Raw genomic sequence first — 136,396 nt, 5'->3', positions numbered from 1 at the left:
GGCTGGTGGCATGAGGGTTTGAAGAAGAATTGGGTGACCGGGATATAAGAGTAGATTCACTTACGGCAGGGAAAGTTATGCTGAAGATCTTTTTGGGTCTATTGGCTACAAGTGCTTGGGAATGCAAGTCCATTGATATTAAAGCTGCCTTTTTGCAGGGATGTCAACTTCAAATGGAAGTTTTTCTCCGTCTACCAGAAGAGGTGCCAAACGCAGAAGGGACTCTCTGGAAGCTAAATAAATGCATATACGGTTTAAATGATACCTCCAGAGTTTGGTATTTCTCAATGAGTTCATTTTTGTTAAAGTTGGGATGTCTTCAGTTTGAAGCAGATCTGGCAATGTTTTATTAACACCATGGAGGGAAACTTGCAGGCATCTTTATGATGCATGTAGATGATTTTTTGTGGGGTGGTAGTACCGAATTTGAAACAGTTGTCATTAATGTACTCAGAACGGAGATTAAAATTGGAAGTCAGACTTCTGGTGAGTTTAAATACATTGGATTGGAAATTAGGCAGAGTGGATCACACGTCCTTTTACATCAGCAATCCTACTTAGAGAACGTCAATCCCATTGCAATTAGTTGTGGTAGGGCCTCCCAGGAAGATATAGCGGCTTCTGAAATGGAAAAAGAGGAACTCAGAAGTCTAATTGGGCAACTCAATTGGCTAGGCAAACAATCAAGGCTGTATGTCAGTTTTGACGTTTTTGGAATTGAGCACTAAAATGAACGATCCCAAGGTTGAAGAAATCATTCCGGCAAACAAAACATTGACAAAATTAAAAATGGAGCAGTGTGTTTTGAAATTCCTATCTTTGGGTGATCTTAGAAAAATGAAACTGATTGTGTTCAGTGATGCATCTTGTGCAAATCTGTGTGGTGGATTTTGAGTGCAGGAGGATTTATAATTCTCATGGGGGAAAAATGCATATGCTACCCTTTGGCTTGGGAATATAAAAAAATACAAAGAGCTGTAAAAAGTAGGTTGGCAGTGAAGACTCTTGTCCTTGTTGAGGCAGTAGATATGGTATTCTTTATAGAATCATAGAATCAGAGAATGTTTATGGCACAGAAAGAGGCCACTTGGCCCATCGTGTCTGCGCCAGCCAAAAAACGTGATGCCCAACCTAATCCCACTTTCCAGCATTTGGTCCATGACCCTGCAGGTTACGGCACTTGAGGTGCATATCCAGACGCCTTTTAAATGAGTTGAGGGTTTCTGCCTCTACCACCCCTTCAGGCAGTGAGTTCCAGACTCCCACAACCCTCTGGATGAAAAAGAATTTCCTCATCTCCCCTCTAATCTTTCTACCAATCACTTTAAATCTATGTCCCCTAGTCACTGACCTCTCTGCTAAAGTATTTATATCAAAGATACTGGCAGGAATTTTAAATGGAAAAGGGTATTCAGGAACAGTACCTACCGAATGTCTTATAGATAATAAATCACTTTGGGAAAATGTTCACTCTACGAAGCGCGTTAACGAGAAGAGATTGCAAATTGACATTGCAAACTTAGAACAGATGCTCGAGAATAAGGAGATTGCCAAGATCAAATGGATTGATAGCAGCTACCAATTATCTAACTACTTCACCAAAAGAGGAGTGAGCTGCAAAAGTTATTAGAGATCCTCAAAGAGGGATGGCTTTTTGTTTTTTGAAAAAAAACTCCTTTTGTGTGGACATATCTATATATGTGTTTTTTTTAAAGGGGAATAAGGTGAATTTATTGAATGAAAAAAAAAATTGATGTTTGGTATGGCTATATAAACTTAAAGATTACTTTCTTTTTTAAGAGGGGAATCTGTTGGGGAAGGAAACAGTAAAAGGAGTTCAATTGTTAATTATTAGTTAACAACCTAAGTACCCTTTGGTTGTATAAAAGGGATAACTTGTCCCTCGTTTTCTTTAGGTTAGTTTAATTGGTTGCTCAAAAGAGTAAAAGGGATAACAGGTGAGACTAGTGCTGTCTGTGGACAGTTTTATGAACAGCAATAAAACTCTGTCTGAAGGAGTCTGTCTTGTCTTCGGTCTTCATTTCCAAAAAACTATTAGTGCTTAACACCCAGATCCTTCTGCACCTCAGAACTCTGCAATCTCTCACCATTTAGATGATATGCTTCACTTTTATTCTCCCTGCCAAAATGGACAATTTCACATTTTTCCACATTATACTCCATTTGCCAGATCTTTACCCACTCACTTAACCTATCTATATCTTTTAGTAGCCTCCTTCTGTCCTCTTCACAACTTACTTTCCTACCTATCTTTGCGTCATCAGCAAATTTGGCAACCATCCCATCCATTCCTTCATCCAAGTCGTTTATATAAATTATAAACAATTGAGGTGCCAACACTGGCACCTGAGGTGGCACACCACTCGTTACATCTTGCCAACATGAAAAAGACCCTTTTATGCCTACTCTCTGCTTCCTGTTAGCCAGCCAATCTTCTATCCATGCCAACATGTTACCTCTATTACCATAAGCTTTTATTTTCCGCAATGACCTTTGATGTGACACTTTATCAAATGCCTTCTGGATATCTAAGTACAGTACATCCACCAGTTCCCCTTTATCTACAGCACAATTGACTCCTTCAAAGAACTCCAATAAGGTGGTTAAACACGATTTCCCTTTCACAAAACCATGTTGACTCTGCTTGATGACCTTGAGCTTATCCAAGTGCCCTGCTATAACTTTTTAAATAATAGCTTCTAACATTTTCTCTACGACAGATGTTAAGCTAACTGGCCTATAGGTTCCTGCTTTCTGTTTCCCTCCCCTTTTGAATAATGGAGTTACATTTGCTTTCTTCCCCGACTCTAGGGAGTTTTGGAAAATTAAAACCAATGCAGCAGGTATCTCACTAGATACTTCTTCTAAGACCCTAGGATGAAATCCATCAGGACCCAGGCTCTAGTCAGCCTGCAGCTCCAACAATTTACTCAGTACCACTTTGCTGTTGATTGTAATTTTCCTGAGTTCCTCCCTCCCTTCCATGTCCTGGTTTATAGCTGTTTCTGGGATATTACTTGTATCCTCTATAATGAAAACTGATGAAAAAACCTGTTCAATTTATCTGCCATCTCCTCATTTTCCATTATCAGTTCTCCAGACTGACTTTCTATAGGACTAACACTCACTTTGTTAACTTTCTTTTTAAAATATTCATAAAAATTCTTACTATCTGTTTTTATGTTTCTGACTGGTTTTCTCTCATACTTTATTTCTTCCCTCCTTATTAGTCTTTTAGCTATTCTTTGTTATTCCTTATATTCTGTCCAATCTTCTGACCTGCCACCTGCCTTTGCACAATCATATGCTTTTTGTTTAAGTTTGATACTGTCTTTAACCTTTCTAGTATGTAGATAGCCCAGTTAGGGAAGGGGCAATACTGGACCCGGTATTAGGGAATGAACCCGGCCAGGTGGTCGAAGTTTCAGTAGGGGAGCATTTCGGGAAAAGTGACCATAATTCAGTAAGTTTCAAGGTACTGGTGGATAAGGATAACAGGAGTCCTTGGGTTAAGGTGCTTAATTGGGGGAAGGCTAATTATAACAATATTAGGCAGGAACTGAGGAATCTAGACTGGAGGCCAATGTTTGAGGGCAAATTAATAACTGACGTGGGGGGCTTTCAAACGTCAGTTGATAAGAATTCAGGACCGGCATGTTCCTGCTAGGATGAAGGATAAGTATGGCAAGTTTCAGGAACCTTGGATAACGAAGGATATTGTGAGATTAGTCAAAAAGAAAAGGGAAGCATTCGTAAGGACTAGAAGGCTGGGAACAGATGAAGCCCGTGGAGAATATAAAGAAAGTAGGAAGAAACTTAAGCAAGGAGTCAGGAGGGCTAAAAGGGGACATGAAAAGTCATTGGCAACCAGGATTAAGGAAAATCCCAAGGCCTTTTATACATATGTAAAAAGCAAGAGGTTAGCCAGGGAAAGGGTAGGCCCACTCAGGGACAGAGGTGCGAATCTTGTGTGCGGAGCCAGAAGAAATGGGAGAGATACTAAATGAATACTCCTCATCAGTATTCACCAAAGAGAAGGACTTAGCGGTCAATTTGTCTAGGGAAGAGTGTGTAGATAGTCTGGATCATGTTGAGATCAAAAAAGAGGAGGTATTAGGCGTCTTGAAGAATATTAAGGTGGATAAGTCCCCAGGGCCAGATGGGATCTACCCCAGAGTACTGAGGGAGGCGGGAGGAAATTGCTGGGGCCTTGACAGAAATCTTTGTATCCTCACTGGCTGCGGGTGAGGTCCCAGAGGACTGGAGAATGGTCAATGTTGTTCCATTGTTTAAGAAGGGTAGCAGGGATAATCCAGGAAATTACAGGCCAGTGAGCCTTACCTCAGTGGTAGGGAAATTATTGGAGAAGATTCTTCGTGACAGGATTTACTACCATTTGGAAGCAAATGGGCATATTAGTGAGAGACAGCATGGTTTTGTAAAGGGGAGGTTGTGTCTCACTAACTTGATTGAGTTTTTCGAGGAAGTGACAAAGATGATCGACGATGGAAGGGCAGTTGATGTTATCTACATGGATTTCAGTAAGGCCTTTGACAAGGTCCCTCATGGCAGACTGGTACAGGAGGTAAAGTTGCATGGGATCAGAAGTGAGCTGGCAGGATGGATACAGAGTTGCCTTGATCATAGAAGACAGAGGGTAGCAGTGGAAGGGTGCTTTTTTGAATGGAGACCTGTGACTAGTGGTGTTCCACAGGGATCAGTGCTGGGACCTTTGCTGTTTGTGGTATACTTAAATGATTTGGAGGAAAATGTAACTGGGCTAATTAGTAAGTTTGCAGACGACACTAAGGTTGGAGGAGTTGCAGATAGTGAAGAGGATTGTCAAAGGATACAACAGGATATAGATTGGTTGGCGACTTGGGCGAAGAAATGGCAGATGGAGTTTAATTCAGACAAATGCGAGGTAATGCATTTTGGAAGGTCTAATACAGGCAGGAATTAAACAGTAAATGGCAGAACCCTTAAGTGCATCGACGGGCAGAGGGATCTGGGTGTACAGGTCCACAGCTCACTGAAAGTGGCAACACAAGTGGATAAGGTAGTCAGGAAGACATATGGCATGCTTATCTTCATCGGCAGGGGTATTGAGTATAAAAGGTGGGAAGTCATGCTGCAGCTGTATAGAACCTTGGTTAGGCCACACTTGGAATATTGCGTGCAATTCTGGTTGCCACATTACCAGAAGGATATGGAGGCATTGGAGAGGGTGCAGAGGAGGTTTACCAGGATGCTGCCTGGTCTGGAGGTTATTAGCTATGAGGAGAGGTTGGAGAAACTCGGATTGTTCTCACTAGAGCGACGGAGATTGAGGGCGACTTGATAGAAGTTTACAAAATTATGAGTGGCATGGACAGAGTAGACAGTCAGAAGCTTTTTCCCAGAGTGGAAGATTCAATTACTAGGGGACATAGATTTAAGGTGAGAGGAGAAAACTTTAGAGGAGATGTGCGAGGCAAGTTTTTTATGCAGAGGGTAGTGAGTGTCTGGAATTTGCTGCCAGAGGAGGTGGTGGAAGCAGGTATGATAGTGGTGTTTAAGAGACAGCTTGACAAATACATGAATAGGATGGGAATAGTGCGATACGAACCCTGGAAGTGCAAAATGTTTTATTTTGACAGGCAGTATGATCGGCGCAGGCTTAGAGGGCCGAAGGGCCTGTTCCTGTGCTGTACTTTTCTTTGTTCTTTGTTCTAGTTAACCACAGATGGTGTGACTGTCCCTTGGACTTTTTCTTACTTCTTGGAATGTATCTATTCTGCGCATTCTGAAATATCCCCTTAGATATTAGCCACTGCATCTCTATTGACTTATTCCTTAACCTAATTTGCCAATTCACTTTAGCCAGCTCAACTTCCATGCCCTCATAATTGTCCTTATTTAAGTTTAAAAACTTAGTCTCAGACCCACTCCTCTCTCCCTCAAACTGAAATGTGGTTGCTGCTACCTAGGGGTGCCTTCGCCAGGAGATCAATAATTAATCCTATCTTGTTGCACAATACCAGGTCTAGTATAGCCTGCTCTCTGATTGGCTCTAGAACATGCTGTTCTAAGACATTATCCTGAAAACATTCAATGTGCTCCTCATCTAGGCTATCTTTGCTCATCTGACTTTTCCAGTCTATATGTAAATTAAAATCTCCCATGATTATCGCTGTGCCTTTCTGACAAACTCCAATTATTTCTTCCTTTATGCTCAACCCTACCTTGTGGTTACTATTAGGGAGCCTATACAGAACTCCCGCAAGTGACTTCTTACTTTTACCATTTCTCATTTCTACCCAAACCATTTCACACCCTGGTTTCCTGAACTTGGGTCATCCCTCTCGTTTGCACTAATACCACCCCTCCACCTTTTCTTCGCTTCCTGTGCTTCCTAACTATCCTGTACCCTTCAATATTCAGGTCCTAATCCATGTCCTCCTGCAGCCATGTCCCCGTAATGGCTATCAAATCATAATTATTTTTTCCTATTTGCGCCCTCAATTCATCTGTTTTGTTTTGAATGCTACGTGCATTCAGATACAGAGCTTTCAGTCTTATCCTTATACTCTTCTTATAACCTCTAGTTTCATCTCTTGATTTACTGTTAGATTTGTACACTCTATCCCATCCTGTTATGGTCTGTTTTTCATTTCCCGGAATAATATATTTTTCTTTTGTCTTGTCTCTGCTCTTTGATTTACCACATCTTCCCAAATTTGATCCCTTGCCCCCACTATTTAGTTTAAAGCCCTCTCTACTTCCCTAGTTATGCAGCTCGCAAGGACACCGGTCCCAGCGCAGTTCAGGTGTAGACTGTCCCAACGGTACAGATCCACTTTCCCCAGTACTGGTGCCAGTGTCCTATGAACTGGATCCCACTTCTGCCACACCACCCTTTGAGCCACACATTCATCTCCCTAATCTGATTTGTTCTATGGCAATTTACACATGGCTCAGGTAATAATCTAGAGATTATAACCTTTGATGTTCTGCTTCTTAATTTGGTGCCTATGTCCTCATACTGATTATGCAGAGCCTCCTTTTTTGTCCTGTCTATGTCGTTAGTACCTACATGGACCACGATGACTGGGTCCTCCTCCTCTCACTGCAAGTTCCTCTCCAGCCCCGAGAAGATACCCCAAACCGTGCCACTGGGAAGGCAACATTGCACCTGGCCTCATGCTCTTTGCTGCACAGAACTGTGTCAATCCCTCTGACTATACTATCCCCTACTATCAATACATTCATTTTTGCTCCCACCACTTGAATGGCTTTGTGTACCTCAGTGCCATGGCCAGTTAGCTCATCCACCCTGCAGTCCTCATTCTTATCCAAACAAGCTGAAAAAACCTCCAACCTGTTGGACAATTGCAAGGGACGAGGCTCCTGCACTCCTGCCCTCTGAGTCCCTGTACCTGCCTCACTCACAGTCACACTCTCCTGTCCCTGACCATTGACCAAATTAATGACTGCCTCCTGGTACAATGGATCCTGGTAACTTTCCCCATCCCTGAAGTGTCGCAGTGCCAGTAGTTCAGCCTCCAGCTCATAACCCCTGAGCTGAAGCTGCTCAAACTTCAAACACTTACTGCAGACATGTTTGCCCTGCATCAAACTGGCATTCAGGAGCTCCCACATGCTGCAGCTGTGACACATCACTTGTCCTGACATCCTTAATGTGTTCTAATTAACTATTTAATTATTTTATTCAATTATATATTTTACTTTTGTTTTTATATATGTTATTATATAACTGGCTTCCTGCTCCAGTTATATATGTTATTAACCTCACCACCAGTTGCTAGACTATTTTGAACCTTAGGAATAGAATAAACCTTGGTCACTTGCCAGACCTTCACCAAATAACTAGCTGCTTCTTCTGTCGCATGGTAGGACCACTTGCTGAAGGCTGAGAAAGTTAGAAAGCAAAAGAGCATCTCTTTCCCTTCCTTCCTAACTCTCTTAATTACCCAACTCCCAGCACTCTATTCTAAGTCACGCTTCCTGCAGTAAACCTTACCTAAAGCTCCTCTTTCCCCCATGCACCAAATTCCTACTTTGGACCAAATTCCCAAATATACACTTATGAATACTTCACTAATATCAGCTTTGAAGAAGAGTCAACCTGCTCGAAATGTCAACTCTCTTTCTCTCTCCACAGATGCTGTCAGACCTGCTGAGATTTTCCAGCATTTTCTGTTTGTGTTCCAATTATACTCGCTTGGTCTCTGTCTCACTCAGATAGCAAAGTCTCCCCTCACTGATCATGCACCTCTTACTGAGAGTGCATTAAAAAGTCCCTTTCTTATAAGATCTGTGACGAGTCGCTCTCTAGTCTAGCTTCCTGCTACAGTTATCAACATCTAATTTAGGGCCTATTCAGGCAAAGGTCTTCAGGTGATAGACAGTTAACTGCCACTAGGACAGTAGCCAATTTAACTAGGCTACTTAACTAAAAGGCTGTTAATTCTGGGTTGTTAATTCTAGGTCAGAATCTGACTCTTACTCCAAAACTGAACTTGAAAAAGATTTACCAGTTAAATTCCTGCTTTGAATCAAATTCCCAAATATACTCACTCGGTCTCTGTCTCGCTCAGGCTGAAATCTTCCCTCGATGATCGTGTGCCTCTTACTGCAAAATTTCTTCACTCAGGTGAACCTATGGAATTCTCAACTACAGAAAGTTGTGGAGGCCAAGTCACTGAATATACTTAAGGAGGAAGTAGATAGATTTCTGGACTCTAAAGGTATCATGGGATATGGGGAGAGAGCACGGGAGTACGGCGTTGAGATAGAGGATCAGCCATGATCATATTGAATGGCGAAATAGAATCGAAGGGCTGAATGACCCACTCCTGCTCCTGGTTTCATTGTTTTTAAGGCTTGGTGCATATATTTGTATGTATGGTGGAACTGTTATTTGAATACTTAACTAATATCTTATAAAGATATGATAACATCATAGGACAGAATCGAAATCCTAACTCATGGTGCTGACTAGAATTTTACAGCACAGAAACAAGCCATTCAGCCCAACTGGTACATGCAATGTTTATGCTCCGCACAAATCTCCTCCCATCCTTACTCTATAAATACATCCTTCTATTCTTTCTGCCCCATGTACTTCTTCGATAATTCACTTGTAGGCGGACAATCTTTGAACTATAAGTTGCCCACACAATAAAAACAATCTCCATAAAAACAATTTCCTCATGAGTTCTTCTTTCACCTGCTGTAACTCTGGCAGAAACCTCACCTGTGAAGAAAGCGTGTGGTGCGGTGTAAATTTAGTTCATGCAGTGCAAGATCCCATAAACAGAAGAGGTGAATGACTAATTAAACTGATCTTGATATTGGCGGTTGAGGGAGGAATGCTGACCAGGACACCATGGCTGGTTATCTTTAACATCCACCAAACCAAGCAGATAGTTTAATGTCAATTTTAATTTTAATTAATGTAATTTGTTTTAACACTGAATAGCACTTCCAATAATGCACCAATAATGCTTTAAATTCCACTTTTTTCTGATAAGGAGCTTAATCCAATAGTTTTCTGACCAGAGACAAGAGTGGTATTTTTTAAAATTCACTCATTCACAGATGTGGGCATTGTTAGCAAGGCCAGTATTTGCTGTCCATCTCTAATTATCCTTACATATTAACTGAGCCAAGCTGACACACAACTATTTGTAAAGAATTAAAAAGAATATATTTGCAAAAGTGCATACTGTTAAACTCATAATGTAGCTCTCACGGCTCCCTCCTGTTTTACCTGTGTGATTTACACAGGTCATTTTCTTAAGAGATTTACTTCGCATAATCAGCCACATTCCCTTTCACATCCTGCATGTTGTCCTGGATTAGTTCCACACACGTACAGGCTAACCAATCACATGGATCTCCAGACACATCTGCAGGGTCTTTCCTGAGTCCTGTTCCTGTTCAACTTATTTCATGGATGAAGTCATTGGTAAAAGTCAGTAACAAGCACACAACCTCCCCGGTACAAAAGAACAATGAGGTCAGAGGAAAGATATTACAAAAGCATGACCTACATATTTTCAAGAAATCTGTACTGTGTATAAAGATATCATTTTCAGAGATTCATTGCAGATAACAGGTGGAATCTATCAGATAGAATAATTAAATCTCAGGGCTCAGATATCATCAAACAGAACAAGAGCAAAGTTTGAGAAGGTTTTAAGTTGAAAGATCCATATTCAATTACCCGATTCCTTTGGTTATTTTTATATTCTTTAGAATTGTGACGAAAGGCATTTGAATTTCTTATTAAAGTTAATTTTTTTGGGGATAATTTATGGTACCTACTTAGGTTGAGGGTTAAATGCAGCTGGAGATGATTCAAGCAATCACACGGAACATGATGGCTCTCAAGTTCTTGTCATATCAAAGTGAGCTGACTGGATACGCATGCGTATGTGAGGTCAGGTGGGTATTCTCGAGCCCTGCATGATTTGGATTTGAGCTGGGGAATAGAAAAAACTTTGCATCGACGTTGGCAAGAACAGGAATATCTTGGTTGTAGTTCCTTTCCCAGTCAACATGCTGTCCAAGGTCACACATTTAGCCCATTGTGCCTGTAGCAGCAATCTGCCTAATCCACATGGTGCCAATCCACTGCCCTTTCTCCATAAAGAACGTCCAGTTGCATAGCAACTTTCACATCCTCGGTACATTTTTAATTGCTTCGCAACAAACGAACTACTTTTGAGGTGTAGTCACTGATGTAATGTAAGCAAAGGTGATTTATGCATAGGACGATCCCACCAACAGCAATGAGGAAAATGATCTGTTGTTGCTGGTATTGGTTGAGGGGGTAGGTAGTGTCCTGAACACCAGGGAATTAAATTTCCTGCCCTTCTTCGGATAATATGATGCGATCTTTCAAGTTCGATTGATAAGGTCATGGTTTAATGTTGCACCTGAAAGATGGCATCCCGGACTGTGCAGCTATCCCTCAGATTTCAAGATGCAAGAGCTAGACCCTTTCACCCCATTTTTTGTTATATATTTATCCCAAGTTTCTTTTCGAATCTGACATGGATTCTGCTTCTAACATTGTTTCTAGTTGGGAATCTTAGGCCCTTTTGTTAAAAAAATCCTATTGTCTCTCATTTTTTGGCAAAGGTCTTGAATTTATTCCCTCAGGTTACTGACCAGTGGAAATAATTTTGCCTGTTTCCTTTATCTTATAAAGATCCTTCATCAATTTGAACACCTTACCAATCCACTACTGTCACAGCAAATCCTTATGGGGTCCCTCCTTCCCAAGCCAATTGGAAAGTGAAAGACCCTTCACTATCCTCTGCCTTATCCTTCCTGAAGTTCTACCTAGTCAGCTATACCTGAGCCCTGTTGGAACCAAGGTGAGGGCAGTTCTGTTAAATGGTTGGGTGCCACACAAGATGGATTTCTCAAGAGGGTGGCCCTCCAGCCCACAGATGGACCTTCCTCACCAGCACCTGCGGGCTCTCTCTGTGTAAAGGGAGTGTTCCCTCCAAAGCTGGATAGATATTTCATAATTATAGACCTAGTACGTCCAAGCTTATGAAAGCAAAGGCTCGGTACGATGCTGAACTCTTCTTCCGCTGCCTTCGTCTCCGTGCTCACTTCTTTGGGCAGGAGTCCTCTCCCCGTTCAACAGATCCTTTTACCCGCCTCCAATATTCTCCCTCCACCTGGACCCCTCCCTCTGGATTTCTACCTGTTCCTGATCATTTCATTGAGAACTGTCGGCGTGACATCAGTCGTCTCAATTTCTCTGCTCCTCTCACCCATTCTAATCTGTCTCTCTCTGAACTCACTGCACTCCGTTCTCTCAGGTCCAACCCTGACTTTGTCATCAAACCCGCTGACAAGGGTGGTGCTGTTGTTGTCTGGTGCACTGACCTCTACCTCACGGAGGCTGAGCGTCAACTCGCAGACACTTCCTCCTACCTCCCCCTGGACCATGACCCAACCACTGAACATCAAGCTATTGTTTCCAGGACTGTCACTGACCTCATCTCCTCTGGAGATCTTCCTTCCACAGCTTCCAACCTCATAGTCTCCCAGCCTTGGACGGCCCGCTTCTACCTCCTACCCAAAATCCACAAACAGGACTATCCTGGCAGACCGGTCGTGTCAGCCTGTTCCTGCCCCACGGAACTCATTTCTCGTTATCTTGACTCTGTTCTCTCTCCCCTTGTCCAGTCTCTCCCCAACTACATCCGCGATTCCTCTCACGCCCTTCATCATATCAACAAATTTCCAGTTCCCTGGCCCCAACCGCCTCCTCTTCACCATGGACGCCCAATCCCTCTAAACCTCCATCCCCCACCGGGATGGTCTGATGGCTCTCCGCTTCTTCCTCGAACAGAGGCCCGAACAATCCCCATCCACCACTACTCTCCTCCGTCTGGCTGAACTTGTTCTCACACTGAACAATTTCTCCTTAAACTCGTCTCACTTCATCCAAATAAAAGGTGTGGCTATGGGTACCCGCATGGGTCCCAGTTATGCCTGTCTCTTTATGGGGTATGTGGAACATTCCTTGTTCCAGTCCTACTCAGGCTCCCTCCCACAACTCTTTCTCTGGTACATCGATGACTGCTTCGGTGCTGCTTCATGCTCTTGTTTGGATCTGGAAAAATTTATTAACTTTACTTCCAATTTCCACCCCTCCATCATTTTCACATGGTCCATCTCTGACACTTCCCTTCCCTTCCTTGACCTCTCAGTCTCAATTTCTAGTGATAGACTGTCCACCAATATCCATTACAAGCTTACCGACTCCCACAGCTACCTTGACTACAGCTCCTCACACCCTGCTTCCTGTAAGGACTCCATCCCATTCTCTCAGTTCCTTCGCCTCCGTCGCATCTGTTCTGATGATGCCACTTTCAAAAACAGTTCCTCTGACATGTCTTCCTTCTTCCTTAACCAAGGTTTTCCACCCACGGTGGTTGACAGGGCCCTCAACCATGTCCGGCCCATCTCCCGCTCATCTGCCCTCACATCATCCTCTCCCTCTCAGAACCATGATAGGGTCCCCCTTGTCCTCACTTATCACCCCACCAGCCTCCGCATTCAAAGGATCATCCTCCGCCATTTCCGCCAACTCCAGCATGATGCCACCACCAAACACATCTTCCCTTTACCCACCCCCCCCGGCGGCATTCCGCAGGGATTATTCCCTCCGGGACACCCTGGTCCACTCCTCCATCACCCCCTACACCTCAACCCCCTCCCATGGCACCTTCCCATGCAACCGCAGAAGATGCAACACCTGCCCCTTTACTTCCCCTCTCCTCACCGTCCAAGGGCCCAAACAATCCTTTCAAGTGAAGCAGCACTTCACTTGCACTTCCCTCAATTTAGTCTACTGCATTTGTTGCTCCCAATGCGGTTTCCTCTACATTGGAGAGACCAAATGCAGACTGGGTGACCGCTTTGCGGAACACCTTTGGTCTGTCTGCAAGCATTATCCAGACCTCCCTGTCGCTTGCCATTTCAAGACTCCACCCTGCTCTCATGCCCACATGTCCGTCCTTGGCTTGCTGCATTGTTCCAGTGAAGCTCAACGCAAACTGGAGGAACAGCACCTCATCTTCCGACTAGGCACTTTACACCTTCCGGACTGAATATTGAGTTCAACAACTTTAGATCACGAACTCTCTCCTCCATCCTCACCCCTTTTTCCAATAATTTATATATATTTTCCTTTTCCCACCTATTTCTATTATTATTTTAAAATTTATTTCTATCCATTGTTTTATCCCCATCTTTTAGCCTATTTCGATCCCCCCCAGCCCACCCCCACTAGGGCTTTCTGTCCCTTGCTCATCCTGCTTTCTACCCTTAATGTCCCCATTAGCACATTTCTTAGCTAATATCGCCACCGTCAACACCTCTTTGTCCTTTTGTCTATGACATCTTTTGGCAATCTCCACCTATCACTGGCCCTCTATCCAGCTCTACCTGTCCCACCGTTCCCCTCCCCCCCCCTCAAACCAGCTCATATATCACCTCTTTTGTATTTTTCCTTAGTTCTGATGAAGAGTCATTTGGACTCGAAACGTTAACTGTGTTCCTCTCTGCAGATGCTGCCAGACCTGCTGAGTTTTTCCAGGTATTTTTGTTTTTGTTCCCAGTTTATGTTCCCTGAGAGCAACATTTTGCATCTAATCAACCCCTAGATCTTCAATTGTTAATGGCTGATGTGGTTAATGGACAGAAGTGAGGGACAGGTCACATTTATCCTTTACTGTCTCTGACCAAGGGATCCAACCCCGCAGCTTCTGGTCTAATCACCTGTTTCCATAAGGATCCAGTATTGAGAGGTGATCTTATTGAAACATAAGATCCTGAGGAGACTTGACAGGCTGGACAGCCCATTGTTGATGCTGTCAGCTATCAAAGAGAGGGCAGCATGAAAGTGAAGTTATACAGGTAACTCCAGAGTCAGCTTACCATTTATCTAGGGAACGTAACAGGTAAGAGAACAAGCTCTCGGGCTGTGAGTGATTCCTGCCCTTGGGAAATTGCTCCATGTAACAGTATCTTGTTATGTGAACGGGTGAATTGACGAGTGTTGCAAAATAAGTTGGGGACTTCCTTGTGCATTTGATACTGTTTATTGACTGACATTTATGATACTGGTTATATGCCAAGTGTTTATGTAACATAGGGATGAGAAGTTTAACTCCTGTTTCCCTGCATTTTTTGCTTTAATAAATCAATGTATTACCAAGTTGTAGTTTCTTTGCTGATCTTCCTTCAGCTCACTAATCTTTTTACTACTTTTATAAATAACCCAATCATGTAATGAACCTTTCTTCACCTGTTCATGATAGATTTCAGCAGTTGTGGGGATGAAGTGGGGCAGTGTTGTGTGACATTGCAGAGGTAGAAGTCAGCGGCTAGTGAGAATTTGCCTCGGGATTGAACAGGCCAGAAGGTTGGGCATTGCCTGAATGTGCAGCTGCGAAAGAAATGGAATCAGGGCAAAGATTTCAGTGGAAGTCACGAAAGCTGGTTTTGGTCTTTATAGTGCTCTGTTGGAGGAAAGCTTTAATTTTTGGTGCTAAATGACCATAAAACAGCCAGGGCTAGATATTTTACACAGAAAGGGGCCGATTCTCAGCAGACATTAATGACAATGCGTCCAGCATTCCAGAATTAACGGGAAGCCTGTGAATGCCCACAAAGTGCTAGAGCAACATGTCTAAGGAGGGAATAAGTGCCACATCCCTGGAGGGCAAATTCCTGCAAATTGGTGAGCGTGCAGATTCTGGTTCAGCCCTGAATTGTATCCCTTTCCCACCAGAACTAGTGGAAGTTAACATTCTTTGGATTCACGCAACTTCTGGGCTCCTGTGTTGAGGCTACGTCAAAACAGTGATCTCACCCTAGTTAGAAGATAACTGCAACCCAAGCAAAACTAGATCCTCCACAACCCTGCCCGCACCACCCACTCCCAGAACTTCACACTGTCCCATTCACACCTGGTTCAGTGAAGGTTAACTGCTGATCAGCTGATGGTGAGACGAGCTCAGTGCCTGGGTGCTGCTTCCCCTGGTCAAGATGCAAGAGGGCGGAGGAGGGATTGAGCTAATAGTTTAATTTGAACTTGTTGGTTTCTTGTTACTCTAAAGGTTTATTGGGGCCAGACTGCCACTCGTAGTATAAAGAGCCCTAAATCACTGCTTACTTAACACTGACAAACAATCCTCTTGAATTAAAGACACTTTGCATCCAGCCTGATGACTCCTGAACTTAATCTGTCACAAGCAGCTGAACCACAGAAGGAGTATTTGACCTAGTACAGTATTTATTGTTTCTATTTCTGGCGCTCACTCACAAAAGCACACTTCACGTAACATGATTGAACTGTTTAAATTCATTAGAATCTGGGTTTAAGCAATATTTTTACATCTTGAAACCACAATTCTATTATCCAGATTGTTCACCTCAAGGCATGTCTAAACAAAATAATAACGTTATGTCCCAAAAGGCAAGCATTAGCTAACAGCAGACCTTTGACCTGTGGTCTTCAGGAGAAAAGCCTTGGAAGCCATCGACATGGACCAGGCATCACTACCAGCCACTCAAGATCATTGGCACATTCTTTAGCCAACTTATAACCATGCCATGGGGCAGAGAGAGTTGGTTATTGTGTAACCCAATGGCCCAAATATTTGTTGCCTGCAAGCTACAAGTACACATACACTATGGGAAACAAAATGTGCTTCCTTTTTATGGGGAACTGCCAAAATCATTCCTGCTCCTTTGCTCTGCACAGACATTGCACCAGCTCCTTATGCTGATTGGTTCTTTTGCTGTCAAACAAAGCAGCATGGAGGGTTAAATTAACACTTGATGAAAGGCTTGGGTCTCCCCCTGGTACGGAAGGCTAATTATTTCATTTACTGGGAACAGCTTGGGTGTCGCGAAAATGTAATAATTTTCATAATGTTGTGATTTATTGTAAACGCGGATGAATAGTGGGATTTGGATTAGTTTCTCTGTGTTTGGGATTTAATTGAATTGGACACAGCTAGTCTGGAGGCTTTTGAGTCAGAAAACAAGCAGCTGGGTTTGAAATGCTAAATATGTAAACCTGGCTGAAGTTTTAGAATGTGAGGTGTGAGGAAAGTTTGCATTTATAGATAAATTATGTTGGTCTGAATTTCAAAAGAGATGGCAAGATGTTACCTAGTTAAAAGAAGCCAAGCTAAATGGTGTTTATTTTTCCCCAAAGGTTACTGGTAAAATTAGTACCATGAAAGATTTATATTATGGGAAAAGTAAAGTTGCAAAAACCATATGGGAACAATGGAATTTGCATTAGAAGGGAGAAACATGTATAAAAGGGGGTGAGGTTACGTGTAAGGAGAAGGCATTCTAAGCTCTAACAAGTGTGAAAAGCCGCCCGCCTCTGTGCGTCCAGTTGCTGTCTATGGGAACAGAAGCTGAGAAACTCACTTTGAATTCTTCTATCCAGGGTATTGTGTTGCTTTGCCTGGGTCCGTTTAAATCGATTTGTTTTTACTGTTGCCTTAACGGAGGCGTAACTGGGAGCCAGATTAATTAGGGGTTTTAGGAGCTATTATAGTAGTAATTTGTAGACCTATGTATGTGCTTAAAATCTTTTCTATTAATAAATGTTTAATTTAGTTTTGTAAAAAATCTCCAAGTCTGGGTGGACTGATTACTACTGAATTCAGGGCACGCATCTCAAAATAAATACTAATTGCAAAACTGTTGTGATCACATGGTCAAGTTTCCCGCGTGGATTTGATCCGTCTGGCACACATTATCTGCCGCATCAAAACATCGGGTAAATGGAAGAATTAGTCCAAAGCCACATCCCTGGAATTTTGTAGGGTCTCGGGGACAAGCAGTAAAGCATCAAACATCCCCTCTCAAATAGACAGCCTCAGCGAAAACTCAAAAGGGAGACATTATAAACCTCCATCATCCCAATTCAGCCAGAAGCTACAAGAGAACCATTACGATATTCAATTCCCCTGGTTTTGTAGATGAGCTTAAGGAGAGTTTCAAGGCCATGGAACACCCAACAGGAGGCAATGCAAGCAGAATCCATTAATAGATTTATAGAAGTAAATTATTTTTTTCAAATATTTAAATTGATATGGGGAACAGGCAGGGCAATGAGACTATGTCAATAGCTCTTTCATAGACCTGGTATAGCACAGTGGGCTGAATGGTCTCTTCACTGCAAAATTCTTTGATGCCAAGAATAATTAAATCTATTTCATAAAGAACCTTTACAGCTAAAGGGTGGGGGGGAGGGGAAGAGGGGCTTTCCTGACATCAGCCTAGGCTGGATTCTTAGTCTTACAGAATTAAAAGGATATGTTCAAACCACCGATTTCTAGTCTGAGTTAGCTGTCCTATCGAAGGTTATGCAAGCCAACAAAGGCCAAACTGAACCAGAAACACTCTGTATGGTTCCCCTAATACTTACTTTAACCAGCTGGGCCATCAGCGGAGATACAGTGCAAATTACTGAGAGTATATAGTCTATGTACAGACTCAAATTTCTTGTTTACTTTCCCATCAGGAAGACTTGCTGTGTTTTCTATGGTCAATAAGCTGCAACTGAGCACAACTCCAGAACTCTTAGGCCTCTGAAAAAATTCTCCCAGTTCAAGCTTCCAGTTCACTTGTGACTCATATGAGAAGAGAAAACAGGCTGTTTTATTCTTACACCTGGCTCCTATAAAATAAAGTAAGCTTATTGAACTACAGAAGCATGGAAGTTAAACTGGTGAGATTTCAGGTGAGTTGTGGGATGCCATTTGCTCAGTTCCTTTCCCCAGGCAGTAAGTAACTTATTTCATAAAATAAACAATATCACATTGGAACAATTTGTTAGCTGGGTCTATTCATTTCTTTCACACACAAAATGTCCCTTTTTCTTCCATTAATTTTCATCTCTCTCCTCAAAAACATGGGGAAGAGGCAGGAAATTGGGACCAGGTTATTCAATGTACTGAATTCAAATTTTTTTGTCTTCAATTACAAATCTTTTCCAGCCTCATCCTACCTGACTCTATCTAGACTTCAAACTCTGGCCCCCTGTTCACTACACTCTCAGCCACCACACCCCCGCCCCCAAACTTCATAGTCACTGCTAGGGGCAACCTGTCTCAGACCTACTCTCGCAAAATCCTCCTCTAGCCTTGCTACCTCTCCCCCCATCTTCAACCGCCTCCTCAAAACCTTCCTCTTTGGTCAACGTCTGTCCTTCAACTGCTCTGAAAATCTGTTAATTTCCTGGGAAACATCTTGGGACATTCATTGCATTAGGGTCACTTTATTAGTGCAAGCCGGGTTGCCCGAGTCTCCAGGAATTTATCCACTGGACTTTGCTGGAGGAAACTTAGGAGGGAAAAAAAAACACGGAGACATTAAAAAGGGATTTTTTCAGCTTATTTGAACATTTTCATTTACTTGTTATCTAAATCTTGGAGATGGAAAAAAGCTGTTACTTTTATTGGATGGGGCAGTTGAAAGTTGGAGGTCATGTGTTGAAACCTCTGAAGTATGTCCAGAGTTGGTAAACATCATCTGTGACTGGTGGACATTGGGAACAACGTGAAATCACTGGAGTGAACAAAATATAAACCATCAGGAGCCTTAATATATAAAATGCAGGTTAATTTATTTAGCAAAAGATTTGAAAAATAGTGTCTTACATATAACAACTTTACTAATGTTCAACAAATATCAAGTTTTATAAACAGAAAACATTATGATCCCAGTTACAATTCAGAAACCACTCACTCAATTTGCTGGTAATTCACAGTTCAGTGTCTGAACCTTTTCAATACAGCTCTACAACTCTCAGTTTAAAAAAAAACATCCAAAAATAGAGTAAAAACACAGAAAGGAAACTTCAGAAACACTGGGATTTTTCAAACTGGTTTTCAAAAAGAACTAAGTCGCTATAAATAGGTTACAATTCGCAAAACTCAATCAAATGAAACGAAGTCCAAGAACAATTGAAGATTAAAAGACAATTTAAATTAGTCAGCAAAAAAAATCAATGAGATATTTACATTTAAGTAGAAATTCTGATGTCATAAAATTGCACAATTAATGATATATTTACAAGAGGCAGTTGGTTTTACTGTGTAGTTGTTACACAAATTTGAACACATTTCCAAGTCGGCAAGGACTCCTTGTTAAATATTCTGATGTTACTGCGTGAAGTTTATACTCAGCTTACAATTATGAGGGAACAGTCCACTGCATTTCACACTTGCGTAAAGAAAATAAGTGGCACTGGTTAAGAATTTCATAAAATGTCGTGTAGATTTAAGTGAATTTGGAAAAATGGTCAACAGCGAGTAATAAAAACATGCTCATCCTTTATAAAAATGATAATTTACTTGGAGCTTGAATTCAGTTTTACTGTTTAGTTCAACAACCGAGAAAGAAAATTAATCCACAAGAGGAAACACTTGTCTTCACAGTTCACCATGAAATATTACAAGTTCAGAGGTTCAAGTGGATAACATTATCAGCATTCCACCCAAGGCAGCTAAGAAGTTTGATTAATAACATATAGACCTTCTCAATAAATTATTACTCAACAGTAAATGATCAAAGAAGATTCAACCAGCAAACCTTTGGAAGTTAAGAAAATCTTTTGAGTCGAGACACACTGAAGGTAGCGTTCTAATATAGCCTCACAAGGAAACCACAAAAGTGCAAGAGTGAAGATACATTGCAGCCTTGTCAAGACTGGATGGGTTAATAACACGCGCACAAATACATACACCAGTTTTCATGGCTTGAGATAGGAGGAAAGTGCATACAGCATTGTAGGAATGAGACATTCTAGTTTTTGGATTGGGAGGATTCAACATTCAGATGAGGCTGGTGCACAAACAGAGAAACTGGTTTAACCCATATTGGCAAGCACCTAATGCAAGCCTACCCACAGGACAGATTCAGGACTAAACACATACCATTCCATGACCCCTTCCTACACTACACCATGCAGGGGTTAAATTCGTTCACTCCACTGCCCCAAATTATGGTAGGAATCCGACATTTTCTGAAAATAAATCACTGCAACCCACAACAAATCAGTGGTGAAAAGACAAAACAAGATCTACATTAAAATAATTGCATTTATCTTTGCTGTGATCACTACTTTCAAGACACCATGATGGGAAACTTTAATTGCAACAATAAAACAGTGTATAACCAGGGATGTCCCTCTGCAAGCCTATGTCTGAGCCATTTTAAATAATGCCTGTCCAACGTCAAACTGATCTTCGAATAAGCCTCAATTTGTGGTTAGCACTCACTTCTACCGAATACTTTTCACAAAGTTCATTTCACATAAATATGCTACAAGACGAGTAATTGAATTAGTTACATTGACAACTCTTTGAAACTATGCAGTTCTGGTGCTACACCCTCAGTACAGTACAGGAAGTGGGTACCCACTGAAAGCAAAAACAGTCATCATTGGGTCATAAATGGAGATTCCAAGTCACCGTTCATTAATGGTGGAAGGAAAAAAAAAAGTGTGAATTGTGGAAATCTGAAAAGCATAACTGCTGGTTGGTGAACATCTGAAAGAGAAATAAAGTCCAATGACATGGATATGATCCTTCATCAGAACTTGGAGTTTTACATTTTTTAATTCTTTCACGGGATGTGGGCGTCGCTGGCAAGGTCAGCATTTGATGCGCATCTCTAACTGCCCTTGAACTGAGTGCATTTAATTGCCATTGCAGAAGGCATTTAAGGGTCAACCACATTGTTGTGGGCCTGGCAAGATAAGGACCCAGACCAGGTAAGGGCGACAGATTTCCTTCCCTAAAGGGCATTAGTGAGCCTGATGGGTTTTTACAACAATTGATGATGAGTAGGAGCTTTATATTCCAGGTTTTTTATTCATTGTGTTTAAATTCCACCAGCTGCCATGGTGAGATTTGAACCCGTGTTCCCAGAGCATTAGCCTGGGCCTCTGGATCACTAGCCCAGCGACATTATCACTACGCCACCATCTCCCCTGAACAGTGGCAAATAAACGATTAACCAATCTTTCTCTTTTGAAGGCTACTCAACAAAGTTGTGCATTTCCAGTTTTCTCTGTTTTTATTGGTCAGTGATAGAGATTAGAATCCCAATGTTGTTAACAATGATGAGAATCTCAAGTGTGTCTGGGAGTTGTGCAAAATAAAAATAAGCTTCTTCAAAATTGGAATATATATTGTCAGGTATTTTACTGAAGTGCATTTGGTTTATACCAGCAATAAATATCCAGACTATTGAAATTGGGGAACTGTAAAAAAGGCAGAGATATGAAATATTCCTCTACAATAGCTGGCTTCAGTCTGCATTTAAGAAAAATCATTCATGCAAAATGAGCCCCAGGCCTGCTGCATGGCTCAGCATAAGGTTTTCATGTGTTGCAGATACTCTCCCCATGCAAACCAAGAGGCTGTCAGCCTCAACTCCACACTAATCTCAGTGAATTGATCTCACCCAGTGCAACTACAATAGGGTCCAAAGATTTTCCCAGTGCCTGTGAGCTACAAAACGAAAGATAGTATAACAACCAAAACTCCTGTTTCCAATAGTTATCCAGTGAACTGCATTGGAAAGTGCACATATATGGAAATTGGGGAAGGAAAGAACCAGGCTGGAATGCCTCTCTATCCCCATACGTCTGAGAGATGATTCTCACCATCTACTCACATATAATGTATTTCTACATCACAACAGTGACTCCAAAAGTACTTCACTGGGTGTGAAGCACTTTGGAATGTCCAGAGATCATGAAAAGTGCTGTATAAATGCAAGTCTTTCTGTTACATGTTGGCACTTCAGTGACTGTACTCTATGGATTTTCAAGATTGGAGTGGGACCCACTCCAAGGTAAAGCCTGATATGTCAGTAAGGTATATTTACCTGCCCACTTAAAACTTGCCTTCTTTGGGACATTTTCTACTCTATTTAAAATAAAATAATTTGAACTTTCCTACATTAGTAACATAAACTAAAATGTATTTATAGAAGGGTAAAGAATACAAAATGCATTAGATTTAGCTTTCTCAAAGTGTTATTTCAATGCAGGCCACCATCCTGCACTGTTAGGGGCCTGAGTGTGTAATAGAATGTAAACTCAATTTGGAACTTCTGCACCAGCTAAACTGTCCCACTGTGAGTTAATGATTCTGGTTATACAATAAACCTGCTCCCTGTGTATAAATGAACAACACCTGCGGTGTTAATTAAACTGCCTGAACAAACAGGGCTTCCAATGAGTCTTCCAGAACACAACAACGTGACAATTAATTATTGCAAGTATTACAGCCTTCACACAACATTGTCTGGGATTTGCTGAAAACCAAAAGATGAACCAGTTTAATTCAGAATTAAAATCTTTAATTACTCCAAATTGAAGTTATTGCCGTGAACACAGACAGCAACCGAGAATTAAAGCAGCACCCCATCCTCACCCCATTATATACACACCTACCGCCAGGCAATGGTCGAAAAGATGTGCATTTACTAAGACCTGCGCTGTAAAATTCCATGATTTTATGATCTGAGCACATTAAGGCTGGTTTCAGAACTTATAGCGCTGTATCACCTTCTAAAAACAGTAGTCTGTTAATATCCAAAATTATTGCAGATTCCCATTTATCATCTAATTCTATTAGATTTTGTAACACTTGGAAGTTGATTGGAAGAAGAATCCTTAATGGTGGAACAAGAGCATTCGCACCTCACAGAGGTCAGACTGAATTCAACCACAATCAGCATTACTAATAATTACCAGAGGAACCATTGAAATGTAAGATTCAGCTTTATTTTTTAGCAAATATTTGAGGTGTGGGCTTGAGTAGTTAGCAGCGAGGTCAACCTCGACTGCAAGACCCAGTGCACTAGTCTTTACTTTCAGGCAAATATCTGGGACAGACCATCCTTGGTATGTAACTCACACTTCGATACAATCAATGGCGTCAGCCGGTCATGTAACTTATCCACCAGTGTGAAGACCACACTAAATGTTACAGTAAAGCAGCGAGATGCATCGATGGCCCAGCCTTTCCTTCCCTTTAACTTCCACTTCTTTCTTAAAGAGCTGGAAATGCTGGCTCACTGTGTGTGCATTTTCTTCTTTAAGTAATGCATGAGGGATCTATACCATGGAGAACATACCACTTAATATATAGCAGTATTTTAAAATCGAGTTCCTCTAGGCCTAGAGAGATTTGACAGATCAAATGTTCCTGACTCAGGCTCCTGGGAAGCCCACAATCAGCAACTCTAAATCGACACATGACCAACTTACAACACATTCAGATCTCAATAACATGGGGCAAGCAGCCAGACTGCCTTCCAAGCAGCAATTTAAGAGCCTTTCATCAATAAATACTAAAAGCAGCAGAAGCAAATGGAGGAAACAAATTATCCTTTACCCCTTACATAACTGATGTTCCTTTTGTTTGTTCTATTTTCTCAAAACTTTACAAGATTTTTTTTTGATCCAACAAATATTCACATTTATACTCTTCAATTCTCAAAGAATATATTATGCATTTCTTCACTTCTGACATTCAAGAGACTTGTTTAGGTGATAATGAACAGGCTGTGCTCAAGTCAGAGTTTTACAAAGTCAAAAATCATTTCAACTCCGAGGTAAAACTGACCACAAAACGTGCGCTGTCTCAGCAAATCCCCCTGACACAGGCACACCTTGGAGGGTCAACATTGCTGTCAGATCACAGGTTCATCATTCTTGTTTTATAAAAACATCACTTTAAATTGTTAAAAAAAAAACCACATGTAGAAAAAGAAAAGAGAAGACAGGGTAAGCAGGAGGAGAGAAAGAGAGTTTGTATAGGACATCCGACTAGACTCTCCCCAGGATCAGCTTGTTTGGGAAAGGCAGAGGGACATGTCGCCAAGTGCTGCTACCTCAGCTCCGATTGAAAACTGTTTCAGGAACAAATCCATATTTTAGTGCATTTCTTATAGCACAGAATTACTTGGAACGACTAAAAAAAACAGCAGGCAACTTACTTGCGTCCTTCCTAGATATTTCTTTCAAGCCTTTCGATATGAAACATACGCTTGATAAATAAACGAATTGTAATCATAAGGTATTAGAGCACCAAACACCTGCAACATTATCGATATGCTCCCTCCTGAGCTATTGTGTCTGTATTTGGTACTTTCAAACATTTGACTCATGTCGTCTTTAGCAAATCTGCACCGGTTGTCAGAACCTCAACATTCAACAAATGGCTGGGGAAAAGGAGAAGCTTCTGTTTGACTGTTCAACAGACAGGGGCAAAACAGGTCCTTGTGATGTGCAGGAATGCTCTTTGCAATGTTGCAGGTTTAAAGAAACACCATTAAAGATGGATTTTGCAGGCAGAATGCTGAGCCTGAAGATGCCATTCCATGCTCAGTAGTCCTCCACATCTGTGAGGTGACTTTGCTTCTTTCTCACGTTCCAGTGCAAGCACTCGGCCAGGCTATCGAACCAATCATTCACCGGGTCCCTGAAGCAGATCGATGGGACTGGGTAGCAGGAGGTAGTAATGGTAATACTGTTTCAAAGAAAAAAAGAAAGTACATTAATATGAACAAGTGCAAACCTTTCTCATGCCCTCCCACAGTGGCTTACATTATTCTACATAGCCACTCCTCTCTGCAATACCCTCCTCCATTCCAACATTCTGGTTTGGCTCCTGTCAGCATGAGCTATACTATCTGAGCTGTCAATATGCTGCTTCAATAATGCATAGTGTGTGCAACTGATAACAGTTCCAGCTGATGCCAGATCTGACCAATGTGCAAATGTAGGAGGATCAGCAGCTTTAAAACTACAACAAATGTCTGTGGAGGAGGCTGGGGAAAAAAGAGAGGAGATTTTATTTATTTAAAATGGGCAAATTTGGAGAAGACTATAAGACCCAATGGAACCAAATGTCTTAATAAAAATAAAAGCAGTGGATGCTGGAAATCCAAAACAAAAACAGAAACAGAAATACCTGGAAAAACTTAGCAGGTCTGGCAGCATCGGCTGCCAGGCCTGCTGAGTTTTTCCAGGTATTTCTGTTTCTGACTTAATAAAAACGTCTGCTAAACGTTTCACAAAGTACAAAACTGGAACAATGTCACTTAGGAGTTTCGCAGCTTCCTTCACTCACAGAACGAATATTACTTCAATTCAGATTTACATGCTCCATCAGTAGGCTAGCTAACTCGCGATGTGGGCTGTTAAAAAGTACCCTTTTATCCCATCTGGGCAAAGTAAGGATGATTCGCCTTCAGAGCGACTGTCACCAGGTGTACCTGGCAACTCCTGTTCCTGATTACCTGTCGCCATGGCAGATCTCTTGTCGCTTTCGTCCATCGAATGAAACCCATGCTGTATTCCTGGCATCAGGTGACAGCATAATCTGAAAATAAAGCCCAGGGTTTAGAACAAAGTTGTGCCTGAGTTACATCCATGAAACCACCATGGGTCAAATCTGCCATTTTCGTATTAGGTGAAAATGGGTACCCACTGGTGCTCTGCCCCAACAGACCACAGAAAATGTTCACGACTGTGTAAAAATATGTTCCGAATGAGGTAAGGATACATCACAACTGGCCTAGTGCCCCATCTGAATTTAATGTTTACACTGAATGCAGGAACAACATATTGGACCCATTGTGGCAACAGTTCTGCTTAACCCATGTACATTTTGAGCAAATATGCATGCAACATAATTAAGTTTAAGATGTTTAATTCCTTGCTAAGCAAGTCCGAAAAGTCACATCAATGGACCCAGACTCCTGGCTGGTGGTTCCCAAACATTCTCAACTTGGGCAAAGGGAGGGAGGAACTTACTAAAACAATTACAATCACCAGGGAAAGGGTACTGCAAAAATTATTCATACTAAAAGCTATGAAGTTCCCATATCCTGATGGACTTCACCCTAGGGTCTTAAAAGAAGTAGCTGCTGAGATAATTGATGCACACTTATTTCTGGGATGTTATTCACATCTACTACAGTAAAGACAGATACAAAATATCTGTTTAATTCATCCGCCATCTTCTTATTTTCCATTATTAATTCCCCAGGCTCTCTCTGTAGAGGACCAACATTCACTTTATTTGCTCTTTTTAGTTTTAAATACCTGTAGAAACTCTTACTATCCGTTTTAGTCATGGATAGTATGCCCTTCCCCTAGCGTCTTTCTTTCTCACTGGAATGTATCTTTGCTGGAGCATCACGAAATATCTCCTTAAATCTCTTCCACTGCATCCCTACTGCCTACTCTCTTAACCTAATTTCCCAGTTAACTTCAGCCAGCTCTGTCTTCATGCCCTTGCAACTGCCCTTATTTAAGTTCAAAACACTAGTCTTTGACTTGCTCTTCCCTCCTTCGAATTCAATCATGCTATGGTCACTGCTACATAGGGACACCTTTACTGTGAGGTCATTAATTCATCCTGTCCTGTTGCACATTACTAGATCTAGTATAGTTTGGTTGGCAGGTGCTGTTCTAAGAAACGGTCCCAAAAACACTCAGAACTAATCTTCCAGGCTACCTTTGCCAGTTAGATTCATCCAATCTATATGTAGATTAAAAATCACCTATGGTTATTGCCATATCTTTATCACAAGCCTCCATTATTTCTTCAGGTATACTCAGTCCTACAGTATGGTTACTGTTAAGGGCCGATAAACCACTCTCACAAGTGACTCCTTACCTTTACCATTTCTTATCTTTACCCAAACTGATTCTACATCTTGAAATCCAGAATTAAGGTCATCTCTCTCTATTGTACTAATGTCATCTTTAGTTAACAGAGCTACCCCTCCACCTTTTCCTAGCTTCCTGTCCTACCAAAATGCCACGTACCCATTGAATATTCAGGTCCCAGTGTTTGTTATCCTGCAACCATGTCTCTGGAAAGGCTATCAGGTCATACATATTTCTTTCGATTTGAGCTGTCAATTCATCCATTTTGTTATGAATGCTACGTGCATTCAGATACAGAGCCTTCAATTCTGTCTTCTTACCAATTTTGCTAACTCTGGCCTTATCTGCTGTTGCACTCGTAAGTTCGTAAGCTCTGATTATCACTTTGCTTATTCCTACCTTGCTCTCTTGCCTTGTCTTCTCTTTTTAATTCATCAACTTGATCCCTTGCCCGCATTATTTAGTTTGAAACCCTCCCTACCGCCTGAGTTATAAGCTTTGCCAGGACACTGGTGCCAGCACAGTTCAGGTGAAAACCATCCCAATGGTACAGCCCCCACTTTCCCCAGTACTGGTGCCAGTACCCCACGAACCAAAACCAATTTCTCACACACCGATCTTTGACATTTACCATGGGTAAAAAAACCTATGGATGCTGAACAGATCTGAGTTGTGTTGAGGTGGGACAACATGGGGAAGTTGTATAATTTCCAAACACTGAAAGGAGACTCCTGACCCCGTGGTCCTTGACACCAGCCTTAGGCCCATTCTCTCAGGGTCAAGCCAAGCAGGATAGTCATCGTCATGACAACAAATTGCAAACATGATATAGTGGGGATGTGTCCAGACTGAAGTCCTGCGCCTAGAGTTCACTTTATTGAATATTTTTATTTAAGCAATGATTGCTAAAGATGGGTTTGCATAAGTCCCTGAGCTCAGCTAACATGACCAACATTACAGACACTGGTAAGTCACAGAAGATTAAGTCACCTGGAGGTCCACTCCTGCTGGTACAACTATCGGTCTGAAGGATAAGGAATGTGGACAGATGGGTGTTATCATTATAGCAGGAACGTTGGGATGAATCATGGAAGCTCCTGCCGCTGCAGCGTAAGCCGTGCTCCCTGTCGGCGTGGAAACAATCACTCCTGAAACAGTAAAGTCCAACTGCATTAGGTAACACTCACCAAGGTTCCTTTGACAGCACCTTCCAAAACTGCAACCTCCTAGAAGGACAAGGGCAGCAGATGGATGGGAACACCTCCTACCTGCAAGTTCTCCTCTAAGCCACATAGAACTATATCACCGTTCCTTCACTGTCGCTGGGTCAAAATCCTGGAATTCCCTCCCTAACTCCTGTGGATGTACCTGCACAGGGTGCTTTGTGGCAGTTCAAGATGGCGGCTCACCACCACCTTCTCACATGGGCAATAAATTCTGACCTTGCCAGCGATGCTCAGATCCCATGAATGAATAAAAAAAAAGGTGCCAACACAGATGAGGCATCTCTGCCCCTGCATCAGCTCATCGGCTGTTGAAACCCTCATCCACGCCTTTATTTTAACCTCTAGACCTAACTATGCCAACACTTCCCTAGCCAGCTTCACTATTCACCTATCACCAAGTTGAGGTCATCCAAAACTGCTGTCTGGATCCTAACTTGCACGTAGGCATGTTCACCCATGACCCCTGTGCTCATTGACCTACATTGGCTCCCAGTCTGGCAACTGCTCGATTTGAAAATTCTCATCCTAGTTTTAAAATTCCTCCATGGCCTTACCCCTCCCCATCTCTGTCATCTCCTTCAGCCCTATAACCCTCCAAAATCTCTGCGCTCCTTCAGTTCCGGCCTTTTGATCATCCCCAATTTCCATTGTTAGCCGTGCCTTCAGCTGCCCGACCCCAAGTTCTGGGATTTCCTCCCTAAACCTCTGCTTTAAGACGCTTCTTAAAACCTACCCCCTGTCACCTCACTTAATCTCCTTATGTGGCTGGGTGATTTTTTTTTTAATATCGCTCCTGTAAGGTGCCTCTGGACATAACTGTATTAAAAGGTGCCATATAAACGCAAGCTGTTGCTGTTTGGTCAATCCTGTTACAGTGCGATTGATCTGCATTTAAATTCAACAATTGAGAGGAAAGTCTATTATCTCAATTGGTTGTAAGGTTCAAGTGAAGGGGAAACCAGTCTCAGGCATTTCACTTCAATCTTCGTAACACTTAGAGGTTACCCATCATTTTACCACAAGCAAAGATCAGGGGCCTTAGGAAAAGGCAGATATGAAAAACAAATAATTCCACACTGCTTAGAGTCAAGTTGCATTATATAAGCTTCAATCTGGATCAAGTCCATGTTATAATTGTCCTTGGAAGTACTCAATATTGATATTTTGCATCAAAGTTATAGAGTCGTGATGGCACAGGAGACCATTCAGCCCATCAAGTGCATGCCAGCTCTGTAGAGCAATCCAATCAGTCCCATTCCCCTGCTCTATTCCCGTAGCCCTGTAAGTTCATTTCCCTCATGTGCCCATCCAATTTCCTTCTGGAATCATTGCTCACTGCCACTTCCATCACCTTCGTAGGCAGCAAGTTCCAGCTCATTACCTCTTGCTGCATAAAAAAAGTTCTTCCTCACATCCCATCTGCATCTCTTGCCCAAGACCCTAACTCTGTGCCCCCTTGTTCCTGTATCATCAGCTAATGGGAACAGCTTTTCTTTGTCTACCTTACCTTAACCGGTCAAAATCTTGTAATCTCTATCAAATCTCCCCCTAAATCTCCTTTGCCCCAAGGAGAATAACCCCAGGATCTCCAACCTAACCTTGTCAGTAAAATCCCTCATCCCTGGAACCATTCTGGTAAATCTCCTTGGCTCCCTCTCAAAGGGCCCTTAGGAGTGCTCATCAGGTTCATATTCACACAGAAATTGAAAATCTCATGGAATAATAATCTCAATACCAACTATGTACTACTATAAGTAGTTGACTGAATAACTTATCTAACAGCAATTTTATCACATTATTAGTGGGGAATATTTCTCAATTTCTTTTCTGGATGGTAACTCAAAATTGATAGGAATCCACTGTATTTAGTGTATGTTAGCAACTCTGGGATATACTAAGATGTTTAAGAACATAAATAGGGGTAAGGCTATTCGGCCCCTTTGAACCTGCTCTGTCATTCAGTAAGATCATGGCTGATCTTCCATCTCGACTCCGCTTTCCTGCCCTATCCCATATCCCTCGATCCCCTTTGTGCCTAAAAATCTATTGATCTCAGTCTTAAATATAGTCAACAACTGAATATTCACGGCCCTCTGGGGTAGAGAATTCCAAAAGGTTCACAATCCTCTGAGCAGAGAAATTTCTTCTCATCTCAGCACTAAATTCTGACCCCTTATTTGCTACATATCAAAGATCTTTAAACAGTTGGTCTTATTTCCGATTATAAAATGTCAAAAAATAAAAAACAAATTCTGTTTACCCTGAAGTGACAGAACCTCCCAATCAATCTGCCACCTTGCGTTTGGGAAGTAAAAAATGAGTTGTCGATCACTGGGCGATTTTTCAAACAAATTCTCGAAAATAAGGCCATTTGTAGAATGTTATTTTGGAGCCTGCGTTAAGGTCAGAACTTACCATCTCCTTGAACGGTTGTTATAAGCCGTCCATTCAGGAACAAATCTACATTAGAGAGATATGAAGAAGGGCCTCTGTCAACCACTACCTCGTTCAGGACCTAAGCAATTGGAGAAAAGAAGAAGGAGTTTGTTATCCATTTTTCAGAAGTTAGATGCTGCAATGATTTCAATGACCTTCGGACTTCTGTTCACAATTTTGCTCAGACTAGGGAGTTGATTCAAGTTGCGCTGAGTTGGGAACAGCTTATACCCCAGGAGCAGGATTTGGCCGGGGGGGGGCGAGTTGGCGGGTGGAGGGGGAAGAGGGGGCGGTGGAGGGGTGTTCTGAACAGGAGAAAGGAAGAGAGCAAAGGAAAACCCAGTTATCAAAAACTAAAATCCTACATAGAACTCAGCAAAGTTTTATATATTTCTGACGGTTAGTAAAATGAACGTGTAAACATTTTCATGTAGGGGTTCTACAGGACAGTGCAGCAAAGACATACAAGAAATAAACATGTTGCACAGGAGAAAAATAAAACTGCCTAAAAACATGCATCTTTGAATCACTTTTAGAATCTCACAGCATTGTAAATGTGGCAGCAGACCATTCAGCCACCATATTGGACAGTCAACTCTGAAACGTACCAAAGGTGTCCTTACAGAACTCGGACAGACAACGGCATCAAAGAATGGAGATGACACAACAGCAAAACACCTGGCGAAACAATGTCCAGGTGACGCCAGAAACGGCTGAGGGAGGAACTTGAAGGAACTCCAGCCCAAAACACTGCCTCATTCCTCCCCCCCCACCCCATCTGCTGGGTAGCTTTTATTTAATTGAATTCTATCTGCGATTATACACGGTCACAATTTTATATCCTGGGCGATACAAAATTGCACTTTAATCTCAGGGCTGCCTGCGCGGACAAGTTACAGGCTGAATTTTACCTTTTGTCTTGATAATCCTATGGGAACTGTGTTTCATAGGGATCTGATAGAGCCTGAGAGTCACTCATCCTCTTCCTCTGACCCCACCCCTGATTTTTGTACCCGAAACAAGTGAGAATGGGTTGCTGCCAAGCCTTCAGTGAGAGTGAAGTGAGTGGCTCTGGATAACGTTCCTTTGATTCTCAGTGTGATGCAGCCAAATGCAGTAACTTAGTTTTTAAAAAAAGCAAATTCGTACCCACAACTCCAGCAGCTCTGCCTGTGGCTGCTCAAGTCCTGCTTCATTGCTAAACAAGACACCTGCCCTCCAATCCAGCCAAGATCAATCTCACCTGGTACTGCATTGCTCGCTTCCCCAAATCATTCTCTCCGAGCTTGGCCACAATCAGTCCGTTCTCCTCCACAACGTGCTCCTGACCAATCTTCTTTTCCCGGTTTTCTTTAATCACTTTGACCTTGAGACGGCTTCGCAGGATAATGGCTACATTCCCTGAAAAACAGTTAACGCATTGAGAAATTGTTTACATTATCCCATCTACCAAAGGGCACAAAGTCTACTGAGCAATTTAATCAGTTAATAAAAAAAGTCTGATCCAATTTGACTACAAGACATAGATAAGCAATAGATTGCAGAAATGTGTTTAATAAAGCACATTTCAGTACATATCCACGGTGAGATAATTATGAATCATTCAATTTCAACTATAGCAAGAAAATATTAATTAACAGCAGAGCCACTGCTGTTTTTCTTCCTCAATTTCGTGTTCATTAATTTTCAATTACATCTTGCTGCCTCTATCATGTTCAGTAGATTCACAATGTTTTGAAAACAAATTTCAGAGTTGGACAAAAATATAATTATACCAAATATGGGTGAGTTTATTTAAGACGCCAGTTTAGTCTTGGCACTCTGCTGATAGTGACTGCTTGAGGACAATTTTCATGGTTTGCTCATTTACAAAAACCAGTTGGTTAAATTGCTGCTTTGGAACACTGTGCTAAAATGCCTATTAATTTACATTTCTTTCACGAACAGGATTACAATAAGCTCAAGAGTTGGGTGTTGGGTCATTGCTCTCAAATAAAGGAGAGAAAGAAACAAGCCTCGGCCCTGATTGTTTATTCCGGGAATGAGTGAGCAGGGTCAATATAGGAGAGGTTCACAATCACCAAAAGAATTTAACTGGCTGCTGTTTGCCGATGACTTACAAAACTTTAAAAGCACCACATCCTACCTATTTGCAGTCACCTGCCCTAATATCACCTGATGTGGCTTGGTGTCAATTTTTGCTTTATAACCCCGTGAAGCACCTCGGAATGTTTTATTTCATTAAAGGCGCTATGAAAATGCAAGTTGTTGTTGTTGGATATGTACAGGGTGAATTCAATCCTACACTCTCAGCAAGAAGCTACATTCAAAGCGACGTGCGGGTCAAAGAGAGAACTGCAACAGGAGAGAGATCTTTCAGGGTTAGTCACATTGAACACAGCTCACTGCTGTATCCATTAGTGTTTCAACCTGATGAAATTTGGCAAATTAAAATAATAGGCTTTAATTCTTTGGCTAGCTTCATTTACACTATAGACAAGTTCTGAATTTAGATCACGATGGAGGTATGCAGTGTTTTCATGATTATTTGGATTAATTCATTTAGATTCAAGCTTCATTTCTGAAGATGTAGTTTCAATTTGCATTGCCCCATTTACAAAATTCAATTCCTTGTATTACAACGAAATGAGAAAATACCTTCAATTACTTGTGTGACTTGTGACTGATAGGTGTCAAAGTTAAATGGTGTTAGGAAGCCCAGCGATCCAAGATGAAATGCCATCACTGGTGGTACACTACCCTGTTTAAAGAAAACAGAACTTAAACCCTCTTGCTCACAACAAACAGCACCTCCCTTCAGAATAATGGCATTTTTAATGAAAATATTGTAAACTGTGTTTACTATTGCACACTCGTTTAATCTGTCACTATAGCGACAGAGGTCAGGAATCGTGTGTGCTACATATTTACTCAGTTTATCAGATCCTTCATATGCAGTAAATCAGGGAGGGAATACATTTCACAAATGTGGTAGATTATAGAAAACAAGAGGGCTGTGCTTCTGGGAAAAAAAAACAGAGTATCTCCAAAAAGCAAACTGTTTCAGGGCACTGACTGTCCAGTTCATCTGCCCACCCCTCCTTCCTAATGCTATACAGTGCAAAGCTAATGACCTGAACTTTGCAGTGATAATGACAATGAAACTGTCAGGGTTTGCCATCATAACTCCTCTGAAACTGAAAAATCTGGAATTCAAGCATGTGAAGGCAACCATGAAATCTACAAGTTGGTGACAGTAAATTGTGTTTCTCTACAAGTTCGCTAAACTCCAATCACTTTAGAAATCACCGAACTGACAAGAACTTGCCCTTTTATGCTTAGTCTCGCTGTAAAGGCCCATTAAAAAATTACACCTTGTTGAATGGGATGTAACTGGGCTTTTAAAGGCATGCCAACTCTGATTATTAATGAACAACTTCTCTGGCCCTGAAAAAAATTTGTGGAATGTCAAATTTCTCCATCATGATAAAAATTCCAAATCTTTAAAAAATATATACTTTTTACAAATATATTTTATTTTTACAAAATGTTTATTATATTTCATCTTCCCCCTTAATCCCATGCGTATGTGGTCCAATATTTCATTGCGTTCTTCGTAAAATGATTTGGAAGTGAAAAATTCAGTGCACTTTACTTCCTGGTTTGCTGTCTATGAGAATACTTCAGTGTGATTGACTGCTTTCTCTGCTTGATGGCATCAATGTTGTTGGATGCCTGGAAATCCTGGCATTGGCATCGTATTCAAATTAACTTTGGGAAGTGGGACCCACTTCACAGAGATCGCTAGATTCTTTTGGACAGCTTTTTGTGTTAAAGTGGCAAATTCTATCACTGACCGCAAAATCCAAGTGAATGAATCTCCTTCTAGAGATAAAACTGGACTTACCTGGAATAATGACGATGCATAAAGCAAGGTGCCATCTCCTCCAAGGCAGATGATAAAGTCTATCCGATCAGATAAATCATCGTAGCCTATAAAGACATTTAAAGCGTTTCATTATGTACCACCTTGTTAATACGGAAGGTCGCAGATGACCAAGTAAACATAACTTGCAGCAAAGATTTCCACTTGACTGGTGAACACAATAAGGGTCGAATCATGGAGTGACACAAGCTGTGTCCATTGCCCGCACAGGTATAATAAATGCACGGAAGTGTTTGGCCAAAGTGAACATTTCCGCTAATCATTAAAACTGAGTCTGCATCTAAAGTATCTGGTAGGAGGAGGTAGACCAGGTTATGGGGATTTACACAATTGGAAATGCTGAGAACTAGTATATCAACCTTTGAAAACAGCTTGGCTGCAAAAACCTATTTTCTGCTTGTTTATGTGGGGACCACCTGTCCCACTGCAGGTCATGTACGCTCTGGCACCCACACAAAGGAACATTGGTATTATTTTACATCAGGTGTTATCACATTGGAACATCAGAAAAACAGTACGCATAAAGAGTTAGGTTTTGATGTGTAGCGACGGCTACAAGCAGTCTGCACCAGCAACATTCCACAGACAGGTGAATAATGACTCTGTTCTTTCAGTAACATTGGTGGAAGGAGGTATGTTGATCTGGTCATTGGGACAGATCTATACTCATCTTTGATGAATGTTCACCCAACCCACCGGAAGGGGCAGATGAAATCTTGGACAAACACCTCACCCAAAGGATCAACACAGCGCTTCCTCTGTACCATACAGGAATTTCACTCTAGTTTATGACCTGAAGTCCTGTGTAATTAGTGTATTTAGTGCAACTATGGTCAAGTTAATTTTTTTACTTTGCATGTTTTGGGGGGGAAAAAAAAGGTTCAGTATACCCTTTCTCATAAGGACATAAGAAATAGGAGCAGGAGTAGGCCATTCGGCCCCTCGAGACTGCCCTGCCATTCAATAAGATTATGGCTGATCTGTCCCAGGCCTTAACTCCTCTTTTGTGCCAGTTCCTCATAGCCCTCAACTCCCTGATATTTTAAAAATCTATTTACCTCCTATTTAAATACTTTCAGTGATCCAGCCTCCATAACTCTGAGGTAGAGAATTGCAGACATCACTACCCTCAGAGAAAAAATTCCTTCGCATCTCAGAAGTTGTTCATGGAAAACATTAACCATGATTACATATTGCAAACTTTCTAGTCACCCTTTGGCATAGTGTCAACTGTGGCTCAGTGGGTAGCACACTCTCAGGAGTTGAGGACAATAATCCAGGCTGACACTCCTAGTGCAGTACTGAGGGAGTGCTGCACTGTTGGATGTGCCATCTTTTGGATGAGACGTTAAACTGAAGTACTGGCTGCCATCTCAGGTGGATGTAAAAGATTTTATGGCACTATTGCGAAGGAGAACAGGGAAGTTATCCCCAGTATCCTGGCAATCATTATTTATCCCTCAATCAACATCATCAAAACAGATTATCTGGTTATCATCACATTGCTGTTTGTGGGAGCTTGCTGTGTGCAAATTGGCTGCCATGTTTCCTGCTTTTCTCCTAAGACTTGATTCCTCTAACTCTAGGTGAAGCTGTTACAGGATATACAAGGAGATATGTAATAAAACACATTGCTAGTATAACTGAATTCCCAAGATGTTTGATGTTAGGGTCTGGAATTTATTATTTTCCCATATATCCCTTTGTGTTTTCTTTTTCATTCAACTTGAAACTCTGGCTACTTTGGAGTATCACTACAATCTATCTTTGCCAAGTTTAATAGCACTGTTGTTCAGATGTGTTGGGACATTGGTAACGTTACACTCAGTGGCATAAGGAGGACGGTGCTAATATTACACAATGGAAGCTAACAGGTGCTATAGGCCCCATGCAGAAATACAAAATGTACAAATTCAGCTGCTCAGAGTGAAAAGTTTCATGACAAAAAAAATTGTTTTGTGAGCGTTTCTTAAACTTCCTTCTGCCTGGTCAGTCAGTGCTTTTAGCCCACACATAACTCATGGGCAGAAGCTACAAAGGGCTTGTCCTCTCTAAAAGCAAACTAGTCACAATAACCTTACAAGATCATAAAATAATTACTGAAGAGTAAAGTCATCAATCTATTCATGCAGAGAGATTCTAACAGCTCCACATTGCAGTGTCCAGTTGTTTCCCAAAAAATTCCAGTGTTTCTACCTCCACCACTCTATCTGCAAGTTTATTTTACACATTGGTCACTCTGTATTTGAAGGAACATTTTATGATAATCCATCACTGATTTGAGCTGGTATTCTCTAGCTCTCCTCCTGCAGTTAGGCAAAAAATTTGGCTTAACTCCTTCTGTATCTTTATCAATCTTGAACACCTCTGAGATCAGCTTTCAGACATTTCCATTCAAAGCTGAACAGCAGAAATCTACCCTTCCATCGTCACTCAGGTCATTACCATTGTAGATCACCCTTCTGGCTCACTGTCGAACTACCTGCAGCATGTGAACGTTCACAGTTTCTTGGCAACCGGAACTGGACGCAGTACTTGAAGCGCAGTCTCACTTAGAAAAATGGTCAATTTAAATTGTTAATGCCGCTGGGCTTCTGATGCAACCCTTACAGGACAGGAAACAAGAGGCTAATGAGAGCAAGTTGAAGGGGATGAAATGTAAAGTTAAAGCAGCGCAGTTCAATGGCAGTTTACAGCTCAAAATAGGAAAAGTCCCCAGTAAGAATCTAGAGTGGAACAAGGCAGTTGCTTAGCAGGCGTGGCTAAAACATCTGGCAAAATCTGGCGTCTTTGGGCAGTAAAGGGAATAAAAATTTCTCTGCAACTCAGCAGCTGAACCAGGAGAGTAGAGGTTATTAACTAGGCACCATTACGAGTTGGAATAGATTGCAAAATAACACTTCATAAAATAAACTTTATTCCAAATGAGTGAAGTTGTCAAATTATGCTTTGAAGATAGCAATGCTTTTACCTTCCCTAAAAGTGCATAATTTCTTTAGTGGTCCAAAACTCTCATCGTTGGCTATGGTGGGGTCTTCAAGAACTTTTTTCTCTACGTAAACGATCATATCTTTCTCCTAAGCATGAATAAAACAGAAATGGAGCATTTAGGATCAGATTTCTCTTTTGAGGCAATACAAAAGATGAGATGGCTTTGAGCAACGTTTCTATATCAGCTGCTGAGTCCATTATATCACTGATCCCAATCCAGCATCTTTTACGGTGCTGACTGGCTACCAGACTGAACTCGGATTTATTCCGGAATCTTCCTGCAGTATTGCAGTTCAAACAGAGTGAATGCTGCATGTCCCAGGCATACGTTACCTCCATGAGGAAGATGCAAAGATCCTTAAATGGTTGAAGCAGACGATCATCTTGAATCTTTTTAATAACTAGAATACTCTTTGGAGGCTTACTCCACGTTAGCCGTTGACTAGCTGGATCTTGAATGTGCCTGGAATGAAAGAGTAAAATTTTTGGTTAACTGTATTTAATGGATGCAATCATCAGTTAAGGGGCTGGGGTGGAGGAGGCTGTGAGTTCCCATCGTTCTGTAAAGAGAAGATAAGCAGCTGTGATAAACCAGATACGAAATTTGCTGCATTAGTTACTCCAAAAGTAATCCAGAACTTTGAAGCAACTTTGTTTAGAGTATAAAGCAGCTTTTAATTTGTACAGTGCTCTCAGTATGGAACATTACTACAGTGTATTCACAAATCGGACCTTTTTATACATAATGCTGTTTGTTCCCTGCTCTAAACTTGAATCTCCTATCCCTCACTGCTCCTCGTGCTGACTGTGTACCAGAGGATAGCCGTTTCATTCCTTATGCAAATCAATGATATAAGCACTGTGCTACAATTCAATACAAGTTCCTATATCAGTGTACATTTAATCCTAATTACATACAGACTATGCAATGCTGAACTTGCATTAAATGAAAAATTTGTACTGAAGTAGTGATGTCAATTCAGGTCAATGCTCAAACCAACAGCAGAAATGACCTCTTGGTTATATATTCTACTGAACAGCTTGTCAGCAATCTCACAAAAAGCAATGGAATACAACTTGGCACAATGCCATGTACCTTCAGATCCCACATGATTTTGAGTTCACTCATACTGCACTGTCTTTAATGTGTTATTTAGTATATATTGAATCCCCCAAAAGCATCTGGCTACAAATTTAAGGATGGGCTGAATTTTGGGCCTGCTGAAACCTTAATCTAACCATCTGGAATGTTTAATGGAATTAATGGAAGTATTGTAATAAATAGCGAGGTATCAATCACCTCACCAACAGTATATGTATATATCTTCTATAGGAGCTGATCGCCTGTAAGGCTAGTCACAGTAAGTCACTTGACATGATGTTTTATGAGGACATTGCTGTTATACAATGCAATGGAGAATACACTAGTCTGCTGTTAAGGCATTAAGTCTTCACTACTAAAGTTGCAGTAGCTCAGGTCAGAGTCTAATTGGTTTCCCATCAGTGAATTTGGCAAATTAGAAGGCATTGCCTCGGCGCATTCAGATGCGAGCTCTGAAGAGTCATATAGACTCGAAACGTTAATTCTGTTCCTCTCTCCGCAGATGTTGCCAGACCTGCTGGGTTTTTCCAGCATTTTTTATTTTTATACCTGCAAATTGGTAGGTGCTTGGCACCCTTGAGCTTCAGCTGAGAACCTGACCACAATTTTAAAGGTTGTTTTTGCCGCAATAGCAACAGAAGGTATGGTTTCCAGTGTGATGTTCAAATTCACTGATGTACTGCTCTAATATATAATGGAGACAAGGGAGCAAAGTCCAAAGACATCTTTGAGCTAAGTATTTTCTTTTCATCAATAGATAACAGAGTCAAAACTTGGTGTGACCTTATTAAACAATTATATTCAACCTGGGCGAGCTATAGCTAGAAGCCATCATAAACCAGTCACATACAAACATACAAATTCGGAGCAGGAGTAGGTCACTCTGCCCTCAAGCCTGCTCCACCATTCAATAAGATCATGGCTGATCTTCTCATCCTCTCCACATCCACCCTGTCAAGACCCCTCAGGATCTTAAAGGTTTCAATCAAGTTCCCTCTTACCCTTCTAAACGCCAGTGGATACAAGCCTAGCCTGTCCAATCTCTCCTCATAAGACAATCCATCCATTCCAAGTACATACGAACATAGGAGTTACAAGGAGTAGGCCACTCGGTCCTTTGAACCTGTTCCACCATTCAATAAGATTATGACTGATCTGACCGCAATCTCCCGCCTTCCCCCAATAACCTTTCATCCCCTTGTTTATCAAGAATCTATCTAGCTCTGCCTGGAAAATATTCAAAGACTCTGCTCCCACTGTCTTTTGAGGAAGAGAGTTCCAAAGACTCACAACCCTCAGAAAAACAAATTTCTTCTCATCTCTGTTTCAACTGAATGACACCTTATTTTTAAACAGTGACCCCTAGTTCTAGAGTCTCCCACAAGAGGAAACATCCTCTCCACATCCACCCTGTCAAGACCCCTCAGGATCTTATATGTTTCAATCAAGTTGTCTCTTACTCTTCTAAACTCCAGTGGATACAAGCCTAACCTGTCCAGCCTTTCCTCATAAGGCAACACACCCATTCCTGGTATTGGTTTAGTAAACATTCTCTGAACTGCTTCTAATGCATTTACATCCTTCTTTAAGTAAGGAGACTAATACTGTATACAGCACTCCAGATGCAGTCTCACCAGTGTCCTGTACAACTGAAGCATAACCTCCCTACTTTTATATAACCAGCAGGAGGTTTCCTCACCCATGTTTGACCTGATGCCATAAGACTTCATGGGGCCCAGAGTCAATATTAAGAACTCCTAAGGCAACTCCCTCCTGATTGTATACCACGCTGGGTCTGTCCTGTCAGTGTGACAGGACATATCCAGGGATAAAGTTGGTACTGTCTAGGATACTGTCTGTAAAATATGATTCCATGAGAATGACAACATCAAGCTTTTGCTTGACTGATCTGTGGGATCGCTCTCCAACTTTGGCACAAGCTTCCTGATGTTAGTAAAGAGGACGTTGCAGGGTCTACAGGGTTGGGTTTGCCATTGTCATTTCTGGTGCCTAAATCAATGCCAGGTGGTCCGTCTGGTTAATTCCATTTTTTAAGGCTGCGTAACAGTTTGATACAACTGAGTAGCTTGCTAGGCCATTTCAGAGGGCATTTAAGAATCAACCACATTGCTGTGGGTCTGGAGTCAGACAGACCAGCAGATTTCCTTCCCTAAAGGGCATTAGTGAACCAGATCAGCTTTTATGACAACCGACAATGGTTTCATGGTCACTATAACTGAAACTAGCTTTTAATTCCAGATTTATTAATTGAACTTAAATTCCACCAGCTGCCATGGTGGGATTTAACCCTGTGTCCCCACGGCACTAGCCTGGGCTTCTGGATTACTATTCCAGTGACATTATCACCAGGCCACTGCCTCCCCCCCACAACTGGTCTCAATGCCCCAGGACTATTGATAAAGTCAGGCAAAGTCTCTGTGCTGCTGGTAGTTCCCCATGTGCCAACACATATAAAATCACAGACAAATTGGCCTGCGATGTTCTGATACATCTGACCTCTTGCAGCCAGAATGTAATTGCATTAAAGGTTGAAAAGCAACAAGTTTTAACAGGAACACTGAGAAACGCACTGTTGGAGACCCTGATCTACAACAAATGCAGCCAAACAAACTATTTCTGAAAACATACTCAAAATATTTGGGTAAAAAGTGCTGCGGAATATTTTTATGTCCACCCAAGAGGCAGAAGATGGGATCTCAGTTTAAAATTTCATCCCAAAGACAGAACCTCTGACAGAGCAGCACTCCCTCAGTACTGCACTGGAGTGCCAGCCTAGATTTTTGTGCTCAATTCTCTCAAGTGGGACTTGAACCCACAACCTCAGACTCACAGGCAAGAGTGTAACCCACTGAGCCATGACTAACACCAGTAAGCATGGAATTGAAATGTCCCTGGTTAATATCTACAATTTAAAAGATCTGCAGACGTCATGGTCAAATTAATGCATGAGCTTGTAGCTTTGGAATTTTTAACCGTGAATCAAACTGAAGATAAACAAATAATGATATTGATTTATGGGTTTTGACAAGTTAATTGTAATGTAACTGAACTTTCTGCAACCTTCTTGAAAAACAATGTGTTATGCAAGTTGAGCTCTGACTAATGCAATGGACAGCCCGAGCTTATCAAATACCTAAAAGACCTAAATAAACTTTATATAACAGCAGGAAATTAGCTTTTCTTGAGAACCTTGCTTGTGTTCTGCTGAAATAGTTTGCTTTTTTAAAAAAAAACTTACATAATTCAACTCCTAGTATATGTACAGCCCAAATTACTTTGTATTGACTTTTAAAACAATAGTCATCGTTTCTTTACAAGTAAGTTTGCAGCTCTTTCCAAAGACAAAGCAAGAGCTACATTCTACTGGGTCGAGACCAACTGGTTAACTGAAATGCCCAACCCTTCCTAAATGTAACCTCTCCAGCCCCGTTACCACAATGCCAGTTGCAACACCAATACACGTTATTAGGGTCAGAAATATCTCCCTCTATATTTTTCCCCCATTTTACTCTCACTGTTCTGCTTGAAGCAAAACGAAGCAATTCTCGATTACTTGTGTGGCGGTGCAGATAACTCAGGGAGGCTGAGTTGCTGTGGCAACTCTCCTCCTCCCGCTGCATCGACCTTGTGTCGCTCTTGGTGCCCCTTATGAAACTCAAGCCGGTTAGTTCCATGACGTTGTCACTCCATCTAGCCATCTGCCTACTCACATGACGTGTTCTCTCTACCATTCCTTCCAGCATCATCTTTTCTATCCCATTGCTTCATGCCACATGGCCAAAGTATTTCAACTTTTGTCCATCCGCCACCAATAACAACTTGTCTGTCTTTTCTTGATTGTTCATCTGGCTGAAGATAAGTCATGGAGGAGAAATGAAATAAGATAAATTGGTAACAACCAGGAAAGGTACATTCTGAGGTTAATGTAAGTATGGTTTGGTTGGGGGAGGAGGAAAAAGTGCAACAACTAGGATTAAAAACTATTTATTTTAAAACTCGTACAACTGAAATAGATTTCCAAAGCTAGTGACAGTGGAGGAAAACCAGATAAACAAAATCAAAACTGCAGCAAACTAGGTCAAGTCTGGTGTTATTCACTCGAGTACAATGATTTGCATATAACCCCTCCCCTCATAAAACATAACATCACATCACACCAAGATAAAAGCAAGATAATGCGGATACTGGAAGCCTAAAACAAAAACAGAAAATGCTGGAAAAACTCAGCAGGTCTAATGGCAATCGTGGAAAGAAAAGCAGAGTTAACGTTTCGAGTCCGTATGAAGAAGTCATATACAATCGAAATGTTAACTCTGTTTTCCTCTCTACAGATGCCATTAGACTTGCTGAGCTTTTCCAGCATTTTCTGTTTTTATATCACACCACACCCATTTTTCTCAGTTTATACTCTGCAGGTAAAATCCACACAAACAAACAAGGAAACAACATACCAAGACGGAAAATCCTAAAGGAACATACAACAAAAACAGGAGTGGAGGATGAGGAGATTTCTTTTTAAATGCAGCAAATTGTTATGATTTGAAATGTACCATCTTGAAAGGGCAGTGGCAACAGATTTAATTGTAACTTTCAAAAGGGAATTTGATATGCTTAAAATGGAAAATTTGCAGGGTTATGGGGTCATGCCTAACTTATTGGGTAGCTTTGAGAGCTAGCATAGGCACGATGGGCTGAATGGCTGTGCTATATCATTCTTTGATAGAGATGCTTTCAGCAATTACTGATGAGGGTCAAAGTGAAGGAGCTTCTCTTTATCAATAACATAATATAAAAGCAAAATACTGCGGATGCTGGAAATCTGAAACAAAAACAAAAATAGCTGGAAAAACTCAGCAGGTCTGACAGCATCTGCGGAGAGGAACACAGTCAACGTTTTGAGTCCGTATGACTCTTCAACAGAACTGAGGAAAAGTAGAAATGAGGTGAAATATAAGCTGGTTGAGGGGGGTGGGACAGGTAGAGCTGGATAGAGAGCCAGCGATAGGTGGAGGCAAAGAAGAGATTGCCAAAGATGTCATAGACAAAAGGACAAAGAGGTGGTGACGGTGATGATATTAGCTAAAGGATGTGCTAATGGTGACATTAAGGGTAGAAAGCAGGACGAGCAAGGTACAGATAGCCCTAGTGGGGGTGGGGTGGGGGGGAAGGGATCGAAATAGGCTAAAAGGTGGAGATAAAACAATGAATGGAAATACATTTAAAAATAATAGAAATAGGTGGGAAAAGAAAAATATATACCAAAAAAAATATATATATTTAAAAAATAAATTATTGGAAAAGGGGGGATCGGAAAGGGGGTGGGGATGGAGGAGAGAGTTTGTGATCTGAAGCTGTTGAACTCAACGTTAAGTCAGGAAGGCTGTAAAGTGCCTAGTCGGAAGATGAGGTGCTGTTCCTCCAGTTTGCGTTGGGCTTCACTGGAACAATGCAGCAAGCCAAGGACGGACATGTGGGCATGAGAAAAGGATGGTGTGTTGAAATGGCAAGTGACAGGAAGGTCCAGTTCATGCTTGCGGACAGACCAAAGGTGTTCTTTATCTCTTTATCACTGCCTAACTGCAATTGGCATGGGGAAACCCTGCTTACTGGATACATCATCCGGTTCAGGTGTATCGAAGAGTTTCTCCTAGTCAAATCTTTCTAAACATTAACCAATCGCTCACCCACTTGTTTTACAGTGGCCTCCTTCACCCATTGTCTGTGCTGAATGTTTGAAGGGCTTTGAATATTGAAATCTCCTGCAGCTTCCTGACTAACCTTTGTTTAGCTGCGAGCTATAATTCAGCTTACGCCTAGTCCAGCGGCAAGTGTGCCCTGGAGTTAAATTTTTCAACAAGCTGTGGGGCACCTTATTTTTATAACTCGTTCCTCCAGAACAGAATGTAAAACCTAATAAAGAAAACCAAAGTTATGATGGGAAACAGAAACAGCTGGTCTGAAAACAATACAGCAGCAGAAAGTGACTATGTTCTGAGGGGCTCCTCCAACTGCTATAAATCCATTCAGACAGGGTATACTTCTGCTCTTGGCCTTTTAAACATGATCCAATATTTCTCAAATTAAGCTACATGGGTATAAAAACAAAAAAACTGTGGATGCTGGAAATCCAAAACAAAAACAGAAACAGAAATACCTGGAAAAACTCAGCAGGTCTGGCAGCATCGGCGGAGAAGAGCACAGTTGCCGTTTCGAGTCCTCATGACCCTTCAACAGAACTAAGTAAAAATAGGAAAGGGGTGAAATATAAGCTGGTTTGGGGTGGGGGGGGGGGTGGAGAGTGTTGTTGGGACAAGCAGCCAGTGATAGGAGGAGATAACCAAAAGATGTCACAGACAAAAGAACAAAGAGGTATTGAAGGTGGTGATTGAAAGCGGGTTTTAGTAAACACCTTGTCAAACACCAGGAGAGAAATGGAAAGCAATGAAGGTGAACGAGGCAGAAGAGAGATTCGAAAATCCTGATGGAGAGTAGAACAAAAGTTCTTCAAGGTAAGCATTTCTTGAAGAGAAGTGGCAGTCAATTAAACACAGAGATAAAAACAAAAATCCCTTTGACAAGGGTTCACCAAGAGCTACCAAAACTCTTTCACTATTTATGCTCAATATCTTTCAAAATTAGATCACCCTTTAATTTTCCTATTCTGATGAAAAGCTTCAATTATTTAGTCTTTTGTTGGAAGTACAACTGCCCATTGCTGATACTGTTTGAGTGAACTGGCAACAGACTCGCACCTTTCCTGTGGTTCCATCATCGTTCCTGGAACGAGCTGCCCAGAACTGTACGAGCGCCCAATGGCAGCCTAACCAACGTACATACCGAATATCAGTCCTTTCCCGGATCTATTCAATACCCCTCATTGAAAAGCCCAGAATCCCTTCTGTCTTTTTAGGGCCCTTTCTATCAGCGCTGCCAACATTAAACAGCTCATTATGTGCACTCTTACATCTCTTTGCTTCTCTCTGTCAAGTGTATAGAATTGAGAGATGTTTATAGTACGCAAATGGTTATTTGGCCCAACTGGTCTATGCGAGTATTTGTATTCCGCTTACACCTGCTTCCATTCTAATTACCTCTTCCCATCCTGCCCATATCCTCGTACCTATTTCTTTCTCAAGTACATACCAAGCCTCATAAATCTATCAATGCTTCTGATCACCCACTCCACCTGGCAGTGACTTCCACATTCTCACCACTTTCTGTAAATAAATGACTCCTAAATTCATTATTTATCTGTTAATGATTATTTCAGATTTACACCCCTTTGTTCAGAACACACCCAAAGTGGAAACAGTTTCTCCACATTCACCTTTTACTGAACCCAATTCATAACTTTAAAGGCTTCTACTGAGTTTTTAAACATTTGTTCATGGTATTGAGCATCGCTGGCAAGGCCAGCACTTGTTGCAAATCCCTAATTGCCCTTGAGAAGGTGGTGGTGAGCCACCCTCTTGAACAGTCCATGTGATGTAGGTACACCCCCAGTGCTGTTAGGGGGTTCCATCATTTTGATCCAGCGACAGTGAAGGAACAGCGAGATATCAGGTCTTCTCTTTTCTAGGGAACAGTGCCCAGCCTCAAACATTCCTGATTGTTGCATCGTCTCAATCTTGAGAATCTGTTATGCACTTTCACCAAAGCTTCAATATCCTTTTTGTCATATGGAGAACAGAACAGCATGCAGTGCTCCAAGTGTGGTCTAACTAACATTCTATGTAAATTTAACATCTCCTCTGTGCTTTTCCATTTTATTCTTCTAATAACGAGCTCCCATAACTTTGCCTGCACTCTATCTGGCCTTATCAACTTGTGTTGATATGTATCCATATTTCCATATCCCTCTGCTCTTGCATCCCATTTAGTTTCATATCTTCCAAAGAATATGTGACCTCTTATTATTATAATTGATATCTGTCCATCTAAGGAGATGATGGATTGTGCCAGGGTATATGTCACTTCTGGATTGAACAGCTTCTGTTGTGGCTGTAGAGGCCGACTCATGAATGGCAGTGGAGGGAACACCAGGCAAATAAACACCAGAACTTCAGCAAACTCAACCTAGTATTCTTCACTCTTAAGAGCTGGCACCGATGAATAGGATTGGCCCGAGGCTGACTGATGTTTTTTCCTTCCACCATCTGGTCCTTTCTTTTGTCCTGTTTTTTTCCACAACCTTCCTGTTTGTTTTCAGGCACTCCAATCAGCAGCGAAGACTCCGGTCCCAGTCTTGTTTGCTGACATTCCGGTATTGCAGGCATGGGTGACCTGTTGGTCTCGTGCCAACTGCAAACTTGCCATAGAGCACGTCTTTGTGGATATGGCTGCCATCCATTCATAACCCAGCCAATGGAGTTGCTGCTGACTCAAGAGGGCAGACATGCTGCCTATCCAAATGAACAACCTCATATCTCACTGTACTGAATTTGCCATTTGTCTGCCCACTCTGCATGTCTGCCTGCACTTTGGTATAGCCCTCCACATTATTAGCTACACTGTCCAAGCCCTCACTGCCCCCAAATTTGACATCATTGGCAAATTTGGCAATTTACCTGCAATTCTAAATCCAAATTATTTATGTATGTATCTACATATGTATGTGTGTAGTGAACAACACTGATTGTAGCACAGATCTTTGTGGTACACCACTTCCCATTTTCTGACAATGAAGAGCTTTTCTTCAACTCTGACCCTCCATTTCCCATTTTGCCAGCATCTCTCAAACCATCTGCTATGTAGCCCCGCAGTCCGCAAGCTCTGACCTTTATCACAAGTGTCTTATGTGGCACCTATATTGATGGCCTTCCTGGAGAACATGTATATCAGATGTGTTGCATTAACCTTAACTCTGTTCCTTCTTCATAGAATTCTAGAAGTTTGATTGAATATGACCTTCATATACATGTTGACTATTTTTTTTGTTATACCCTCTGTTTCTGGATGTTTAATTGATTTTTAAGGAAAGATTTGAATGTCAATGACAGGGAAGATATTACGATCCCTGGATTAGCCCCAGCTCCCTTTGTTACACTTCCTGTTCAGTCCTCCAGCGCTATTCCTTTTTCTGTTGAATTTTTATGTATGGGTATTAGTGACTCAGCAATTTCCTACCCAGTTTCTTTGAGCATCTGTAGGTGCAATCCATCCATCCAGACCCCGGCTTTGTCCTCAAGTTTGCTTAGTTTCTCCTTCCTTTCCATTTTAACCGTTGTACTTTTCCTCTTGGTTTTTCTCCTGCTGCCATTTCCTCTCTGGTAGCCTCTTCAATGAAAATTAGGCAAAGTAACTATCCATTATCCCTGTCGCTTTAGAAATCCTTCCTTCCATTGCTTTTTTCCCCCTAAATTCCACATGGAATTTTACTGGTCCAACACTGAAGAATCCAATCTCACAGGATATGACTTTTGTCATAATTCTGTCTCTAGGCGGGTGAGAAAATAAAGTGAGAGATAATTGTTATTCAGCAAAACAAAAAGTGAAACTTCAGCAGTTAAAATCAATGTCACCATAAAATATCTGCAAATCACAACAGCAGCAATTCGGAGCAGAGTATGTGACATCTCTCGGATTCTACATTGATTTAATGCTGGCACAAAACCCAAAATAAACTGGTCTGATTTGCCAAAGCTGATGCAGGAACAACTTTTTTAAAAAACTTGGTTATCCAGATGTTTTTTTAAAAAATTCATTCATGGGATGTGGGTGTCGCTGGCTGGGCCCAGCATTTATTGCCCATCCCTAATTGCCCTTGAGAAGGTGGTGGTGAGCTGCCTTCTTGAGCCGCTGCAGTCCATGTGGTGTAGGTACACCCACAGTGCTGTTAGAGAGCGAGTCCCAGGATTTTGACCCAGCGACAGTGAAGGAACGGCGATATATTTCCAAGTCAGGATGGTGAGTGGCTTGGAGGAGAACTTCCAGGTGGTGATGTTCCCATGCGTCTGCTGCCCTTGTCCTTCTAGATGGTAGCAGTCGGGGGTTTGGAAGGGGCTGTCTAAGGAGGCTTGGCGATTTCCTGAAGTGCATCTTGTAGATGGTACACACTGCTGCTACTGTGTGTCAGTGGTGGAGGGAGTGAATGTTTGTGGATGTGGTGCCAATCAAGCGGGCTGCTTTGTCCTGGACAGTATTAAGCCTCTTGTGTTGTTGGAGCTGCACTCATCCAGACACTCCTGGTGTCTCCACTCATGGTGGATAGGCTTTGGGGAAGTCAGGTGAGGAGTTACTCCAGCCGAGTATCCAATGATAGGGAACCAACGTGGTTCCTTAGTGTTTCATCGCAATGCACAGACACTCATCTCTCAACATTTCAGACATCATAATGCCTTCTTACTCGTGACACAATCCCAGGGTGTCCAGGGCTGAGCTGCAGGCATTTAGGTGGGGAATGGAAACATTACGTGTGATTAGCTGTCGGCTGTGGTTTCTGTGGCTAGCATTCTTGTCTCTGAATCAGAAGGTCTGGGTTCAAATTCCACTCCAGAGACCAGAGTGCAAAAAGTCAAGGTTGATCCTCCAGTGCATTACTGAGGAAGTGCCGCTTTATTGGAGGGGCCCAGTTTTGGTTGACAGCTTAAACTGAGGCTCCATCCACCCTCTCAGGCGCGTGTGAAAGATCCTATGACACTATTTCAGACAAGAGCAAGGAAGTTCTCCTCTGTGCCCTGGTCAAGATTTATCCCCCAGTCAACATCACAAAAACAGATGATCTGGTCATTATCACATTGCAGTTTGTGGGAGCTTACTGTGTGCAAATTGGTTGCATCTCCCATGTGGCAACACGATACACTTCAAAAGTACTTCATTGGCTGTGAGGCGCTATATAAGTGTCCTACGATTATGAAAAGCGCTTTTTTTATTCTTTGGATCTCAGTGCCATTGGCTTAACTGACCCCGTGACTGAATCCTCCCTGCTACTGAGTGCTGCAAAGGATTTCCCCTTGCTGCAGGTGCAGGAAATGCAACGTTGCAAATGTGCCTGCAGCGGGTTCAATCCTTCCTCAGGGATCAGCACTGATAATGATGGATTAGTCCATTAATTCCTTTTGCAGATATCGCTGCAAGGCTTCAGCACTTTGGGGCCAGGACTAGTAAAGGCTATTCTTGATTGTCATAAATCCACCAATCAGACCTCCAGATCTGGAATTCAAAAGAAAAGCAAAAACAAAAACCTGCATTTATATAGCATCTTTTCATCCTAAGGACATTTGACTGCATTTCACAGCAAATCTATTATTTTGATTTGCAGCTACTGTTATAACTTATGGGAATATGCTGGTAATTCACACACAGCAATGCTCCTGCACCAGCAATGAGGTAAAATGACTGGATCACCAGCTTTTAATGAAAAACAGCTCCTCCGACAGCACGGCATTTCCTCAGTACTGCCCTGAAGTGTTGTCTGACATTACATGTTCAAGTCTCTGAAGTGGTGTCAGAGGTGAAAAGGCTAATGAGGCTGAAATTATTTTTTTCCCCAAAAACATGTTTTATTCTCAGAATTTTTAAAGGTACATTACATAACAGTTCAAATTTAACATTGCATAAAGTGCAAGACAAGTCAGTTTCTTTTAATACAATATATGGCTCTCTGAGATGCCTCAACAAATACAACTTATATTTACAATGTTCATACAACTCGAGGGGTCTATACCTTTCCCAGCCCCTCGGTGCACTGTGGCAGAAAGGTCTTAGACAGCGACCTTTCCCCATTGGGCCGTTGCGGCAGCTGCCCCAAGCTTTAGTGCGTCCCTCAGCACGTAGTCCTGGACCTTGGAATGCGCCAGTCTGCAACACTGTCAGTTATCGACAACTCTTTGCACTGGAAGGCCAGTGAGTTTCGGGCAGACCAGTAGCCTCGCAGCCACCGCGACTCAGGAGGGAATCGAGGAGAAGGACTCTTGCATGCAACAGGAGGAAGGGCATCCAACAGAGGGCGCTGGTGAGAAGTGACTGAAGCATTCTGGGAAAGTCATCGCAGCCACCGCAACTCAGGAGGGAATTGAGGAGGACCTACTGTCAAAGAATGGAATAGCCCCAAACATTGCATTGCTGTAGTGTTTCCATCCCTCCCTCCTCCTCAAACCTAAAAAAAAAGAGAGAGGAAGAGGCAGTGCCTTCAGGAGTGCACCATACCTGCCTTCTGAAAGTGGATTCTAAAGAAAAAGCAGCTGATTGGTGAGTAAATCCTGGGAGCAGACTCGGAGGGAGGAGCACCGGAGCGGTGAGTATAAATCTAACTTACCTTGGGGATTCGCGGCCTTGTCTCCAGGGAGCAGACTCGGAGGGAGGAGAACCGGAGCGGTGACCTCGGGGCACAGAGTAACTGTAGCCAAAACTGAAAAAGTGACGTCACAGGAAAGCTGTGACCTGATTGGTTGGTAGGAAATCTGCACCAAATTTGAAAAAAAAACACTGCAAAGCTAATTAATTAATTATCTAAGTAAAGATGGCTGGGCAGGTGATGTGCTGCAGCTATATGATGTGGGTGCTGGCAGATCCCATTGCGAGCCACAGTGACCACATCTGCAGCAAGTGTTGGTTGCTGGAGGAACTCCGGCTCAGAATTGATGAGCTGGAGTCTGAGCTCCGGACGCTGCGGCACATCTGGGAGGGGGAGAGTTACCTGGACGCTTTGTATCAGGAGGTAGATTAAGTACCTCAAATTCGTTCAGTGGTCAGGGTCAGCAGGGTGTGACTGCAAGTGAGGCAGGTAGAGGGATCCTGAGTTCAGGAACAGAGGAGCCTCAGCTCTTGACCTTGTCCAACAGGTACGAGGTACTTGCTCCCTGTGTGGATGAGGAACAGGGCTGTAGGGAGGATGAGCCAGCTGACCACGGCACCGTGGCACAGGAGGCCATTCAAGAGGGGGGAGCAAAAAGACAAGTGGTAGTTGTAGGGGATTCTATAATTAGGGGAATCGATAGCTTCCTTTGTAAGCAGGATCGAGAGTCCCGCATGGTATGTTGCCTGCCCAGTGCCAGGGTGAGGGACATCTCTGACCGGCTTGAAAGGAGATTGGAGAGGGAGGGGGAGGATCCAGTTGTTGTGGTCCACGTCAGGACAAATAACATAGGTAAAACTAGGAAAGAGGACCTGTTTGGGGATTATCAGGAATTAGGAACTAAATTAAAGAACAGGTCCTCAAGGGTTATAATCTCCGGATTACTACCCGAGCCACGTGCAAATTGGCATAGGGACGCGAGAATAAGGGAAGTAAACATGTGGCTAAAGGAGTGGTGCGGGAAAGAGGGGTTCCATTTTGTGGGGCACTGGCATCAGTATTGGAACAGGAGTGAGCTGTACCGTTGGGACGGTCTCCACCTGAACCGATCTGGGACCAATGTTCTAGCGAAAAGGGTAAATAGGGTGGTCAACAGGACTTTAAACTAGAAAGTGGGGGGGGGGGGGGTGTGGTAAAACTCCAAGAAGTATGACTAATGGGAAACAAAGCAGCAGGTTAGCGTGTAGGGGGGGTGGATTCAACTTCATGGAAAATTATGAAAAAACTGAAAAGAAAGAAGAGCCCAGGAGAGGCTATTAAAGTCCCCAGAACACAAAATAGGACAGAGTGTTTGGAAAGGGCTAGGAATCTAACTCCAAGCACATCAGATAAAGGGATGACAACGACAATGAGAAAGGGGACGGGAAATACAGGACTGAAGGTGTTGTATCTGAATGCACACAGTATACGAAGTATAAGTAAGTGAGCTTGTGGCGCAGATTGAAATTGGCAGGTATGATGTGGTGGGCATTACGGAGACATGGCTGCAAGGGGATCAGGACTGGGAGCTAAATATCCAAGGATATACATCCTATCGAAAAGATAGGCAGGTTGGCAGAGGGGGTGGGGTTGCTTTGTTAGTAAGAAATGAAATTAAATCGATAGCAAGAAATGATGTAGGGTCAGATGATGTAGAATCTGTGTGGGTAGAGTTGAGGAACCGCAAAGGTAAAAAAACTATAATGGGAGTTATGTACAGGCCTCCGAACAGTAGTCAGGATGTGGGGCACAAGATACACCAGGAGATGGAAAAGGCGTGTAAGAAAGGCAAGGTTACAGTGATCATGGGGGATTTCAATATGCAGGTAGACTGGGACAATCAGATTGGTAGTGGATCCCAAGAAAAGGAATTTGTGGAATGTCTACGAGATGGCTTTTTGGAGCAGCTTGTGGTGGAGCCCACTAGGGAACAGGCAATTCTAGATTTAGCGATGTGTAATGAGGCAAATTTGATAAGGGAGCTTAAGGTGAAGGAACCCTTAGGAGGAAGTGACCATAATATGATAGAATTTACTCTGCAATTTGAGGGGAAAAAGCTGGAATCAGATGTAACGCTATTACAGTTGAATAAAGGCAACTACAGAGGCACGAGGGAGGAGCTGGCCAGAATTGACTGGGAGATGAGCCTAGCAGGAAAGACAGTGGAACAGCAATGGCAGGAGTTTCTGGGAGACACAGCAAAAATTCATCGCTAGGAAGAAGAAGCATACTAAAGGGAGGACGAGGCAACCATGGCTGACAAGGGAAGTCAGGGACAGCATAAAAGCTAAAGAGAAAGCATACAATGCGGCAAAGAGCAATGGGAAACCAGGGGATTGGGAAGCCTACAAAGACCAACAAAGGACAACTAAAAAAGAAATAAGGAAGGAGAAGATTAAATATGAGGGTAAACTAGCCAGTAATATAAAAGAAGATTCCAAGAGTTTTTTTTTTAGATATATAAAGGGTAAGAGAGAGGCAAAAGTGGACATTGGGCCATTGGAAAATGATGCCGGAGAAGTAGTAGTGGGGAACAAAGAAATGGCGGAGGAACTGAATAGGTACTTTGCGTCAGTCTTCACAGTGGAAGACACGAGTAACATCCCCAAAGTTCAAGAGAGTTGGGGGGCAGAGGTGAGTATGGTGGCCATTACCAAGGAGAAGGTGCTAGGAAAACTAAAAGGTCTGAAGGTGGATATATCACCTGGACTAGATGGATTACACCCCAGAGTTCTGATGGAGATAGCTGAAGAGATAGTGGAGGCGTTAGTGGTGATCTTTCAGGAATCACTGGAGTCAGGGAGGGTCCCAGAGGACTGGAAAATCGCAAATGTAACCCCCCTGTTTAAGAAAGGGGTGAGGCAAAAGACGGGAAATTACAGGCCGATTAGCCTGACCTCGGTCGTTGGTAAGATTTTAGAGTCCATTATTAAGGATGAGATTTCAGAATACTTGGAAGTGCATGGTAAAATCGGGCAAAGTCAGCATGGTTTCATCAAGAGGAGGTCATGCCTGACAAATCTGTTAGAATTCTTTGAGGAGGTAACGAGTAGGTTAGACAAAGGAGAGCCAATGGATGTTATCTACTTGGACTTCCAGAAGGCCTTTGACAAGGTGCCGCACAGGAGGCTGCTCAGTAAGATAAGAGCCCATGGTGTTAGAGGCAAGGTACTAGCATGGATAGAAGATTGGCTGTCTGGCAGGAGGCAGAGAGTGGGGATAAGGGGGTCCTTCTCAGGATGGCTGGTGACTAGTGGAGTTCCGCAGGGGTCAGTGTTGGGACCACAACTTTTCACTTTATACATTAATGATCTAGATGAAGGAACTGAGGGCATCCTGGCTAAGTTTGCAGATGATACAAAGATAGGTGGAGGGACAGGTAGTATTGAGGAGGCGGGGAGGCTGCAGAAGGATTTGGACAGGTTAGGAGAATGGGCAAAGAAGTGGCAGATGGAATACAACATGGGGAAGTATGAGGTCATGCACTTTGGTAGGAAGAATAGAGGCATAGACTATTTTCTAAATGGGGAGAGAATTCAGAAATCTGGAGTGCAAAGGGACTTGGGAGTCCTAGTCCAGGATTCTCTTAAGGTTAACTTGCAGGTTGAGTCGGTAGTTAGGAAGGCAAATGCAATGTTGGCATTTATTTCGAGAGGACTAGAATATAAAAGCAGGGATGTGCTGCTGAGGCTTTATAAGGCTCTGGTCAGACCATATTTAGAATATTGTGAGCAATTTTGGGCCCCGTATCTCAGGAAGGATGTGCTGGCCCTGGAGAGGGTTCAGAGGAGGTTCACGAGAATGATCCCAGGAATAAAAGGCTTAACATATGAGGAACGTTTGGGGACTCTGGGTCTATACTTGATGGCGTTTAGAAGGCTGAGGGGGGGTTCTGATTGAAACTTACAGAATACTGAAAGGCCTGGATAGAGTGGACGTGGGGAAGATGTTTCCATTAGTAGGAGAGACTAGGACCCGAGGGCACAGCCTCAGAGTAAAGGGAAGACCTTTTAGAACAGAGATGAGGAGAAACTTCTTTAGCCAGAGAGTGGTGAATCTATGGAATTCATTACCACAGAAGGCTGTGGAGCTCAGGTCATTGAGTGTATTTAAGACCGAGATAGATAGGTTCTTGATTGGTAAGGGGATCAAAGGTTACGGGGAGAAGGCGGGAGAATGGGGTTGAGAAACTTATCAGCCATGATTGAATGGTGGAGCAGACTCGATGGGCCGAATGGCCTAATTTCTGCTCCTATGTCTTATGGTCTTATGGAGTACTTTCACCGAGCTGATGATCCTTCAGTCGCAGTTGATCTTTACCTCGGTGTCCCCCCCTGGGAACAACCTGTAGAGCACAGAGTCCTGTGTCACGGAGCTGCTTGGGATGAACCTCAACAGAAGCCATTGCATCTCTTTCGTGAGGGCAGTGTGAAGAGGGAATGAGACTCTGGGCATACAGGGAGGATTTGATGGGGAGGGCCCCTTATCACCACCAGCCAAGCTACAACTTGGTGCTTGCTTGAAAGTTCTGATGATGAGGCATTCTGCCCAGGGAACCATTCAACAAGATTCACCATCTCCTTTTCCCTCAGGGCCTCTAAGACGTTATGTGCCGACCACTGCCTGATGGACTTGTGGTCAAAGGTGTTTCTCTGCATAAATTTTTCCACGAGGGACAGGTGGTACGGCACGGTCCAACTACTTGGAGCGTTCTGCAGCAGCGTGGCCAGACCCATCCTTCACAACACCGGGGACAGGTAGAACCTCAGCACGTAGTGACACTCGGTGTTTGTGTACCGAGGGTCTACGCACAGCTTGTTGCAGCCACACACAAAGGAGCCATCAGGGTGAGGGTACGTTTCCTCCTCTTTATCTGGAGGTTTGTGCATCGTTTCCCTGTGAAAACGTTCCATTTTTAATTTGCAGATCAAGTCGAAGATTGCTCAGGTCACAGACAGACACGCACACAGACATAAACAGACATAAACAGACATAAACAGACACACACAGACACACACAGACACACACAGACACACACAGACACACACAGACACACACAGACACACACAGACACACAGACAGACACACAGACAGACACACAGACAGACACACAGACAGACACACAGACACAGAGACAGACACACAGACACACAGACACAGAGTTTTGCAACATCCAGGCTTCTTCAGCTGATCCCTGTGTAGTGCCCAATGTAGGTTTGTGCAAAAACAAGACAAAACTGTGCAGGTGTATAAATTTGCCATTGGAAACAGGGGTAGATGGCAAGGCGTTGGGCATGATGTGTATCTACTGCAATGGGAAACGCCAGGCGGCTGCCTTTCCAATGGTGTAAATCAGTTCCCTCTCAGGGGAAGCTTTGGCTGCTTTACAATTATCCACATTTACACCACAAGAACGTACTCTCATACTGTCAGTGGACAGAAATCTTGGACTGCCACTTGAGCGAGACAGGGATAAGGGCGATGGAGTGGGTGAGCTGTGGGAGGCAGCGCTGTTTCTTTAAACAGGTAAACTCCTGCTGCACTGTCAAACAGGAGAGATCCAGGTCACCGATCTGAAACGTTAACTGTTTCTCTCCACACACTCTGACTGGGCTGTTGAGCTTTTCCAGTACTTTCTGCTTATGGTACAATGGATTTAACCAGGAGGTATGAGGTTAAACCCCAGTACTGAACACACAAACTCCAGGTGGGAAAGCATGTATGACTGCTGAGAAATTCTCAGCACTAAGAGTCATCAAGACATAAAGGAGGCCATTTGGTCCATTGAGTCCATGCCAGCTCTCTGTAGAGCAATCCAGTCAGTCCCATTCCTCAGCTGTGCCCCCGTAGTCCTGCAAGTTTATTTCCCTCAACTGCCCATCCAATTTCCTTTTGAAATTATTGACCATCTCAGCTTCCAACACCCACATCAGCAGCGAGCTCCAGAACGTTACCACTTGCTGTGTAAAAGAGGTGGTCCTTCATATCCATATAGACAATGACCACTTCATCAAAAAAACTCAATTGGATTAGGCAAGTATGGTCTGCCTTTTACAAATGCATGCTGGCTCTCTTTAATTAACTCAAACCTCTCCAAGTGCCTGTTACATTTTCCCCTGATTATTATTTCTAAAACCTCACCCACCAGTGAGGTTAAACTGATTGGTCTGTAGTTACTGGGACTATCCTTACATCCTTTCTTGAACAAGGCCGTCAAATTTGCCACTCTACAATTCTCTACCTCCTCTGTATGTAAGGAAATTGGAAACTTATGGCATGGCATAACGCCCATTTGCATTAGCGACCTGGGGCGCAAGCCATCCGGACAAGGCAACTGATCAACTCTAAGCATAGCCAGCCTTTCTGCTACATCTTGCCCATCAATTTTCACCACATCCATTAACTCTACCATCTCCACTTCTACCAATACTTCAGATTCCTCCTCCACAGTGAAAGCCAATGCAAAATGTTCATCATTCTAGCCTTGCTCCATACCTCCAAGCCCCTATCACCTTTGTCCCCAACAGGCCCCACTCAGCATCTCACTACCCAATTACTATTTGTCAGATTATTTTTGGGCTGCCATTAACTTAAATGCCATTTGACTGTATTCTCATTACCCAGCCAGTCTTATTTTGCTCTTCTCTTCCCCTCTCAAGTCGTTTGGCTTCATTCTCACATGAAGAATTCACCTGACATGCATCACTCCCCCCTCCTTTTTTTTTGATTCACCAGATTCTCTACCTCCCTTGTCATCTAAGCCCTGGCCTAGTTCCCCTGCCTTTCTCTCTCTTGCTGGAATGTACTTCCTTATTAATCACCCACTGTTTTATTATGTTTCCTCTTGTCAAACCTTATTTCCATTTTACCCTGGCTTGATCCCCTCTCATCTCACTGAAGTTTGCCCTCTTCCAATTAAGAAGCTCTACTTTTGATTGGAACCAGTGCTGTCAGTTTACAATAATACTCTTCTGCTCTAGCGCAGGTTTTGCTTCTCCAATCAATTCCTGAACACAGTCTCGGGCAGCAATCTCACACACACACCTGAATTTCAGGAAGTCATCAGTAAAACAAATAACCCCCTTAAAATCACACTAATTTAAACCACAGCAAGGTGATTCATAGTACAAAAACTAACATCTAATAGCTGACACTTACCATTTCCAGGAATTGCCATTTCTTGTTGGACTGTTGATATTCCCTATACAGTGTATGATTCTCATGGTCGGTCTCATCTGCCTCCTTCAATATTAGGTGATATTGTAATCTCCAATACGAACTACTGCATGTCCGGAGCCTAAAGCAACATCCTTTCATATACCTGGTTTGGCAATAAACAGTCTCCACGACAGCCAAACAGCTCCTGTTATGCAGCAGGCATGTCTACAGATTATGAGGATCAGAAATTACGTTAAGAATTAAACCACTCAGCTGAAGAGGTGGAGTTAGTTCCTGAAGTCAGGTGGTACCACAGTGTGATTACAGCACGATAGCCTCAACTGTCAGAGGCAGTGATTGCACAAGTAACAAAGGAAGCAGGAAATATTGCAGCCAAACCCTTACAGTATAACAGCAGCAGAATGGTCTATGAAAGCAAGCACTGTATCAAAGAAAACCTACATGGAATCTGCTCTAGATTAAAGCAGCATTTTGCCAGTAAATTGCCAAATGTTTAACTATGTGAGGGCTGTCACAGCATTCTGTAAAAACTAAACCAACAAATTGAGAATTAATGGCTCAGGTATTAGGATAAGATGATAAGAATACAGTGCCACACAACAGACTTGAGCGCTCATGGAGTAAAAGGGACAGTAGCAACGTGGATACAAAATTGGCTGAGAAATAGGAAACAATGAGTAATGGTTAATGGATATTTTTCAGGCTGGGGAATAGGTTTATAGTGGAGTTCCCCCAGGGTCACTATTGTGATAAAAGCAAAGAACTGTGGATGCTGGAAATCCAAAACAAAAACAAAAACAGAAATACCTGGAAAAACTCAGCAGGTCTGGCAGCATCGGTGGAGAAGAGCACAACTGACGTTTCGAGTCCTCATGACCCTTCAACAGAACTAAGTAAAAAATGTTTACTTAGTTCTGTTAAAGGGTCATGAGGACTCAAAATGTCAACTGTGCTCTTCTCCACCGATGCTGCCAGACCTGCTGAGTTTTTCCAGGTATTTCTGTTTTTGTCTCTATTGTGACCTTTGCTTTTCCTGGTATACGTTAATGCTATAGATCTTGGTGTGCAGGGGACAATTTCAAAGTTTGCAGATGATACAAAATTTGGAAGCATTGTAAACTGTGAGGAGGACAGTATAGAACTTCAAAAGGACATAAACAGGTTTGTGGAGTGGGAAGATAGGTGGCAGATGAAGTTCAATGTGGAGAAGTGTGAGGTGATGCACTTTGGAAGGAAGAACATGGACAGATAATATAAAATAAGGGGGACAACTCTAAAGGATGTTCAGGAGCAGAGAGACCTGGGTGTATGTGTATAAGTCATTAAAGGTGGAGAGAGCAGTTAATAAAGCACACAGTATCCTAGGTTTTATTAATAGTGGCATAGAGTACAAGAGCAAGGAGATTATACTAAATTTATATAGGATACTAGTTAGACCTCAGCTGGAGTACTGCATACAGTTCTGGGCACCACACTTTAGGAAGGATGTGAACACATTGGAGAGAGTGCAGAAGAGGTTTACAAGAATGGTTCCAGAGATGAGAAACTTCAGCTATGAAGATAGATTGGAGAAGTTGGGATTGTTCTCCTTAGAGAGGAGAGGGCTAAGAGGAGATTTGATAGAGGTGTTCAAAATCATGAGGGGGCTGGACCAAGTAGAAAGAAAGAAAGAAACTGTTCCCACTTGTGAAAGGATCGAGAACGAGAGGACACAGATTTAGTGATTTGCAAATGAAGCAAACACGATGCGGGAAAAACCTTTTTCCACACGGCGGGTAGTTAGAGTCTGGAATGCACTGCCTGGAAGTGTGGTGGAGGCAGGTTCAATCGAGGCATTCGAGAGGGCATTAGGTGATTATTTGAATAGAAACAATGGGCAGGGCCACAGGGAAAAGGCAGGAGAATGACACAGTTATAAATGCTCATTCAGAAAGCCGGGGCAGACACGATGGGCCAAATGGCCTCCTCCTGCATCCTAACAAGTTTGTGATTCCCAGAAAGTACATGGGTTTCAGCATTAGCCCACTGAGTGTCTCAATTAACCTCCAGGGGAAAATAAACATTCCCCAAATGGTTGTGAAAGTGCCAAGAAATACAGACATATCACTCCCTCCCTTGATGGTGTGCTCGAGATAGTCAGAGTGACAATTCCTCCTTCAGTGGTCTTGTTCAGTTTCCAGATAATTGTTGAAAGTAACTTAAAATTCTGTACCAGATCAGTGCTGTACTTTATAATGAAAGAATGCAATATTGTTAGAACTTGGTATCTGTGTAAGTCATAATCCTTGGTATTTTTATTGGTCTAGCCACAGTTAAGACTTTTGTTGGGTAATGATTTTAAAGAATATGGAACTAAGGATAAATGAAGTTAAGATACAAATCAACCATGATCTACCTGAATGCCGGAAGGGGCTTGAAGGGCTGAATAGCCTCCTCTTATTCCTATTTCCAAAGGGCACAGCAGGACACTAACTGCTTTCTTCCTCTTTATCCAGGGGTCATAATTATGGGAGAAGTGGTACCTCAGATGCTCAATTGTGGTGAATGGGAAAGAAGCAAACTTAAAGTTGTGCTCATTAATTGCTGAAATATCAAAGATTGACTTGTCCATAGATGCAACTCTGCCAGTCTTTACACTGAATTCCTGACAGGCTTGTAAAGCTTCCTTTTGACAGCAGTTTGTTTTTTGAAAAATGCTTTTTTAAAAAAAAAATCTACTTCTACTCCCAAAATGGAGAGACGCCAGGAAAAAAAGAACAAGCAAAATCTAGGTTAAAAATTGTAAAAATTCAAGTTGAAAGACAAAAACAGGGAAGAGGCAGGGGAAAAATGAGAGAGAGAGAGAGAGAGAGAGAGAGGAGGTGGAAAGGGTAAAATCTTCTAACTCTGCATTCCTAGAGAAAAGCTGTACCAGCTGGGAGTGCACATCGGGAATTCTGTAACACAATACAAACGGCTTCCCAACTATTAAGTGAATTGTCCGAAGATTGTGCGTGTTTGCTAGGCCTGATTTCCTCAGTGGGATGCAGGAGGTGCTCTTGCACAGGCAAGGGTCTTGCCAAGGGTGCAAAGTTGGAGAATTACCCCTGAAACGTTTTTACACCTTTTTGCTTATACAAAATTGTGCTTTTTGTATTCTAGTTCTTTAGGCCTATTTTGTAATAAAATAACCCTGGTGTCCCAGGAGCTGTAACACACAGTCAGACAGGCACACACACAGACAGACAGTCAGACAGGCACACAGACAGACAGTCAGACAGGCACACACACAGACAGTCAGACAGGCACACACACAGACAGTCAGGCAGACGCACACACAGACAGTCAGACAGACGCACACACAGACAGTCAGACAGACGCACACACAGACAGTCAGACAGACACACACACAGACAGTCAGCTTCAGCATGTGAGCTGAGAACCTACAGAACCTGAGGCAGATGGAGAAGTTCCCTCGACCCAATGGCAGTTTACAAAGTGCACAGCTCAAAAATATATTTCAATTAAATTTGGAGGCTGGTGAGGGGACAAATAGAAATAGTTTGGCTAATCTAGACAAACAGATAAGTAATGCTAAGCAAGAGGCAGCTGGAAACAATGTACAGGGGTAGGGCAGCATGAGAAATGCAAACATAACAAGAGGTTCAGACAGGAATAAGAACAGTTTAAGCGCTTTTGTAGAAAAGGGCAGACTTTTGGCGCAATGGTTTAAGCAGCTTAGACAAACACAGCCATTGACACAGAAACATGCCTAACTGGAGCTAGAATGGTTTAGTGTGCATTTCAAAGGCCTCAAAAGGGAGACAGAAATTAGTAGCGAAAGGAAATAGAAAGAGACAGAGAATTCAGAGAAAGTAGCTGATACTTGCCACCTGACTCAGTTAAAATTAAGTCAGCAAATATCTGATTAAACAGATATAGAACCTTACAACACAGGAGACGACCATTTGGCCCATCTTGAAAGAGCTACCCAATTAATCTCACGTACTCACTCTTTCCCCACAGTCTTGCAAGTTTCCCCATTGTAAGTAGTCATCCATTTCCCTTTTGAAAGTTGCTAATGGACTCAGCTGCCGCCGCCCTTTCAGGCAGCACATTCTAGATCATAACTGATTGCGTAAAAAATAAAACATCACCAATTATAACTCCTGTGTTTGCCAATCCTACTGCCAATTCCTCCATACTTATTCCATCAAAATTCCTCAAGCCTGATGAAATCTATAGCATCCAACTTAATACTGTGTCATCAAAATATGTTCTGTGAAATGCAACCAGTCAGGATTAAGATGAGACTGTAAATGACTTTAGATTGATAATGCTAATGAGATGGTCAGCTTTGGATATTTGTATCGTTACAAAAAGAGGATAGAGTTCAGAGTGGAAGTGCCTGAACAGTGTCTAGAAAGAAAGCAGGTTCAGTAGGGTGAATGCCTTTGCATTCCAGGTTATGCTCTCGTGTTAAGGATTCCAGCACACTGCTCTCCCGATAACCGATCTAAATAGAAAAAGAAGCAAGCTGCAGCACACGTCCTGTGGGCCAAGTGGCCTCCTCCTGGCATTGTAAGATTCCATATCTATTCAATCAGATATCCCTTCACTTCACTCTTTTCATTATGAAATGCAGCTTTCGTGGATAGCTGGAAGCTTTCAAAGTTGAAATGTTACCCTTTGCAGAATCAGCCTGCGTTAGGGTTTGAACATTGTGTAAACATGAAGGACATTTATTTTCTGATTCCGGTCAGGAAGGCAGTTTGCCCTCTGGTCCAGGTTACTACAGCATCCGCAGTAGTTTTTTGTTTTTATTACTATAGCTTTTACTTTTTAACCATTTGTTTATTGGGCTCATGGCTCAAGCTTATAGAATGAGGATGAGACTGGTGACTTGCTGTGTTGGGAATTACCAGTTCAACCTTGCCGAACTCTACAGTGCAGAACACAGTAATCTTATTGATGTATAATATTTACTGACTTTTGTTTCCTGGTATTTAATTAGACATAATAAATGTGCACTAAGCACATAAGTAAATGCAGAGTACTTGGTTTGTGTTTCCTCATCGTGTCTGCTGTGAGCAAAGGAAGCTGCCACCACCATGGGCAGTGTACTCCCCACCATCCTATAAAAACAATGGATAGCAGAGTGCATTCAAAGCAATAGCCTGATTTTGGGAAAATATGACTGTTAAACTATTTGAACTTTGTTTTCACAGATTAAACCATCTCTTGAAACCTCCAATTAAATCACTGCCCTACAAGCATTGGTTTTCAAACAGGGTAAAGCACTATGGTTTCAACATGCTGCACTGTAGAGGTCGGGAAGGTTGAACCGGTAATTCCCAACACAGCAAGTCACTAGTCTCAAATGGTGCTGAGGCACAGGCCAGTTACCAAACTTTTCCCACAACAGAGAGAAGCCCAGAGGGACGGACACCTCCAGCCAGTCATCTCAGCCTTGGAGACAAGTAGAGATCCCAGGGGGCCAAAACAAAGCGATCATTTAATAATCAGAGCTCAAATACCGGCAAGACCTTGATCCAACAAACTCCCAATTAGATTACAACTATTCTCTCTCTCATCCTTTTAAATACTCCATAATTTCATGGTTTAGGAAAAGTGTCAGGAGTGAGATTCCGTTAATAACCAGGGAGATTACGGAAGGTACAAGGTGCAAAGAGAGGTTACAAGAGAAGAATATCAGACAATGTTAAAGTGAAACATAAAACATTTTATAAACACAGTGTAAGTGGTTAGCTGGGAAAAAGGTTGGGCCCTGTTAAGGACGCAAAAGGAAGTCTTAAGGGCCCAAAGACACAGCTAAAGTATTTTGCACCTGTTTTCACAAAAAGTGGATGATGCAAGGGCTACATTACACACAAGCTAGGAAAGAGAAGGGATGGGCACACTAATAATAGAGAAGAGATACTGTATTAAAGGTTTAGCATCACTGAAAGTGGACAAGTCATCTGGTCTGGATGGAATGTATCCTAAGTTATGAGAATAGGTTGGAGAGGATGGGACTGTTCTCCTTGGAGAGAAGGTGGCTGAGAGGAGATTTGATAGAGATGTTCAAAATCAGGAGGGGGCTGGACAGAGTAGATAGGGAGAAGCTGCTCACACTTGTAAAAGGATCAAGAATGAGAGGGCACAGATTTAAAGTGATTTGCAAAAGAAGCAAGTATGATGTGAGAAAAAACTTTTTCACACAGCGGGTGGTTTGGGTCTGGAATGCACTGCCTGGAAGTGTGGTGGAGGCAGGTTCAATCAAGGCATTCAAGAGGATATTAGATGATTATTTTGAATAGAAGCAATGTGCAAGGGTACAAGGAAAAGGCAGGGGAATGGCACTCGGTCATAACGCTCATTTGGAGAGCTGGTGCAGACATAATTGGTCTAATGGCCTCCTTCTGTGCCATTAAGATTCTGTGATTCTGTGAAGTTGCTGAAAGGAGCAATAGTAGAAATAGAAGGGGCATTGATTACAAACCTTCAATCCTCATTGGATACAGGGCTAGTAGAGAGTTGCTATTGTTATGACCGAGCAGTTGGTAAAGCAGAGTTATTTTTAAAAAATCCCAGAGGGGAAACTTTAAACAACTGTCATAACCTATAATTTTAAGTGTTATGTTTGAAATGCAACTCTAAATTGAGGAATCATACCACCAGTTCGCGAGAGGTTTTACATTAAGCTAAATGAAACATTTTATTAATTTACACAAAAGTTAATTATATATACACATGGCTACAAATTACTACGATCATAACTTTTAAGAAATTCCCAAACTAATCTCCATTAAGGCAACAGCAACCCATAGACTTAACCAGACACCAGGCAAAGCATTTTCACCGTACGAATTCAAAATGAGGTTCTTTCCACTTTGGTTCCTGTAGAGATAGTTGGAGGCTTACAGCTGCTTTTGATCTCACATTGCCTCTGCTCTACACACACAAAACTGCTGAAGTTATACCCGGCACAGCTCATTAAATGTAAATTCTCATTGAATCACCAGCTTCTTTGAACAATAAAACCCCTCTCATAGTACCAATTTTATTAGCAATATAAACATATTGCTTGGTCTCTGCTTGCTAGGTACCAGAATTCGCCCTTTTTGAATGCTTTATTCAAAAAAATGCAAATGCACTCTCTCTCTCTCACATATCAAAACTAGTGCACAAAGTACCCAGGCTAGCTGGCTTTAATCAAATTAAGACACACCCACAGACTAAACCTCTATTTTAAAAGAAAAATATTTTCTATTATATATATTAATAGCTTCATGACACAATTCAAGAGAGGGAAGAGGGATAAGCCAGGAAACCAGAGACCAGTCAGCATAACATTGAGTAGGTGGTTAGGGCTATTGGAAACTATCAGGAATAAAATACGCTTTAATTTGGAAAGGCATGGGTAAATCAAGGAGCTTTGTTAAAAACAAAGAGTGTTTGAACTAATTTAATGGAATTATTTGATGTTACAACAGAGAAGGCTGATCAAGGTATTATTTAAGAGTCCAGGCCTCTGAATTACTAGTCTAGTAACATAATCACTATGCTACCATACATGTTTTGTATTTAAATATACAGAGTGAATGAATCTTTTCGGATTCCAAACATACTGTCAAATTTGAGAGGATTTACTTGCAATTTCAGGCTATTAAAAAGAGCGATTTCATAACTTATACATTTTTGGGGAGGGAGGGAGTAATGATAGTCACTGGTGCAAGACCCATCCACAAATGGAACCTTCCTGAACTAATGATATTTCATATGACAAAAGGGGGTGATGGTGGTGTAGTGGTAATGTCACTGGGCGAGTAATCCAGAGGCCCAGGCTCTGGGGACATGGGTTCAAATCCCATCCTGGCAGCTGGAATTTAAATTCAATTATTAATATGGGAATTGAAAAGCTAGTCTTGGTAATGGTGACCATGAAACAATTGTCTATTGTTGTAAAAACCCATCTGGTTCACTAATATCGTTTAACGAAGGAAATCAGAGAAGAGAGAAGAGAATCCTTACCTGGTCTGGCCTACACGCGACTCAATTGCCCTCTGAAACAGCCTAGCAAGCCACTGGTTCAAGGGCAATTAGGGATGGGCAACAAATGCTGGTGTTGCCAGTGACACCCACATCCCATGAAAGAATAAGACGAAAAAGAGAAAAGACAGATTGATTTTTGGTCTTGGTCTTTGAACAGATTGATTTTTGGTTCCATCTTTCTAACCTTGAACTTTATTCTGAATGTCATTGGTGTCAATTCAGCACCAGGACCATGAATGCTACCATCTGCTTCAGTTTTGTCCCCAGTTTGGCCATTTTAAAAAGACTATTTACTGTGCCAAAGAGTCAGGTACAGAAATTGGGGTTGTACCAAGTTAACGTTAGGTGTAATCCAAAACTACTCATCTGTTATTTTTAACTCCATTAAAGCCGAGAGTTCATAAGTAACAGGTTAAACCACTCAGCTGAGCCAAGTAGACCAGTTTGTTTTAATGGCTGGTTTGATTTCTGAAGAACATGGACACAGATTGTAGTCAGGCAGGTAGGCAGCAAGGTTCCATTAAATCCAGTCGTTTTTTTTCCTACAACACATGAAGAAGGTCACAGCAGACATTTAACTATCAAGTTCTACTTCATGAGACGATATCTACTGCTTTTATATATTGGTCCACTAGCCGACAACGAATTGGAATGCTGCAGTACTCAGGTTTCTGTTCAACAAGTGCAGAGGGCACACGATTGCTGGATGGAGAGCACGTGATTGTCGGATGAATAGATAGAGAAAATGAATGTATGCATTGTGGGCTAAGCATTTATTCAGAGTATTGCAATATTATTTCTACGTTTTGGTATCTATCTGTCCAGCTGTGTAAGTGAGCAGGAAGCGTCATACCTGGGATGAGGGGATTGACCATTTGAGGAGAGATTGAGTAGAATAGGCCAATACTCTCTGAAGTTTAGAAGAATGAGAGGAGGAGATCTCATGAAAGATAGAAAGTAGGCGGCTTCACAGGGTGGATGCTGAGAGGATGCTGAGAGGCTGAAGAATCCAGGACACAGGCAGCAGTTTCAGGATAAGGGGTTGGCTATTTGGGACTAAGATTAGGAGACATTTCTTCACTCAGAGGTTGTGAATCTTTGGAATTCTCTAACCCAGAGAGCTGTGGAGGCTCAGCCATCGAGTGTATTCAAGACTGAGATCAATAGATTTTGGATACCAAGGAAACTAGGGGATTCTGGATTGACCAGGAAAGTGGAGTTGATGCAGAAGTTCAGTTTTTTAAAAATCCAGGCATTTGTGTATTGATCTCCTAGTTACAGCGAATCCCAGTTTCTTGTGCTGTCCACAATTCAACTAAAATTCAAGTTCTACTTCCCTAGCTTACCTCCGTTCTCATGGAAGATTGGTTCTGGCCAGAGCTGGCAAATACACAATTTTTCTCTTTCTGCTATGTCTCAGATGTCCCGAGAGACCAGCAAGTATAGACCTCTTCAGGACTCCAGCGCAAATCATCACTTCCTTAATGATGAAGTCGCTTCCTCAAAGAAATGCAAGATCCTTCACAACCTGATGCACCTTGCCACCTTTTCGACTTCCTCACAGGTACAGGGAATGAATTCCAGGGAGATCAGAAGTCCCAACACGGAACAGCAATGAGCGGAGCAAGACAGGATCTCAGAGGGGGGTTTGAAATGACCTGGACAAAGGAAAGTCAATGAGCTGTGCGGAGGAACATCTGTTGTGTTAAAAGTTATATCTACTTAGCTGTGTATTGGATTACCAACAGATGTTTATTTAGAGTGTGGTAGCAAGTCATATCAAATGTTGCCCTCCTTCAGAATTCTTTACCTCAGCTATGAGACACAAAGAGAGACACACACACACACACACACACACACACACACACACACACACACACACACACACACACACACACACACACACACACACACACACACACACGAAGACAAAGAAATAAAATGAAGACAGACCAGCAGACAGTAATTTAGGCAGACAGACATCCTTATGTTATTGTCTCGCATTTGTTGGGGTAAAACGTATATTGCTACAGTAGGTCACCTGCTTCCTCGACTAGTCCAAATGTGTGCCCAGGAGAGAAAGCTTCATCTCCTCAAAGCACACATCTCAACACTGCTGTATTGTATGAAGGACAGTCTGTTCACAACCACAAACTCCACAATATTCTATTAAGTATTGATTGAAAAGAAAAGCTCGGAAACAATGGGGTATTTGTCTTCTGCAAAATGCATCCACTGAATCCGTCAGCATTGGGAAAAACAAGGCAGCAAATCTGAAAGTTTGCTTACAGACGTGATGCTGTGTCCCCAGCTGCAAATTTAAATAAAAGCTCAAGAGAGATGGTTCGATCGAGAACAAAAACCAAGGAAAGAGAACCAAAATTGTGCATGTTATTTACATTTTGTTTTTGCAAAAAAATGAAGATACAAAGGAAATCAAAACTTTTTTTTTTAAAAAATAAAAAGAATACAAATTAAAAATATCAGGGAAGAAATGAGATCGGACACAATGATCTCCCCCCACCCCGTCCCCCAACCAAACCCATGCAAAATCCACCTGTTAAAAATGACTAGGAATTCCTTTGTTGGAATATTTTATATGGTATGCTGGAAATCTGAGTCCAAGTGTTTCACTGTTGTTATCCAGTAGCTTTTGAAAAGCTGCTGATTCTGTCCCTCAGCAGAGAATCGCTGCCAACCGATGTCTCACCATTCACAGAGAATAAAGAGAACCCATTGGCACTCTGTAAAACGTACTGAGCAAGTTAACTGCCTTCAGGTACTGGCATAAGAGCAGGGTCCACATGCAAAACTATACAGCATTGTGAATCAGAAAACGTTCAGTGAATTAAGTGATGGAACTGAAAAATAAGAAAGTGGCAGTATTGAAAAGTTAGTGGGAAGGGGCAGGATGCTCCAAATGGTTCCAGTGCTTCTAACAGGAGGAAATTATATACCTGCAGTAAGGCAGGCGAGTACAGCAATGAATTCACTGCAAATCGGGATGAATTTACTGTAAATTAAATCCCAAAACGTTGGAAATACTTATAGTTCAGCTGGCATTTGTGAACATAAAAGGCAGGTTATGACATTTTTGGTGTGTTCCTGCGGTATTACCATCAATCTTTACAGGCTGATGCACTGTACTCCTACATTTCCTTATCATTTAATGAATTGACTGCTCTTTGCTTTAGTAATTTTCTTTGGCAAATAAATATGATCGATTGCAAATATTTTTTAAAAAGGCCGAATGTTGCAGAATTTATTAAGTTAAATAAATGACTCTTTGTTTACATCCTAATCCAGGTTGCATAAAACAACACAATTTAACCCCACAGGCAATAAACTGAGTTGGTAATGTTCATTACAAAATCGTCCAGATTTCGGTTGCCATGGTTTGATCATTTCTCATGCTGGTACAATTTGCATTCGTGAACTAACCACAGAAGAATCCGTTGAGTTGACAACTTAGCTAGGTGTTCCCCAAGTCTTTATGTAACAAGACAGTAATCTGACCAGAATCTTACTTCAAGCGCGTTGAACACTGTCAACTAGGATCCTTCATCGGCTTTTCCCATTCCAAACCAGAATCACAGGGTGATATAATGATACAACACAGCAGCCCATCGTACCTGTACTGGCTAGTTGGGAAAGCCATCCAATTAGACCCACTCCCCTGCTCTTGTACATTTTTCACCCACATTTACCCAATTCCTTTTTGACAGTTCCTATTTAATCCACTTCCTCCACCCCATCAAGCAGCTAATTCCAGATCACAACAGCTTAGCGTGTTAAGAAATGTTCCATGATGTCATCTCTGGTTCTTTTGTCAATCACCATAAACCTGAGTTCTCTGGTTATCATCCACCCTCCTCCTAGAAACAGTTTCTCCTTATCTACTCCATCAAATCTCCTCCAAACCTTCTTTACTCTAAAGGATTTTTACCTGATTTAAAGAGCACCAACGTAGAGGGGAGTTCAGGTGCTTCCAACTCCTCTGGCAGCTGGGCCTGACAGGCACAACGTGTACAAGGAGGGTCTCGAAACCCCCTCGCCTGTAACGCCCAACCTCGAGTTCCACTTCAGCAACATCTCCAATATTCAGACAAAAGCCACGGGGAGGAAGAATACGCCGATGAGGTGGAGCAGGATTACCAGTTAGCAGCATGATCTGATCTGCTGTACAGCCTCTTCCATCTGGGTCCTGACCAGTGTCTGGGGCATTTATGCATTCGTTATTTCCTCAGTTCTGAAGAGCTGAAGCCTGAAGCACAGACTGTCCGCCCCTCTCCACGGAAGCTCTCTGACCTGACAGAGCTTCCAGAACCTTCCATTCTTCTTTCTTTTCAACGTCATTGCTGCTTCAATGAAGTGGCAAAGTCTCAGAAACCCCCACCCGCTCCCCCCCACAAAAAACACTGGCATCAAGGCTGCCATCAGTCAGGGTATAAGTACAACTGAGGCACATCCCCAGTGTTTTCACCTTGTTCTTACAGCCCCTGCTCCACTCGGACCCAAATCTATGGGATGTGGGCTGTAGCAGGTCACCTGGGCTCGGGGGTTGCCAACCTTCCAGGGTTGCCCTGGAGTTTCCAGGGCTTGAAGGTTAATCCCTGGGACACTTCAACAGGTGATCCATGAGAAAATTCAACAGGACATTTTGCAAGTGTTATTTCTTTAAACATTTTCCTTTATTAGTTATTAAAAGTGTTAGAGATGGGATGAAAGGCTGTTTGACCAAGAGTCATGATCAATCCAATTGGTTAACAAAGGGTCAGCTCACTTTCCAAGGGAAGGCAGTAAGCCAAGAGGAGGGACCAATGGCAGAAGAGTTTGGAAGGGACAGTTGGTGATGGGAGATCATGTGATGAAACTTCTAGTAACACATCTGGCCACAGATGGCCATCCAGCTGTGGCACACCACAAGACAAACAATCCTCCCTTTCACTGGGAATTTGGAAGAACGTTTCTGGTCATCCAGTAGCAAATCAGAAATATTGTTCCCACTCCTTATCCAGTGATTCTGTCCCCCTGCCTGACAAGTGTCTGAAGGTGCACCGGACCATTCACAACCCGGTTGTACTTAGCCTCAAGATGAGCTTCCAGCTACACATGTATGTTATCACACAGGCTGCCTATTTCACCTCTGTTACGTCGCTCGACTCTGCCCCGCTTCAGCTCTTCTGCTGCTGAAACCTTTGTTACCAGACTTGGCTATTCTTGGCTATTCCTGGCCAGCTTCCCATCCCCACATTCCATAAACTTGAGCTCATCCAGAACTCTGCTGTCCGTGTCCTAACTTTCAGCAGGCTCTGTTCACCTATCCGCCCTGTGCTCACTTATAGCACAGCGAGCTAACAGTGTGGCTCCCAGGTCAAGGAACACCTCAATTTTAAAATCCCCATCCTTGTTTTCAAATCCCTCCCAGGACCTCACCCCTCCCTCCCTCCCTCTGCAACCTCCTCCAGCCCCCCGGCCAGCTGAGACGTCTGCACTCCTCCAACTCTGCCCTCACACACTCACACAGCCTTGATTTTAATCACTCCACCATTGTAGGAGGCCATGTCTTCTGCTGCCTCAGCCTGAAGCTCTGCAATTCCCTCCCTGAACCCCTCTTCTTGTTTAAGACGCTGCTTAAAACCTACCTCTTTGACCAAAAGTTTGGTCATTTGCAAACATGCATCATGTTTGGTAACTTCCTATGATATCCTGGGGATGTTTACTTTGCTAATGGCACCATTTATGAAAATGGTTAATATACACCAGATCCCATGACCTCTTGTGTCACTTCCAAAGACAGATAAATGTCAGATAACATATGTTTTTTCCCAAATAGGTTTTATCGTGAACAGAATTATCTGCAGCACAGGTGAGAGACTGAGCAACTCAAGGCAGTGCTAGAAGTTGGTAAAGGTTTCACCAGGATTGTGAATCAAACAAATGAGAGTAGTTTAACTATCATGGAGGCCTTTTGGAGTTAGAGATGATGCTATTAGTTACTGTGATGGGAGGTGCAAAGTCTACAGGTAGGTTGAATGCTCTCCCTTGGCTGTACTTGTCCTTTTCAACTCCTGTGACCCAACAGACAAGTTCCTTTGGATTGTTCATCTTGGAGCACGAGAGGAAGTGCTCACCAGGTGAAAATAAACAAGCCTTTGGATGAATTATAAACAAGTGCACTCAGCAAAACAAACTGAGTCACATTTGGCAGTTGCGTAACATTTAAATCGGGCATATTGATTAAAAGCAATTTTCCTCTAGGTAATTAGTCAGCAGGGAGAATACGCCACTTACAAACAATTCAATGTGGTAATGAGGTACAGCCCAGCAAATTCAATCGCTGAAATGGCCAGCAGGAAGTGACCTTGTTGGACAACTTCTCTCAATAACTTTGCAATTAAAACATCTGAATGTTAAAATGTTTCAAAGCAGCAATATTATAAAGTCACATCTCGAAACAATCATACTGATATTCTGAAAAAAGTGTTAAAACTGCTAGTTAAAATAAAATAAGAAAAAACATCAGAAATGTCACAAACTTGGTCTCCCATTAGAAAAAGGAGAAAAACTGGGGCCAGTCTTCACCAGCATTTCAAGTAAAGGGTCTCTGTGCTCTGAAGTTCAAACTTTGAACAAATTACGGATGAAAACATGCTTAAAATGTTATTGCAAGATTAAAATATTTTGGCTGAAGAGCCAGGATAACAAATATTCTGATGGAATGTGCTTCATTCTTTTAAATCGATCAGACAAAATAAAGCTGCTAATAGTGTGGGGAAAGGCTACACAAATTAAAATGTTTGTGTTTACATTTTCAGACAAATTACCCAAATAATTCAATTCTATTTGGGATATTAGAAGTTTTTCTCCTGCCATGGGGAGAACATTAACTTACTCAAAGTCAAAACTAAAAGTAAGTGTTTTATTTTTTTTAATTTGTTTTGCTCCATTTTAGACCCCTCTTTCTTCTAAGGTTGTCCAGTGACAAACAATTCTCCAGGAAAGTTGAAAGAAAAGGTTCCCTCCTTCAAGGGTTCCGTTATTGCCAATTGGTAGTCTTGGGAATACATGTCCCCGATCCAGCGCTTGCCTTATTTACTGGTCAGAGTCAGAAATTCATCAAATGGGGAATGCAAGAAATCAAGATCCAAGGACAGGGCTATTTGACCCATCAAGCTCATTCATCCCATAAGACCATAAGACATAGGAGCAGAAATTTGGCCATTCGGCCCATCGAGTCTGCTCCGCCATTCAATCATGGTTGATAAGTTTCTCAACCCCATTCTCCCCCCTTCTCCCCGTAACCTTTGATCCCCTTACCAATCAAGAACCTACCTATCTCGGTCTTAAATACACTCAATGACCTGGCCTCCACGGCCTTCTGTGGCAATGAATTCCATAGATTCACCACTCCCTGGCTAAAGAAGTTTCTCCTCATCTCTGTTCTAAAAGGTCTTCCTTTTACTCTGAGGCTGTGCCCTCGGGTCCTAGTCTCTCCTACTAATGGAAACATCTTCCCCACGTCCACTCTATCCAGGCCTTTCAGTATTCTGTAAGTTTCAATCAGATCCCCCCTCATCCTTCTAAACTCCATCAAGTATAGACCCAGAGAACTCAAACGTTCCTCATACGTTAAGCCTTTCATCCCAAAGATTACGTTTGAATCTGTCCCATCACGGCTCTCAATTATTTAATCTCTTTGTCAATTTATAGTTCAAGACTTTACATTTCCAACAGAATGCCCACTTTGTATGCATTTACTTATTTGCATGTTACTGGGCAGGGTGAAGGGATGTGGTATGGGCAGCAGGAGGTGGTTGAATTGGTTTTACCATAGCTTGTGTGCCCATTGACTTGGTCAAATTCATGACACAATCCTTTAAATTCTCACAATTTAAAAAAAATTCATTAGCTGGTGTCAGGAAGATATAATAATTTTCATAATGTTATTGGAATTTATTGTAAAGTAATAGTGGGGTCTGTGCCTATGGGTCTATGTGCTTGTGTGCACACCTGCGCGTTTGTGACTTCCTTGAATTAAAGGCAGCTGGTCTGAAGGCTTTGATGTAATAGACGATAAGCTAGGTTTGAAATGTTAAATAGGTAAACATAGGTGTAGAGGGAACATTTGCATTTTTAAATAGACCAGACTAGACTGGTTTCAAAGGAGGGGTGAAATGTTTCACCTAGTCAGGAGAAGTTAACAAACAGTGTGTTTATTTTTCCCAAAGGTTACTGGTAAAATTAGTACTATGAGAGGTTTTTATTAATAGAGAGGTAAAGTCCATAGACATAGTGAAGCAATGGGAATTTGCATTCAAAGGGGAAAATACGTATAAAGAAGAGAAGGCTGTGTAAGGGCAGGCATGCTAAGATCTAAAACAAGTGTGAAAAAGCCTCCAGCATCTATGCCTCAAGCTGCTGTCTACAAAGAACTGAAGTTAGGAAAACTCACTTTGTATTGGATTGCTCAGGGCATCGTGTTTCTTTGCCTGGGTCTTTTAAAATCTATGCGTCTTAATGTTGCCTTAAGGGTTGGGAGTTAGATTAGCTAGGGGATTTAGAAGTCATCATAGTAGTAATTTGTAGATGTGTATGTGTACTTAAAATCATTTCTTCTATTGATAAAGATTTAATTTAGTTTTGTAAGAAACCTATAAGACTCAGTGGTCTTATTACTACTGAATTCAAGGCACGCATCTTTAAATTTATACAAATTGCAAAACAATTGTGGCAGTTGTTTCAAGTTTCCCTTTGGGATTTGAGCAGCTCAGCATTTACCATCGGCTGTGCCATAACGCTGAGCACTGAAAAAGGAACATATTTCAATTTCACGTACGCTGTGAATTCAGAATGCAGCAAGCATAGGAATATAGAAAGTGAGTTACTCAACAGGTAAGTGGATCTAAAGGATGTTCCATTAGGGTCACAAGCAGCTTAAGCATGTTTTTTTTTTAAACTTCCAAAAGATCTCAAGTTAAAATTTTTTAAAATGAGAATAATTAAGGAGAAAAGTGTTTGAATAATTATAAAGCAAGAGAAAATTGAGCAGAGAATGTGAGAAATGAGAGAGAAGGCAACAAATTAGATGTTTAAATATTTTAATATAAAAACATGTTTTAGATGTTTAATTTACAGCCGACATTACTGTAATAAACCTGTCCCTGATGATTGAGCGCATGAACCATGTTTTGCAGAACTGGCCAGCAAAGTATCCAATAAAATCAGTCTGTCCAGCAAGATACAACCACATCATCAAACAGTTCCTGTATTATTCAAACATCACAACTCCATGACAGAGAGTTCAGACACAGACTGATGAAAATATTTAAACTCTCCTTACACAATGCAAATACGAAAAGCCTATTAGTGCAAGGTCTCGATTAAATGGGAAGATGTGATATATGGTAAATATGTGACTCAGTTCATGTTAACCCACAACCGTTATGAAACCCGACGCTCAATCTATTTTCAAATAACGTTAAATTTAATATTGAAAAGAAAGGCTGCATGAAATACATAACAGGCCAGTCAACAGCAATATTTTGGTAAACTATCTAGAAGATGCACTGCAGCGACTCAGGAATCCTTTGACAGCACCTTCCAAGCCCGTAACCTCTACCACGTAGAAGGTCAAGGACAGCAGGTACATGGGAACACCGCCATTTGCAAGTTGCCCTCTAAGCCACACACTATCCTGACTTGGAAATATATCGCCGTTCCTTCAATGCTGCTAGGTGAAAATCCTGGAACTCCCTCCCTAACAGCACTGTCGGTGTATCTACACTACATGGACTGCAAAGGTTCAAGAAGGCTATCTTCTCAAGGGCAATTAGGGACAGACAATAAATGCTGGACTTGCCAGCGATGCCACATCCCATGAATGAATTAAAAAAACACCTTTTGTCCCAGTATAATGAATGCTCGGTTCTGATAAAGGTCTCCTATCCAAAATGTTAACCTGTCTTTTCTCTTTTCAAGAAACTATCATATTTTTCCTAATAATATTGTGGGATATTTTAAAGGGGTGTATGTACGTGTGTGCTTCTGCGTGTGGCTAATTTAATTAAACTAGAGACAGTTAGACTGCAAGGTTTAAGTTATCAAGGAAGTGAGGTGTAAAACAGGCATTTGAAATGGAGATGAATAAAGCTAGGGTGAGGTTAGCAGATATGGTGTGAATTAAATTTGCATTTTTAGATAAGTGGGAAGCGTGTTTGATTTCCAAAGGGACATAAGATTTTTGCCTTATTTATCTTGCCAATTGTGAAGTTATGTTGATTTTTCCCAAAAGTGCTGACCATAATGATAACATGAAAGATTTTTATATTCTTGGAAAAGTAAGTTATAAAGACAAGTGGAAACAATGGGATTTACAAATCAAAAGGGATATTTAAAGGAGGATGGAAGGCTGCGTGAGGTGTGGCCATATGAGATCTTGACAGGTGGCTGTGTGAAACACAGCCTTGGGGGAAAAAGCCTCGAGCCAGAAGTTTGCTGTTCCAGTAACCAAAGTTATGTTAAAAGCCTTTGGAAGTCCATTGTGCAGTGGATGCTTGCGGTAAACTTGCTGGATGACTTTATAAATTTGGAATTTATTTGGCCTGTTGCCTTAAAGAGGGTTATAGTTGGGAGTTTGGTTAAGCAGAAATTTTGGGAACTGTTATAACTGTGTAGCTGTAATCCTGTGTATTTAAGTTTGTTCTTCTTTTGTTAATAAATGTTTTAATTTAAATCTTTAAAATCTCTGGTGATAGTGGACTAATGACTTCTGACTTCAGTGCACAAGCCTTCTTGTCATAAATATAAATTGCAAAATCGTTGTGATAGCCTGGCCACGTTTCCCTTGTGGATTTGGTCAGCCTGGCAAATACCAGCTGCCGTATTATAGTTCTAAGGAGCTGCTAGTTAAATCCAATTATTTTTTGCTTTAGAGTCACATTTCTGGAACTTACAATGTTCCTATCTATAAAATTTACAAAAAACTTTTGAAATCACTGGAGAAAAAAAAATGTTGCTACACCATAGCAAAAATCAGTACATCACTTTGCACAAACTCACCTATCATGTACAGCAGTACTATTCTCTACAGTGGACCCTATGGTGCCAACAGCCTTCCACTCCCCTCTGGTTTATCACAGTGTTGAGTTTCTGCTGCAACTTTCAATCCAATAAACAGAATTTTTTCTCAAAATACTTTCCTTACTTTGCTCTGCTAATACAAAAAGGGTGGTACTGGATGAGCATTCATAAACAAAGAATGCAAAATTATACATAATAATAATAGAGAAGGGCTCCAAAATGTCTCGCTGCTGTATTGAAAAGTGATTTTCAGTGTAGGTAGTAAGCAGTGCATTTGTTAAGGAGAGAGAATCTTTTCCACATCTCGCCCATTACATCTATATATGGTTTGATTACAGTAGTTCCTACATAGTTGGTATTATTATCTGAAGGTCACATAGCTGCCTGTTTTCAATGTTATACACTGCACTGAGGATTAATGAGGCAAAAGGTGACAATAAGTTGGAGTTCTTGTCACTCGATATTGTGGAGCAAGGCAACTATTCTCTCCCTCTCTCTAAAATAATCTAACCACAAGAATTGAATATAAACTGGTTTCGCTACTGTTTTTGAACACCCTCAAAAGCTATAAAAATTGCAGCTGCATTTCTTTCTCGGGAGTGTCTGATTGGGGATGTGTGAATGGAAGGTAAACACAACTCCCATCAGTTCAGTCATAGGCAGGTCTAGCAACACTGGTAGACCCAAGAGTTACTGAACTGGTTCAATCCCTTGGGATTGATTCAACCCCAACTATATACGATTAACTCTTCTTAGGCAGTCCCTCGGGATCGAGGGTGACTCACTTCTACTCCAGTTCGTTGGGTTCTGAGATGGCTGAAAGGCCAATACACGATCTGCAGACTCTGTCATATGTGGGGCAGGTGCTGCTTGAAGGGTTGGGTAGATGGGCTGTTTGGAGGTTTGTGCGCTCCCTCTGATGCCTCAGCTTCACCTCTGCACACTCCCAACAAAGCCTCTCGATGTGTTTGGTGTCTTTTCAGATGAGGCTTTTCTATTTTTGTTGGTCACAAGGCAGGGATTTCCACAAGTCAGCGGGCATATGACTGTTTGAGAGATGCTTAACTAGGGATAAATTATAAGGGTTCTGCACCATGACATCACTAATATTTCATAGTGTCCGGGTATGCGCTTTGCTCTAATCATCTAAACCCAGCAGGAGATGCCTCATTTGTAAACTATTCTGTAAATTAATTAGTCATTGGCAGCTGATATTCCCTTTGCAACTTCTGAAAGGGTATAGCCTGCTTTTGCTCAATTACTTGCTGGATTTCCTGTTCCAATGTCTCACCAATCTTAAAATCTGTTTCCTGGTCACTTACAAAAGGGCACCTTTTGAATAGAAAGGCCCTGATGACTAGAACCAGATGGTGTCCATTCAAGAACAAACAGAAGTTGCATTTGGAGGGAATGAACAAAAGAGAATAAATTAATTTGTAATTCAATGATTGTTACCAAGAGTGACATGGTACTCCCAGCTCCTGATTTGGTGTAGGGTTTGGTGATACTGTTCAGAGATAGTTGGAAATAGATTGTTGATTGAGGTGGCAGAGAACACTTGGCAGGGCTTTGTAGTTGATCTGCTGTCCACATTCTGGGAACACAGCTCAACGTTCAAATATAAATGAAGAGGCCATCAAGCAAACAGAAATAAATAACATTACAGTGCTGTCCATTTACAAGTGTCACACCATATTTATAGTTTGCAATTTTCTATAAAAATACTTAAGAGGTAATTTTGCAAGGCTGTGTTTGACTAATGTTAACGTTAGGTCAGAAAATCTCGCTCAGAATACATACCAGGACCACAGCCATGTACCACTCTCAATATATTTTGCCACAGTATATAATAGGAGTTTTAAAAGTCATTGGTGTCAGCCTTAGTTCAGAGATGGCACCTCTGGGGTAGGAAGTCATGAGCACAAGGCATTAAACAGAGACTCTATCTGCCCTCTCAGGTAGACATAAAAGATTCATATCGCAACTTGGAGTAGTGCAGGGAAGCTTTCCTGTTGCCCTGTTCACGATTTACCTCAACTGATATCACTAAAACAAATTATCCAGTTATCTATTTTATTGTTGCTTGTGGAACTGTGACTGCTGTCCTTCCCCACAACCTTCAGCATTACCTCAGATTCTGACCAGCTCCACACCTGACACTTCATCACTTGAGCAATGAGAGTGTAAATGGCAACTTGTGATACAGCAGTAAATTAAAATATAAGGTGAATTATAGATCTTCAACAGACAGTGCTTTGGAAACTTTGTATTGAAACTGAATATTTATGGTAATTTTAAGCTATGATTAGATCAAAATTAATATTGCATTGAAGTTATACATGAGTAATATTGGCTGTCAGCTGAATCTCAGTTTAATAATTCAGTATTAACTTCATGTCTGCTCCAGATTAACCTGAAACTAGGAAGCTTTGGAACTTTCCAGAAGCTAGCACTGGTACTCAAAAGCTATGGGAGTGATCTTGACCTTCAGTATCAAAACTAATCACTTCAATTGAGAAAGTCAGATAGAGACACAGAGAGAGAGAGAGAGAGAGAGAGACACACACACAGAGAGAGAGAGAGAGAGAGAGAGACACACACACAGAGAGAGAGAGAGAGAGAGAGACACACAGAGAGAGAGAGAGAGAGAGAGAGAGACAGAGAGACACACACAGAGAGAGAGAGACAGAGAGACACACACAGAGAGAGAGAGACAGAGAGAGACACAGAGAGAGAGAGACAGAGAGAGACACAGAGAGAGAGAGACAGAGAGAGACACAGAGAGAGAGAGACACACAGAGAGAGAGACACAGAGAGAGAGAGACACAGAGAGAGAGAGACACAGAGAGAGAGAGAGACACAGACACACAGAGAGAGAGAGAGAGACACAGACACACAGAGAGAGAGACACAGACACACAGAGAGAGAGACACAGACACACAGAGAGAGAGACACAGACACACAGACACAGACACACACAGAGACACAGACACACACAGAGACACAGACACACACAGAGACACAGACACACACAGAGAGAGACACACACAGAGAGAGACACACACAGAGAGAGACACACACAGAGAGAGACACACACAGAGAGAGACACACACAGAGAGAGACACACACAGAGAGAGAGACACACAGAGAGAGAGACACACAGAGAGAGACACACAGAGAGAGACACACAGAGAGAGACACACAGAGAGAGACACACAGAGAGAGACACACAGAGAGAGACACAGAGAGAGACACACAGAGAGAGACACACAGAGAGAGACACACAGAGAGAGACACACAAAGAGAGACACACAGAGAGAGACACACAGAGAGAGACACACAGAGAGAGACACACAGAGAGAGACACACAGAGAGAGACACACAGAGAGAGAGAGATAGACACCTCAATTACAAGACAGGTTTGAATGCAGCGCCTTTATGCTCTTCTTTCCAGAGATGTAACTCTACCTTCTCCAGCTCCAGGTTGAAGCTGGTTGTGAATGGGACCAATGTTCTTGCTGCAAACCATTGATCCTAAAAGCCCATTTCATCTGCCCATTACCCTTTGTTCACAGAGAAATTCCTCTTAAGCCTGCCCTAACTTCTTCATCTTGCCCTGTCACTCTGTCATATCCGTTAAGTATTTATACACTTCTACAAAACGGTTGCCACTGAGGAGCTTCCTTCCAGATTGAAGAGCTCTTTCTTATTTAGTTCAGTTCAGTTTTTTTTTCATTTAGTTCATCCTCTGCCCGACTCCTCTAAGTCACCCAGAACAGGAAGCTTCTCAGCTGTGGTCACATGCACTTAATGGGCAGAATTTCCTGCCTGTCAGGCAGGCAGGTCCGACCCAATCTCCGGCGGGCGGGGAGCCGATCCCCGCTGGAGAAGTGGGCCCCGCCGCCATTTTACGTGGGCCGGCCAATTAAGGCCCGCCCAGCATGACGTCCAGCGGGAAGCGCTATGCGCTCCCTGTGCGGGCGGGGGGGGGGATTCCCCAAAGGCGAGAGTGCGCTCTTTCACGCATGCGCACAATAAAGTGCACATCCCCCTGAGGCTAAGTGCAGCCTCAGGGAGATCACTTCCACGTTGAAAAATATTAAAAATAGAAAAAAGAAAATTCCCTAACATGTCCCCCTCATGTGACAATGTCACACGAGATGGGACATGTTCATAATTTACATAATAACTTTATTAACATTTTTGAAACCCTGCATGAAACCTCATCCCGCCGGTGGATGAGGTTTCATGTTTTTTCTAGTTGCCGTTGGGGCTCCTGGCCGACCCGCTAACCTTAAGGTTAGACGGGCAGGTCCTTTAATTGTATAAATGATCCTGTCAATGGCCTCAATTGGCCATTGACAGGTCGGCGGGCCCGCGTCAGTGAGCAGGCCCCGCCCCTGCTCACCGACGGCAAAATTCTGCCCAATCAGATTCTGAACCATTTTGCAAACAAGGCGCTAAGATATCAATCTGTTACATCATCGATCTGTCAGAAATATCAAGATTCTGTTAAACATACTCCTTTGCAGATGAAAGATTTCCATAATATTGAACTTGGCAAATCATGAAAGAGTTAGTTAGCAGAGTTCACGTACAAGAACGGACTAGAACATAATTTTTGTCAAACTTCATGACAACAGTAACATTTTTATTCTATATGGGCTAGGTTGCAAAATTAAATGATACGTGTTGGCAATGTATTCAAGGGTAACATCAGCAATGTTTTGAGGAAAAACACGGATTTTAACGTATGCGGAGCATTCCATTAATTAACATCTGGAACATTCATTTCCAAAGTTCACTGTCAGGTTAAACAAAACTTTTGAAAAATGTTAAGTTTTCTCGAAAGAGTTCAAGTTAAAATAAAACCAAACGTAGATGAAAAGTGTGCAGTCACCGATAGGAAAATACACTAAAATGCTGGCAAATGTTAAGATGGGATTGGTATAAACCAACTACTTACATTACTGCCTTTGGATTCTGTAGCATGCAAGCTTTTGGTCCAAATTTTGTTGCTGGACTTGGTCCATGAAGTGATCGCGTCCTCCTAGTGAGTAAAGTAAAACTAGGGTCATTCAAAATAATAAATGTGCAGCCTTTAAAAATAAACCACTGATACTAAAAGTTCTCCAATTGTTAATTGGAAATGTGGAAACACAGCAATGTCTGCTGCTCTCTGTTACAAAGCAAGGGCGGCGTGTGCAAAGTGATCTTTTCAACAACTACTTTTTAAAAACAACCTTTATTTCAGCTTAATTTGCAAAAACAAGTTTGGATAACAGACAGATCATTTTCCAATTTCTTTCACTCCCCATCCAAAAGTAATTCCCCAGAGCTCCAAAAAGCACATGTCCAGAAACAGTTCAAACAAATTCAATATCTAAAATGCCTAGGTGGTGTAAGAGTGGCAAGTTTACTGCCATGTGATTGGAATCCCCAGCTGAATCAGGGTCTGGCTGTGGAAATAGATGGTACACCTTTACACCCAGACATTGCAAAACTGCTGGTGAGACCAAGCAGGAATTTGGGAAAGATATCTCCCCTCCCCAGGGGAAAATGGTTCCTTTTCAAAAGTGGAAAAGCCACCACTTGTACCAATGTACTGAGGTGATTTTGAAGCATTTAAAGGTGCCAACCCACTGCCTGTTCACAGGCAATGGTTTATAAGCTTTCAACTAAATGATTTTGCTGCAATAAATTATAACGGTCAACATGGATTGTAAGATCATTAAAACCTGTACTTTTCTTCTTTACTGGAGAAGGTGCTGCTCTAACCAGACAGTAACTTATTAAATAAAAACAGCTAACATGGAACTAGAAAACTTGAATCCAGCCCACCAAATTTTCCTTATTTCTTTCAGGTGAACAGTAATATCACTCTCTATAATTGTTAAATGAATTCTGAAAAGCAGTGAAACACTGAAGATTAGTGTGCACTGAAGATTGAAGATTAGCAGTGTGTACACCATCTACAGCTACTCACCAAGGCTCCTTCGACAACGCCTTCCAAACCCACAACCTCTACCACCTAGAAGGATAAGGGCAGCAGACACATGGGAACACCATGACCTGCAAATTCCCCTCCAAGTCACACACCATCCTGACTTTAGAATTATATCGCTATCCTTTCACTGTCGCTGGGTCAAAACCCTGGGACTCCCTTCCTAACAGCACAGAGGGTGTACATACGCCACATGGGTTGCAGTGTTTCAAGAAGGCAGCTCACCACCACTTTCTCAAGGACAATTAGGGATGGGCAATAAATGCTGGCCCAGCCAGTGATGCCCACATCCTTTCAACAAATAAAAAAAAGCCAAAGGATTCTTGGGTAGCACATGGAATGGAACTAGTAACTAGATAGAAAATAGCAAAGGTGTTTTCATATTCCACAAGGATGAGTGATCAAGTCTTTATTGTTTCTCATCCAGATAAGTTCATCCAGATCTGAAAATCGCTGCACCAAGTCACCAAAAGAAAAGTAGGAAGAACAATGGAGATAGATATTGCAGCTTAATTTAGCTTTAGATCAGTTATGCAAATGAACAGAAAAACTACATTGTACATTGAATACTTATAAAGTATTACAGTAACAAGAAAAGGCCAAAGATATTTGGGTCACATTATCCAGTGAACAGAATTGAATGAGAAACGACCCAGGAACATTAGGGGGAACTTTTTCACTCAGAAAGTGGTGAGAGTGTGGAACGAGCTACCATCTGACGTGGTAAATGCGGGCTCACTCTTAAGTTTTAAGAATAAATTAGATAGAGACATGGATGGGAGAGGTCTGGAGGGTTATGGACGAGGTGCAGGTCAATGGGACTAGCGGAATAATATTTTGGCACAGACTAGAAGGGCCGAATGGCCTGTTTTCTGTGCTGTAGTGTTCTATGGTTCTATGATGCAGTGGACATGTTCATTGTTCACACCCAATGTGATGTTGCTATGAAACAGCAAATAGAATATATAACCTAACACCTCACCCAGCCACAGATGTGGAAACCTATAGCGGTTATGCTAAGATTTTCCAATGCACTAAATTTAGAAGAGCATTTAGTTCTTGTTGCCACAAAGCAAACCCAATGCTAACCTAGGGGTATTTTTCCCTCAATGCTCCAGCAACCTTTGGCTCACCTCCAACTACGTTAAGAAAAGAATGTGTGATTTAGACCAAAACATCCTGATTTGGTTCTGAAATACACACAACACACGGACTTACAAAGTCATGGCACAGCGCAAAGAATATTTCCTTTTAACTATTTCAATTCGACACATAAATAACAACTTAAACATGCCTTGCTTAATTATTTCTCCAACTTTATTTTTCAAAGAAAGGAGTGATGTAAGAGAATTTAGTGATAAATCAAAAATTCTAACAAGCCCCAGTCTCCCCATTGTAACTAGTAGAGTCTTGTTATACATTATTTCACATGGGATGTGACTCCAGCCCTCTGCAGTTTCATGCTGCAACAAGTAAAACTAGTCAATCAGTCCGCAGGGCAGCTTCATACATGGAAGGCAAGGGAAAAATGCATTTAAAAAAAATAATAATGTATGAGCATTGTTTAACCCACTCCACCCACCACTACTAATTAGTTCTCTTTAGAGTCATGTCTACAGCCACCACATCAAATGTTGATGTGCGAACCATGACAACGTTCAACATGAATGTTATGATGCAGCAGATGAGGTGCACCAGGCGGATCAAATCCACAAGGGAAACTTGATCACGCAGTCAAAATGATTTTGCAATTTGTATTTTATTTCGAGATGCGTGCCCTGAATTCTGTAGTATAAGTCCACCAAGACTTGAGTTTTCACAAAACTAAATTAAACATTATTTATTATCAAAAGAAAAGATTTCAAGCACATACATAGGTCTAAAATTACTATAACAACTCCTAAAACCCTTAATTAAATCTGGCTTCCAGTTATACCCATTAAGGCAATGGGAAAAAAAAAAGATTTTAAGCAGATCCAGGCAAATTGTCACAATACCCTGGACAGTAGAATTCAAAGTGGCTTTTCCCAGCTTCGGTTTCTGTGAACAGCAGCTTAATGCACAAATACTGGAGGTTTTTCACACTTCTGGTAGATCTTGCAATGCCTTCCTCTCTGACACACAGCCTCTTCTCCTTTATACATGTTTCACCCTTTTAATGCAATTTCCATTGTTCCCATATGTCTTTGGAACTTTACCTTTCTCATAATATAAATCTTCTCATGGTGCTAATATTATCAGTTACCTTGAGAAAAATAAACACACTGCTTGGCCTAACTTCTCTGGCTAGGCGTAACATCCTACCATCTCTTTGAAATTCAAATCCCCCTGATTTATCCAAAAATGCAAATTCTCCTCACTTTGCCTTCTAAAATTTCAGCCATGTTCACATATTCAGCATTTCAGACCCAGCTTCCTTTTGGTAAGGCAAAGCCTCGGGACCAGCTGTTTCCAATTCAATTAAATCCCCCACACACACACACAGAAACTATCCAAACCCCACTATTAATCTACTTTTACAATAAATCACAATAATATTATAAGAATTCTTATACTTTTGTGACAATTAGCAGCAGTACAGTTTCGAGCACTGGGTCTGGCATCAACAATGCCCATCCAGGATCACAATTTAGAGTTTGGCACCCATCAAGGCAGGAATGTACACTGAAAACATTTCAATCTGAAACTGACAGATCTTTGTTGCGTCAGGTACTGAGGGGTACAGGGCAAAGGCAGGTATGTGGCATTAGGTCACAGATCAATCTTGATTATATTGATTGGAAAACAGGCTTGAGGGACCAAATGGCTTCCTTCTCTCCTTATGTCCAGAGCAAGAAAAAAAAAAACAAAAGTGGGCTGTTTATTCTAAATGGATGTTTATTGCAAACTGAATTAACTAATTTACTTCAGTGTTTGCCACTGAAAGCTACTTTTATAAGGAATATGCTGAAAAATGTAGTGAAACGGACACGGATTGCATTAATTTACAGAATGTCATCTTTAATTAACAGAAGGTTCTGAACACCAACTACTAGTTTACTCATAGGATTAAAGTCTTTTGGTGTCATGTTCAATTAAAATTAGATAATTGAAGATCAATTTAACTGAACACAACAGCAGCAAATTGAAGAATTTCTACTTGGAAAGAAAGCACTTCTGTAAATCACGGAATCTTACAGCATAGGAGGTGCTAGCCATTCAGTCCATCACTATTCTCAGTTCCGTCTCCTGTCTTTTCTCTATACACTCGAGATTTCATTTTTTAAAGATTGATCCATTTTATTTCATCAAAATCACTCCAGTTAATCTACTCTTAATCTTCTTTGCCCTAATGAATTTTCTCCAAATTTTGCCTTCTTAACTTTTCAAAGTGAATTCCTTCTGCACCTTCTCCATGACTTTTACAGTTTTTTTTTTATGGTTCCCAACAGGGACATGCTTCCCACATTTAAGGATCCACATTCCTGCACCTCGAAGAATGCGTGTACACTGTTAGGAATTGTGTATTAATATATGTAGCTTCCAGTACACGCAAATGTACCACACTGCAAGCCCAACTGACAATCTTAAATTGGTTGTCGGCATAATTCTTAGCACACTGAGGAATCGCGGAATCACATGTTGGGACACCTTGCTTTGAGCTTTGCAAGCATAGGCTGTTTGGGTACATTCTGTACTGTAAATAGGGCCTGAGCCATTTGCTTACCACGCAAGCTTGAGGCTGAAACAGGGCACACCAAAGGCATCCTGCAGAATAATGGCTGCCCTAATCAGATTATGCTGCGCTGTCTATCACACAAACTCATGAACAGGCCTAAAGCTGTCACTTTCAGCCCTGAAAAGTGTCCAGTCTACCTCAGATTACCCTGGAAGGGCAAGATATCTCAAAAACCTGAGCAACAGGTGACGCTAACTGTTTCACGCTGCTACTATGCAGTAGCAACATAAGTGGTATTCCCCACTAACAGAATGCTGCCATCAAGCCAAAAAGATGTTCTGCCTATCACACAAATGAGTAATGTGGTATATGGATTTCAGTGACAATGTGATGCTAGGTATGTAGGCCGTATGTCCCAAAGACTGGCAGATCGTAAAAACAGCATGTTCCTTCTGTTGTTCACAACGGGTAAGGTACATGCCATACCCAATCAGCCTGTTTCAACATGACATAATAAGTGACAGCCATTCGCTGGTTCATTCCGCAGGGCAATGTCTTGACCAATGAGAGTCAAGCTGCCTGGTTTAAATTTCAAACAATGATTGGCCGTTAACTGTCAGCCACCATCAACTGGTGCATTCCCCATGGCAACGCCTCTACCAGCATCCACTTGCCAACAAATCGGTAGTGTAAATTTGTTGTTTTCCCTTACATTCTATTCTTGTGAATTGTCCTGATGAGTGCAAGACAAAAAGCTTCGACAAAACATCTCTTTTTCAGAAAAAATATTAATTGGAAGTATCCGCAGAGGTTATAACCTGGTCTCATTATATAGAGTTGGATTAAAGAGTGATTTTGTAAGTGGAGAGGTTGCAGTTGGAGTGGTGCATCAAATCCAGAGAGAAGGAATTGATTTTATCTTGAGGAATGGCCCGGCTGGCTCAAAAAAATATTAGCCTCACCGAGGGTATTGGAACAACCAGTGGAAGTGAAAGAAACTGTGTTACGACAAGGAGAATGTCCTGGGTTGTTTCCTGTGTTGTGACTGGATTTCAGGCCCATAAAATTAGACAGGAAGAAGAAGAGGGAGAATCTGTACAAAAGGGAGGTGACTTAGAAATTCCGTTATCTGACACTATTTTCGAAAACTTAAGCAAAAAGGAGAAAGGTGAAGAGAATGGGACTGACGTGTTTGACCCATCTTTTTTTTTAGTAGAAATGCAACAGGCCAATATTGAGTTGAGACGACTGTATCAAACAGCCTACTCATAGGCTGAATCAGAACCAATACCCGAGCGTTATTATTTAAAAGACAACGTGCTAATGAGGAAATGGAGGCCGCCTCAAATACTAGCTGATGAGGAACGGGCAGTAGCTCATCAGGTGATAGCTCCATCTGGATATCGTATCAAAATTGTATGAGTGGCTCACGAAATTCCAATGGCAGCTTACTTAGGGATTAGGAAAACACAGGCTAAAATACTGAAACACTTTTATTGGCCAGGATTGTATAAAGACGTGGTTCAATTCTGCCAGAAATAGCAGGTAGTGGGGAAAACCCAATCATCAATTAAATCTGCACCCTTAATTCCAATACCAACTTTTGAAGAACAGTTTTGCGGGGTCTTAATAGATTGTGTAGGGCCCCTACCTAAAACCAGAAGTGAGAATCAGTATCTTTTAACAATTATGGAGTGTTGCAACAAGATTTCCTGAGACTGTGCCTTTGGGGAAAATTACAGCAAAAGTGACTGTGGAAGAGTTAGTTCAATTCTTTTTTTAAACAAGATATGGATTACCCAAGGAGATGCAGTCAGATCTAGGCTCAATTTTTATATCACAAATATTCAAAGAAACAATGAATAGTTTGGGAATAAAACAATTTAGGTCTTCAGATTATCATCCACAATCGCAAGGAGCATTAGAAAGATGGCATTAAAGGAATTCCATTTTTACTGTTTGCCGCTAGGGGTGCCGCGAATGAGTCAACAGGATTCAGTCCTTCTGAATTGAGATATGGGCATGAGGTGAGGGGATGCCTTAAAGTAAAGAAAAAGTTATAGGCCAAAGCTCAGGGACTATGCTTTTGACTTGTGTGTCAAACTTCCAGGAAAGATTAACCAAATCATGTGAATTGGCCAAAGAGCACTCGAAAATCGCTCATCAAACAGCGAAAGCTAGAGCAGACAAAAATGCCAAAGCTCCAAATTTGGTCGCTGGAGACAAGGCGTTAGTATTGTTACCCGTCTCTGGTGAACCCTTAAAAGCGGGCTTCACTGGACCTTATCAAATCAAAAAGAAGCTCAATGATGTGCATTACATAGTGAGTACTCCAGAGAGGAAGAAAAGTCAGCGAGTGTGTCACATTATTATGTTAAAAGCAATATTATGACAGGAAGATAGTCAGGATAGGAGTGTACTTAGCGGTAAAAGATGTAGGGAGTGAAATGAAGATATCAGAACTCCCAGAATGAGTCAGAAGTCGAAAATTCTAAAATCGACCCTCCGATAATCAGATTGGATAATATGGAGATGCTTAAAAATTTAGATGTGATACTAAGCTATCTTCCAGAAAACTGTCAAAGTGACTTACAAAAGCTATTACAAACTCTTGAATCGATTTGTGTGAATAGGCCATGGGAAACATCTTTGGCCATATATGATGTTAATTTCGGGATGCATTACCCATAAAACAACATCCTTATACAGACCCAATCCAGAGAAGTTAGAGGGAAAAGATCAAATTCATGATAGAAAATGACATTATTGGACTGAGTCACAGTAGCTGGAGCTCACCTATTGCAATGATACCGAAACCAGATGGGTCGCAGCGACTATGTATAGACTAATCACAAGGTTAACACGGAAACAAAGGCAGATTCTTATCCAATTCCACGATTAGAAGACTGTATTGAGAAGATTGGACAGGCAATGTTTGTTACAAAAACTGATTTATTGAAGGGATATTGACAAGTTCCATTAACCGATGCAGCCAAAGAAATATCAGCTTTTGTAACCCCAGATGGACTTCAAATTGATTAAGTCATGCCTTTCAGAATAAAGGATGCACAAGCAACTTTTCAAAGATTGCAAGGTTGTGGTAGGATTATGCAACTATGTGGTATTTATTAATGATTTGATCATGTGCAGGCCAATCTGGGGGGAACAGATACAACACTTGAGCGAAATCTTTGATCAGTTCCAAAAAGTCAATTTGGTTATAAACTTGGCAGCAGGTGAATTTGCCAGAGCAAAAGTAATTGATTTGGGCCACACTGTGGGACAAGGTCAAGCAGCACCTAGAGAAACAAAAATAAGGTCCATCTCAGGTTTTCCAGTGCCTGAGGTGAAACGAGTGTATTTTGCAGTATATAGGCATGGCTGGATTCTATTGGAAGCTTGTACCGAATTTCAGCGCTGTAGTGGCTCCCCTGATAAGTTTGTTAAAGAAAGGCAAGAAATTTGATTGCACAAAGGAGAGTCAAAGTGCCTTTGACAGCTTGAAAGCTGTACTGACTACCACATCAGTTTTAGCAGCAGCAAATTATGCTAAGCCATTTATACTTGCTGTTGACACCAACGGCGTAGGTGTTGCTGCAGTTTTATTACAGCAATTTGTAAGGAGAAGCCACACATATCCATTACCAAGATCGCTTACATCCAACTCCTGTAGCATCTTCCAGCTGTGCCCCTGCCTCAGTTCATCTGCCACTGAAGCCCTTATCCATCTCTTTGACCTAAATTGGTTCCCGTTCAAGCAACAACTTGATTTTAAAATTCTAATCCTCGTTTTCAAATCCCTCCCTGGCTTCACTCCTTCCTACCTCTAATCTCAGGCCCTACAACCCTCCGAGGTCTCTGTACTCCTCCAATTCTGGCCTCTTGAGCATCTCCGATTTTAATCGCTCCAACAAAGATGGCCTTGCCTTCAGCTACCTGGGCCCCAAGTTCTAGAACTCCCCCTCTAAACCTCTCTTTCCTCCTTTAAGATGCTACTTAAAACCTACCTCCTTGATCAAGTTTTTAATCACCTGTCCTAATACCTTCCCATTGATAACCCTCCCATGAATCCCCTTCGGATGTTTTCACACATTGAAGGCTCTGTATAAATGCAAGCTGTTGTCAGATACTAAAGTTTGGATTCTGCACAAATTACTGGTTGATGTGTACTGCTCCCCCGTTAACCATCCAAAAAGAATTACATTTTTTACAGAAGTCCTAGATGCTCTGGCCGACCACTTGTGCAGGAAGTGCCACCAGCTGCAGCTACTTGAGCTCCGAGTTTTGGAGTTGAGGGGCAGCTGGAGACACTGAGGCACATCTGCGAGGCTGAAAGTTTCGTGGATAGCACGTTTTTAGATGTGGTCACCCCACAACTTATGGAAGTGCAGACAGAGAGGGAATGGGTGACCAGTCAGGAGAAAGGTGTCAGGCAGGTAGTCAGGAAATCCCCAGGGTGCATCTCGCTTGAGAACCGTTTCTCTGTGCTGGAAAACGGTGAGAGTGACGGTTCCTCTGGGGAGTGCAGCCACGCTCACAGCGCTGTGAGTGGCTCAGCTGCACAGGGGCGGGGGGGGAGGTAAAAAAGAGGGGAAGAGCAATAATGGTAGGAGACTCGACAGTAAGGGGAACAGACAGGCGTTTCTGCGGCCATAGACGTGACTCCTGGATGGTGTGTTGCCTCCCTGGTGCCAGGGTAAAGGATGTCACTGAACAGTGGCAGGGCATTCTAAAGGGGGAGGGCAAACGCACAGAGATCATGGTAGGTTGAAAGAGGGATGAGGTCCTGCAAGCAGAACTTAGGGAGCTAGGAAACAGATTAAAAAACAGGACCTCAAAGGTAGTAATCTCTGGATTACTTCCAGTGCCACACGTCAGTGAGTATAGAAATAGGAAGTTAGCCCAGATGAATGCGTGGCTGAAGAGATGTGCAGGAGGGAGGGCTTTAGATTTAGATTTCTGGGACATTGGGACCGTTTCTGGGGACAGTGGAACCTGTACAAGGCGGACGGGTTGCACCTGAACCGGAATGGGACCAACATCCTTGCGGGGAGGTTTGCTAGTGCTGTTGGGGAAGGTTTAAACTAACTTGGCAGGGGGATGGGATCCTGAGAGGAGGTTCAGCAGGGGGAGGTGCACAGCCAAAATTAGAAGAGAGAGCAAGTGAGTCTGGAAGGCATAGAAATTATAGGCCAGTTAAGCTGCAAGGGAGCTTGGCAAGGTTGGATGGTATTTATTTTAATGCGAGGAGTCTCACGAATAAGGCAGATGCGTTGAGGGCACAAATTAACACATGGAAGTATGATGTCATTGCTGCTACAGAGACATGGTTGAGAGGGGGGCAGGATTGGCAGCTCAATATTCCAGGATATAGGGTCTTCAGAGAAGGAGGTAAAAGAGGAGGAGGTATTGCAATATTGATCAAGGAATCAATTACAGCAGTAAGGAGGGATGATATCTTAGAACGCTCCTCAAATGAAGCCATATGGGTAGAAATGAAAAACAAAAAAGGAGTAGTCACATTGCTGGGAGTGTAATATAGGCTCCCAAACAGTCAGAGAGAAATAGAAGAACAGATATGTAGGCAAATTTCAGAGAAGAAGTGTAAAAATAATAGGGTAGTAATAGTGGAGGATTTCAACTTCCCCAACATTAACTGGGTTAGTCATAGTGTGATAGGTTTAGAGGGAGCGGAATTCTTAAAATGCATCCAGAAAAGCTTTTAGAACCGGTCTGTAGAAAGTCCTACAGGAGAGGGGGCGGTCCTGGAGTCAATTTTAAGGAATGAAGCCGGGCAAGTGGTAGAGGTATCAGTGGGGGAGCATTTTGCAGATAGTGATCACAACTTCATTAGATTCAAGGTTGTTATGGAAAAGGACAAGGATGGGCCAGAAATCAAAGTTCTCAACTGGGGGAAGGTCGATTTTAATAAGATCAGATATGGTTTGGCCAGAGTGGACTGGGAGCAGCTACTTTTAGGTAAATCTGCATCAGAGCAGTGGGACTCATTCAAGAAGGAAATAGGGAGAGTACAGGGCCAACGTATAACAGCAAAGACAAAGGGTGGGACCAACAAATCCAGGGAACCCTGGATGTCGAGGGATATACAGGATTGGATAAAGAGAAAAAGGGAGGCTTATGGCAGATACCGAGGGCTCAAAACAGCGGAAGCCCTAGAGGAGTATAGACTGTGTAGGGGGGAAACTTAAAAAGGAAATTAGGAGAGCAAAAAAAGAGGGCATGAAAAAACATTGGCAGGTAAAATAAAGGAAAATCCAAAGTTATGTTACAAGTACATTAAGAGTAAGAGGATAACTAGGGAAAGAGTAGGGCCCATTAAGGACCGTAGTGGTAGTTTGTATGTGGAGCTGGAAGACATAGGTAGGGTTCTAAATGAATACTGTGTGTCAGTGTTCACAAGTGAGAGGGACGACGTGGGCATAGAAATCAGGCAGAAGGACTGTGATATAATTAAAGAAATTAGCATAGAAAGGGAAGTGGTTCTAAGTGGTCTGGCAGGTTTAAAAGTGGATAAATCTCCAGGCCCAGATGAAATGTATCCCAGGCTGTTGAGTGAGGCAAGGGAGGAGATAGTAGGGGCGCTGGCTAGAATTTTCAATACCTCTCTGGCCACAGGAGAGGTGCCAGAGGACTGGAGGACAGCCAATGTGGTACCGCTATTCAAGGAAGAAAGAAAGGGCTAAACCAGGGAACTACAGGCCAGTCAGTCTAACCTCAGTGGTGGGGAAACTATTGGAAGCAATTCTGAGGGCCAGAATTAATCTACACTTGGAGAGGCAGGGACTAATCAAGGACAGTCAGCAAGGTTTTGTTAAGAGGGAGATCATGTCTGACCAATTTGATTGAATTTTTCGAAGAGGTGACCAGGTGTGTAGATGACGGCAATGCATTTGACGTAGTCTACTTGGATTTCAGCAAGGCTTTTGATAAGGTCCCACATGGGAGACTGATAATGAAGGTAAGAGCCCATGGGATCCAAGGCAATTTGGCAAATTGGATCCAGAATTGGCTGAGTGGCAGGAAGCAGAGGGTGATGGTTGAGGGGTGTGTTTTTGACTGGATGCCTGTGTCCAGTGGGGTTCCACAGGGATCGGTGTTGGGTCCCTTGCTGTTTGTGGTATATATAAATGATTTAGACTTGAATGTAGGAGGGTTGATCAGTAAGTTTGCGAATGACAGGAAAATTGGTGGAGTGATAAATAGTGAGGAGGATAGCCTTAGATTACAGGAGGATATAGACAGGCTGGTCAGATGGGCTGATCAGTGGCAAATGGAATTTAATCCGGATAAGTATGAGGTGATGCACTTGGGCAGGACAAACAAGGCACGGGAATACACGGTGAATGGTAGGACTCTAGGAAGTACTGAGGATCAGAGGGACTTTGGTATGCATGTCCACCGGTCCCTTAAGATAGCAGGACAGGTAGATAAGGTGGTTAAGAAGGCATATGGGATACTTGCCTTTATTAGCTGAGGCATTGAATATAAGACCAGGGAGGTTATGCTGGAACTATATAAAATGCTGGTTAGGCCACAGCTAGAATATTGCGTGCAGTTCTGGAACCCACATTACAGAAAGGGTGTGGTTGCACTAGAAAGAGTGCAGAGGAGATTTACCAGGATGTTGCCTGGGCTGGAGAGTTTTAGTTATGAGGAGAGATTGGATAGACTGGGGTTATTTTCCCTGGAGCAGAGGAGATTGAGGGGGGACATAATTGAGGTGTATAAAATTATGAGGGGCATAGATAGGGTAGACAGGAAGGAACTTTTCCCTTTGGTGGAGGGATCAATAACCAGGGGGCATAGATTTAAGGAAAGGGGCCAGAGGCTTAGAGGGGATGTGAGGAAGAATTTTTTCACCCAGAGGGTGGTGGGAATCTGGAACTCACTGCCTGAAAAGGGTGGTAGAGGCAGAAACCCTCATAACATTTAAGAAGTATTTGGATGTGCAGTTGCAATGCCATGGCATACAAGGCTATGGGCCTAGTGCTGGAAAATGGGATTAGAATAGTTAGGTACTTGTTTGACCGGTGCAGACTCAATGGGCCGAAGGGCATCTTTCTGTGCTGTAGACCTCTATGACTCTTTGACTCTATTTGGCCACGAGCCTCCTACAACATGTGACGAAATTGCCGGATTTGCACAATCAATAGGAATTAATTTCACGGCAGTCATTTAGGGCTAGTAATTCATGCCATAAGGACACTGTGAATGTTGTGATTTATTGTCCTGGCATTGTTACTCAACCTTGGAGGGCCAGAAAAAGAACAAGCTGCAGAGTTTCACTTTCACAGGTAATTAACGTGTTCCTAGAGATTATTTAAATTTAATTTTTAAAAAATATTTTTCTCTTTCTGTATCTAATTTGATTTTCTCACTATTCCATCCTCTCGTTTGCTTTGTTCCGTTTATTATTGCACTTTGAGCTCTTACCCAATCTGAAGCACCCAATTAAAGTTAATTGGTTCTGACTGATGCTCAGTGTTTCTGATTCATTCTGCCCATAGCCATTTTTCAATTGTCCCCTCGTCTCAACCCAATCGTCTATCACATCACAATGATTCAGCTGTTTTAAGGATCACATGTACAGGAGCACTCCCAGAACTGACTTGCAGGTGGTCATTTGTTAAATGGTTTCAAAACAACAAGTGTGTCATTGGTTCAGAAGTTGAACTCCATATTTCTCCTTGCCTCCCTCCCTTCTTCCTATTTTGATTCTGATGATTCAATTAGAAGAGTGTATGAAGGATATCTCAAACAGCAGCAATTATATAAGGGAGCAGATGCTCATCTCATTCTTCCACCTTTTCTAAACCATTTACAGAGTGGTGATTGTAAAAGTTGCTATTCATTTTCTGGAAAGCCCATTTTCATTTCATACAAGATCAGAACACTTGCAATCTAAACCTGCCCAGTTAATCGACAATTCTCAGTGTATAGAATTAAGCACTTACGGGTTCCACTGATTTCCATTTTGTATCTTGATTGGAAGTATACTGTCATGGTATGCACCATTGCTGCCTTCCTCCTGTGCAAAAATCAACCATTCACCGCTACGCTGCTTCCTGTCATTTGGCCAATTTTGCAGCCATGTTGCTCTGTCCCTTTTATTCCATGGGTTTAACTTTGTTGACAGGTCTGTTGTGTGATACTTTATCACGCACCTTTTGGAAGACCATGTACACCATATTAACTGCATTACCCTCAACTAACCTCTGTTACTTCATTTAAAAACTCAATCAAGTTAGTGAAACACAATTTGCCCTTAACAGACCCATACTGGCTTTCATTAAATTAGTCACTTGGATAAATGTAGATTATTAATTTTGTCCCAGATATTTGTTTCTAAAAGCTTTCCCACCACCGAGGTTAAACTGACTGGTGTGTGGTTGCTGAGTTCATCCCTAGTTCCCTTCCTGTTCTCTGGTAGCGCTCCATGTATCGAAGGGGGACTGGAATAAAAAATACTGAGAAATAACGTGGTACAAATCAAAATCTGCTGGAATCTAAAATCTGTGACCTCACCATACATGGCAATCTCAAAGCTGGTGAGGCTAAACTGTCAAGAACGTGATATTAAATTACCAGATAAAATTTAATAACACACGGTAGGCACAACATCACTTCCTGAGCTCAAACACTCCTTACCCAGATAGTCTTGAAGAACTGGGTCGGAGCACCTTTGAAAAGCAGACTGAGGGGAGATTTGAACAAGGTTTATATGAATAATGATGGGACTAGATTACGTTTATACAGACCAATAATTTCAAACTGAAGAGATTCGGAAGGATCAGGTGACCAGGCACACACGTTCTTCAAGGTCGGTGGGGGGAACTATGTTGGATGATGAGTGATTCTATTTTTCCTAAAGAATCGTGCACTCATTGAACAGGTCACAAACCTGTGCAGTGAAAGCTGGTTTGATGTATTCCTTCACAAGAGAACTGGACCAGTGCCTGGTCGCCGACATTACTCTGTACAACAGATGGGTCCGTGTATTGCAAATCAGGGTCAGTGTGATACTCTGGACTCAGTTCAAAGTTCAACCACCTAAAAGAAGTTGGAGGGGAATTTCCCAGGAACTTTTCTCTCTCATGGGCCTGGGTTTATCCTCTGGTTTTTCACCTTTTTTCATGAAGCGATCACCTGGCTCTGTGTGGCTTGGGACTGTCCGTTCCACGAGAGACAGAGAAATCACAACTAGGTGGATGGATGGGCCAGAATATCCTTTCCTGTATTTGTCATTTTCACATGAACTTGACAAAGCTTTTAAAGCACCATTACACGCCGATATGTTCTGTCACATAACCAGTAACTCCTACAAGTTCATCGATACTAAAAAGGTAAGCGAAGATTGATAAGCACAACAAACGAGGGTTTAAATACCTTTTTAATTGTTTTGCATCTAACTACGTGGAAAATGTCTGACATCTTGTGGTTGAACACAGACACACAAGAATGCCAAAGTAGCGGCTTGTACAACAAGCTGGCTGCTGTAGGATCTAATCGGTGTTGTTCTCATTTCTCGAGTCATTTTTACTGCAATAGGCAAATATCTGGGTGTTAGTTATGTACAAACTACATTGCGATTAATGCACTTTAGCTGCAATTTGGATGAGAGAGAGAGAGAGAGAAGGTTTGCACTCATCAAGCTGGACACATCAGTGTCAATGAAGAGAAAGATTTTTGGAGTTTTTTTGGTCTTAATAGAGAATGATTCATTGCCAAATAGCACTCCTACATTCCATCCAAGAATAGACCTTTTCTAGACTTGCCAAAGTAAAAAAATAAGCAAAAACTGATCAACGGCTTTATAAAAAGCCATCACACAAAACAGCATAGGTCTACAACACAGAATTACACAAAGTGTTGTGGGGTTGGGAATCTATCTGAAATAAAACTGCAGTTATACCAAATGTTCCATAACTTGTATGAGGGAAATTGAGGCAAAATTTGTGCGGAATTTTTCCTCATTTTTGTGGATAATCACGGGTCACTGGGATCAGGCAGAAAAGAAATGTTGAGCCTAAGATTGCTATGATCTTACTGAATGGCAGAGCATACTCGAGGGGCCGAATGGTCTACTCCTGCTCCTAATGCTTATGTAATGAAATTATGGACTACGGCGCTGAATCTAGCCATTCAATTGTTTACACAGTTCTGCTGACATGGAGGCACTCCCCTCCCCCTCGCCACTCCCTCACACTGCCCTCACCGCTCTCCCCTGCCTCCCACTGCACCCCCTGCCCTTGCTGCTCCCTCCCACTCTGCCCTCGCCACTCCCTGCCACTCGACATCTGCCCTCGCCCTTCCCTCCCCTGACCCTCACCATTCCCTCCTCCCTCTGTTCCCGCCCACCCAGCTCACACAGGCACTTCTCTCCTCTATTTGAGTTGGCACTCTGCTGTCCTCCATTTAGTTTATGTTGGCACTTTAATCTCCCCTTTCCTTGCTACAGTTCATGCTGAGCTTCCTTCTCTCTTCACTTCTTTTTAACACCCTCTTGGTCTGACTGGAAAATGGGAAATGCCAGCTTCATTCTCAAAGTTGATACCATCGATGAATGAATTCGGAGCATGGGAAGCCATCCAGCCAAGTGCTCTTCCAAGAACTCTAGCCCAGTATCCCACTAGGTCAGGTGAATTATGTGATGCATTGGCAGAAAGCTCGCTGCCGCTTTGAAAGGGAAAAGTCCTTTCAGATCTGATTACTACCCCAGAGTTACCATCTTGTTGAATTTTGTCTCTTGCCCAATTCAGAGCGTCAATAAAAGGACTTCTGGAGTCGAAAAGGGGAGAACTTGGATTGAGTGGCACAAATGTAACATTAGATTAACTGGCATTGAAAGTGGTAGTTTGGATTTCTGAAAGAGCGACACTGTACAATTCCCGAAGGCATCATCTCGATGCTCGTTCAAGGACCTTGTGATGTTGAGGCGGGTGTGCAGGGAGAAAGCGCGTTTTCCCCTGGATCCACCACATTCTTTTCAGACACTGATCCTGACCCAAACATTAGAAGTCAGTAGCTCCCATTCTGTCTGCCTGAAAGTACAAAGATCGATTAAACATCTGCTCGGATTTGGGATGTCGAATGTCTGTTTGGAGTAGTTACAGGCACTGGGAGCTTTTGGACTCCAGAGACTGAAACAAACATCAATACCACGTTGAATAGATTTCCAACACTTCCACCTATCTCAAAAAGTGAAATTAAGCACTGCATTGTGCATTGTTTGCTTGTTTCTCAAACACACGTGTAATTTTAAATCTTGCAAATAAAATTTGGCTAATATTGTTAACCTGAATGATCATCAGAGTAGCCTTTCCTGCCTTTGGAAGTGAATTGGGCTGCATGGTGATGGGAAATGCATGCAAAGTCTGGCATGAAATATTGGTGATTGCTCTCTCACGGCACCACATAAACAGGCCATTCAGCCCATCTGCTTTATGCCAGTGTTTATGTGCCACACCAGCCTTCTCCCAGCCTTCTTATCCTATCCCCATCAGCATAATGTTACCTGCAACTTATCAGCTCAAGCCTCGATGTTAACTAGGTTCTGCTGTCGGCTGGATGGACTGGTTCATTGTCAGAGGAGATGCCAATGGAGCTGAACAAGGCATTAGCTTTGGCTCAGTGCACACACGCACGCCCACCGAGTCAGAAGATTGAGAGTTCAAATCCCATCTGTGGGCTCCGATAGTCACAGCCATTTGTGTTGGGTATAAGGCAAGTTAATAATTCAGCACAAGTTGGAAGTCTCATTTAAAGAGTCTATCATGGTGTCTAGCTGAGAAACAAATGTTATAGCTCCACAGATTGGAAGGCTTTCCAGATTGGAGCTATGGCACATTGTTGAGTTTGACTAAAAATGAGTTCCATGTCTACACTTGAGTGGAGTCTTTACTTGTGATGGTGAGCACAGAACGAGGAATATATCCCTCCAAGCAGAAATCCCGAAATCTGATGAGGGGGAAAAGATGATAAAAATCTCCAGCTTTCCACAAATTTACACAAATGAAAGGTTAAACATTGTAGACTTCAGAGAACGAGTACTGCTTAACAACAAATAAAACTCACTGAATCTACTACAGAAACTCATTAATGCTAATCGTGGATGAAATTCAATTCTATAAACCCTATTAGGAGTCTGAAGGTTTGTTATTATAAATTATAGCTACCCTTATTTAATGACATCCTTTGAACTTATATTCATATAGCACCTTTAACATCATAAAACGTCCCAAGACGCTTCACAGGAGCGTTATAAACAAAGTTTGACACTGAGCCACATAAGGAGCTAGGACAGGTGACCAAAAGCTTGGTCAAAGAGGTCAGTTTTACGGAGTGTCTTAAAGGAGAGAGAGAGAGGTAGAGCGCTTTCGGGAGGGAATTCCAGAGCTTAGGGCCCAGGCAGCTGAATGCACTGTCACCAATGGTAGACTGATGGAAATCGGGACAGTCAAGAGGCCAGAATTAGAGGAATGCAGAGATCTCGGGGGTTGTGGGGGCTGGGAGGAGATAGGGAGGAGGGATCTACGGAGGGATTTGAAAACAAGGATTTTTTCAATTACACACACAGCCTCAAATTCTCCACACCTTAGGGCCACAGAATTGCACAAATAGCAACATCGCACAAGACGCATCAACACACCACAACAGAAATTAGTTTATTCTGCCAAATATTCCTACAGGGCAGCTGGACTTCAAAACCTTCATTAGTTCCTGCGCAGCCTCTTACTACAGGTCGTCATCATCACTTATTAAATGCTGATCATTGCTACAACAACTTGCATTTAAATAGCACATTAAATTTAGCAAAATATATCAAGGCACTTCACAGGAGTGTTATCAAACAGGTAACACGAAACCACATAAGGAGATATTCAGAGTTGCTTGGTCAAAGAGGTAAGTTTTAAGGAATGAATTAAAAGGAGGGGAGTGAGCTTAGTGTTCAACTCTACAGACTATCAGAACTCTTGGATGTGTTTCTCTAACCTTGTTTAAAGGGGTAAATATCAATCTCCATCTCAGTGCAGGATACTCAAAGTACTTGTCTGATTCCAACTCCAAGGTGAGATTGCTTTCATGACCACGTGACCCTCAAGAAAAATATATTTAATCCAATCAGTCTACAGTTGCTAATAACCCACAATGTGTTCGTCACTAGGAGGTAAACACATTCAAAGTAAGGGTTATATTAACCGTATTCAAGACCATAGAGCTGCCAAATATTTCCACAAGAAACAACTTTTTACATGTAGCATATTTCACCTCCATATGTCTGAAATCAGTCCAGGGAACGTAAACATTCTGTCTCAGTTCAATTGTAAAGGATAAAAATCCTCCTTTGAAGCTTTCATTCTGGCTCAAATCACATTCCTTATGCTTCTGTTGTCACTTTCCCCAAAGCACAGCTTTGACTCTGACTTAAGGAGGGCAATGAAAGGAGGTCATTTATCCCTCGAGTAATCACCTTTGAGTGGACCATAAAGGCAGAAAGACTGATTCAGTTTATGTCTCACGAGCTCAAAACAAGGAAACATCTGGGTAAAAATTCTTAGAAACTTATCAAGCAAAATCCCCAAGGTATCAATATGTGGGAGGTATTGTTCTTCAATAATTAGCAAGGAAACAGGGGAGCCTGGTAAGGTGATGTACAGCAATCCCTTCTTTACCACCCCAACCAGTGCCCCATCACTCAAACACAGCCAGGTATATGATTCTGCTGTGGACTGAATGTACAAAACACCATTCTGCTTTCTCGACCACACCTATTTGAATCTCTGAATTTCAGGTTTCCTGCATTTACAGTTTTTTCTCTTTATCTCACTGGTAGGGGCAAGGTTTTACAACCTCTCTTAAATGCAAGCTTATGGCTCACCTTTATTTAATTTACACAATAGCAATACCACTGCCTGACATAGCCAGTGTTCAAGGAATTGTGATATTGGAAACCCCCGATTACCTCAAAAGAACCCGATAGCCATTGTGTCATTGTATTCCTTACCCTGAACCTTTGATTTTCCTCTCAGTTCCTGGTGTTGCGCAGAGGATAGATTGCAAAGGTCCTCTTCCCAACCCATATTTAAACCTTGGTACTTTTTACACATTCCTTTCCGGAAAGTGCTTTTCCTTCCCTTTCAGGCAGTGACTCATCCACATAAACTGAGCATTTCACAGGCAGGGAGTTCATTCATTGCAGGGAGAAGACTGAATTTTTATTTAAGTGTTATTGATACAATTACCCTCGAAACAACTGTAAAATAGTTTGCTTACAACTTAAACGGGGGTCGGGGGGAGTGGGATCCTGAGAGCAAATTCAGATTAGTGAACAGGAAATGGAAAATTAGTGAGTGACTCAGAGAGAAAGCAGCAGCACAGGTTAAAAAGTGTACAGCACAGGAATTTGGCTGTGTTAAAAGGTATATATGTAAATGCATGGAGCATAGTAAATAAAGCTGATGAGCTGAAGGCATAGATAGACACATGGTGGCATGATATTATCGCTATAACAGAAACTTGGCTCAAAGGAGAGGCAAAAATGGCAGCTCAACATCCCTGGGTAGAGAGATTTCAGGCGGGATAGAAAAGGGCATAAAAAAGATGGGGGCGTAGCATTATTGGCTAAAGAATCAATTACAGCTGTCAGAGGGGGGGAATGATATACTAAATGAAGCAAATGAGAAATAAAAAAGGGGCAGCCAGATTGCCAGGAGCGTACTATAGACCCTCAAATAGTGGAAGAGAGCTAGAAGAGCAAATAAGTAGGCAAATTTCTGATTGCAAAAACAATAGGGCAGTAATCAATTGGGGAATGAATAGTGTGAAGGGCACAGAGGGAACAAAATTCTTGAACTATGTTCAAGGGAACTTTTTTAGTCAGCACGTAACATACCCAACGAGAGGGGGTACAATTCTAGGCTTAGTCTTAGGAAATGAAGCTGGGCCAGTGGATAAAGTAGCAGCAGGTGACTATTTTGAAGATAGTGACCATTACACAGTTAGATTTAGCATCATGATGGAGAAGGACCAAATAGAACACGAGTAAATGTTCTAAATTGAAGGAAGACAAATTTTACAAAGCTGAGGGGTGAACTGGCAAAAGTGGATACAGCTACCAGGAGGGAAAACAGCGTCAAATCTGTGGGAGGCATTCAAAAGAGATATGCCACGGGCACAGTGTAAACATATCCCAAAGAAAAAAGGCGGTGCTGCCAAATCTAGAGTCCCCTGGTTATCCAGAATTTTACAGGGTAAGATAAAGCCGATAAAGCTTATGATGGTCACAGTAAGCTTAATACTCTAGAAAGCCTAGAGGAGTATAGAAAGTATGGGGGTGAAGTAAAAAAGGGAAATTAGGAAAGCAAAGAGAGGATACGAAAAAATATTGGCAGGTAAACTCAAAGAAAACCCAAAGATGTTTCATTAGTACATTAAGAGCAAGAGAATAACTAAGGAAAAGGTAGGACCTATCAGAGATGTATGTGGCAACTTATGCATTATGCGTAATGCATATTACACATTAAGTGGCTGAAGATGTGGGCAGGGTTCTTTGTCTCTGTCATCATTAATGAGGGATGATGCAGACAATCTAGTTAACGAGGAGGAGTGTATAACATTAGTGTGTAACATTAGATACAATAAGCATAATGAAAGGAGGCGTACTGGAGGGACTGACATCTTTGAAGGTGGATAAATCACCAGGGCCGGATGGATTGTATCCCAGGTTGTTAAAAGGGAGCCAGGGAGGAAATAGCGGATGCTCTGGTGATCATTCTCCAATCCTTACTAGATACAGATGAGGTCCCAGAGGATTTGAGGTCGGTGAACATTGTACCATTATTTAAAAAGGGTGCGAGGGATAGGCCAGAAAATTATAGGCCAGTCAGTCTGACTTTGGTGGTGGGAAAATTATTGGAATAAATTCTGAGACAGAGAATGAACTGTCGCTTAGAAAGGCATAGATTGATCAGGGACAGCACGGTTTTGTTAGGGGAAGATCGTGTCTTACGAATGTAATAGAATTTTTTGAGGAAGTAATGAGGAGGATAATGAGGGTGGTGTAGTGGATGTTGTCTACAGGATTTCAGTAAGGCATTTGACAAGGTGCCACATGGCAGACTGGTCAAAGTGAAATCCCAGGGGATACAGGGGAAGGTGGCAAGTTGGATCTAAAATTGGCTCAGTGACAGGAAACAAAGGGTAATGGTCGATGGATGTTTTTGTGAATGGAAAGTGGTTTCTAGTGGTGTTCCACAAGGATCAGTGTTGGGACCCTTGTTGTTTATTGTATATATTAATGATTTGGACTTAGATGTGGGAGATATAATTGCAAAATTTGCAGATGACACAGAAGTTGGCCGTGTAGTTGATAGTGAAGAGGACGGCTGTTGTCTCCAGAATGATATCAACGGTCTGGTTGAGTGGGCGGAGAAGTGACAAATGGAATTCAATCCGGAAAAGTGTGAGGTAATGCATTTAGGGAGGGCAAACAAAGCAAAGGAATACTCAATAAACAGGAGGATATTGAGAAAGGTTGAGGAAGTGAGACACGTGAGAGTGCATGTCCACAGGTCCCAGAAGGTGACAGGACAGGTGGATAAGGTGGTAACGAAAGCATATGGAATGCTTTCCTTTATTAGATGAGGTATTGAATACAAAAGCAGGGATGTAATGCTGGAACTGTATAAAATGCTGGTCAGGTCACAGCTGGAATTTTGTGTCCATTCTTCTCACATTACAGGAAGGATATCATTGCTCTGGAGAGAGTGCAGAGGAGATTTACAAGTGTGTTGCCAGGGCTTCAAAGCTGCAGCTATGAGGAGAGATTGGATTGGCTGGAAAAGAGGAGGCTGAGGGATGACTTAATTGAGGTGTACAAAATTGAAGGATCTAGATAGGGTAGAAAGTAAAGACCCCTAGCTGAGGGGTCAATTACCAGGGGGCATAGATTTAAGGTGATTGGTAGAAGGATTAGAGGGGACATGAGGAAAGACTTTTTCACACAGAGGGTTTTGGGTATCTGGAATTCACTGCCTGACTTGGTGGTTGAGGCTGAAATGCTCAACTCGTTTAAAAAGGTACCTGGGTCGATACCTGAAGCGCTGGAACCTGCAAGACTACGGACCAAGCGCTGGAAAGTGGGGTTAACATGAGTGGATAGTTTCTTTGAACTCTTTCTTGGCCAGCACAGACATGGGCTGAGTGACCTCTTTCCATGCCATAACCTTTCTGTGGCTCTATGGTTAAACAGAAACTTGCCATGGGTGCTCCTCAATTAAACCTCCCTAAAAAGGCTCAGTAGCCAACAGTAGGGTGTACAGCACAGTCAGCGTTTCCTCATCCACCCAGTTTCTTCGGCTGTAACATTGGTTAACTGAGGTCAGATCATTTTTGGTACATTTTTACTGAATTGGTCTTCATTAACTCAGTTTTTTTAAAATGAAAACTTTATTCAGTCACCGCAGTTAAGGGCTTGAATTCTCCTTTCGGGACATACCAGGATTATTACATTTTTTGTTGGCAACTTAAAAACTCACTATTTGGGCGTTATTAATGGTTTGATTTTATGAGCAGACAAAAACTGGGAGGTAATTAGGGGGAAAATTAGGATTCCAAAGAATTTGAACCTTGCTAAAACAAATGGATACTTCCTAAATATACATTCCTCCCCATCAAATGACATGCAATGACAAAAGGATATGCAAAAAGCACACAGTCACTATTTAAAACACATACTGAAAAGGAGGAATGTGCACAGGTCCTGGGGAAAAAGCAGGGGCTTAGGATTATCTGAATATGTCTTTCAAAAGCTGGCACAGACATAATGGGCTGAATGGTCTCCTGCTCTTAATAACTCTACGAAAGCAACACACATCTCATACCCAGAAAACACCCCATGCAGAATTCTGAGCTACCCTCAAGGAATGCTCACTTTTGTGACACAGAAACGAGAGTCAAGTATCTAAACTTGTCTCAAACGCAAACATCCAAAGCCGAAAAAGGAAGTAGAATTGGATTTAAGGGATGGATTTGATCTCAAGCTCCGAATCAGCAGCTGTGAAGCGGTGTCATCTCTCTTCCTCTCACTTTGCATTTTAAGGAACTGGCCCATTTCAAACATTTGTTGAACTAGCCTCCTCCCTCTGCCTCTGTGGCTGCTTTAAACCAATATACCTCCAGCTTTTTGTTCTAACATGAGATTATTGGCCTGAAATGTGAATTCTGTTTCTCTCTCCACAGACACTGTGTGACCTGCCAAGTATTTCCAGCATCTTGTGTTTGTACCTGCTTAACTAGGATAATGAATAAAGGAGATAGTGATTGGGTCCGTTAAATTTATCTAATTAATGTCAGTAGACCAAAAATATTAGCAGAAATCACCCAGAAAGCTAAAAATCACTGACGCACAAACTTCAATGTAGGAATCATTTCTTTAGCAAGTTTCTTCGACATGACTAGCTGAAGAGCACTGTTATCTTTTCCAATTAAATAAGAGTGCTAAATCTTTGGTCAATATTGGCTCCAAATTAAACCCAAGCAATGACAATGGAACTTGGCTGCACAAAATTCATTTCAGCAGACGCATTGCTCGCAGCATGTTTGCATACAACAGAAATGATCCAAGAACAAATTGAAGCTTTGTAAAAATCCAGTTAACCAGGTCTTAGTGTTGTTTATGTGTAGATCTAACCGCAGACTACGTTACTTTTACAACCTAACCCAATTCAAGGATCCAGCTTTTCAATTTTAGCTGTAGTTGGCTCAATCTTTGGACCATTATCACAACTGGATAGTCACACCTAAACCCTCCAAGTTTTTGTCTTTAATACAACATGCGAACAGGCACAGAAAGCGGTTATGACACAGCAGGTGGTGTGCGCCAGGTAGATCAAATCCATAAGGGAAACTTGATCACGCGAGCACAACTATTTTGCAATTTGTATTTATTTTGAGATGTGTGCCCTAAATTCAGAAGTAATAAGTCCACCAAGACTTCAGAGATTTTTTAGAAAACTAAATTAAACATTTATGTTAAAAATTACAATGCTAATAACCCCTAATTATTCTGGCTTCCAGTTACACCCCCGTTAAGGCAATGGTAAAAAAAAAAATAGATTTAAATCGATCCAGGAAAATCAACACAATACCCTGGACAGTAGAATTCAAAGTAGCTTCTCCCAGTTTCAGTTTCTGTGGACAGCACTTGCTTAATGCACAAATACTGGAGGCTTTTTACACTTCTAGTAGAGCTATGGAGGGTGGTGGAGGGGGTGGGGGGGAAAGAGGGGAAACCAGATTTTTAACCTTTCCCCAAAAGGTCCTGACAACCTTCATTCTGAGATGTGCCTCTACCCATGTTGCAAAGAAACATCTGGATATTTTTAAGTTGAGGTATCAATTGCACTGATGGAAACACTGGCACGTTTAATTAATCAAACTGATGATGTTAAAATTCAATTCATTGACCACAATGTTGCTTTTCCTGGCTTAATTTAACTTTGAGGTTAACTTCTGATTTTTGGATTTCCCCGAGAGGGATGATGGTCTGCTCCCAGGTGTCCATGGTCAATACTCTGAAGTCAGGATGTGCCTAAGAATAGCTTTGGATGATGTTCCCCTCCTGTAAGGAAGCACGTGGCTTCCATGAAGCATCACAGTGACACAGCTGAGATCAGAAAGAGGCAGAGAGTTTATAGGTATTCATATCTTATATCCTAGCATTTAGTCTTGTGGAATTCCAACTTGGTGTTTCATCTTAGTAAAAATATCAAAGAAGCTCCTCTACTGGCTAAAGGTAAGTGCACTTATTGACGCAAACAGATCAACAAAGACACAAGGTCTCCTCTGAGTCAGTCACCAGCAGCTGGTGGCTCCACAACCGACCACAGGTGACGGTGGTGGTGGGGCTGGGGGAAGAATAAACTAAACTTATCTGCTGGTTCCACTTATCTTCATCGAGACACTGCTGCTGGAAAGTATGGGTATCAGGGAGGTCAAGATCAGACTTTTTTTTTGATATTCTCTCTTGGAATATGGGCGTCACTTCTTGCCCATCCCTAACTGCCCTCAAGACGGCTGTGAAACAATTTATGGTTAAAGAAACTGCTGATACTTATTGCCTGGGCATACACACGAAGGAGCAGGGCACAGGAGAGAGGTAGGAAAATCCTTTGACGTATCCTAACTATGAGTTTGCGCAAGGCCAGTTAGTAGCTACTTGCACAATTGGTGCGAGAATTCAGTCAAACCTGTTGCCGAATTACTAAAAGAGATACTCGCTACAGGAGATACAGAAATAGTCTGTTCAGTGTAAAAATTACAAAATGACTTTTAAGGAAGTGTGCCAATGGTTATTGTGAAAGATGGTCCGATTACCAGGCCTTTCAAATCTGATTTCTATCACACAAATATATTAGAATAGTGTTAAAATTTAGATTTATTTAAAGCGTTATATTTATATAGAAAACCATAGATTTATACTAATCTTTATATTTTGTATCTCCTATAACTCAATCTATTTAACAGTTAAACTAAAAATATCTTTAAGGACTTTCCTTAAAGATATTGTATAAATTCAAATTGTTAATTCACAACCAACTTCCATCATGGTTAATTTTTTTTAATTCATTCATGGGATGTGGCTAGGCCAGCATTTATTGCCCATCCCTAATTGCCCTTGTTCAGGGGGCAGTTAAGAGTCAACCATATTGCTGTGGGTCTGGAGTCACATGTAGGCCAGACCAGGCAAGGACGACAGATTTCCTTCCCTAAAAGGACATTAGTGAACCAGTTGGGTTTTTACAACAATCGACAATGGTTTCATGGTCATCAATAGATTTTCATTGAATTCAAATTCCACCATCTACTGTAGCAGAATTCGAACCCGGGTCATTACCCTGGGTCTCTGGGTTATTAGTCTAGCGACAATACCACTACGCCAATACCTCCCCCTGAACTCTACTTATACATAAATGAGAATACATTTTATTCTGTATCCAAATTTCACAACGAACAGGTGGCTGACAGATTTTCTACTTTCCAGTGAAGACCATTTCTCTCTAACAGTATGAATATATAATTATGAGGCTGATGGAAAAGAAATCTGCAATTAAGGCAGCAATGATAAGTTGCTAATGATCGGTAGCTGCATTTATTGCGAGATGTTTACCAAGATAGTTCCATTGCCCCTCCCTCCCTTTTTCACTTCTGCATAAGCTGCAACTGATGTATCCTATCCTTCCTCCTCCTTTCTAAACTCTTTTCTCACTTTAACATATCCCACCGATATATTAACATTTTATGTGGATAAACAGCCAGGTTTAACATGGGTGTAAAGATGAGACAATATTACACCTGAAATTCTGGCTAAAGCTCAAGATCAGTTATTTGTGCTCACAGTAAAAGAGTGTTTCTACAATCTGGCCTTCATTGCCCATAATCTAAAACTTCCAACATTTTATGTGGCATGATCGAGATAGGATGCTGCAGAATGAATTTATTTAAAAGAATGTACGCTTGTGAGTACAGAACCTGAATATTGCTGAAAAGAGAGACATGTTGCCGATTCAACCAGCCCAAGTTTGAAAACCCCAAAACAAAACGTCTGTTAGATGTGATTCCATAACTGAGCAGCACTTGAACAATCCTGAGTGTGCTAATAGCTACACTAACAACCAATTTAATATAATCAGTCAACCTCATAACATGGCTCATTTACACTTGCTCAAAGAGGTGTCAGCTGTGGCTCAGTTCATAGCACCCTCACCTTTGAATCAGAAGGTTGTGGGTTCATGTCCCACTCCCGGAAACCAAGAACTGTGAATGTACTCGCAAGAGTTACATGAGATCTGTTGATAACTCGAAAGAGTTACACTTGCTCAAAGTGACATACATTCATACACAGGGACCCATTCCCTGCAAACAAAAGGAATATGTTCAAGCCTTGCACCTTTTTTGAATTACACGAGAGCTCGGGGAGCCTATAGTTCCCCATTGGCCAAGGCATTGCCATTCAGAAAGCAATCAGAGTTGGCTTTCCAAGCAACTGGTACCCTCTTCTTCTGTAGTATAAATTGTTGAGATAATGTTTGAAATTTGGCATCCTGATGAGTGAAAGACGAAAAGCTTAGGCAGCATGTCTCTCTTTCCAGCAATATAAAAGAACATCATTAAAAGAAAATAAACACAGAAGGCGATCAGCAGCGTAATTCTTAAAATGATACAAGGTAGAAAAAAAAAAGTTCAAGATTGCTGCAGGTCTATCCAAAAGCTTGTAATATTCTTCAACTTATATATCGTGGGGACTCAGCACAATGTTCCAATATAGAAAAAGGCAAAAAGGGAATGTGCTTATTGGGAAATCTATAACAATTAACATTCTTGGAACACCCAGGCAAATTCAACAGTCAGAAGTTTCGCTTCCCTCCAGTAACCAATGAGTTTTAATTAGATCAGGCTGGTCTTTGTTCACTGACCCCATGAACATTTGACTTGACATCTGATAAACTAAAAATATATGTTTTAAAAGTAGTAAGGTTTATCAGTTTGAATGGCTGGTGCATTCAGTAGAAAACAGTTCATCCGAGGAGGAAATGCAATAAAAGGTGGGGGGAAAGGTCCCTCACGTTTGCTCATTCATCAAGAACCCTTCATGGTACAAAACGTGTCTGTTTTCACTGCTTCATCACAGCAGTGAAGAGGAGTAATTTATTCCTTGATGCCATCGCAAAGGGCATGTATGTTTGATTATTGTACTGATCTAATATTGCATAATCCAAATTCTAATGCTTTCATCTGCCCTTTAAGTTGTAAGCAATGACTGGATTTACTTTAGCCTGCAAGAGCCCTGACTCGTGTGAGGAGCTTCAGTTCACCAGAGATTTGTTTACTTAACTCCTTGTGCAGAGTTTACTACAAGTTGAGTGGCACTGGGTCAATTGGTGTAATTATTAGCTCTGGGTTACTTAAGGTCTGAGAGGACAGATTGTGTAAAATGCAGAGCTTTCAGACAGTAAAGGGACAATGTCTGCTTCCAGCAGACACAGTGAAACAGCTGATATGGAAAAGAGGACTTCACCAACATGAGCACGTCTCTTACAGCTAGAACATAGACTGATCCCATCAATGTGGCCAGTTCAAATCCAACCACAGCTGACATGGAAAAGAGGACTTCACCAACATGTAGCACGTCTCTTACAGTTAGAACATAGACTGATCCCAACAATGTGGCCAGTTCAAATCCAACCTAAAGCTGAAAGGATCAGTGACTTCAGCCATACTATAAAGTTTCATCAGATATCATTGGTTCTCTAATCTGGATGATAACATTTCTCACACCATACAGTCATTACTTTGATTCAGCTATATCTTGAGAAACTTGTCTGGAGACTAGCTCTTATTTGTCCGAATTTGATAATGTGTGTCACATCAAGTCAACTTTCTCCAGCTTCTGTCTGGGGAGCTCTCCTCCCCACCCTGGTAAACACTTTGGAAAGTGGAAACCAGCAGTTTCAGCTCCCATCACTTCCCTCTCCATGTCACTGGCACTAGATTCTCTACTCACTCATTCGCATTACACAAGATGATGTGAAACCTTACCACATGTTCAACCATAAGCCAAACTGCAAACCTCACATCCTATTCATCACCAACTCCTTAGTCCATCTTCACAATAGCATAGAGGTGTCAGCTGTGGCTCAGTTCATAGCACCCTCGCCTTTGAATCAGAGGGTTGTGGGTTCATGTCCCACTCCCGGAAACCAAGAACTGTGATTGTACTCGAAAGAGTTGCAATCTGTGACTGTTGATAACTCGAAAGAGTTTCACAATAGCATGTCATTTAACCCATGCTCCGAAATAGATTCCATTAATATCCTCTATGATGGCCACATCCTTTGGACACTCCACAAACTCCAATGAACCTGAAAAGCAAGCTGCCAGTAACCTGTCCAACATTAAGTCACATTCATCCACCTTCCTTGTCCTCACTGACTTACACTGACACCCAGTCATCCAAAGCGTTACAAGCATCTTTAAATCGTTCAATGGTCCAAACTCAATCTTTGCCACTTCCTTCAGCCTTGTATTCCTTCTTATGCCCACTGCATCTGGCCTTGAGTACACACCTCCTTGTTTTGTCCAAACATTGGTGTCAAAACCTCCAGAGGCCCCAATCACCTCTCCAGCTTTAAAAAACTTTGCAAAACTCAACCAAACTAATCTTTTCCTCCATTATTTTTCCAGCTGTTCCCTTATTTCTTTTCAATATCCCTTTGTTTCCCCCACTCGCCCAGAGCAAATTGTTTTGGGATGTTTCCTAGAAATGAAAACTGTTGCTGAAGGTGAACTGAGAAGCGACGATATTTCAATCACAGATTGGTCCCCATGGTACTGCTCTCTCTCTTACCTTTACTGTCCCTTTACTGTACCTCCAGTTGTTTCTTGTTGCATGCCATATTCACACCTGGAATGTTACCCAACTACGCCTCACTGTCTCCACTGTTGACTCAAAGATTGGTGCTAAGCTTCCCGACTACCTTGTCCAATGAGGTCCTGGATGCTATGATATGACCTCCATTCCACTACTGACAAGACGAAGCCACTCTCTAACCAGTACCTACCAACCTTAGGCCTCAACTCAATCAACATTTCTGATGGCCCGATCAGGCCAGTTCTGGAGATTCATCCTTTCAGCACTCTGCTCAAGCTAAATCTAACTTTCCACCATTGCCAAGAGATAGACAGCTTTCTTATACCTTGGGAATATTGCGCCTTCCTTATTATTTCCAAATCCTTCATCCAATTTTATCACTTCAAAAATGGACTTCTCCAACATCCTTCTCATTGTCCACTGCAAGCTTGGTACAAACTACAACTTCATAGCTCTCCTGTCCATATCCCCTCCTGCACCATGTTCCTCATGGTCATTCATACTGTCCCACTGGATCTCTCAGCCTTTACCTTCATTTCTAAATTCCACCACAGTCTCAAACCACCCCATCTGACTGATATTCTCCTGTTATACATCTCACATACTCCCCTCCATCTCTCTCCCAGGTTACAATCCATTCTCCAATCGCCGCTTCACCATCCTTTCAATCATTTGTTCCCTCCTCTTCCAATTTCATAAACTCTCTGTTTCTGTCTGTGCCTTCCGATTCCACCCAGAGACTTTATTCTGTCCAAGCAGACTTTTTTTTTAAAATTGGCAATGCACCAAAGAAGAACAGGTATCTCAGCCTCGGCAATAACATTAATAAAATCGATTAACTGGCCACTCATCTCATACCTGTTTGTAGGACACAGCTAGTGCAGATGGTGTAGCATTTGACAAATTAATCATCATTGCCTTACGAAAATAAACGTGCAAAGACGGGATGCGTTTCCAGGATGGGTTGAGGCATTAATTTTTGTTTAAAATTGCTTTGGGTTTATTTTAGTACTGAAATATTAAAGTGATAAAGCTCTCCCTGACATTTTGGTAGCTTTACTATTGTAGTATTAGATTGTACTAAGCTGGAAACTTTTTATAAAGGACACTGGAATTTCTTTTTGGACTTACCAAAGAATTTAAACTGCACAACTTGTGCTGTGTTTCATCAAGATTGATCTTCAAACAGAGATCCATGATCTCTGATCACCAGTCCAAAAGCTCTTACTGCATGTACATAGTGCTGGTCTCTGTTAAAAGAGACCCATGTTTCCCACATTGGGACTGATGAAAACATAGGGCTGGGGTGCTGTTAGGGAAGTGACTGTTCCACTGGCATAAGCACTACAGGAAACTTGCTGCCTAGAGCACATCAATTTAAGAGTGTCTTTTACAAAATCTATATTTTCAACTGTTTGTTTGGAACTTTCAAGACTGATAATGTCCTTCAGCTGAGACATTAAATCCTGCCTGACTGCTCTCAAAGGCCTCAAGGCACAATAAAGATCCAGCCTGGGTCACCGTGATATTCTCTCAATATTGCTCCTTTGAGCAACCCCACCAAAAACAGGTTAATTGCTCCTTCACATCATTGTAGTTGATGGGACACTGCTGTGAGAAAAATGCTGCTTCACTTATCCACATAACAGCCAAATGCTGCTAAAAAGTAATGTCTGAGACATAACCAAGCACCACATAACGAGTCTGTCTCACCACCAATTTGGAGTCCTACTGGACGCAGACATATGGTTCAGAATCACACTTGACTAGATTACAGCTGGAATGAGAAATTTCATAAAGAATTATGAATAATTAGGAGTGATAAAGCTGGTGCTTTAAGTGATAGAGGCTCAAGTGATGTCAGGAACTTGTTATTAGAATTTCTGCAGAAGCCCACAGTGCTGGTGAAATCATTCAACAGCCTTCAGTCATTTTCCCAATTTTCTAAGATTATACTCTTCTTGGCAGAATGCTGTAAATCAGTGTGTGGGTTTAGAGAGCTACAAACCACTCAACCTTTGCCATCCTGATTAAATTACACAATCACTACTGTCTCAGCAATACAACTTGTTCCATTATATCAAAGACCAACTGGAGACAAAACAAAAAGTGGAATGGGGCACTGAAGTCTACCCCGCTATCACCAACACTATTTGACAAAAAGTTTTACATCACCACCTTCCAAATCATTATGTTATTGTTGACCAGACAGAGCATCACTGAAACACCTAGAGTGCTGGTTAAACAAAATACATTAATGTCCCATACACCATCTCCCTGTGACAACTCAAGATCAAGGCCTTTGAAAGTGAAATAAAATCTAGTAACAAAGAGAATGTTTCACCAGACATTCCCAGAGAACAAATTAATCAGGTTCTGATAAAGGGTCATAATGACTCGAAACGTTCATTGAATTTGTTCCTCTCTGCAGATGCTGTCAGACCTGCTGAGTTTTTCCAGCTATTTTTATTACTTAATTATCTGGTCTCGGTAACTGAGAAAAAGACACCAACAGATTTGATGGGCCACAGGGCCTGACCTGTTCCTGAAGATTCGATGGATGCAGTGTTCCCGTCACTCACATTCATTCAGTGCAAACTTTACTCTGTCATTTCGAGGCACTGGACTCTGCCTTTTAACCATTCCCTCTCCTGTGCAGTCTGTGGGAGGGTAGACTTTAGTAAATTTCCATCAACTGACAATGAAGCCTTTTGTCACAGGAATATACCATGTCCCAGGCCCCAGACATGGGCATCTCACCAGAGACCAACACCACCAGAATTACAACCGAGACTTGGAATTTTAAAGAAACCAAACTAGCTAGAATCGTTTAAAAAGTCAAGGTAAGGTTCTGGAAATGTCACAAGTGAAAAGTGATGAATTTCTCGATTGTACTCCATTCATTCTAAAATATTAAAACATTTTTGGTCTGGTACCAACCTTATACCCATGAATTACCTTCTCACTTCTTTAAGACAGTTAAAATCTCACGGACAGAAGCTGTTAGCAGCTGACACTCAGCCTGTGTTAGTTACCTGTACACCTTTCCACTGACCAATGCAGGGGAAGCCGACAGACTCCTGGACTTGGCTCTCCCTCTGAGCTCGGACCCCCCGCTTAGCCCCTGACCGCAGGAACAGTAACAGCCCAGCTCTTGCTCCGTGTCCGGGGGCTCTGTTCCGAGAGAATATTCCTGGGCGCAGTCCATTACCGCCGTGTCAGGGATTCATGTGAAAAGTCCACGAGAAAACTGCCTGGGAAGGGGTGGGGTGGGGGGGAGAGGAATTTTGTTTTAAAAAGCATAAAATATAAGAAAAAAGTTCAATGCACCCACTTTAAATCCTATAGAAAAATATAGTTTTGCTGACATTGTTGGATACATTCGGTGACCAATAGAAATGAGGAAACTCCAAGTTGTTACTTGCTGAAACTTACACGGTTACAAGGTGTCTATTTCATTGGAACCCGGGCCTCGCTCCAGCGGCCCCGCCACATCAACGCCGGAGCAGCGTCGACTTGCCAGAACCCACGAATCTCCTTAAAACTGCGCCCTTTATTCCGGCCCAATGCATCTGCTCGCCCAGGCGGAGGCCGGGTGCTGCCGTCCCGTTAGGCCGGTCTCCACAATCAGGAGCATTTGTCCAGAGACTCCCTCTGCACCGCCTTCCCCACATGCGCACTGCTGCCCTACCGTATTACCCCCAGTAATCCCGGAGCTCAGTTCTCTTCCGCTTTCTCCCTCTCGGAAACAATGCTCGACTCCCCCCACCCTCCCCCTCCCCCTGCCCGTCGCCTTCCCTGTTTTTCTAATGCAGCATTGCAACAGCATGAAGTTCAATGCAGATAAGTGTGAAGCGATTCAATTTGGTAGGAGGAACATGCAGAGGCAATATGAAATGAAGGGTACAGTTCCAAAGAGGGTGCAGGAGTAGAGGGACCTGGGTGTTTGTGTGCATGAACCACTGAAGGTGGCAGGACAGGTTGAGAGCGCGGTTAATAAAATATACAGTATCTTAGGCTTAATTAATAGGGGCACAGAGCACAGGAGCAAGGAGGTTATGTTGAATTTGTATAAGTCACTAGTTCGGCCTCAGCTGGAGTATTGCGTCCAGTTCCGGGCATTGCACCTTAGGAAAGATGTGAAGGCGTTAGAGAAAGTGCAGAAAAGATTCACGAAAATGGTTCCAAGAATGAGGAACTTCAGTTATGAAGATAGATTGGAGACGTTGGGACTGTTTTCCTTAGAGAAAAGAAGGTTGAGAGGAGATTTGATAGAGGTGTTCAAAATCATGAGGGGTCACGACAGAGTAGATAGGGAGAAACCATTCCCACTTGCGAAAGGATCGAGAATGAAAGGACATAGATTTAAAGTAATTAGTAGAATAGCAGGCGGACAGCAGTTTAAAATCAACAACTTATCTTGTTGAGTCACAACATTATCAGCTCTCTCTCTCTGCTGGCCAAGTCACTCACTTGCAGTCCGACTCAAATCGCTCCATCTCACCCTGGGGCTCAGTTTCCCACAGGCTGTCCTGGAAATACAGGACAAAATACGTCCCTTAAGGGGCACGGGACAAATGGTCAAAATAAGAGGTAATCCCTCAAAATACAAGGCAGGTGGTCACACTGGCTGCGCTGTAGAGTGGGCAATTAACATCTGAACGCACAGAGCACTATCTCACCAAACCAATTTACATCCTGATTTAACTGTCAAATCAGCACTGATGGCAAACATTAAATGGGCCCTAATTTACTGAAACTTTGCATTAATATTGCATTAGCTACACTGCATCATAATTTCCTGGGACTTTTCCACCAATCCACCATTACCTCTCATTAAAACAGCTAGAAGATCATTACAATATCACATTAAAATCAATGGTGAATGTAAATTTGCGGCTTTTAGGCCATTCTTCACAGCGCTGCCACTTAGGCTGGTTTAGGACTTGTGTTTATAGCTCTTTTAAAAGCTCACCAAATAAACTAAAGTAACAAAATGAGGGATAAAATAAAACGCAGCCCCTAAAGTTAGGGTCACTGCAAAACAAAAGACAAAATTTAAAGGAAACTTACAACATCAAACCAAAATGTGATTAAGAGGGTCGATAAAGCACCCCAGCCCCCACGGTGCCCACCGGGCATGGACGGCCTCGACAGTGTGGGCAGACACCGCGTGCTCCCTCTCCCGGGACACCCGGCCATGAACGTAGCTGTGGAAGAGGGGCAAACAGTTGGGTGGGACAAACCCCTCGATCGCCCGCTGCCTGGACCTGTTAATGGCCAACTTGGCCAGGCCCAGGAGCAGGTTCAAGAGGAGGTTGTCCACCTTCCCGGCCCCCATTCCGCACCGGGTGGACTTGTGTTTATAGAAGCAGCTTGTTAAATTTCCCAGAGATTGGAAATCTTTGCACAGCTCGACAAAGCGCGCACGCCAGCTCTTACTTATTGATCCAGGTTAGTGTGTAATGAGCATTAATGAGGCACAATCTAAGTAATCCAGATTTATCCCTTAATCAAGTCAAGCCTTTGGAATCTTCCTGGTCCCCCAGAAACAGATGCAAAGGTGAAATCCTATGAATAATATGTGGTGGTGTATCAGCCAATGATGAGAGTACTGAGCCTCTATTAATGAGACCAGAAAATCCTTAGAATAATGCCACATTGAATGCAGGGAGGATCATCAACTCGGTGAAAGACACTCTTTGGTCTGCCCAAAACTTGCTGGTCTTCCAGTGCAAAGAGTTGTCCATGACGGAGTGTTACGGACAGGGACATGCCAAGGTCCAGGACTATGCACTGAGGGATGCGCTAAAGCTTGAGGCAGCCACTGCAGAGACACAACAGGAAGAGGCTACCATTTAAGGCCTTTCAGCTGTCATGCACCGAGGAGATGGAAACTGTATAGAACCCCTCATGCTATATGCTTGACAATGATTGGATATGGTAAAGATCACGTGTATTGCAATTGGATTGTGACGCCTCAGAGTGCAATATGTTCTATGGAGAAAAGTTGAATTTTATTGCACTTTCCTAATGTCCAATTTGAAATGTTTTGGAATGTACATTTACAGATTTTGTGAGTGAAGTATATTTTTGGAATATGTCTCCAGTTGGTGTGATGCATCACATGTGTTAGAGTAGTGGGCGGTTTGTACTAGTCAGTCTGCTTGTCACCTCTTGCTTTCAGCTCTCACCGCTGGCTAGCAATATAACTATTGCAAAAAGAGAGCCAAGTGTGTAAACCTCTCCCACCAGTACATAGTCTCTTCATCAGCAAGGCCTATATAGTGCCTCCCCATGGTGACTTATGTAAACTGGGTATCCCACAGCCCCAAACTAAACTACAGGGGACTCGGAGGAGGCGTGCCTCTTGACACATGGCAAACAGACAAGCCAATGTGTGGATCAGTCCTGGTGCCCACGAACCAGGCCCCAGCTATGGACTGCTGTGTAGGTGTTTTGGGAGAGAAGAAAGCTAAGGGAGTAAATCCTGACAGAAAATTCAGAGTGGAGTACTGTGGGCAGTAATCTGTCATCTATCAGACAGCTTTCCAGCAACTCCTGCAGCTGAACTGCTACCCAACAGTACTGGTTTCATCTTTTCCTTTGGACAATAATAGCAAAGGCCGAGAGAGGGGTTCTGATGCTTGGGCAACTCAGGGTCTCGAGTTATAAGCTCTCACTCAATTGGCGTAGAGCACACGCGCCAGAAGTTACTTCTGATGGTGGGAGAGGTAATCGCGTCTCATTGTGTAGCTATCGCCCACCTCAAGCTGGGCAGACCCCTGGCAGTTAGCTGCTGTCCCTGCCTGCCTGCTTCAATGAGTGCTTGGAGAGTCATCTTGACAAGCAGGTCACTAATCTATGGGGAAAAAAACCTATTCTTGCCATCAGAGGAAGGAACATGCTGTGTAGAGAAAAGTTGAATGCTATTTTCTGTAATATTCAATTTGAAATGTTTTGCCCTTGGGCTGTATACCTGACACCAAATGTATATTGTGAATATCATGGGGTGGTAGTAATGTCACAGGACTAGTAATCCAGAGTAATGTTCTGGGGTAGGTTCAAATCCCACTACAGCAGCTGGTGAAATTTCAATTCAGTTAATAAATCTGGAATATAAAACTAGTCCTGGTAATGGTGACCATGAAACTATCATTGATTGTTATAAAAATGTCCTTTAGGTAAGACAATCTGACATTTTTACCTAGTCTGGCCTATATGTGACTCCAGATCCAGAGTAATGTGGTTGACTCTGAAGTGACCTAGCATGCCACTCATTTCGAGGGCAATTAGGGTGGGCAGCAAATACCAGTGACACCCACATCACATGAAAGAATAAATACATAAAGTTAAAATTGTATTGAGAAACATGCTGCGTATAGACAAGTAGATTTTTATTTCACTTTCTGGCATTGAATTTGAAATGTTTTATGATCTATTTTTTACAAATTCTATGAATGATGTTTATTTTTGGAGAAAAAAAGGGAATTTGAGTTTCTGTGAGAAATCAGGGAAATGTTACAAAATTAGTATTAGTATTAGTGTAAAGAAAATTGCAACATTGCAGCAAATCTCTGAGAGAAGTAAGTTCTGCAGTGAATCGCTGGAAGAAATCAATGTTGCACCTCAGTAAGAAATCATAGAATTGTTACAATGCAAAAGGAGGCCATTCGGCCCATCATGTCTGCACCAGCTCTCTGAGTGAGCATTTCACCTACTGCCTTTCCCCTGCAACCCTGCACTTTCTTTTCATATAACAGCCTAGTTCCCTTTCGAATGCCTTGATTGAACCTGCCTTCATCACACTCTCAAGCAGTGCACTCCAAACGCCAACACTCGCTGCATGAAAGAGTTTCTCCTCATGTCGCTTTTGCTTCTTTTGCCAATTACTTTAAATCTGCATTCTTATTCTCGATTTTCCCAATCCACTCTGTTCAGACACCTCATGATTTTGTATACCTCTATCAAATCTAATGGTGATGGTGAACAGTAATTTGCAAACAGTAATATCACAGACAATTCACCATGATTGCTAAGCAACTTGTTTATAGTGTGACAGATGAAGGGGAGGACCTTAATAACATTACAAACTAATAGCATTTGCTTGATAGTACAGAAATTGATGAGAACAGAAACATGTTGCGGAAGCTTTCGCCTTGCACTCATCAGGACAAATGCAAGAATGCCAAATTTCAAACAATCAAAATTTTACTACCAGAGAAAAGGGTGTTGATTGGTAAGTTGATTCTGATTGGCCGAGTTTCTGCCATGCTGCGGAGAACAATAGTCTTCCCCAGCTCCCGGCTAAGTCAAAAAAGGTGCAAGATCATGCACTTTGGGACATCCCAAGTATGTTACAGGACGCTTGTATATATCCCTAATCTTTCTTTAAGGCTAGAAACTGATATCTTGAGGGAAAAGAAAGTTGATGGTGTAAATTTTCAGACATCAGGTCTTTGAGTTTTACTACACACCACTGAGTAATATTAATACTTGTGACGATACATATTTGATGAAAGGTTGGTAGTGCAATCAAAATTATGTGTGGTCCACGAACAGCCATTCTTGTCATTAGCTCTAGAGTTAAATTATTTCAAGTTCTGTTGAGTATTTTTGGTCTCTTGCAAGAACCTCAGTCTGTATTTGAGGTAATTTTTTAACTTTCCATCTACCCGCATCCCAGTATCAGGAGGTGAAAAAGTTGTTAATAATTGAGCCTCATCTCCTTCCCCACATACACATAGCCTCCAAAGTTAATAAAAGGAGGCGGGCTGTTTTGTACAATCCTTTGAAAACTCTGCTGTCTTCCAACTCTGGCCACTTGTGCAAGCGCCAATTCCTTCTCCTCACCATTGGCGACCATGCCTTTAATTGTCTAGGCCTAAGCTCTAGAATTCCCTTCTTATACAATGAGGTACTGCTTGACCAAGGATCTCCTTCTAACACATATTTTTTTATGAATGGGCATCTTACAACAACCGTACAAGAAGATGGTAAGTTCTGGACTGAACGCAGACTCTGAAATAACGTACTGCAATGGCCTTATTTTCGAGAATCTGTTTGGAAAATCACCCTTCGATTCAGGTTTGAAAGTAAGACTTCAATTTTTAACAAGATGTTCCCCTCGTCATTACTTTCATTGAGGCCCAGGAGATGCTGGGAGTTTGGGCCAGTGACTGACAGCACATCAACTTCCCAGACTCTAGATGGTGGATTGATTGGGAGTTCAGTCACTTCAGGGTGAAATGAAATTTGTAATTTGAGACATTTTATAACTAGAAATGAGACCGACTGTTTAAAGATCTTGAGATATGTGTTAAATAAGCGGTCAGAATTTAGAACTGAGATTAGGAAAATTTTATTCACTCAGAAGGTTGTGAACCTTTAGAATTCTCCACACCAGAGGGCTGTGAATACTCAGTAATCGAGTGTAATCAAGATTGAGATTAGTAGATTTTTGGGCATTCGTGGAATCAAGGGATATGGGGTTAGAGCAGGGAAGTGAAGGTTATGTAGCAAATCAGCCTATGTGCATGGTGGTGTAGTGGTAATGTCACTGGACTAGTAATGTCAAGGCTAATGTTCTGGTGGTATGAGTTCAGATCCCACTGCGGCTGGTGGAATTTAAATATTAATTAATAATCTGGAATTGAAAGCTGGTGTCTGTAATGGTGACTATGAAGCCATTATTGTAAAACCCCATCTGGTTCACTAATGTTCTTTAGACAAGGAAATCTGCTGGCCTACATGTGACCCCAGACCCAACAGCAATGTAGTTGATCTGAAATGTCCTAGCAAACCACTCAGGGAAATTAGGGATGGGCAACAAATGCTGGCTTTGCCAGAGATCCCCAAGAATAAAGCAAAAATCTTATGTTCTTAAATCTCTTTCCCCTTGTTTAAGACTGTCCTTAAAATCTCTTTTACCAAGCTTTTTGTCGCCTGCCCTAGTATCCTTCTGTGGCTTGCTGTTTGTTTAAGCAGTTGTGCAGCGCCTTGCAATGTTTTACTTTGTTTAAGATGCTATTTAAATGAAAATTGTTGTTTATATCTGGTTCCCTGTAATGCCCGATTTTAATATATTTCCTCCTTCATCTGTTGTGCAGAGTAATACCTGAACTGTCAGAGGAATAAATTAAACATGAGGAAGCCAAGCCACATAGTTTCAGGAAGTTAATCAATCACTAAACACATACTGACCTCTAGAAAATTCACTTACCTTCTAAGAGACCCTGAAAGTGAAGTATTATTGATAAAATTGCATAAAATTGATGACATGTTTTTATCTTATAATTATCAGATGTTTATACTAATGCAGAGTACTAAATTGGTCCTAAAACCTTGATAATTTGGCATTGGTGAAATTGAGCCATTGATTTAGGATTAGAATCAAGGTTAAAAGCAAAATACTGCGCATGCTGGAAATCTGAAACAAAAACAAAGATAGCTGGAAAAGCAGGGGGTGGGGATGAAGGAGAGAGTTCATGATCTGCAATTGTTGAGCTCAGTGTTAAGTCCGGAAGGCTGCTCTCATACCCACATGTCCGTCCTTGGCCTGCTGCAATGTTCCAGTGAAGCTTAACGCAAACTGGAGGAACAGCACCTCATCTTCCGATTAGGCACTTTACAGCCTTCCGGACTTTGTCTATGACATCTTTGGCAATCTCTCCTTTGCCTCCACCTATCACTGACCCTCTGTCCAGTTCCACCTGTCCCACCCCCCTCAAATAGCTTATATTTCACCTCATTTCTATTTCTCTTCAGTTCTGATGAAGAGTCATACGGATTCGAAATATTAACTCTGTCTCCCTCTCCACAGATGCTGCCAGACCTGCTGAGTTTTTCCAGCAATTTTTGTTTTAGAATCGAGGTTGATGAATCGATACTTCCCATGGCCAGGATTTTACAGTTCAGTTGTATGTGAGGACAAAGAACAAAGAACAAAGAAAAGTACAGCACAGGAACAGGCTCTTCGGCCCTCCAAGCCTGCACCGATCACATTGCCTGTCAACTAAAACATTTTGCACTTCCGGGGTCCGTATCCCTCTTCCCATCCTATTCATGTATTTGTCAAGCTGTCTCTTAAACACCACGATCGTACCTGCTTCCACCACCTCCTCTGGCAGCGATTTCCAGACACTCACTACCCTCTGCGTAAAAAACTTGCCCCGCACATCTCCTCTATAGTTTTCTCCTCTCACCTTAAATCTATGTCCCCTAGTAATTGACTCTTCCACCCTGGGAAAAAGCTTCTGACTATCTACTCTGTCCATGCCACTCATAATTTTGTAAACTTCTATCAAGTCGCCCCTCAATATCCGTCGCTCTAGTGAGAACAATCCGAGTTTCTCCAACCTCTCCTCATAGCTAATAACCTCCAGACCAGGCAGCATCCTGGTAAACCTCCTCTGCACCCTCTCCAATGCCTCCATATCCTTCTGGTAATGTGGCGACCAGAATTGCACGCAATATTCCAAGTGTGGCCTAACCAAGGTTCTATACAGCTGCAGCATGACTTCCCAGCTTTTATACTCAATAACCCTGCCAATGAAGGCAGGCATGCCATATGCCTTCCTGACTACCTTATCTACCTGCGTTGCCACTTTCAGTGACCTGTGGACCTGTACACCCAGATCCCTCTGCCCGTCAATGCACTTAAGGGTTCTGCCATTTACTGTATAATTCCTGCCTGTATTAGACCTTCCAAAATACATTACCTCGCATTTGTCCGGATTAAACTCCATCTGCCATTTCTCCGCCCAAGTCTCTAACCGATCTATATCCCGTTGTATCCTTTGACAATCCTCTTGACTATCTGCAACTCCTCCAACCTTAGTGTCGTCTGCACTGTGGTGTGTTTAAGAATGAATTCTGTTGGCCAAATGACCTTTGTGAATCCACACCATCTTATAAGTTTTATAACAGCCTTGTCTGGCCAGGATCTGACATGGATGGAACTGTCCTCAGCTTACTTTGTGAACCAGGTCTCCAATTGCAAATTTAACAATGTATTACCTCACAGTTCATTGAACAGAGTGAAATCAGATCACTATCCCACGACTTCTGCTGGAAACATTCATGTCCAGATTCACTTGTGAATATTGGCAATTTGGTCAGTAGAAGGTGATATATGGTGTCTGAGGAATGATGTCACAGCAAGGAGACAGCATCTCCAGGGGAAGAATTGTCCCCCTGTCAAGGGGGAAGTGCAGGAGCAGGTGTGGGCGGGCGCGCCTCCGATCGGCGCCCCCAATTGGGGGTGCGCCGCCATTTTAATTAGCCTGCCCAATGTGACGTCCACGAGGAAGCGCTATGCGTTCCCTGTGTGGGCTGGGGTGGAATCCCTCAGCCGAGAGTGCGCTCTTTCACGCACGTGCGTGGAAGAGCGCACTTATCTCCCTGAGGCTAAGTGCTGCCTCAGGGAGGTCGGCGCCAAATTTAAAAATGGTGAAGGTGCAAAAATAAAATTTCCCTGACATGTCCCCTCATGTGACACATGAGTTGGGACGTGTCCATCACTTTAAAGTATACATTTATTAAAATTTAAAAAACCCTCATGAAACCTCATCCCGCCCGTGGATGAGGTTTGATGCTTTCTCTGAAGCCCGCCAGGGCTCTCGGCCTGTCCGCCAACCTTAAGGTTGGACGGGCAGGTCCATTAATTATCTCAATTACTTTTTAAATGGCCTCAATAGGCCGTTGACAGGTCGGCAGGCGCACTGACCTGAAAATTGAAACGACGAGGGGTGATGTTGGGAGTCCCGACCGATGTCATCCAGCATCATTTTACGTGTTGGCGAGTGGGCCCACCGCCCCCCCCTCCTCGCCAACCTAAAGATCCTGGCCCAGTAGCGGAGAGGAGGGGGAGGAATAAAGATACTCAGAGAAAGAACCTTGCTGATAAACCTCTGTTAGTCAGAAGTTGTTTGATTCATGAAATTAGAATGACCTCACTCATCTCGGCACTTGAGCAATGGAATGTTTGTTAATCATCATGACTGTCATTTTGATATTCTGTTCATTAATTGTAATTTTATGAAGGGATCTGTGTGGCAGTTGTAAAAATCTAGGGAATTTCATTTTTCAAGATTAGTTTAGGCATACTGTAGATCCATTGTGATCTTTAATTAGTTGAATTTTCTATGTGCCTGGGTCTCTCTGTTGGGAAGATTTCATAATTGCAACATCAACTGACCTCTCTTAAAAATGAGTTATGTTATTGTTAACAATGTCATGCCCAGTACAGGCAAAAAGATATTCCAAATTTTAATTTTTAAAAAAATGGATACAAAAATTTAAGATGGCTGTAGCATACCATGTGGTACTTGTTTGACATTTGAACTGTTAGACGATAGAGTCAAAACAAAAAACTACTGCGGATGCTGGAAATCCAAAACAAAAACAGAATTACCTGGAAAAACTCAGCAGGTCTGGCAGCATCGGCGGAGAAGAAAAGAGTTGACGTTTCAAGTCCTCATGACCCTTCAACAGAACTTATCTCTGTGTTTAATTGACTACCACTCCTCTTCAAGAAATGCCTACCTTGAAGAAGTACTGCTCTGCTCTCCGACAGGATTTCCGTATCTCTAATATTACTCAGTTCTGTTGAAGGGTCATGAGGACTCAAAACGTCAACTCTTTTCTTCTCCGCTGATGCTGCCAGACCGGCTGAGTTTTTCCAGGTAATTCTGTTTTTGTTGTAGACGATAGAGTCTGTGGCCAACACCTGACTAATTATGGACCCGAGTGAAGGAATCTTACAGCAATTTGTGAGATTCACACATCTCATTGTTTAAGAATAGATCAAAACCTACAGACAACGAGGTTTGCAGACAATATGTCTCCATATTTCACCAGGGAGTACAAAGACTTCAAAGTCCATGGGTGGTAGATGAATATGAAATGTATCCCTTCAACCTTTCATTGTCCTGTGATGGTTCCACATCCAAACACAAAGGGCTTGGATGCCTCAATCTCTCAAAGCATGAAAGGCTACCACACTGGATGTGTATCAGCCCAGCCCACCACCATTTTTGGAAGAAGGACTTTGGACTTGTCAGAGGTCACATGGTTAAGACAGCCATGTTTGTCACCTGTTCTTTTAAAAATAACCGCAGAAGCTGTTTGGGTCAGAAACACCTTGACAGATACCATCACAAACACCATCTGAAAAGTCATCAAATGAGTGGCAAAACAAGCATACCTTGAAATGGGAGAAGGATTCTCCCCCAATCTGTTTCATCTTCAAGTTCATCTGAGAGCCAACCTCCTGACAATTCAACTACAAGAAGCCTCACAGTTAATTGAGAATCCTTTGCTTTACAAGATCTCCACTCCAGCCAAAGAATTAATTCATAAAGAAACTACAGGCCTTCTACAAAAGAGACTGGAATAGTTACTACTTGCAAAGTGTTGTTTTTTTTCTTTATCTGTATCTACTCTTTGTAAGTGATGGTGTGGAAGACATTGCATTTAACCTCTGGGGTAAATATGTGCTAATTTATTTTTAAATTTGCAGAAAGCTTGCTGCTAGAGTCATTTAAATTAGGACAAACCATTCAGAGGGTAAGAAAATGCACGAACCTCACACATTAAAAAACATTGATCACAGACAACAACAAAACACTGTCCGTGACAATAAAATAGCAGAAGAGATTGCTAAAGAGAGATACGTATTGTGCTATATGACTTGTTGGGACATTAATATCCATGGAATAAAACTTTGTTGTGTCATTTGAAATTGAAATTGTGTTCAGCAGAGCTATACTGACTGAAGGTAATCAAGAAAGAGAGGACCTCTGCAAATAGAAGTTCCAGTTGTTGTGGTTCTTAACTCGATGGAGCAACTAAAGCAGTGGCTCTCAGACTTATTTGATTGAAGAACCCCTTTCTAAAGAGTTAGCAACCACAGACACCCCCTGGCATCTAAATTATAAATATCATATAATCTGAAAGTTTTGCATGTTTTGATAATGCTTTTAAGGAAACAGGTCTTTACTTACAGATATTAGTGAGATGAGGGAGGTCTTGTGGTGCAGGAGTTCTGGGTTTGTGTCCCACCCCAGGATGTAATGAGCAAGGAAGTTATGTTCATAACGTGGCCAAACAGGTTGAGTATAGTCTGCAAACCCTTCCAACATACACCAATGGCAGGTGGTAAGAGCGGGAACAATTCCTGGTCAGCCATGTAATGGAAAGACTGTTGGAGCCTCTACCATCACTGTCCATAACTCCAGGTTACAACATACATGCAAAAGTTTATGTTGCCACAGCAACTCAGAATCCCTGAGAGAAATATAACACACCACCACTGAGATGTGTGTGTCTGCTTCTCACTGCACATAATGTCGCACTTAAATATTTTTTAAAAAACCCCCCCTCTCTTGAACAAGGCTGAACTTACCTCCAGCACCAGCCTTGGTAACTGTGGGGTCATCTGGCAACCTTTGTGCTTTCTCCTCCAAAGTGAGCCACTCTGCTGTACATATGACAGCTACACTCCACTCCCACACCCCCCCCCCATCCTCCAGCTTGCACTATGTTTGGCTGTTGGTCAATCTCCCCTCCTTTTCCCACCTCATCCCTCCCCTTCCCCTCCTCCCCCTCCCCTTCCCTCTCCCCCTGTTCCCCTCCTCCGCCCTCTGCCCTCCCCCCTCCATCCTCCCCCCTACCCCCCAAGTAATATATAATAAAGACAAAAAGGTAATTGTGGACAAGATAATGGAAAAATGGATAGGAACTTGAACTGGGAGCACTGGCTAAATTCCTAACTGACAATAGGAGGGAATTTGCCAAAGATTAATTTAAAAGTATGTGTGAAAATATGAACATCGTAGTAATGAACATAACAGTTAATAATGGGGTTTGTGAAAGAAATCAGGCAGCAATTGATGAGATACTTTACAAAATCTTAGCTGACCAACAGAGCTGTAAATTGGCGTCTGCCCTGGTGTGGACCGTCCGTGTGAAGAATTCACTTCAGATGGTTTTGGGACCACAGTCCCTATCAATTAGTTTATAGGAGAAATCCAAAAAAAGCTTTGGCAATGTAGGATCATACCCCAGCCTTGGAAAGGACAATTAGTTTGACTTTTTCTGAGCATTTGGATGCCCTGCATACAGGGAAAAGAGCATTTATCAAGGCTGAGATTTCAGAGAAAATTCGGCACCTTATGGCACTGCATAAAGCCATCAGGAATACAGTTTAATCCAAGGAAAATGGTATATTACCAAAGGGAAGGACAGAGAGTGGAAAGGTTCAGGTGAGGCTATAGGCAATGACGGAAAACCAGTAATTTTACAACATGGGAATCAAACTGTTAAGAGTACATTCCTCAGGGCTTTTGGCACCGATTATACATTTACAGAATGTGAACAGGTGATAGAAATTGAAGGGGCAACATGCACTTCACATACACACTTGTTGGACAATTACGAGGAGCAGATTATAGTGGATAAAGAGCTGACTGAATATGGACAAAGTGATGATGAAGCGCAGGATAAGGCTATTTATCCCAAAGGACAATTACCCAAATTCCGCACTAGAATAACATATATGCCAGTAGGGGCAATGTGTGGGGGAATGCCACCATTATAGGGAGAGCAGGAAAAGCCATCGATAAGCACAAACGTTGGCTGAATGTGCAAGATGAGGGATTGGAGGTAAGATCCATGGATCAGCAAAATGAGGTAAAGGTGCTGAAGGCCAGAAAAGCAGTGTGAGTTCTGAAAGGGGACCAGGAAGTGATCACGGCCCTTATGTCAGGAAGATATGATAATTTTCATAATGTTATTGGAATTTATTGTAAAGTAGGGTAATAGTGGGGTCTGTGTCTATGTGTGTGTTTGTTGCGGGTGCGGGGGGGCGGGAATGCTGAGGAGCAGGTTACAGAACTGTTTAGAGATTTTGTATGTGAAGGGGAAGTTTTTCCATGTGTACAGGGTGGAGTAGATAAGGATATCAAAATTTTAAGAGACACAGTCAATCCTTAATGTTGTGGGATAGTGACAATTGTTGCTCAGAGGGAATATTGCAGGAACAGGTGATAATAAGTGGCATTCTTGGAGATGCTAAACCTATTCCATTGTGGAAGGACACATTTGATAGTTTGAAAACTGTATTAACTATGACACCATTTTTGACAGTACCCAACTATGCCAAGCAATTTAAGTTGGCCGTTAACGCAAGCGATATAGGCATTGGGGCTGTAATGTTACAAGATGATGACACTGGAATTGTAAAACTGACAGGATATTTTTCACGGAAGTTGAATGTACAACAGAAGATACTCAACGATAAAGGAGACTTTGGTAAAAACAAAAAGCTAAAAGCTAAAAGGAGACTGTGGGTTTGGTGTTAGCATTGCAGCATTTTGAGATATATGTTGCAAACAATTCATCAGAAACAATTGTTTATATAGACCACAATCCTTTAAAGTGTCCAGACAAATTTCAAGGCAGAAGTTCAGGGCTACTCAGATGGAGTTTATTACTGCAACCATTTAATCTACAGATTATACATGTTGTGGAACAAGAAAACCTGATTGCAGATGCATTGTCAAGAGTTTGAAACTTAAAGGGAAAATTTGACATTTAAAACCTGGACGCTGGACTGGAGTGATTTCTGTTGATACCAAGGAGTTGTGTGAATATATATTAAGTTAATGCATGCATTTAGTAATACAATAGTGTAATAAGTATAGGAGATAATGTAAGATGGGTTCAGAAAATGAAGCTGTCTTTTTACATTTTTTAATAAGGAGATGGATGTCAGGAAGATATAATAATTTATAATATAAATATAATATATATAATAATGTTATTGGAATTTACTGTAAGGTAGAGTAATAGTGGGGTCTGTGTATGTATGTGTGTGACTTAATTGAATTAAAGGCAGTTGGTCTGAAGGCTTTGATGTATCAGAAGATAAGCTGGGTTTGAAATGTTAAGTAGGTTAAACATGGGGGAAGTTTTAGAATGTAAGGTGTAAAAGGAACATTCGCATTTTTAAAATTAACCAGACTAGCTTGAATTCAAAAAGGGGGGTGAAATGTTACACCTAGCCAGGAGAAATTAAGAAACAGCATGTTTATTTTTCCCAACGATTGCTGTTAAAATTAGGACTATGATAGATTTTATTATTAGAGAGGTAAAGTCCAAAGACACAGTGAAACAATGGGAATTTGCATTCAAAGGGGAAAATATGTATAAAAGAGAGAAGGCTGTCTTTAAGGGCAGGAATTCTAAGATCTAACACAAATGTGAAAAGCATCCAGCATCAAAGCCTCAAGCTACTGTCTACAAGGAACTGAAGCTGAGAAAAACTCACTTTGAATTCCACTGTTCCTTTGCCTGGGTCTTTTAAAATCTATGTGTCTCACTGTTGCCTTAATGGAGGTGTAGGCTAATTTAATAAGGAGGTGGATGTCAGGAAGATATATTAATTTAGAAGTTATCATAGTAGTAATTTATAGATCTATGTATGTGCTTAAAATCATTTATTCTAATAATAAAGGTTTAATTTAGTTTTGTAAGAAACCTATAGGCTTAGTGGCCTTCTTTTTACTGAATTCAAAGCCTGCATCTTGAAATAATTACAAATTGCAAATAGTTGTGGCGGCTGCTTCAAGTTTCCCTCTGGGATTTGAGCAACTCAGCACTTACCATAACACCTAAGAAAAGGTCATGGACCTTGCGAAAGGGACACTGGTCATAGGGTGGAGAGATCATGTAACAGTAGTTCAGAAAGAGATAGAAGGGCGAATTGAGGTCATAGTTTGACAAGAATAAGGGCCATAGGACAGGCTAGGAATGCTAGGAGAAGTAGAAGCTGAATGATCAAAGTTTTAGTGGCTACTAACAAATTAGAAGATAAGTTAATAAAGGATGCCAAACAAAAGGATTTGGAAAGAATTTGGTGTATACACTGAAATACCAGACAGGGGACAGCCAGCCTTATCACACAGCTGGATATGTACAGAAAAGGTACTTCCTGATGGCAGTTTGTTACGATCCCAGCTGATGTTACTACTGGACAAGCTTGATCCCAGGGTAGAACCTGGCTTGATAGATCCTAGCTTTCATTTTTTGTTCAGATATGCGGAGGGTATCTATTGAACAGAGTCACAGAAGTCAGCTGATGAACTTTTAACAAAATAATAAAACATTTATTTAACAAGAAAAGATTATTTATATTACAATACTCCTTCACACACGACTATACCTTTACAGATATATACAGATTTGTAAGGATAACAGTAAGTTACAAAAACTATCTCATACTCCAATGTTCACAGTAAGTACACAGTCCATGTAAACCAATTGGCAACCTGTGGTCAGGCACACCACACTCTGAAGCCAAGTGGTAGATGCCACCCCAAACAGATGCTATGAATTTCTCAACAACTCTCCCCACCCCACCACCCCAGACGCGTGTCATACTGTGAGCCAACCTGTCTCACTGAACACCGTCTTTCACATCAGGGTTTCCAATCTCTATTCTCCAAGAACTCACTTTGGAATCTTCTCCCAAACCGATGCTTTCTCTCAGATGTCTTCCACAAGGGTCCACCTCCAGGGTTTCAAACTCTCACCACATGCATTCAAACGTTTTTCCATGCACTCTCTCACCGACTCAGCTGCTGCTTCACAGCCCAGAGCAAGGAGGTACAGACCTTCAGCTGCCTCTTTGGACCTTCTGGCCTCTTAGTTTAAATCTGATTCCTGCAGCTTTTCTTGCTTGAAGCCTTCTTCTGCTCCTCACTCTTAACTTCACTTAACAGGACCCTTTCCAGGTTCCTGTCCTTCCTTTGACTAGAAGGTCTTCTTGGGACTTTCTCCTGTTCCACTCCCCTGGAATTTGGGGACTTTCTTATTTCGTTTGGAACCTGCTATTTGTCCCTTTTCGTGTCCTGGCACCTTCTTCCAACTGCCCTCAAACTGCTGTTATTTTCTGTGTGCGTGTGTCGGTGGGTCTCCCTCCCTGGACCCCAGTCGCTAGGCAACAGCACAGTTTTTTCTACCCTTGTGTTTGCTTTAACTTCTCTCCAACAGTCATAAAACTCATTAGAAATGCAGGTAAACAAACAGAACTTTAGACCTGCTGTCTCTACTCAAAAATAAAACTAGATCCCCGGTTTCACCTTTTAACCCACAAATAGAAAAAATATATAAATTAAACTTAAACTCAAAGATATATCTTATTCCTAACACCTAAATACATATATAATTTACTTCAACCAACTTTATTTCCTAACAAGGTATAGAATTAAAGCTAGACCAGTGGCTCAGGGTTTTGAAGGGAGACTTGGTGATCAAGATGTCAGAGTGCATTCCCCCACTACAGGAAAAGTGAGCTTGATGATTTTTTTTAGCTCTTTTAACAACATATTCCTGGGAATGTAAATCAATTGATATAAAAGCTACATTTTTGCAAGATGAGAAATCTCAAAGGGAAGTGTTTTTGAAACCACCTAAAGAAGCGGGTGATATAGATGGGGAACTGTGAAAATTAAACACGTATTTCTCTAGGTTGAATGATGCAACAAGGCTTTGGTATTAGATCCCTCCTGCTGAAAATGGGTTGTACTCAGCTAAAAGCAGACTGAGAAATGTTGTATTGGTATCACAAGGGAAAACTAGCAGGCATCTTTATGATGCATGTTGATGATTTTCTGTGGGGTGATTCTGCAGAATTTGAGCAATGGGTGATAGATAAATTACAGAAGGAGTTTAAGGTTGGAAGTCAGGCTTCAAGGGGCCTTTAGATATTTAGGTTTAGACATTAAGCAGAGTAAATTGGGGCTGTCCTTGAATCAAAAGTCTTATTTCGAAGATGTCAATTGCATCCCAATAAATTGGACCAGGTCCTCACAAAAAGAGGACCCTGCATCCAAGGAAGAAATAGACCAATTATTAAGTCTGAGTGCAAAACCAGTTCAATTGTCCAGGCTAGACCTGATGCTAGTTATGACATATTGGAACTGGGTACTATGATGAAAGATGCTACATTTGAGTAAATTCTGAGAGCAAATAAAACATTCAAGAAATTATATTCAGAGAAATGCGCACTGAAGCCCCCAGCCTTGGGTAATCCAGAAGATATGAAGTTAGTCATTTTTAGTGATGCTTCACATGCCAATCTTCAAGACGGATATTCTAATATGGCAGGGTTCATCATAGTCTTGGTTGGAAAGAATAATAAATGTCCATTGGCCTGGTAAGCCAAGAAAATAAAGAATGGTTAAAAGCACCTTAGCTGCAGAAACACTGGCTCTAATAGAAGTGATAGATATGGGATTTCACTTAGCAAACATTTTGAGGGATGAGGGAAATCCTACACATGGGACATTCAGAGAAGTTTTCCCACTGAATGTCATATGGATAACCTTTTTTCTATGGGATAATGTACAGTCAACAAAGTGTGTGACTGAAAAGGTAAAGGATTGACCTTGCTAGCATAAAATAAATGTTAGAGAGAAAAAAGATATCTAAGATAAAATTGGTCGATGCAAGTCACTAATTATCAGAATGTTTTATAAAAAGGATTGCTTGCTTGAAGAAATTGTTGAAGGTCTTAGAAGAGTATTGTCTTGTATTATGATCAGTTATAGGAAATGTGGAAAATCATTTCTTTGTCTTTGATTTGTTTTGAAATTATTTGAGTGTGTTATAAAGTTTATTATTTAAAGAAAGAAAGGGGAATCTGTTAATAGTACGTTAACTCTATTGTTAAGATACACAGGTGAAAGGAATTGTTTAATTAAGTACTTGGAACACATAGGAGACGGCTGGGGCACTGGGTGTGTGTGAGGAGTGTGGAGACTGAGCCAAGTCAATAAACTCTCTCAGCAAGGAAAATTTCTGTCTTGGTTTTGGCTTCATCAACCATCTTAGATCCCATTAACATAAAGTGTGTAGTTACTGTAAACACTCAATAAATCAAGCTCTGAAAGTATCTCAGTGCCCATTGCCTGTCACAGAGAAAGAATTCAATGTGTTAAATCCAAGCTAAAGATTCTCAATCTAGACCAGTCCAATACATCGATTAATGCCCAATGAATCATGAAACGATGTCATTTATCAGCAATAAATAAATCTATCTTTTGGGATAGATCAGTTCTGGGTAGGTTACAAGAATGTGTGGATAAAGTATTGATGAGTTTTGAGGGAGTTGAGTCCGTTTCAGATGATCTTATAGTCACAGGTGACAATTCTCACAAACCTAATGCTACTTTTAAAGTTTTGGATAATTATGGAATCAAACTAAAGAGACTTAAATATTAATTGATACAATCGGCAGTATAAGATTTGCATTTATCATAGACAAAGAACACCGATACACATCCTATTTAACAATAACCTTGGAGTAAGGCACCTGTCAACTAGGTTTGGTGAAGAGAGACCAGTGAAATGATAACCTTCTCTAACTCAGCAAAGGGGTTGTAAAATGTATAAAGCACTCTGCGGATGGTTCTCCCCATTGATCACTGCTCTATAATCCAGCCATGCCTCATTATCCTTTTCTTCTCATTTATGATCCTAACCTATTTAATCTACAAAAATTCATGAACGATACAACCAGGAATATCTCTTCTTGCATCCTGCTGCCCTTACTCTGTTCAATTGATTTCCTGCAATCAAATTCCTATACACTCATACCTGTCCTAAAACTCCATCTGGCTCTGCCTCCATCAGACCTAATAGTAATTTGGGATAAAGCAGATTCCCTTCTTGGGAAATTCTCTTCTTAAGTTTGCAAATGATTCCTTGTTTTATTGATTATCTTCCTAAACTTACAACCTACAATGTGTGTTTACTCGATTTTATGATGGAGAATCTATTTAAACTGTTAGGGGGAAGATAGTAAGTGAGAATTTATGGTAAGGGAGAGTTCATTATAAGGGAATTAATTACTTAAATTAGGACCTACAGGCAGGCCAGCGCAAACCAGTAAATCAACAGTTAAACAGATAAACCAGACAAACTTTGTACACCCGCAGGGCTTACAATCACCAGCAAGGTCCTAGGAGCTAGACTGGACATAAGGAATTAAAAATAAGATAGATTGGGTGTCCTGGGAGTCAGACTGGAGACTTAGGTTGGAAAACAACTAAGATTAAGTGTACTCTTCAACAGATAGGGGAAGGACAGATGGTCCCAGCTTAGATAGGAGGGAAGGTCTCTGCCTGGGTGAAAAGTGGGATGTACCTGATGCCAGAGATGTACGTGATCAGTAAAGTATAAATATGCTGAACACTAGTAATTTAGCAGAGTGCTATCTCAAGCGGCCTTGAGATGGTTCTCTCCTTGCCATTGCTCGAATAAACGATTGTGACCTGTACCTGAGCCTCCTGTGGTCCATTTGTCAAAGCGACCACAACAGTTTGGCGTAGTTGGCAGGATACTGGGATCGGATCCTCGGGACGGCTCTGCAAAGTGGGTGAGTATATTTTATTTACCACCTTTGGTTAGTGCAGTCAGCCTACCTGAGAATAGTCTGGCCGTGTATCAAAGAATTGGGAGGAGGACTCAGGACAGGACAGGGAGAAGAGGTGCTGGCGTAGGAGGCAAGAACCGCGCTGTCGGGCTAGCGGTGCTGAAGCCGCACAGGGAGGCCAGACCACTACCCGAAGCAGGAGGCAGAGCTGTGCTGGAGGATTACGGTTTGAAATATAACCAGAACCGAAGCCGCGCAGGG

The 136,396-nt window shown here is 42.0% G+C and overlaps 1 protein-coding gene across 4 annotated transcripts; it reads right to left on the bottom strand.

Annotated features, from left to right (window-relative positions):
* Positions 1-23,663: 23,663 nt before the first annotated feature.
* LOC144690360 (NAD kinase-like) lies at positions 23,664-115,944 on the bottom strand. 4 transcript variants are annotated; one of them, XM_078557773.1, is made up of 11 exons: positions 115,731-115,944; positions 82,550-82,633; positions 38,225-38,354; positions 37,872-37,977; positions 34,862-34,947; positions 33,613-33,715; positions 32,198-32,355; positions 30,934-31,033; positions 28,283-28,440; positions 25,915-25,997; positions 23,664-25,142 (listed from the first exon to the last, which is right to left on the bottom strand). In XM_078557773.1, exons 1-11 carry the CDS (start codon positions 115,901-115,903, stop codon positions 24,998-25,000), a joined length of 1,326 nt encoding a protein of 441 aa, XP_078413899.1. In that variant the 5' UTR covers positions 115,904-115,944; the 3' UTR covers positions 23,664-24,997. The 4 variants fall into 4 exon arrangements, with proteins under 4 accessions (XP_078413899.1, XP_078413900.1, XP_078413901.1 ...); XM_078557774.1 differs by lacking the exons at positions 82,550-82,633; positions 115,731-115,944 and adding exons at positions 48,141-48,450; positions 58,447-58,671; XM_078557775.1 differs by lacking the exons at positions 82,550-82,633; positions 115,731-115,944 and adding an exon at positions 58,447-58,671.
* Positions 115,945-136,396: the final 20,452 nt, after the last annotated feature.

The sequence above is a fragment of the Cetorhinus maximus genome, chromosome 15, assembly GCF_964194155.1.
Source record: "Cetorhinus maximus chromosome 15, sCetMax3.hap1.1, whole genome shotgun sequence".
Classification (NCBI taxonomy): Eukaryota; Metazoa; Chordata; class Chondrichthyes; order Lamniformes; family Cetorhinidae; genus Cetorhinus; species Cetorhinus maximus.
Note: the sequence above shows the minus strand (reverse complement) of the source record. Positions and strands in the feature narration are given on the sequence as shown.

Coding starts and splice junctions, on each gene's coding strand:
- LOC144690360 (XM_078557773.1), bottom strand. CDS start 115,903: ATGGACTGCGCCCAGGAATATTCTCTCGGAACAGAGCCCCCGGACACG. Junction 38,355..82,549: donor CAGAATCCAAAGGCAGTAAT/GTAAGTAGTTGG, acceptor CTTTCATTCCAG/GCACATTCAAGATCCAGCTA. Junction 37,978..38,224: donor TTTGCATCTTCCTCATGGAG/GTAACGTATGCC, acceptor ATTCATGCTTAG/GAGAAAGATATGATCGTTTA.